The 139,494-nt window shown below is 52.4% G+C and overlaps 4 protein-coding genes, 3 long non-coding RNA genes and 1 other non-coding gene across 14 annotated transcripts; 5 read left to right on the top strand and 3 right to left on the bottom strand.

Moving 5' to 3' along the window:
• Positions 1-28,665: 28,665 nt before the first annotated feature.
• Positions 28,666-50,315, top strand: SERHL2 (serine hydrolase like 2). Of its 5 annotated transcripts, none has more exons than XM_086712117.1 (12): positions 28,666-28,769; positions 29,713-29,862; positions 29,975-30,088; positions 30,471-30,512; positions 30,941-30,960; positions 31,426-31,500; positions 32,893-33,065; positions 33,727-33,806; positions 40,474-40,508; positions 47,375-47,457; positions 48,951-49,047; positions 49,866-50,315. In XM_086712117.1, the coding sequence occupies exons 1-12, from the start codon at positions 28,766-28,768 to the stop codon at positions 49,977-49,979; spliced, it is 987 nt and encodes a 328-aa protein (XP_086568243.1). In that variant the 5' UTR covers positions 28,666-28,765; the 3' UTR covers positions 49,980-50,315. The 5 variants fall into 5 exon arrangements, 3 of the variants coding, with proteins under 3 accessions (XP_086568243.1, XP_086568241.1, XP_086568242.1); XR_015253253.1 differs by lacking the exon at positions 49,866-50,315 and adding an exon at positions 47,656-48,254 and having other exon boundaries at positions 28,715-28,925; XM_086712115.1 differs by having other exon boundaries at positions 28,718-28,925.
• Positions 43,827-45,794, top strand: LOC147578852 (uncharacterized). Its single transcript, XR_015253255.1, has 2 exons — positions 43,827-44,313; positions 44,583-45,794. It is a non-coding gene; the product is annotated as an uncharacterized LOC147578852 (long non-coding RNA).
• Positions 49,208-58,321, bottom strand: RRP7A (ribosomal RNA processing 7 homolog A). The gene is made up of 7 exons (XM_086712118.1): positions 58,191-58,321; positions 55,858-56,000; positions 53,873-53,998; positions 53,087-53,204; positions 52,600-52,697; positions 52,037-52,235; positions 49,208-50,791 (listed from the first exon to the last, which is right to left on the bottom strand). The coding sequence occupies exons 1-7, from the start codon at positions 58,261-58,263 to the stop codon at positions 50,706-50,708; spliced, it is 843 nt and encodes a 280-aa protein (XP_086568244.1). The 5' UTR covers positions 58,264-58,321; the 3' UTR covers positions 49,208-50,705.
• A 7,477-nt stretch (positions 58,322-65,798) lies between these two features.
• POLDIP3 (DNA polymerase delta interacting protein 3) lies at positions 65,799-87,756 on the bottom strand. Its single transcript, XM_086712111.1, has 9 exons — positions 87,598-87,756; positions 79,323-79,713; positions 78,337-78,423; positions 77,057-77,152; positions 75,136-75,315; positions 74,497-74,574; positions 71,579-71,708; positions 69,131-69,197; positions 65,799-68,170 (listed from the first exon to the last, which is right to left on the bottom strand). The coding sequence occupies exons 1-9, from the start codon at positions 87,654-87,656 to the stop codon at positions 67,993-67,995; spliced, it is 1,266 nt and encodes a 421-aa protein (XP_086568237.1). The 5' UTR covers positions 87,657-87,756; the 3' UTR covers positions 65,799-67,992.
• On the top strand, positions 87,730-92,377 carry LOC147578851 (uncharacterized). 2 transcript variants are annotated; one of them, XR_015253251.1, is made up of 3 exons: positions 87,730-88,772; positions 90,358-90,508; positions 91,134-92,377. It is a non-coding gene; the product is annotated as an uncharacterized LOC147578851 (long non-coding RNA). The 2 variants fall into 2 exon arrangements; XR_015253250.1 differs by having other exon boundaries at positions 90,358-92,377.
• LOC112863989 (U12 minor spliceosomal RNA) lies at positions 88,043-88,192 on the top strand. Its single transcript, XR_003223923.1, has one exon. It is a non-coding gene; the product is annotated as a U12 minor spliceosomal RNA (small nuclear RNA).
• On the bottom strand, positions 91,758-120,006 carry CYB5R3 (cytochrome b5 reductase 3). 2 transcript variants are annotated; one of them, XM_086712112.1, is made up of 9 exons: positions 119,843-120,006; positions 111,869-112,000; positions 108,274-108,346; positions 107,782-107,888; positions 105,612-105,741; positions 105,035-105,118; positions 104,768-104,853; positions 100,144-100,243; positions 91,758-92,925 (listed from the first exon to the last, which is right to left on the bottom strand). In XM_086712112.1, exons 1-9 carry the CDS (start codon positions 119,861-119,863, stop codon positions 92,753-92,755), a joined length of 906 nt encoding a protein of 301 aa, XP_086568238.1. In that variant the 5' UTR covers positions 119,864-120,006; the 3' UTR covers positions 91,758-92,752. The 2 variants fall into 2 exon arrangements, with proteins under 2 accessions (XP_086568238.1, XP_086568239.1); XM_086712113.1 differs by lacking the exon at positions 119,843-120,006 and adding an exon at positions 117,804-117,905.
• Positions 119,960-131,722, top strand: LOC147578850 (uncharacterized). Its single transcript, XR_015253252.1, has 5 exons — positions 119,960-120,404; positions 120,697-120,876; positions 122,529-123,835; positions 128,269-128,368; positions 131,166-131,722. It is a non-coding gene; the product is annotated as an uncharacterized LOC147578850 (long non-coding RNA).
• Positions 131,723-139,494: the final 7,772 nt, after the last annotated feature.

Below are 139,494 nucleotides of genomic sequence, written 5' to 3'. Positions count from 1 at the left end.
CGGGCTCTGAGCCGTCAGCCCAGAGCCTGACATGGGGCTCGAACTCATGAACCGCGAGATCATGACCTGAGCCGAAGTCGGACGCCCCGAAGGTTGGTAAATTTTTGACATCAGATCAGGGAAGGTGAATATAATGTACTTTAATCTATTTTAAGATAAACTTGCATTCTTGTAGCATTTAATAGTTTACACCCATGATCTGATCTGATGCTGAAAACACCCGTGAGGTGTGTAGGAAAGCGTTGCCGCGGAACGCCTGACCCGCTTTCTTGGGCACTGGAGTGAAGCCGGGAGATTTGTGGACCTGCCCGGGCAGCCTCTGACGGCTCCAGCCAGGCTCCCTGGCTCTGGGCCTACATCTCTTATTTCTTGTGGTTCTTCTTGATTAAAAACGAGAAACAGATCAACTTGAAGAGAGTCAGAAACGATGGGGAAAGCCTGGGGAAGGAACAAAAGCATAAAGAGAAAAGAGAACACATTTACCAGACCAGTAAAAAGAGCAACAAAGAAAGGGCAAGAACAGTGGCTCTTAAACTCCACCTCGAGGCCCCAAATCAAATTATCAGATCATCAGTGCTACCGCCTGGCGCATATTGAAAAGATCTTCTTCAAAGGGGATTACCTCTGGAAGCCTCTATGGCTTCTTTTAGAGAGAGTGGTCTCCATCCTTGAACTGTCCTTCCACTTACCGTGAAGCTTGGAAGGCATCTTAGAACGAGCCTCGCTTAAAGGGACGCAAAGCCACGATTCCTGCATATTTACTGCTCAGACCCAGGAGACACTTCTTCACGAGAGCGGGGCGAGTGGCGTCTCCCCGCAAAAGTCCGAGGACCTGGGCCTGCCCTGCATTTGAGGGGTGACGCTGGAGAGGTCCTTCCTCCCCATCAGATGGTGATGTCACTTTCCTGGCCTGTCTCAAAGGGATGCCGTGATCCAGTGAGAACATCCCTCACTCCGTAAATCTTTGTGAAGTTAAGAAGGTAGAAATGCTGTGTACGTTGTGAAATGGGGACTGAGTGAAAGACATTGTCACTTTTCAGCAAAGGCCATGAGCATCTCACCCTACAGCTCTCCGAGCTCTCTGAGGGTGACAGCACGCTGAGTCATCAGCGGAGAGGGGAACAGTCGCCTACAAAGTCCTACTGAGGCTTTAGGTACATAGTAGCTGGTTTTTTCTTTTTTTTTTTTTTTCAACTTTTTTTTTTGTTTTTGTTTTTGTTTTTTTTTTGGGACAGAGAGAGACAGAGCATGAACGGGGGAGGGGCAGAGAGAGAGGGAGACACAGAATCGGAAACAGGCTCCAGGCTCTGAGCCATCAGTCCAGAGCCTGACGCGGGGCTCGAACTCACGGACCGCGAGATCGTGACCTGGCTGAAGTCGGACGCTTAACTGACTGCGCCACCCAGGCGCCCCTGGTTTTTTCTTTTTTAAAAAAAAGTAAGCTCTATGCCCAATATGGGGCTTGAACTCACAACCCGAGATCAAAAGTCACGTATGCTGTATTGATTGAGCCAGCCAGGCCATACCTGCTAGTTTTTAATTTTTAATTTATTTTTAACGTGTATCTATTTTTGAAGGAGAGAGAGACAGAGTATGAGCAGGGGAGGGGCAGAGAGAGACACACACACACAGAATCCCAAGCAGGCTCCAGGCTCCGAGCTGTCAGCCCAGAGCCCGACGTGGGGTTGGAACTCACCAACCGCGAGATCATGACCTGAGCCGAAGTTGGATGCTTAACTGACTGAGCCACCCAGGTGCCCCTTGCAGTGTTTTAAAAGAAGGAAGGAACAAAGATTGGCGAGTGCCTGCTACGTATGATCCACTGTCCTTTTCTATGTTGTTGGTGGCAGTTTTTTTTAATCAGCTCGTATGCTTCTGTAAGACTTTTTAATGTAATGTAATTTAATTTAATTTTACTTTAGAGAGAGAGAGTGAGGGAGAAAGAGAGAGAGAGAGAGAGAGAGGGAGGGAGAGAGAATCCCAAGCAGGCTCCACACTCAGTGTTGGAGTCCAACACAGGGCTCGATCTCATGACCTGAGCTGAAATCAAGAGTCGGAACACTCAATTGACTGAGCCACCCGGGCACCCCTGTAAGAAGGCTTTTGCTTGTTTCTGAAAAGTCAGAGCAGATGTTTAACTCTCTCCATTGAACTACCAAGTTTTGGAATAAGGAGATGGTTTGCTGATCACCCCCGGTGGTGGTAAATGCTTTTCCCCGCTTTTCTCTCCCTTGTTTTTCTTTCCACCATTAATTTCACCTATTATTTATAATAATTATAGGTTCAAAATTTCTCAAGTTCAATACATAAGCACCTCTCAAGCTGTATCCTTTTGATATGACCCCATGAATCCTCCTTTACCTCTGACATAAGATATCCCAGACTGCCCCAAACCTGAAATCTATAAATCTTATATTTTTCTTTTTTTTTTTTTTTTTTTGAATTTCATCTTTAATTTTTTGGTGAAGTATAATTAACAGACAGCATTATATTAGTTTCAGGGGTACAATATCACATGACTGAACAATTCTTTTTTTTATTTTTAATTTACTTCTTTTGAGAGAGAGCGAGCGAGCAGGGGAGGGGCAGAAAGAGAGGGAGAGAGAGAGAATCCCAAGCAGGATCCGCGCTGTCAGCGCAGAGCCCAGCTGGGGGCTCGTATTCAAGAGCCGAGAGATCATGACCTGAGCCGAACTCAAGAGTTGGACGCTTAACCGACTGAGCCACCCAGGCGCCCCCACGATGGGATTGAACAACAGTTCTATACATTGCTCTGAGCACATCACGAAAAGTGCGCTCTTCCTGCCCTTCAACTATTTCACCCATGGCCCCCACCCTCCCGGCTCCCTTTGGTCTGTTCCTGTTCGCCCGCTGGATTCCAGCACTTTGGACAGAACCTGACACACGCTGTGTTCCATCACATCTAAGATGCCTTTGATTGTAAAATGCCCCATTAATTTATGTACCACTAAGAAAGAGAAAACTCTGACGATTGAACTATGATATCCATTGACAGTGACATGCATCCCAATTTAAGAGACGCTAAACTATGAAAAAAAAAAAAAAAACGGGCATTTTACAATCAATGAAAAAAAAACGACACTCAACGAACATTTTCTTTCTTTAAAATGTTTTGTTTTTGGGGCGCCTGGGTGGCTCAGTTGGTTGAGCGGCCGACTTCGGCTCAGGTCATGATCTCGCGGTCCGTGGGTTCGAGCCCCGCGTCGGGCTCTGTGCTGACGGCTCAGAGCCTGGAGCCTGCTTCGGATTCTGTGTCTCCCTCTCTCTGCCCCTCCCCCGTTCATGCTCTGTCTCTCTCTGTCTCAGAAATAAATAAACGTTAAAAAAAAAAATTTTTTTTTAAAGTTTTGTTTTTGTTTATTTTGAGAGGGAGAGCGCCCATGTGTGTGCGCCTAAGCGAGGAGAGGGCAGTCAACGAGTATTCTCTGAACGAACACACAGTTTCACATAAATCTCATTTTATCGTGTGTTTCCGTCTGGCTAAAACTAAGCTACCTGAGGGCAGAGTGTGTCCTCTGCGTCTTGAATACCTGCACCAGGCGTCGTGTGGACGGCATGCAAAACGTCCGAAGGGGACACTACCGAAGGGGAAGGGAAAACGGGTCCAGGAAGCCGGGGGCCGGCTCTATTATTTGGACAAGACTGCGAGCAAAGGAGGGGCAGGAGCACGGGGAGCTGGTGTGTAACTGGGGACAGAGATTCAGTTTGGGAGGGTGAAACGTTGTGGAGATGGATGGTGGTGGCGGTTGCCCAAAAGCGGGAACGCACACGGTGCCACCGAAGTGTCCGTTTAAAATGGTTAAAACAGGGGCGCCTGGGTGGCGCAGTCGGTTAAGCGTCCGGCTTCAGCCAGGTCACGATCTCGCGGTCCGTGAGTTCGAGCCCCGCGTCGGGCTCTGGGCTGGCGGCTCAGAGCCTGGAGCCTGTTTCCGATTCTGTGTCTCCCTCTCTCTCTGCCCCTCCCCCGTTCATGCTCTGTCTCTCTCTGTCTCAAAAATAAATAAACGTTGAAAAAAAAAATTTTTAAAAAAAAAAAAGGAAGGGGAGGACAAAAGGCGGGTCTCTACAGAGCTATAGGTAGGCACGGTCCTATATCTTTTGCCCTGGGACCCCGGTCGCTGTTGCAGGTGCTGGGGAGCAGCTCTGCCCCCCTCCCCAGCCCTCCATCTCCTGCTCTGGATGTTGACAGTTCTGTGCCCCGTCCGGCCCCCACGGTGCCCTGCAGGCTATGTCTCTGGCTCCCAGCCTTTGGCTTCACTCCCTGGACTCCATCTGAAGCCTCGTTTGTTTCTGCAGTGCCCACAACCTCGTGTGGGGACGGCCTTCAGCCCGGTTCTCACGCTGCCAGCCCACCCGCCCACCCAGTGTTCCCGTGCCTGCTTCTCTAACCTGGCCTCCCCACTCCAGGGCTGGGTAAAATCCGGAGCGGCTTTGAATCACTTCCCTGCTGGGAAACTTCTAAGGCTTCCGTTGCTTCCGAATGAAATCCACTCCGGCGCGGCAATAAAGGCCTTTAGCAAAACTTGGCTCAGGTTCCCTGCCCACTTGCCGCCGTTGCTGGGGCCGCACCAACTTCTCGCAGGTTCCAAGCACGCCATGCCCTTCAGGCCTGAGACTTTGTACCTTTGCTCAGTAGCCTGCGACCCGGCTGCCCTGTGGCTTGCCCTCATCTCCCCACCCCCTTAACTGGCCTCGTGCAAACAACGACTTAACTCTCAAAACCTGAGTACAATTCGCCTCCTCCTGGAAGCATCCTCTGTGCCTAACTCGGTCCCGCAGGAACCGTGAACCTCTGCCTGTGTTCCTTGCCTGTTGTATCTCCATCTGTTACAGTTCTTTCCAGGAGTCAACAGACGCTGGCCCGCGGACCAAATCTGCTCTGCCAACTGGTTTGATATTATTTTATTAGTTATTTTTTTTTAATGTTTATTTATTTTTGAGACAGAGAGAGACAGAGCATGAACAGGGGAGGGGCAGAGAGAGAGGAAGACACAGAATCGGAAGCAGGCTCCAGGCTCCGGGCTGTCGGCACAGAGCCCGATGCGGGGCTCGAACTCACGGACCGCGAGATCATGACCTGAGCCGAGGTCGGCCGCCCAACCAACTGAGCCACTCGGGCAACCCTGCCAACCGGTTTGAATATGGCCTGTGAGCGAGGGATGGCTTTTATATTGCTAAATGGTTGAACAAAAAATCAAAAAGAGAGTATTTTGTGACCCATGAGAATTGTATGAAATGTCTACGGAATTATGCGAAAGTTCTACTGAAATGTCAGTGTCCATGAGTAAAGGCACACCCATGTATTTGCTTGGGTACATTGTCCACGGCTGCTTTGCACGCTACAGTGACGGAGGTGAACAGCCGTGACAGAGACCAGGCGACCACAAAGCCTAAAATGTTCACTATCTGGTCTTTTACTACTTTTATACACAAAGTCTGCCTACCCCTGGCCTTCTCTATTTATGCATTTATAGGTCAGTTTTCCACTAGGCGTCAGGCCACAAAGACAAAAACGTATTGCAATTCCCTGTTTATCTGTTGCCCTTAATACTGCATCCAGCGCGGAGGAGAATTTCAACATTTATGGGGCAAACGCCTCGCTGCTGAGTAATGGCGATGGGTGATTGAAAGGGAAGACGCACTGGGTTCCTGATTCGTGGAGGAGACTCAGCCATAAAAGAAAGGCCAATGTCAGATGTCACCGGAGTCGGGAGGTTAGCGCTTTTTTCCCGAAGAGGAGACTAAAACATGTCACAATCTCAATTTTACTCACGATTCCTCCTGGCTGAGGACACAAACTGAGACCTCAGCAACACTTACAAGGAAATTTGCTTCTCAGGAAAAATTCCCAGGCCCCCAGTGCCACGAATCTCATTTATTATCCTAATACAGGCGCTTGTGGTAGGAGGCGGTAATTATCCAGGACTTTGCTTAAGATACACAGGGGCTATTTCCTCTCTGGTCATTTTTTTTTTTTTTAATATTTATTTTTGAAAGAGACAGAGCGAGTGAGTGGAGCGGGCAGAGAGAGGGAGACACAGAATCCGAAGTGGGCTCCAGGCTCTGAGCTGTCAGCACAGAGTCCGACGTGGGGCTCGAACCCACAGACCGTGAGATCATGACCTGAGCAGAAGATGGATGCCCAACCCACTGAGCCCCCCAGGTACCCCATCTCTTGTCATTTCCAAAGACGTATTTAGTTTCTAAAGTTCCACGTAATTTGGTTCCACCTTACCCCTCCGACCCCAAACAGGAATTCTCTCCCACAGGCAAATGTGGCTCCTCACTCTCCTGTGACACCTGTCTCCTGCCAAGACCACCTATAAGCTCCAAGCATCCTTGCCCACCTACCTCAAAACCACTCCTCCTTCCTGGAAGATTCGGACTCCTCCAGATTTTCAGGGCACGTATTAGGACCAAAGCCATTACCTGTGCCCTCCCTTTACCTTTTGACACTTGATGGAGTTCTGCGATCCACTAGCCACAGTGGGACTGTGTACTGTGCACAAGGAAACTTCATCTTACCCGGTCTGTGTGTCCCACACAGGCCTAGACCCTCAGCAAATGCTCAAAGGTACACTCGGGTTAAGGGGTCAAAAAGATGAGTAGCCGAGAATAGACAGGAACCCCCAAACTGTAATACGTAGAGCACGACATTTGGTAACGAAAATATTCCTGCATGCTAATGGCAAGTCAGTGGGATTCTCGAGCAGTTTAGGGAACAGGTACGTTGGAAATCACCAGCGAATGTTGGTGAAAGATGAAACCGACATGCAAAGGGGAAAGATATTCCAGACTGAAGTTATGAAAGTGTGATGCTGCAGGGGCGCCCTGGTGGCCCAGTCGGCGAAGCGTCCAACTTCTGCTCAGGTCATGATCACGGTTAGTGAGTTCGAGCCCCGTATCAGGCTCACTGCTCTCAGCGCAGAGCCCAATTCAGATCCTCTGTCTCCCTCTCTCTCTGTCCCTACCCCGTTTGTGTGTGCTCTCCCTCCCCAAAATATATAAACGTTAAAAAAAAAAAAAAGTGCAACATGTCTATCCTTGAACCTACCTGACACTCCTCTAGGCCTGGGTGTGAGAGGTAAGAAAACTTTAGATTAAACTGGTTAACAATTATTAAGGGCTTGACATGGATCAACTAACTTAATTTTCACAACAGCCTTATGACATCATTATCCCTTTTACAGATGTGGACATCTAGACACAGAGAGAGCGTAAGTATATGGCCAACTAATCTTTGACAAAGCAGGAAAGAATATCCAATGGAATAAAGACAGACTCTTCAACAAGTGGTGCTGGGAAAACTGGATAGCGACATGCAGAAGAATGAACCTGGACCACTTTCTTACACCAGACACAAAAAGAAACTCAAAATGGATGAAAGACCTACATGTAAGACAGGAAGCCATCAAAATCCTCGAGGAGAAAGCAGGCAAAAACCTCTTTGATCTTGGTGGCAGCAACATCTTACTCAACATGCCTCCAGAGGCAAGGGAAATAAAAGCAAAAATTAACTACTGGGACCTCATCAAAATAAGAAGCTTCTGCACAGAGAAGGAGACAATCAGCAACCGGTGGAGTGGGAGAAGATATTTGCAAATAAAATATCAGATAAAGGGTTAGTATCCAAAAATCTATAAAGAACTTATCAAACCCAGCACCCAAAAAACAGATAATCCAGTGAAGAAATGGGCAAAAGACATGAATAGACACTTCCCCAAAGAAGACATCCAGATGACCAACTGACACATGAAAAAAAAAATGCTCCACATCACTCATCATCAGGGAAATACAAATCAAAACCACCGTGAGATATCACCTAACACCTGTCAGAATGGCTAACATCCACAACTCGGGCAACAACAGATGTTGGCAAGGATGCGGAGAAAGAGATCTCTCTTGCCCGGCTGGTGGGAATGCAAACTGGTGCAGCCACTCTCTAAGTCAGTTAGAGAGAGACAAATATCATATGACTTCACTCATAAGTGGAATTTAAGGTACAAAACAGATGAACATAAAGGAAGGGAAGCAAAAATAATATAAAAAACAGGAAGACAAACCATAAGAGACTCTTAAATACAGAAAACAAGTTGAGGGTTGCTCAGGGGGAGGCGGGTGGGGGGATGGGTTAAATGGGTGACAGGCATTAAGGAGGGCACTTTTCAGGATGAGCACAGGGTGTCCTCTATAAGAGATGAATCACTGGGTTCTACTCTTGAAGCCAAGACTACACTGTATGTTAACTAACTTGAATTCATTCATTTATTTATTCTTTTAAATATTTTTATTTATTTTTGAGAGCGAGAGAGACAGAGCGTGAGTGGGGAAGGGGCAGAGAGAGGGAGACACAGAATCCGAAACAGGCTCCAGGCTCTGAGCTGTCAGCACAGAGCCCAATGTGGGGCTCAAACTCGGGAACCTAGAGATCATGACCTGAGCCAAAGTTGGACGCTCAACCAACCGACTGAGCCACCCAGGAGCCCTGAATGTAAATAATAAAATAAAATAATGATCCAGAAAAAAAAGGTTGATAGCACTTCAGTAAGTAAAGTGGATAATTTGATTTATGGTTTGTAGTTCTCTAATTTTGGGATCTGTTTGAATCTTTATGAGCGATTTTTAACTATAACTGGATTGAGATCGTATTAAATGTTTATATGCAGTGAATTACTATATCCAGTGAATGTAAAGTTTAGTGATGTTTCTAATGTAGAAAAATCAGAAGAAAAAATTTACAAGGAGTAAATTTACAAATCTACCTTTTTTTTTTTTAAAACTTAATTCAATTTTGATTCATTGTTGGAGGTCAAAGTCAGATATAAACAGAAAATATTTTACACTTGAATATTTTTATGTGTCCAAGTATGTTACCTGAACTTAGAAATCAATATTAAATCAAATGAAAAAAAAAAAAAAAAAAGAGGGTATAGGTAGAAAGAGTTAGGGGTCCCCAGGGAAAAAGATAAGCCATAGCTTTCTTGACATAAGAAGAGTCATCGTAGAGGCACCTGGATGGTCTTAAGTGTCTGACTTTGGTTCAGGTCATGATCCCACGGCTCACGAGTTCGAGCCCCACATCGGGCTCTGTGCTGACAGCTCAGAGCCTGGAGCCTGCTTCGAATTCTGTATCTCCCTCTCTCTCTGCCCCTCTCGCACTCTGTGTGTCTCTCTCTCAAAAATAAATAAACATTTAAAAAATTAAAAAAGAAAAGAAAAGTCATTGTAGGACCCTGGCCATCTTGTGAAAGAATGTAAGAACATTCTTTCAGGCCAGGGATAACCTAATCATATTCAGAAGTGAAGACTGGGGGTGCCTGGCTGGCTCAGTCGGTGGAGTGTGCCAAGACTTGATCTCGGGGTCGTGAGTTTGAGCCCCACACTGGGTACAGAGATTATTTAAAAATTTTTTTAATGTTTATTTTTGAGAGAGAAGGAACTGGGGAGGGGATGTGGGCTCAAACTCACAAGCCGTGGGATCATGACCTGAGCCGAAGTCAGATGCTTCACTGACTGAACCACCCAACCGCCTTAGAGATTACTTAAAAAAATAATAATTTGGGGTGCCTGGGTGGCTCAGTCAGTTAAGCGTCCGACTTCGACTCAGGTCTTGATCTCGCAGTTCTTGAGTTCGAGCCCCGCGTCGGGCTCTGTGCTGACAGCTCAGAGCCTGGAGCCTGCTTCGGATTCTGTGTCTCCCTCTCTCTGGCCCTCCCCTGCTCACACTCTGTGTCTCTCTCTCAAAAATAAACAAACATTAAAAGAAAAAATTTTTTAAATAATCATAAAGCGAAGACTTGAGCTACCTTTGCAGGATCTAAACCCCTCTGAGCACTCAGATGCTGGACTAAGGACTAACTAGAGCCAGAGAATTGGCGATGCTGACCCTTGCCAACCCTGGGGACTTCTGACCTGGACTCCGTCACCTTAGATGACTTTTACCTGCGTTCTTTGCTGTAGTCCCCGTTGCACAGGCCCCTTCAGGAATACGTTTGCATCCTCAACTTAAAATGTCCCCAGTTTGGGGGCGCCTGGGTGGCGCAGTCGGTTGGGCGTCCGACTTCAGCCAGGTCACGATCTCGCGGTCCGTGAGTTCGAGCCCCGCGTCAGGCTCTGGGCTGATGGCTCGGAGCCTGGAGCCTGTTTCCGATTCTGTGTCTCCCTCTCTCTCTGCCCCTCCCCCGTTCATGCTCTGTCTCTCTCTGTCCCAAAAATAAATTTAAAAAATTGAAAAAAAAAAATTTAAAAAAAAAATAAAATGTCCCCAGTTTGTTGTGGGGGGAGACACTGCTTTGGGAAATATCCCCAGGGTTCTCCACAGTTGTGAGTAAAACTCTCCCTTTTCTTATTCTTTGGCTCGGTGGTATCTTTTGGCTGTCATCCACCAAGAGGCGACCCGGCGTCAGGTAACAAGGGTCAGGGTAACTTGTCACAACCACACAGGTCGTCAGTGTCAGTGCCAGGATTTAGACCCAAGCAGAAGGGCACAGAGCGTGAGGTAATAACCAGTTCACGTGTTTCTGAGGTGAGTCCTAGATAGTTCCGGGGCCTTAAAGAGAACGCAGCCTCAAATTGATTATTATCCCGTTTCTTTACATGCTGCATTAATCATTTTTGGAAACTCCTTGTCCATCAAATATTTGTTTTCTTGAAAATAACTGGGGTCTATAAAAGCTTCAACACGCCATACCCACGTGTCCATCAACAGGGGACCGGCGGCCATGAAAAGGACCACGGTGGCTTTACTGGTTGCCGCAGAACGTGACTCTGGTCGGGCTCTGCTGACCCCTCTTCTCCGCCAGGCTTTGACCTTGGCCTGCAAGAACGGTAACTTTCAGCACAGTCTCTTTCACCCACCGCACACTAAAAGACTTGAACAAACACAGGCAGGGTTCCAAGCTGCCCAAGGCTGCCCTTGGCAGTGAGGACCTCAGCCCCCTTCAAATGCCTGCCTGAGAAAGCTCAGGCCTTCCACCTGCAACAGGCACCTGAAGACAGACCTCCGAACCCCTCGAACCCCCGGAGAGCAGTTACTTGAGAAAGTTTACAATCGTAAGTCCTTCCTCTGTCCCTCTGAGACAATATGTACCTCCCACACCCCAGGAGTGTCACTCTCAAGGACTGAAGGCCATTCCGTTGAAATGTAATCATTAGGAGGGATAGGTCCCCTATCTCCCAGTCTCTGTGGGAGGCTAATCACCAGTCAGCCAGCCTAATCGCCTTGGCGTTGAGCAACCTCTCACTTTGTAATTTTTCATGTCTGACTCTCTCCCTCTCCTGGCTCCCTCATTCTCCCTTTAAAATGTCGCCGTCACCCTTGAACTTGCCCATGCAGTGGTTACCGAATAAAACCTGTTTTTACCATATTAACTAACGTCTGGCTTTATCTTTGATGAGGCACACTGTGGCTGTGGACTGAAAACTGCAAGGTGGGGCACGGTGGCTGGGGACAGCGTGGGGGAGGCCACACGTCCCCAAGTGCCCCTTCATGCTTGTCAGTGTTAAAGCATGCTCAGCCATGCTTTCCAAAGTCACAGCACAAATATTGCAGTAATCGGAGGTAACATTTATTGACTGCAAGGAACCGCCAGATTAACCCATTCCGTCCTCATGGCTCCTGCAGACTGCTAACTCTGTCAAACCCATTGTACAGATGAGAATCTAAGGCACAGAAAGGCGGGGTACCTTGCTCAAGATCACAGAGCTAGTGAGTGGCTGAGCCAGGCCTGAACCCCACTTAGTCTCCAGCAGAGCAAGACTGTTCATAAGGACATGGGGACAGCATCCACAGTCACTTGGTAACAAATTTGTTATGTTTGAAGAAAGTAAAGTATGGCGTGCACAGTCATTTTAAGCCAAATAAAGAACATCCATTGTGGGGCGCCTGGGTGGCTCAGTCGGTTGAGCGGCTGAGTCTGACTCTTGATCTCGCCTCAGGTCATGAGCCCAGGGTCGTGGGATTGAGCCCCGCATCCAGCTCCACCCTGCTGAGCGTGAAGCCTACCTAAGATTCTCCCTCTCCCTCTGCCCCTCTGCCCTGCTCCTGCTCTCTTTCTCTCTAAAATAAAAAAATTTTGGGGGCGCCTGGGTGGCGCAGTCGGTTAAGCGTCCGACTTCAGCCAGGTCACGATCTCGCGGTCCGTGAGTTCGAGCCCCGCGTCGGGCTCTGGGCTGATGGCTCAGAGCCTGGAGCCTGTTTCCGATTCTGTGTCTCCCTCTCTCTCTGCCCCTCGCCCGTTCATGCTCTGTCTCTCTCTATCCCAAAAATAAATAAACGTTGAAAAACAAAAAATTTTAATAAAATAAAAAAATTTTTAAATCCATTGCTTAAGCTTCTGTAGGTATGTTTCTACACAAAGAAAATGAAACAAAAAAAAATATGTAAAGGGGAAGGAGGGTGGGGGAAGACAGAAAGGAGGGAGTGGGGGAGAGGACTAGAGGAGGTGGAGGGAGATGAAGAAGGGGGGAGGGCCGGACAAACCTCACAAAGGTGTCCCTCACAGGCTGCCTGTTGAAGATTTCAGTAATTTCTCTAACAAAAGCAAGTTAAACAAAAACCCAAATTCCTGGAAACGGGATACATTTGGCATTTAAGTAAACATGCTTCCTTTGTCGTAATTAGATTTATCTTTAATTATGAAATTTGTTGATTAACAGAAGTAAAGCAGCCATAAAACCGGCTCACTCCGGCCTCCAAAATAAACTAACCTTTATTTCACAGATGTGAGACTTCTTGCCTTTGCAAAGTTTACAACCCTGCAAGCCTCACCCTGCGTTCTTAAGAGGAGCAAATATTTTGAAGCGCTTCTGATTACTCATTTCAAAGAGTGTTTAAACACACAAAAAGCCATACCGAGATGAAACATGCCAACTTTCCCCAGGAGGGCCTGCATCCGGGGTATGAAACCACAGATGCAGTAAACCTCTTCCCAATTGTACAAATGAACATTACCGCCTTCATAGAGCAGTTAGATGCACCTCTTTTGGTACTGGGGTTGTTTGTTTGTTTGTTTAACATTTATTTTTGAGAGACAGAAAGAGACAGAGTGCGAGCGGACAAGGGGCAGAGAGAGAGAGAGGGAGACAGAATCGGAAGCAGGCTCCAGGCTCAGCCGTCGGCACAGAGCCTGATGTGGGGCTCGAACCCACGAACCGCGAGATGGTGACCTGAGCCGAAGTTGGTTGTTTGAGCCACCCAGACGCTCCAGTCCTCTTATATTGAATGCCAAGCAAGCTAGTGTTTCCTATTTCATGTTTCACAATTTACTTACTGGCCCTAACTAATTCAAGGATATTTTAAAAAAATTTTTTTTAATGTTTATTTATTTTTGAGACAGAGAGAGCATGAACAGGGGAGGATCAGAGAGAGAGGGAGACACAGAATCCGAAGCAGGCTCCAGGCTCCGAGCTGTCAGCACAGAGCCCGATGCAGGGCTCGAACTTACGGACTGTGAGATCATGACCTGAGCCGAAGTCGGACACTTAACCGACTGAGCCACCCAGGCGCCCCAAGGATATTTTTAAATAAGTTGTATATCTCCTGAATATTTTTAGTTTGTTTACTTCAGAGGTCAAGCTAATAACGGTAATAATAATAATAACAGCTGCTACATAGAAAGCACGAACTATATCAAAACCGCTAAATACTGTATACATGTTAGAAAATTATTGCATATTAAAATAAATTAGTAAAAATTAAATTATTTGGTTTAATCCTACAGTAGCTTTTAGGTATTTAGCTTGATTTAGAAAATACCTATGCCTTATAAATTATGCCACAACATAAATATTCACATGAAAGGTATACAGCTTACCATAAAAACAACATAGTCTTAAAATATATCACACCAAGAGGCTTCAAAAGCCATTAAAAATGCATTTTGAACATTATACATCAATTTGCAGCTACATAGGAATTGTAGTAAACCAGAAGTGCTTTGACTGTAAAAAAGTGCTACCACCAATCGGCTAATGTGGCATTATCAAGTTTTCCATCTATAATCTTTCTCGTTGAATAATTTTTTAAAAACCTATTTTTTACCATTTATTCTATGCTGGACCCTGAGCCAGGCACCTTATTGGCATTATCGTATTGATTTAATGATTGAACACACACAAAGTTGTACAAACCCTGCTGGACGTAGCAAGTGCTCAGTAGATGTTGGCTATTATGATCTCAATCTTCACACACCTAACAATTCCTAACGAGGGAAGGATTATTATGCCCCGCCACGAAGGACGACGTGGTGCTCTGTCCAGTGTGACCCAGATGGTCGATGGCAGAGCCCAGCCGAGGTCAGGTTTGTCTCTTACACTTGGTGGCTTGACAAAAAACACAGGGCCGAATCTAAGTCCAGTTCAGATAGATGGCATAATGTAGATTCCATGTGGTCTGGAGAACTCATTCCCTCTGGGAATTGGAGGTGATCCCGGGGAGAGGGGACACGGGGTGCAGAGAGCCAGGAAAACTGGTTGTACCTTGCACACAGCCTCTGAGAGGGCTCGTGCCTCCAACGCCCCGTGTGCTCAGACCCGGCTCTGCACCAGGCATGGCACCGAGCTGGAGAATGTTAGGGGTTGCTGACTGCCCCCAGAGAGCTGACAGCCAAGTGGCAAAATGGACAGAGACAAACAAAATACCTGCAAACTGGGACATGAAAACAAACAGGGCGCTGAGCCAGGGACTAGGGTTACAACTTCAGATGTTCAGAAGGCAGTTTCTTACAGTTTTCCTATTTTCTTATTAAATGTTATATAATCAAATACTAAGGACAAGACAAGCGATGCACTCTCCTTTCCTATCTACCTGGTACTTCCCATAACGGTAAACTGGATGGATGAGACCAAGGAAATAGAAATCTGTTCCTATCTAGCCCTTTATCGACCAACCAATAAGTATGCTCTTCTAAATGACGCCGGTAAGGTGGGTCTTACCACTAAATGGGTTACATTCGGAAGCCCCTTTCTGTCTTACTTGACTTTGATGAAGCGTAATTATCAACCATGTGTCCCACTTGGACATAGTTCCGGAAAAACCAGACATCCCAGGACCGGCAGGGGCTGCAGTCAGGCGGGGGACCAGCAGGAGTTGCTGCGGGTCCTCCCGGAAGGGGGTCATCGCCGGCGCCTTAGGTCCCCGCCGCCCGAGATCTGCGCGGTCCCGCGAGCCTGGGGTCCCGCTGTGCCCCCGGCCGTCGCGGACTGTGCAGCGGCCCTTTGCCGCCGCCGTCTTTCCCCTCTCGGCTCGCATTCCCGCCTCCACCCTCGCACCCGGGAACCGCCTGCCCATCCCGAGCCGCTTAATAGGGCTGAATTCGGAGTCCGCAGCGGCGGGATCTTCCTCTACCTACTTCCCATCCCCCAGGGCAACAAGCCACCAGCAGACACCGCCCCGCGGTCCTCGTTTCAGGAGGCTCTCTTTCGCCAGAAAAGGGTGGCACAAATCTCGACCAGCACGGAGATGGGCCCCGCTCCCGAAGGAGTTCTAGAAGGAGGAAGACCGGGGAGGAGGCGGCGCAGCGAGGACGCGTCCACACACACACACACCCAGCTCCCCTCAGTGACAGCCCCGCCGCGGCGCCCCGGGGCGCGTGCCCACCGCGCGCTCTCGCCACACCCCTACACCCACCCCCCGCCCGACCTCCACCCCTCCTTCCCCCGGGGCGCGTGCCTGCCTGCGCGCTCCCATTCCGCCACCACCCACCCCCCCGCCCACCGACCTCTGGGGCGCGTACCCGCCCGCCTGCTCTCCTCCCGCCACGCCCTCCCCTCACCGAGGCGCGTGCCCGCCACCGCGCTCGGCACTAGCCACGCCCTCCCGACCCCCACCCGGGGCGCGTACCCGCCCGCGCGTTCTCGTCCGGCCCCGCCCCCGAGGGGCGCGTACCCGCTCGCACGCTCTCGCCACGCTTCCCCGCGCCCCTAGCTCACTGGGAGGCAAATCAGCGCCCCCAAACCGTCCAAAGGGCCAGGGGCGGGTGGCGAAGGGTGGCGGGAAAATCGAAACGAATTGAGTCAGACCTCAGCAGGTGGGAAGCGTTTCCCCCCCCCCCCCCGCCCGCCCGGGGGCTGCGGGAGGGGTGAAAATACTCACCCCTGCTTCCTCAGTTGCTACCCGAGGGCCTTGGTTGACATTTTTTTTCTGGAGCCCACCTGAAGGGCCTCTGCGCGTCTACGCCGCCTTCAGCCTGGAGACTCTTGCAGACGACGTGGGGGCCGCGCGGCCCTTTCAGCCGAGACGAGGAGCAGGCGCGAGGTGCAAGGGGCCGGGGTTCAGCGGCAGCTGGCGGTGGTTACTGCACGTGTGCGGCGCTGACCCGAGGGACCCAGACGGGGGCGCACGAGAGACTCGAGCCCGCACCTCGTGGGCCCGACGCGCTTGTTGAATGAACCGAGCGGGGCGGGGGGCACGTCCGTCCCATCTGGGCTCCAGGGCAGCGGGGCGGCGTGAGGGAGGGTCCCATAAAGGAGGAGGTGCCAGGGCCAAACTTGACCTCCCGCACCTATGCCCGAGGCGGCCTGATCACCAACCCTGACCTCCGCCGACCTTTCATTTAGTAAACGTTAATTTAGCGAGGCCCATCGTTCGGGCCGGCAGGGAAGCAGAGAGGCGCAATGGGAATAATTGCTCGCACCGCCATGGCAACCGTCAGTTGTTAGGCCACCAGCCCCTTTCAGCTGTACACCTCTCGTCTTTGGTTGGGTTCCCCGGGAAACCGAATCTGTAACCCTGCAGGGACCGGTGAGGGCCGAGGACTGCCCTGAGGAGGACATACTCCAAGGGCATGGCGGCTCCCTTGGGTGAAGGGCAAGTCTCAGGGAAGAACTCAGCTGAACTTGATCTGTCACAGGCGACGCTGGACCCTGCAAGCTGGAGGATGGTGCCTTGCGTTGGAAGGATTCTGGGTGGCACAGCACCCACTATGCTCCTTGAGAGCAGCCTGTTGCATTCTCCTCAGCTCTTTAAACACCTCTTTTGGGGGGCGCCTGGGTGGCTCAGTCGGTGAAGCGTCCAGCTTCGGCTCAGGTCACGATCTCATCATTCATGAGTTTGAGCCTCACTTCGGGCTCTGTGCTGACAGCTCAGAGCCCGGAGCCTGCTTCGGATTCTGTGTCTCCCTCTCTCTCTGCCCCTCCCCTGCTCATGCTCTGTCCCTCTCTGTCTCAAAAATAAAATTTAAAACAGTAAAAAAAAATTGTTTTAAGTAAAGAAAAAAAGAAAAGGAGGATCTCCTGTGACAAGTAGGAGTTTCTAGGCTGACGTCATAACGTCCGCAAGACTTGGGAGAGTGAAACATTGTGACATTGTCAGAAAAGTCACAACTTTATGCATTCAACAAATATTTACTCAGCATCTGCTAGATACCGGATGCAATTTCAGCCTGGAAATGCAACCGTGAAGACAGACACTGCATAAACATGCAGGTCTATCAGGTGGCAATAAGTTCCACAGAGAGGCACAAAGCCAGGAAGGGAGGAGTGGTCATGGCAGGTGAGGGTGGGGCTTGTTCTTCATATAAGGGTCAGGGAAGCTGTAACTTTTGAGCAAAGACCCGAGGGAGGTCAACGTAATGAGGAAGAGCATGCTCAGTGTGCCTGAGGTAGAGCCTGGAGGCTAATGAGACTGGGAGGAATGGGGTCACCAAGGGGCAGGGCCAGGTCTCGCAAGGCCTGGCTTTCTGTGGGATTGGAGGGTGGGCCACACCAGGAGTTGTTGCAGGAGAAGAGACTGGAGAAATATTCTGGGCCCCACCTGTGAAAGCTCTTTCATGCCAAACTGGGTAGTCAGTCTGGACTTTGTGATGGGAAAGCCCCAGAGGTTTGTGGGCCGAGGAATGACGTGGCAAGATTATCGTTTTGCAGAAATCCGTCTGCTGGAAAGTAATGGTCCTCGGATTTAGGATTGCAGAGGCCAATACAATAGCAACAGCAGTGACAACACCAAAAACTCTTTAAGTGCTAAGCCATACCTCCTATGGCTTATCAATTCCACCCCTTGGTATTTACCCTACAGAAATCCATACATGTATTCACCAGAAGACATGAAAAGACTGTTGTTAGCAGTAAAATATGGTAACTCCAAATTGGAAACCACTTAGGTTTATCAGCAGTAGAATAAGTACATTGTGCAACATTCATATTGTAACATATCACACAAGACTCCCGAATGATTGGCAGAAACTCACCAACATAATGAAGAATAAAGAGGCCAGACACAAAAGAATCCCTACTCTGTGACTCCATTTATATGAAGTAGAAAAACAGGTAAACCCAATCTATGCTGTCAGATGTCAGGTCGGTGGCAACTCTGGAAGGGAGGATGGTGGCCGGAATCACCAGTGGCCCCATGGGGGCCTTTTCTGGTTCCTTTTCTGGTTCCTGATCCACCTATCGCTTCCTGATGCGCTGAGTTTGTGACCATTCACCAAGCTGTACGCTGAGGAGTGAGAGCACTTTTCTGTATTATGTTCTACTTCAAAAAAAAAAAAAAAAACCTTAAAAATTCCTTTCCATGTAGACCTCCCATAGCTAATTCATTGTTGCAAGGGGGGGCTATTTTAACACCAGAAAGGGAAGGTAGTCATAATCTCAGGACACGTGGCCTTTCTTGAAATGTAATCAGTTCACCTTTTGAAAATCTTCCTGCATCGTCTTTATTGGCTGTGCACTGGTGTTTGGGGCTCACGAGGAAAGTATTACATTTAATCATGGGCATGTTACGTTTTAAGTACTTGCTAAATCACACGGGAAAATTTATCTGGGAGGCAGTTGGCAAAATGGGTTTGAGGGACTCAAACACCAAAACTGAAGAGCTAAAACTGAAAAAGTCTTAGAAGAAGACTTAGAAGAAAAAAAAAAAAAATCATGACACTGGATGTGACATTTGCATGGACAGGATGCCAAAAACCCAGGCAACAAAATTGAAACTAAAATTGAGCTTCCTTAAAATTAAGAACTTTTGGGCATCAAAGGATATTATCAAGAAAGAGAAAAGGCAACCTATTGACTACCCACTGCATTAACCTGGGGTTGGTATCCAGAATATTTAACTCCTAAAACTCAACAACAAAACACCAAACAACCCAATTCACAAACGCACAAATTGGGGCGCCTGGGTGGCTCAGTCGGCTAAACATCCGACTTCGGCTCAGGTCATGATCTCATGGTCCAGCCTCGCGTGGGGCTCTGTGCTGACAGCTCAGAGTCTGGAGCCTGCTTCGAATTCTGTGTCTCCCTGTCTCTCTGCCCCTTCCCCACTCGCACTCCGTCTCTCTCTCAAAGATAATAAATAAACATTAAAAAGAATGTTTTTAAATGGACAAAGGACTTGACATTTCTCCAAAGAAGATATACAAGTGGCCCATGAAAGCCCATGAAAAGGTGCTCAACAGCATCAGTCCTTAGGGAAATCCGAGTTAAAACCACGGTGAGATTCCATTTCACACGTACTAGGATGGCTACACCAAAAATAGAGGAAATACCAAATATTGTCATAGATGTAGAGAAACTGGAACCATTGGGCCTTGCTGGTGAAACGTAAAATGGTGTAGCCACTGTGGATAACAGTTTGGCCCTTTCTCAAAAGGTTAAACACGTAACTACCATGTGACCCAGCAATCGCACTCCTAGCTGTATATCCAAAAGAGCTGGAAGCAAGAAATTGAACAGATGAACTGCCACACCCATGTTCACAGCAGCACTATTCACAATAGCCACAGGTGAAAACAACCCAAGTGTCCATCCACAAATGAATGGATAAACAAAATGTGTGTGTGTGTTTGTGTGTGTGTGTATATATATATACACATATATATACATACATAGATACGTATGTATATACATATACACATACATATACATACATAGATATGTAATATACATATACATACCTATATATCTAAAAATATATACATGTATATTAAAAACCCATAAAAAGGAATGAAATTTTGATATATGCTACAACACGAATGGACCTTAAAAACATGCTTAGTGAAATAAGCCAGCCACAGAAGGTCAACTATTATATGATTCCACTTACATGAGACACCTAGAATTGGCAAATTCATAGAGACAAAAAGTAGATTCAAGGTTACCAGGGTTTGAGGAAGAAAAGGATTGGGGAGTTATTAATTAATGGAGAGAGTTTTTGTTGGGGATGATGAAAAAGTTTGAATATAGTGATAATGGTTGTACAGTATTTTAAATGTTTAATGCCACTCAATTGTACATTTAAAATGATAAATGTGCTACATATATTTTAACGTACATACACACGCGTGCGGGCACACACACACACACACACACACACACACAGCTGGCAAACATATGAGGCTGGAACTCGGGGAGGGATCAGTGCTGGAGATGCTCATGTGAGGTTGAACACTGCTCCCTCTGAAGCTACAGAAATGTCGAAGTTCACCCAGGCAGATCACACAGCAAGAAAGCGAGACCGAGGACGAAACACCAGCAAATGTTTACTTGTAAGGACTACAGAGGAGCAGGAGGAAGGGAGGGAGCAGAAGAGATCGCAACAGATTTAAAATGACCAGCTGGAGAGGCAAGGGTAGGAAGAGGGGGAGGGGAGTCAGGAGAGGCATCACAGGACCACTAAGGAGAGTCCACAGGTGGTGAGTGATGTCCAGGGCTTCTATGAAGCCAAGTTCATCAAGGAAGAAGTGATTGAAAGAAGACTTGCATGAGGTCCTTGGTCACTTTAGCGTGATTCTCTCCATCTCTCTCTGGCCCTCCCCCCCTCAAAATAAATAAACTTTATTTAAAAATATATGAGGATCAAAGAGAAGAGAAAGAACAAATCATGGCTTGAGAGGGCGAGGAAGGTAGGTTTGTTTATTTAAGATATAGGTACTCTGGGGGCGCCTGGGTGGCTCAGTAGGTTGAGCGTCCGACTTCGGCTCGGGTCATGATCTCACGGTCCGTGAGTTCTAGCCCCGCGTTGGGCTCTGTGCTGACAGCTCGGAGCCTGGAGGCTGCTTCAGATTCTGTGTCTCCCTCTCTCTCTCTGAGCCTCCCCCATTCATGCTCTGTCTCTCTCTGTCTCAAAAATAAAGAAACGTTAAAAAAAAAAATAAGATAAAGGTACTCTGAAGTGAAAGATGAGGTGGCCATGGAAAGAAGGGGAAAATGATGGTACAGAGTCTAAGGAGAGGCAGGAGACCAAGGCATGTCAAGAACCGCAAGGAAGGATCAACACTGGTGAGAAAAAGAATGTCCCTTTCTCTGAGGATGGAAATAGATGCCATTACAGGGGAAGCGGTCGTGCTTTCAGAGTCAAAACTAAGGCGTGTGGTCTAAAAAATGCACGTACACTTTCAGAGACAAACCCAACAGTAGTTCACCAATGCTTCCCAAATTTTAACATGCATGCAAATCACTTCAGCATCTTGTTAAAGGGCAGATTCTGATTGAGTGGGTCTGCGAGTCTGCATTTCCAGCAAGCTTCCAGATGAGACAGATACTGTTTATCTGTGTACCACAACCAGAGGAGTAAGCACTGTCCAGTCTGGGAGCAGCTAGCCACATGTGGCTTTTAAGCTTTAAAAGGTGGCAAGTCTAGGGGCACCTGGGTGGATCAGTTGGTTGAGCGTCTGACTCTTGATCTTAGCTCAGGTCATGATCCCAGGATCGTGGGATTGAGCCCTGTGTTGGGCTCTGTGCTGAGTGTGAGCCTGCTTAAGATTCTCTCCCTCTCCCTCTGCCCCTCTCCCCCCTAAAATAAAAAGTAAAATAAAATAAAATAAAATGTGGCAAGTATGAATTGAGCTGTCTTAAGTGTAGTAGGTGTAAAACACTCACCAGATTTTGAAGACTTAATATGAAAAGAAGAATGTAAAACATCTCAAAAATGTATATATACTATATATAGATTTTATTTTTGTTTTGTTTCTATATTTTATTATGGAAAATTTCAAACATATACAGTAGCACAGATGAGTACAACAAGTCCCCATGTACCCATCTTATGGGTTGAAATGTGTCCCCCTGAAAAAGCTATGGTGGAGTCCTAGCCTTTGCTACTTGTGAACATGACCTTATTTGGAAACAGGGTCTTTATAAAGATAATGAAGTTAGGGGCGCCTGGGTGGCGCAGTCGGTTAAGCGGCCGACTTCAGCCAGGTCACGATCTCGCGGTCCGTGAGTTCGAGCCCCGCGTCAGGCTCTGGGCTGATGGCTCAGAGCCTGGAGCCTGTTTCCGATTCTGTGTCTCCCTCTCTCTCTGTCCCTCCCCCGTTCAAGCTCTGTCTCTCTCTGTCCCCCCCAAAAAATAAACGTTAAAAAAAAAATTAAAAAAAAAAAAAAGATAATGAAGTTAAAAGGAGGTCATTAATCCAATATGACAGGTGCCCTTATAAAAGAGGGAAATTTGGGACATCTGGGTGGCTCAGTCAGGTAAGTGTCCGACTCTTGGTTTCAGCTCAGGTCATTATCTCACAGTTCATGAGATCGAGCCTTATATCCAGCTCAGTGCTGACAGCGCATAGCCTGCTTAGGATTCTCTCTCTCAACCTCTCTCTCTCTCTCTCTCTCTCTCTCTCTCTCTCTCTGCCCCTCCTCTGCTCACGTGTGCATCTCTCTCTCAAAACAAATAAGACATTAAAAAAAAAAAGAGTGGGCTGCCTAGGTGGCTCAGTAGGTTAAGCATCTGACTTCGGTTCAGGTCACGATCTCACTGTTTGTGAGTTCGAGCCCCAAGTTGGGCTCTGTGCTGATAGCTCAGAGCCTGGAAGCCTGCTTTGGATTCTGTGTCTCCCTTGCTCTCTGCCCCTTCCCCGCTCGCATTCTGTCTCTCTGTCCCTCTCTCTCAAAAAATAAATAAACATTAAAAAATTTTTTTTGAAAGAGGGAAATTTGAACACAGAGGCAGACATACACGGAGTACAGACAACACGAAGCGCCAGAAAACACTGTGTGTAGGTGAAGGCAGAGATTGGAGTGATACATCTACAAGCCAACAAATGCCAAAGATTGCCAACAAACCATCAGAAGCTGGGATAGAGGCATGGCCAGATTCTCCCTCACAGACTTCGGAAAGAACCAACCCCTCCGACATCTTGATCTTGGACATCCACCCTCTAGAACTGCCCGGCAAGAAATTTCTGTCGTTTGAAGTCCCCAGTTGTGGTTCTTTGTTCCAGGCAAACTCATACAGCCCATCACCGAACTTCATCTCCAACCATACCCACTTCTCAGATGATTTAAAAAGCAAAAGTAGGGAGGAAGAGACATTCCAAATAGAAAGCCATCCCAGGCCAATGTCTCTGCTGGGGTGAGCATGGGTGCCACGGTGGCCCTAGGACGCCCGGGGAAGATCGTGCAGAAGAACTAGAACGGTTCAGTTGTCTTACTAATGGCCAGTCAGGTTTGGACAAGCCTTTCCTTGACGGAGTGTGGTCCTCTCCACTGCAGGGGCCAGAATGAGCCTTATTAACTTCCCCTGAGCTTTCACACTCACTCCAGACCGTGGCCAGATCCTTGAAGGTACCCAATTACCACATGAGCACAAGAAGTAAAGGCACCTCTTTTGCTCCTCCAACCCAATCTTGAAATAAGCCCTAATCCGTTTAAACTGGGATAGAATCAACGGAGTACGGTAGAGAGTACAGAAGGTGTGACCTCATTTCAAAGTTTTGTTTTGTTTTTTCCGACCCTTCTCTTTCCTCTTCTACCCTTTTCGGTTTAAGTTTTATAGCACGTTTCTTCCAAATACTCTCAGGTGGCTACGTCCCCGGCCCCATCCTTGAGACTGCGCCCCTGGAAACCACAGCCTGGCCTCATTGCCTCCCCACCTCACCTCCCATTCACTTTTCAATTCTCCATGCCAGCATTCTGACGCCATCTTGCCACTGAAACGGGTGATCTTTTAGCCTCGCGCTCGCATGGACGTGGTTCCATCTTCCATTTTTGTTGTTCTCTCTGCGGCTCTTGACGCTGTTGACCACTCCCTTCTCGACAGGTTCTCCTCTTTTCGGCTTCCCACGCACCACGCACGGCTGCTTCTCTTGCCACGGGTCTGCCCACGCTGCCTCAATTTCCCTTTGTCTGTCCAGGAAATCCCAAGGCTCCCCAGGATCTCCGGGACCCTTTCCCTTCTCACGTGACACGCCCTCCCAGCAGACTCCGTTCAACTCCATGGCGTCATTTGCCGCCTGGATGCCCACAGTTCCAATTCTATATCTCCGTCCTTAAGAGCACTGAACATTGTCTTTTTATTACATGTCATATATAGAAGAGTGTAGAACACACCTACGACATTATAAAGACTTGCAAAAATAATAAGGCAAACACCCAAATAACCACCACATGGGTTAAGATGAAATACTGCCATCATCTTAGAAGGAGTCTGTGTGTCTCTTCCTGATCACGTTCCCAAGAGTAAGAATTAATAGGTTCCAGGGATTAGGACGTGCACATCTTTTGGAGGCTTTTTCCTACCTACTGTGATGTATTTTTAGCTTTGTCCTGTTTCTGAACCTCTTTTTTTTTTTTTTTTTTTTAAGATGCAACTGATTCATTTTTTTTTAAGTAAACTATCCACCCAACGTGGGGCTCGAATTTACGACCGCAATCAAGAGTCTCATGCTCTACTGACCCGACCTTCTTATAAAGTGCTTTGCCCTGTCATTCTCTTTCGCTTCTGTCGCTCAACATTATCTTTGTAACAGCATCTATGCTGGCGTGTAGAGCATTCCTTCTTTTGTCATTGTTGTATTCAAGTCCATCAAATCCATATACTACAATCTGCTTACCCATGTCTTCGTTGACGGCACTTAGATCCTTTCAGCTCCTGGCCTTCGCCAGCACATATCATCCTGATGCACGCGTGCACCGGTTTCTTCAGGTTCTACACCTACGCGTGGAACCGCTGGGTCACAGCGTATCAACCTTCAACTTCAACAGTTGAAGCCAAACTGTTTCTCAGGGGGCCTCAAGTTAGACCTCCCACCAGCGGTTTCAACCGCTCTGTACCTTACCCAGTGCTTGATGTCGTCAGACTTTTTCTCTTTCGCCCATCTGGCAGGTACGTAAAGGTATCAGTCAGTGTCTAAGTGAGCAGAGGCTTTTCAACAGGAAGAATTTAATAGTGGAAACGAAATAAGGGCTCAGGGCGACGTTGGCACGGAAGGGAGAGCACACTAAGAAAGACTGCAGGACTCGTAATCGCGGGAAGTCAACACAGTTCCTGGGGCTACAGCAACAAAAGGGAGGAAGACTGATACATCCTCTGACACAAGCTGCTGGGGAAGGGGGCTCCCCAGAGCACCTCTTTGTAGCCTGCGGCTCAGTGAATTTTACCTTTAGCCTCCTAGCCATTTCTTCTGTTGTCCTCATCTTGAGGGCACACACCAGTACCCACCAGTCACCCAGGGTCAGAATCCTGGCAGTCACCCTCCTCTTCCAGACTCCCCCTTCCTCTTCAGTGCCTCTTCTACTTCCTGTCACATAACCCTGCCCGACACCAGACATGCTTCTCTAGTCTAGCTCCCAGCACGTGATCTTATGCAAACTGCCTGCTCAGGAAATGTTTCTTTAATGAATCTGAAAACAAACATAACGGTGTGGGGACAAGATGAACCCTAAGATCCCCCTCGAGTGGCAGGGTACCTGGCTGGCTCAGTCAGTTCAGCATGCCATTGTTGACCTCAGGGCTGTAAGTTCGAGCCCCACACTGGGTGTAGAGATTACTTAAAAATAAAATCTTAAAAAAAAAAAAAAAAAAAGGGAGGCAGAGAGAAAGTGGCTTCCCTTTCTAACCCGAGGCAACAGGAGGACAGGGTGGCTGGGCTGACAGCGTGGCTGTACCAGCTGCTGAACTCCTGAAATGTGCTCACACCTGATGGTCCAGGGTCTCTCCACGCTCCTCCCAGAGACTCCCTGCGGACCTCCCTGGCCACAAGGGGCTAGAACCCTCTAGTCTGGTAGGTGGTTGCACGTTTTTTCGTTGTGTTTTGTTGTTGTTGTTGTTGTTGTTGTTTTGGTGCTTATTTATTTCTTTTGAGAGACACAGAGCGAGCCAGCAGGGGAGGTATGGAGAGACAGAGTACCCCAAGCAGGCTCCACGCTGTCAGCACAGAGCCCCACATGGGGCTCAAACCCACAAACGGTGAGACCACGACACAAGCCGAAATCAACAGTTGGACGCTTAAGTGACTGAGCCGCCCGGGCACCCCACATTTTGACTATCACTCCAGAACGGTGAGTTTGCAGGGGGAGAGGGTTTCGCTGAGTCAAGATCTGTTGGTTTGAGTGAACCCTATTTTGTGACTTTTTAAAAAAATTTTTTAAATGTTTTTATTAATTTATTTTTGAGACAGAGAGAGACAAAGCATGAGCAGGGGAGGGACAGAGAGAGAGGGAGACACAGAATCCGAAGCAGGCTCCAGGCTCTGAGCTGACAGCACAGAGACCGACACGGGGCTTGAACCCACAAGTGGTGAGATCATGACCTGAGCTGAAGTCGGACACTCAACGACTGAGCCACCCAGGCGCCCCTCTATTTTGTGACTTTTAAGCCCTAAATGAAATCAACTGAAAACCCACTGTCTCTGGACCAAAGAAGAGAAAAAGGAGAAGCTGTGGGTATTCTCAGGACAGGCTATTTGCTTTGCTTTGTTTGTTTGTTTGTTTGTTTGTTTAAAAGAGATATAGAGTCATCTCCCTCTCCCATATCAGTCCCTTTAGGGCTCTAAGGAAACAGGTCAGGGAAGGGCATGAAGGGAAGGGGCGGAGGGAACAGCTGACCTCGCAAAGGGCACTTCAGGGCACTTTGTGCCTGGTGAGGCCTACTGGCACAGGGCGGGCTGGCAGGCCAGCAGTCAGTTTAGCCTGTGGACAGTGGAGCTTGGAGAGCTCTTATGACTACAGGCAGGGAGCGTCAAAGCCTGAGTTACCGGCTCCAGGACTGCGCGCCAGGACTTCGTGCCGGCAAAGAGTTTTTTAACAGCTCCCGACTGCCAAGCTTCCCTGGAGGATGGCGCTCACTCTGAAGCCACTCGCACCAGGACGAGGCACACCACAATGACCCGGCATTTCTGCCCATCCCCGCTGGCAGGCATTGAAGCCCCCTCTGCACCCTCGGGCTGCTGAGATGCCCAGCTCAGCGGCCCCTCCGCCATGGTAGGCTGGGCCACCACCCGGTCACCGTTTCAGTGCTCTGGCCGCACCCAGTCCCCTAACTCACCAGCAGCATTCCTGAATCTGTGCCCCAACAAAGGAGGGTCTGCTCCGTCCTGAAGCCTCGGGAGTGCACTGCGCTCACTGGCTCCCTCGCGCCCAGCGTGCAGGGCATTTGCCTGGAGCCCAGTCCAGTCTAGCGGTGGGGCGGGGGACAAGGGGGACTGTCCGGAGGCTGAGTCAATGCAGGTCACCCTTTGTCAGGGCCCCTGTGACCAGGTGTACATTTGTGTAGAATAGTGACTTCTCTGTGTGATTCCCCGAGGAAGCAAGACCAGAGCTGCCACGGTGCTGTTGGTGGGGGAGGGAGGTTGGTGGCAGTAGGCATTGCTTCTGTCACCCCACGATCTCGGACCCCCAGCATAACGTGTCAAGGAAGCCAAAGCATTTCCGGAACTGAGGCACCACTGTGCATGTACCCATTATAGAAATGGACTCATCACTCCCAGCTCCAAGCCCCTCCCCCAGACTCCCACCATTCGGTAAGGTGCAAATTCCTTAGGGCTGCACGGAGCCCCAGTGGCCCCCTTCCCCACATTTTCCAGCCACCAACAACGTTCCCTGCTTTGTGGCACACCCCCGCCTGCCCCCCTTCAGGGCCTGGATCTCCTATCATTTCCCAGGGAGAATTCACTCTCCAGCCCCCATCTGCTGGATTATAGTTGACCATTTAGGGACTCTGCTGGACTGTGACCTCTGAGGGGTCAGACCTTCCAATTAGCAAACGGTGGTGGATGTTCAGGAGGCACTTTCCCTTATTTGTCGGAGACTTGCCTCTGACTCAGAGGATGGACTTCAGTGACTTTATTATAGCGTTTAGTACCCCAAACATCCCCTTCATGAGTTAGGGATCTCAATCCTTCCCAAGCTCAATGTTACTGTCCTTCCAAGCCCGGGGAGGTTCTCCATGTCCCCAATTTACATATTCATCCATTTGTGCAACAAATATTAAGGCTGGTTCGTGCCAGGCACTACTGGTGACCCCAGGACACAGTGAGAACACGCTGGAGGCAGCCTTGCCTTCCAGGCAAACATTTAACCATTAAAGAATCACTCCACCTTTAGTCCTACGGAGCGAGCCAGGGAGGACCCACCTGGCAGCCCCGCTCGCTGTGACTGCTCCCTGGGCCTCCGCCCGCTCCTGGTCCCGCACGGGAGCGAGGCCAGCCATGGTGACTTCCCAGGGTCAGGGTCTGGCACCCACGTGTCAAGCAGAGACTTCACTCTCCTCGACATCATCCCGAGCGTAGCCCAAAAATTTGGAGGAGGTTTGGCCACCTCCTCAGGCCTCCCTAGCCGCTCTGCTCACAGCCTCTGCCCGGTGGGTGAGTCTCCGGGCTCTCAGGGACCCTGGAAGGAGCCAGGCGGATCACGAGCTCTGGCAGGCGGCGCCAGCAGGGCCCTTGCAGGCGGTCGGGGGCGGGGCCTGGGCAGAGGGGCGGGGGCCAGGCCGGGGCCGGCCCGCGGGGGCGGGGTCTGAAGCTCAGCGGTTCTGACGACCGCTGGCGACCTCGTGGCGGAGTGACGGCCCCGTGCTCCCCGCAGGACGACTGTAATGGGTGAAGACGCCGCGCCCCGGGCCCCTTATGCCGGAGTGGGATGGGGGAGGCCACGCGTGCCCTTCCACCTGCCCCAGCTACTTACGACTGACCACTTACTTACGCGTTCCCGGGTGTCGCGACTCCACCATTGGCACCCTCGACCCCGGAGCGGAAGTGGGAGCAGGCCGGACCGACCCGCAGGAGGGGGGGGGGGGGGGCAGGACAGGGCTACACGTGGCCTCTCAGGGGTCCGGGAGCCCAAGAAATAAGCGCGGGGGCGCGGGGAGTTCACGGGTCTCCAGCCCGGCGGGTGGGCTAGCAGGGTGAAAAGGTCAGCGCCAGGCGGTGGAGAAGGCAGCCCGGCCCAGAGCAGAACAGAGACAGTGTGGGGCTGGGTGGTCGGGACTGGGGTCCTGGGGCTGTGCCGCCTGCGCCAGATCCTGGCCCTGCTTCAGTCTCCCTGGTGACCTTGGGCATGAACCGCACCTCCCCGTGCCTCGGTTTACCGGTTTGCGAAGGGAATGTGATCATGATCAGATTTACTATGAGGAAGCGAGGAGAGGGGCCATCCCATCTGCCCTTCTGAAAGTTTAGAGTATGTTGTTGGTACTCTGTTGACGCCAGCTTTACGGAAAAGAAACCTGGGGCTCAGGAAGTTTTTTTTATTAACTGGCCCACCTGCCACAGCCAGCAGGTGGCAGAGCCGGGGTCTAGCCAGTTTCCCCAGCCAGTTCCATAAAGTTCTGTCGGTTTTCCTCATTCAGAGGACCCAGTTTACCTTTCCTTCTTCTGGGTATGCCCCAACCCACCTCACGCTCTCTCCTGGTAAGCCCCAGAGGGCAGTGTGGGAATCTGAGCCTCCCTGGGCTGTGCTGGTGCCCCGACACGTTGGGACACTGATGAGGGGCTCAGAAAGTGCCGGCTTCATGGATGAGTGAGTGGGTGGGTGGCTGTCTTCTAGGTCTGACATCAGAGATGAAGCTGGCTGTGCCCTGGGGACACATCGCTGCCAAACTCTGGGGCTCCCAGCAGGGCCCCCCGGTTCTTTGCCTGCACGGCTGGCTGGACAATGCCAACTCCTTTGACAGACTCATCCCTCTGCTCCCAAAAGGTAGGGCTGAAGGGAAGCTGAGGGGCAGCAGGGCATAGACTGCAGGAGAGTGAGAGGTGAGGGGAGACGTCTGACCTAGGTGCCTTCTCCTAACCCCTGTCTCTCGTCTCAGACTTTCATTACGTTGCCATGGATTTCGGGGGACATGGGCTCTCATCGCATTACAGCCCAGGTCTCCCGTATTACCAGCAAAACTTTGTGATTGAGGTCCAGAGAGTTGTAGCAGGTAAATAAGAGGCCGAGTGTGTGTCTGTGTGTGTGTGTGTGTGTGTGTGTGTGTGTGTGTGTGGAGGGGTGCACTGGGGACATCCCCTGTCCTCTCTGGAGCGGGGTGTGGTAACCAGGTAGCGATCCCGGCCTGGGAGTGACCTGGGGTCTGGCCCTAGTCCTGCCACAAATTCATGGGTGACTCTGGGAGAGCTGGAGGGGGCTAGCCAAAGAAGAGCTCTATTCCCCCTGTGGGTTCCACTCCCTCAGGGAAGCTGGGGGTCCCTCTGAGCTAGTTTCCTGAGTGGGGCACCCCAGATGGACGTCGTGACCTCAGGGACTGCAGGACAGAGGTTTGCGGGAGGCTGGGCACATCCAAAGCTGGCTCCGTATGTTTTCAGCTTTGAAATGGAATCGTTTTTCCATCATGGGCCACAGTTTTGGTGAGTACACGTTACACTTGGGCGGGCGGGGGGCTGACTGGGCTGGGGGGCTGCGAGGGAGGGAGAAAGTCGGTACACCAGTACCCTGCACTTCTGGGCACTGCAAGGAGAGGGGAAGGGGTGTGCGGGCACTATGGGCGCTCTGCCCTTTGGCCTGAGGCAACTCCCCCAAGGGACATACGGCCCCAGGGGTGGCTGTCTTCCAACGTGACAAGAGAAACGTGGCCTTTTGAGTGGTTAGGTCTGACGAAGGGGCCATATGGCCCCAGGGAGGGAACCCCAAGTTTGACAGTGAATTAAGAGCCCCAGGGGGAGAGAGGAGCCAGGCCCCTAGCCTGGGGTGGGGCAGCCCTTGGGAGGAAGTTTTCGTAGGACTTCAAGAGCTGGGAGAATACCAGCTCACTCTTCTTTTGCCCCCCCCCCCCCAGGTGGTATTGTGGGCGGAATGGTGAGTAGATGGCTTTGCAGCGACCACCTCTGGCCACCTTGGGCGCCCTGACAGGTGGCGGGGGGCGGGGGGAGGTGGTGGTTGAGGGGGAGAGCGGGAGAAACAAGGGGAAGGCGCCAGGAAAGGAAGTGTGTCCTCCTATCACAAATTTGAAGCCAGCATTTTATGACCTAGTGTCAGTTTGCTCTGTCACTGGCAGTAATCATTATTGTGGGGAGGTTGCTGAAACTGGAGATTCCTGATGGAGTTCAGAGTTTCCACATCCTTCATCCCCAGGGAGCCCTGGAATCTAGCCACAGCAGGAGGTTGGACCTTGGTCTGAGTGTGGACCTTGGGGGGAGGGGAGAGGAGGGCTACCCTGAAGGGGACAAAGACACTGGAAATACCAGTGTCCCCAGGGAAAAGCTGGAGTCTCATTGCCTTCTTCCTCTCCTACTCATTGTTTCCTTTTTGGGTCCCATCAAGTATTCCTGTACCTTCCCCGAGATGGTGGATAAACTTATCTTGCTGGACACGTTGCCATGTGCCCTGGACTATAAAGTAAGAACAAAGGCTTTCGTGCGTACCGTCATGGGGGAGACCCAGGCCCCCCGGTAGTGTCCTCAGCCCTGTCTCTTTGGTGGGTACCAGGGAGATGGGAGAAGGTGGCAGAGGGTAGACAAGGGGGGATCAGAGAGGATCCCCGCAGAGGACAGGGTTGTGCAGCCTATACCCCAAGGAGTGGGCAGAGAAGGGGGTTGCAGGGGTCTTTGTGATCCTTGGAAACCCTGTATGTGGCATGGCTACAGAATGCCAGATCAGTCACGAAGTGGCAGGGGACGGAGAGGGTAGGAACGGTGGATTGAGGAAGCTCTGGGGGCACACAGCTTGGCGAGGCCACCCGCACTCATGCTCGGTTGCATGCTTTTGCGCTGTGCACACACTGGACAACCGCACACAGCAGCCCCGAGTGCAGACCAATGGGAAAGTGCCGATCCCTCTCACCGCCGCCACCAGTGACAACAAACAGTGCCATCCCTGCATCTGGGTCCTGGCTCTGCCACTGACCTGCTGGGTGACCCTGGGCAAGCGACTTGGCCTATCCGGACCAAAATGAGATGGTTGGGCTAGATGACCTCAGAGGTGTCTGCCCCCCCTCTCACATTCGGTCATCCTGCTTCCCGAGGGCTCAGTCTCTCGGTGAGGACACAGCTTTGTCACCAATTCCAGTTTCTTATCTGTAAAATGGCCACAGATGCCAAAAGGGCATGAACCACGCTGTCTTTTTATTACCACATGCCCAATCCCAGCATACAGTAAGCGCTCAGTAGGTGCTGGTTTCATGAGTAGATGGCCTGTGGGTTAACGTGAGGATCCAGTGAGACTTGGGCTGCTCTTCCTTCCTTATCTGAGTTACCAAACACGGTGCCCCAGGATCTTCCTCCCGGGGGTCTGGGTATCTGGTCCTCTCTGTCCTGCGTTCTCAGGGGGTTGGTTGGGAGCGTCACTTCCCACTGCTGCTCACGGAGCCGACCGTGGGCAGGGCTGGGCTGTTCTCAGAGGGAGCTGGGTTGGGAATGGGTACACTCGAAGGGGGGGCTGGAAGCCCCAAGTGCTCTGCTTGGAGTGGCAGTCTCCTCTCCACCATTTCGAGTGAGAGCATTAATTAAACCAGATGAACTTGCCGACCCTGGGTGGTGCTTGACTTCCGGACCTACCGCTGCACCTTTGCAAAGCTCTGGCAGTTGATCGAGGTTTCTTTTCTCTTCCATCCTCCTCCAACCTGATCCTGCAGCTGTCCGACCCCAGGCAGGGCTGGCCTGGCTGTGACCAAGGCAGACAACTTGCCCTGATCACAGGACTGACTAGCAGCGGCTGATCCTGTGCCCCACCCCCTCACTGGGTCAGAAGGACTCCCGGCTAAAGGGGGTGCATGGGGGGGGGGCGGGGGAGGAGCTGGCCCCTTTGTCTACAGCCCAGAGTCCTGCCCACCCAGCAGAACCTGCAACCCCCCAGGAATCGGAGAACTTGCTGACCTATAAGCGAAGAATGATAGAGCACATGCTACAGATAGAGGCCTCCCAGAAGCCCCAGCGAGTGCTCAGCCCGGAGGAGATGCTGCAGGGGTGAGTGCAATCCGGTGAGACGGGGCTGTGGCGGAGCTGGAGGAGCTATGGGATACCAAGGGAGGACATCTCTGGGGCACAGAGGGGGCATCTGTCTCCTCTCAGATGCGCAGCAAGCCTGTTTCTCTCTGTGCTCCCCCTGGGCACCAGGCTGCCTGGCACTCTTCAGACACCCCAGCCGGGACTTGATCTGCCTCTTACCCTCCCCGCTCTATAGCCACGCCCTTCATGTACCAGGACCCCTCTCCACATGTCCTCTGCCCCGCTTCTTCGCCCTGTAATTCCTCCCTGGTCCTCTCTGCAGGCACCTGGCTAACTTCCCCACTCCTCCTTCCGGCCTCGGCTGGCTACCTCTTCCGCTGGGACTCTGATTCCCCCAGGTCCAGTTGCCCCGTAGGCAACTGAAGATCTGTGGCGGTGGCCGCTGGCGGGTTGCCTTTGTCCCTCCGGCACTGAAAGTGTCGCTGGTAGTCAGGGATCTATAAATATTTGTGGTCTAAAGGGGTGAAAATACACACACCTACGCACACTCACATACGCACCCTGCTGATGCGAACATCCCCACCGACACATGCCTGTGTCCTCCGTGGGGCGGCCCTCCTCTCCTTTCCATCTGACCTCCCCTGCCCCAAGACGTTGAGCGTCCCTCTGTCTTCCCCAGGTTCCTGAAGAACAACAGTCACGTGGGTGAGGAATGCGCACGGCTCCTCCTGCAGAGAGGAACCACCCAGGTGGCCACAGGTAGGGACTGTCATCCTCCGAGACCGCCGCTTACTGGCACTGTTCTTATTGAGGAGCGATAGCTAAGCACCAGGGCTGCTTGCTCCGGACCTGGCATCACGCTAAGTGCTCATCAAACAGTATCTCATGGAACCCCCCTGCTGCCCTATACTCACCCCCTCCAGAGCCGGAGAAACTGAGGCTCGGAAAGGCCAAGTGACTCACGCCAGCTCAGGCAGCTGAGAGTCGTCAGGTGTCTTCGGACTGAACGTTGGGGAATGTTCCAGCCATGCTGTGCTGGCCCGTGTGGCGGGTGCTGGTGTCCGAGGCTAGGGTTTGAGGCAGCGTGACTCAAAAGAGGTTTTTCAAAATGGACTAGCGGACAGGGTGCCTGGCAGGCTCAGTCATTAGAGCGTGTGACTCTTGATCTCAGGGTCGTGAGTGCCACCCCACGTTGGGAATGGAAAAAAAAGAAGGCGCGCCGGGGGGGCTCAGACGGGTAAGCGTCCGACTTCGGTTCAGGTCACCATCTCGCGGTTCATGGGTTCGAGCCCCGCGTCGCGCTCTGTGCTGACAGCTCAGAACCTGGAGCCCGCTTCGGATCCGGGTCTCCCTCTCTCTCTGCCCCTCCCCTGCTCTCACTCTGTCTCTCTCTCAAAAATAAATAAACATAGGGGCGCCTGGGTGGCGCAGTTGGTTAAGCGTCCGACTTCAGCCAGGTCACGATCTCGCGGTCCGTGAGTTCGAGCCCCGCGTCAGGCTCTGGGCTGATGGCTCGGAGCCTGGAGCCTGTTTCCGATTCTGTGTCTCCCTCTCTCTCTGCCCCTCCCCCGTTCATGCTCTGTCTCTCTCTGTCCCAAAAATAAAAGTAAACGATGAAAAAAAAAAAATTAAAAAAAAAAAATAAATAAAATAAATAAATAAATAAATAAACATAAAATAAATAAATAAATAAAAATAAAATAAAGACCCAATTTCCAACTATCCCCCTTTTACTAAAACAAATCTAATTGTAAGACAGCCTTATAGTTTATGGGTCTATGAATTAGTCATTTCCAATTAGAATACGGCCAGGTTTGTGCCAAGTTACCAGAACCTGCAACAACAAACCAAATGAAGCCCAGGGTGCCTCTGTTAGTGCTGGTTTTCCCCCAAAAGTTGGAGGCTTCCCTGATCAACCCAAACAGCTTCCTGGTTTCCGGTTGCTTAGTCTTAGGGCCGGTCTCCTCTACTTGTGCGCGCATAAGAAACTAATTCAGACATATCAAGAGAATGCCATGTGGCCGTCTGAGACTCCGGTTTTCCTTAAATTTCCCCATTTAAGTAAGAAGCACTTACAAGTACAGACTCACGTGTACCACGCAGTGACTTCCTGGAGTGGCCCGTGGGGGGTTGTTAGTTTTTCGCGGGACCGTTCCCTCCTTTGAAGCGCGGTTCCCTGTGCCTTTTAGTTTCAGTTTTATTTTTAGAGTAAGGCTGAAATAAGATCTAAGGATATTAAGTGTGGCGGATCCAGGGGATGCTGCTTATGAGTGTCGCTTCCAAAGGGCCCTGAGACACTCTCTCACGTGTCTGGGTTTCTCCCAGCGAGGTCTCGGAGCACCGGACGGTCGGTCCTTACATGTACATCCCTGGCCAAGCCAATCACTAGTTACCTTACGAGATGGAAATGGCTGTGGGACCGCCACACGTCTGGAGGAACAGCCTCAGACGCTTCCGCTAGGCCGCAAGGAGCAAGTGTCCCTTCTCTTCGGAGCTGAGTGACTCAGTCTCTCCTAATTCTAGCCAGAAAACTGACTCAAGCCTCACATTAATAACATCCATTAGTATAAGGCCAACTTCAAACCGTCCGTCCACTCCACCCTCTAGGTTACAGATCACCTTTGACAGCTCAAATAAAAGTCAGGACCGTCAACTCAAATTGAGGAGGTCCGGGTATCGGGAGAGCTCGCCAGAGACACCTGTGAGGTGCTGAGAAGTCAGGGGCGGGGACGAGGGGCCTGTGCGGGCACCCAGCACCGAGTCCTGAGGACCCCCGGGTGCGCTCAGGCGAGCTGCTCTGATATCCTGCCGACCACGCCGAGACCTGTTAACACAACGCGAATAAACCGGTATTTTCTTTTAGGGCATTTGCTCTTGATGCACCTGCCCAGTGTGTGCTCGGGGCAGAAATAGAGATCATGCCTGGGAGTTCAGTGAAGCCATTCTGACCTCAGTCAAAGCTCTAAGCGTAGCTTCCCTGGGAGCCTAGGGGCAGGGCCCACAGCGATTCAAAGTCGAACATTTCCTTCATCATGGTTTTCTTTTTAACAAGAGGGAGGCTCTGGCACAGTTTTCACTGAAGGGTGGGGAGGTGGGGTGGAACCGCCTGAACTTGGCACTGGCTGTAGGGTGGGCCCCTGCTCAGGCTGGGGTCAGGGTGGCAACGGCAGGTGCTATTTGGCCAGCTCTTTGCTTTCTTGCCGCGGTTGGTTGAAGGTTTTAAGGAGTCACCGGGACCTGGTTCCGCTGGGGATGCCTGGAAACTACACATTTCTTTGGGAAAATGCCAGGAGTGTTTCAAGGTGGGATTCCCCCACTGGGTGCAGAGAGGGGACCATCTGGTGGCTGGTCTGCTGGGCATCTTCCTCTTATTCCTGGGGGTTCTTAGCCCAAGGGGTGAATATTCCCATTTTGTAGAAAGAGGGAGGGCTGGTTTCTAGAAAACAGATGCAGAAGATAACTATCTACTCCGTGATGGTTTTCCTTCCTTCCCAAGCGTATTGTTAAGGAGCGCCCGCCCTGGGAGAGCACGGGAAGACAGGGGGTGGGCTGGAGCAGTCACCTGGTGAAGGTCCTTCTGGACAGCATGTGGGCTCAGGGGCAGGAGAAAGGAGGGTGGCCGGGAGGTTGGAGGAGGACAGAGGGGAAGACCTCGTGGGCACGCTGAGCAACAGGTGGTGAAGGTGAAGGTGCCCAAGGTGGTGGGTGGGGAGCCACTGAAAGGTGTAGGCCACGCCCCCTGCCGCCACCACCCCCAGTGAGACTCTGCAGAGTCCAGTTCTAGAACAATCTGGAAGGTGGCAGGGGAGGCCAAGTGGGGCTGGAGTCGGGAGCTGGGTCTGGAGATGAGAGGGGAACCAAAGCAGGGGCCCTGGGCACGGAAAATGACTTTGTCTCTGTGAGGGAGAACCGTTTCTGTCCTGCGGAGCCGACACTGAGTGTGTGGGTGTTTCTCACAGTGATCGACTCTTCCAGCTGGACGTCCTGTGACTCACTTATCTCAGTTCTGACACGATCCACCCACAGGCTAAGGGCTCAGTCCCACGAGGCTGCCCTCACTGTGGATGCCAGTTATAAGTCCCGGCTGCTACCTGTGCTTCTGACTCACTGGCTATAAATCTGGGGTTCCCTGGGAACGCAAGCTGGTGCAGCCACTCTGGAAAACAGTATGGGGGTTCCTCAAAAAACTAAAAATAGAACTACCTTATGACCCAGCGATGGCACTACTAGGCGTTTATCCACGGGATACAGGGGTGCTGTTTTGAAGGGACGCATGCACCCCAATGTTTATAGCAGCACTATTGACAATAGCCAAAGTATGGAAAGAGCCCAAATGTCCATCGATGGATGAATGGAGAAAGAAGATGTGGTGTACACACACACACACACACACGCACACACACACACACACACAATGGAGTATTACTCGGCAATCAAAAAGAATGAGATCTTGCCATTTGCAACTACGCGAATGGAACTGGAGGGTATTATGCTAAGCGAAATTAGTCAGTCAGAGAAAGACAAAAATCATATGACTTCACTCACATGAGGACTTTAAGAGACAAAACAGATGAACGTAAGGGAAGGGAAACAAAAATAATATAAAAACAGGGAAGGGGACAAAACGTAAGAGACTCATACATATGGAGACCAAACTGAGGGTTACGGGAGGGATTGTGGGAGGGGGAGGGGATAAATGGGGGAAGGGCACTAAGGAATCTATTCCTGAAATCATTGTTGCACCATATGCTAGCTAATTTGGATGTAAATTTAAAAAAAAAAAATGTTTTTAAAAAAGCAAACAAAAAAATCTGGGGTTCCTTCCACCCACTCCTCAGTTTCAGAGGCTTACAGAACTTGGGAAACCCATTTACTCCCTAGGATACAGTTCATTATAAAGGATACACCTGAGGAACAGCCAGACGGGAGAGATCCAGAAGGCAGCGTGTGAGGGAGGAGTGCAGAGCGTCCACGCGTCCCCTGGGTGCACCGTCCTCCCAGCACCAATGTGTTCACCAGCCTGGGAAGCTCCCTGAACCCCCTAGTTGAGGGATTTTTTTAATGGAGGCTTCGCCGTGTAGACATGGTCCATCATCACAGTTTCTGGCCCCTCTCCCCTTCCCAGAGGATGGGGAGGTAGACGTAACATTTCAGGCTTCTAATCACAGGTTGACCCTGAGGCTATCTAGAGCCCACCAAGAGTCCCCTCATTAGGACCAAAGATGCTCCTATCACCTAGGAAATTGCAAGGGGTTCTGAAGCTCTGTGTCAGGACCTGGCCTCAAAGGCCAGATATTAGAACAAAAGATGCTCCTAGCACCTTTATTACTTAGATTACACAGGCTTTAGGAGCTCTGGCAGGAGACGGGTGGGAGGCGGTCTAGGGTTCTGATCATATCTTCCGCATTCGAAAGTATTTTCTTATGAATTGTATGTTTCCCGCGACTTGTTAGGGATTCCAAGAGTCTTGGAGGAGGTGTTGGCTCACAAGTCGCTGGCCCGGCTAGCCCGAGGGGCCCCAGCAGGCTCTGGGCAGGCCAATCCCAGTCTCTCCTCTTTCCGGGGCTCACACTGGCCTCATCCTTCTCAGTTCCTTCCCAATGAAACAGGTTGTTAAGGGAGTTAAGTCAGTGCAAAGCCCCGCTGAGCAGCTGCTGGCCCTGATGTCGTGGGACCTGAGTCTGAGAAGAGCACCAAGCAGCCTTCCAAAAAAGCTAGGGCTGCTTGCTCTTGGATCTGTTCGTGGAACTCCTCTAAGGGATATCTGTGCTGGCCTGCTGGTCTGAGAAACACATTTCTGGCCTTCGAAAGTCTCACTGTCTCGTGGGGGGCGGGGGGGAGCAACAGAAAAGCAGCCAGGCTGTGGGCCTGCTGGGGCCTGTTTAGGATGTGCCCAGTGGAAGCGAGTCTTGGAATAGGAGGAGGATGTGGCCAAAGAGAAGAGAAGCCATGGCCCAGGGCAGAGAAAACAGCTCGGTAGGAACCCCCAGGTACCTTGGGGGTCACCCCACCCTTAAGGTAACCCCCTTTCAAAGTTGTTTCACATCCTCTGAGCAGCTGGAGCCCAGGCCTGGAGGAAGGAGGAGGCAGCGAGCCCAGGTGGGGGTCCTGGGGTTGCCTGTGGTCCTGCACGGGCAGCGGGGGCTGGTTGTCTGTGCAGGGAGGTCACGGCCAGAGCCGAAGGTCACCCAGAGGCCTCAGCCTTGGTTTCATTAGGCCGAGATGATTACACGGTCCTCCCAAGTATTTTGAGTCCCAAATGCCTAAGAACCTCTAACAACAGTTAATCGTCTATATTTAAAACTATGTCTAAAAGTTCCATAATCTCTAATTAGAGGGGGAAACCTAATAATTATGGAAAAGAGCTGTCCTTAATGTTCCCATAATTGTTTCTCGGAAAGCCATTTTGTATTCAAACATCAGGTTTTCAGCAGGGAGACCTCACGCCCTTCCCCTGGTGGACCCCCCACCCCTGCGTCCTGCCCAAGTACCCCTTCCTCCAGAGCTGATGGGGTGTACAAAGGGCTGGGCACGGATGCCAACCTAGTCGCCATTTTGGTTTTGCTTTTTACGTGAATATTACTTTTTCGAACAGGTGCTACATGACGTAGTTTGTTTTTTTTGTTTTGTTTTGTTTTGTTTTGTTTTGTTTTGTTTTGTTTTCAACGTTTTTTATTTATTTTTGGGACAGAGAGAGACAGAGCATGAACGGGGGAGGGGCAGAGAGAGAGGGAGACACAGAATCGGAAACAGGCTCCAGGCTCTGAGCCATCAGCCCAGAGCCCGACGCGGGGCTCGAACTCACGGACCGCGAGATCGTGACCTGGCTGAAGTCGGACGCTTAACCGACTGCGCCACCCAGGCGCCCCTACATGACGTAGTTTGAAACACAATGTACCATAAACAGCTCTGCGTGTCTCGCCGTGTCTTACCCCTTTCCCATCCTTGTGGCTCAGCTCACCCCCCAGGATAACCCGCTTTTTAAGCGTGCTCATATCCTTCCGGTCCACCGTCAGGCTGCGACAGAGAACCGAGGCTTGGCCAACAGGTGGGACCACGGGTCTCCCAACCCCGCCAACCTTCTTTTCTCTTTGACACTTGATGGCACTGATGCCACTGGGTACTTCCTGGGGTTTAAAGATCACGCGATCACCTTAAGGTTCTCAGAGATGACAGCCACCGTCCATCACCATCCTGCACCGCTCTCTGGGGTGGCCCGAGGGACGTGCCCGGGTGGGCCACACTGGCCCGTGTCCGGGTGGCCGTGGCCAAGCTCTGCTGCCCTGGCTCGGTCCCAAGAGGACACGAGTGCAGGCTGAAGAAGTGCGCCCCGGCTGGAAGGGCCCCGGGTCCCCAGGGAAGCCGCGCCGAGTCCCTCACCCAGACAGGCAGCACTGAGGCCCCCGTCTTTGTGCTTCCGTTCCAGGTCTGGTGCTGAGCAGAGACCGGAGGATCTCTTTGGTGAGTGCGGCCGTCTCTCTTTCTCTTTTGTTATCGCCGTCCAACATGCGTGGCACAATAGTCACCATTTTAAAATCACTCGTAAGTGTCCAGTTCAGTGGCACTAAATACATTCACAATGTCATACAACCATCATTGCCCCCAGAAAAACTCTGTCCCCACTGAACACCGGTTCTCCACCCTCCCCCCGTCCCTGGTGGCCACCGTTCTGTTTTCTCCGTATGAACTTGGCTGGTCTAGGGACCTCATCTAAGTGGAATCATGCAAAACGTGGCCTCCTGTGTCCGGCTTATTTCACTTACTGTTTCCAAAGCTCATCCGTGTTGTGGCAGGTGATGGAATTTCATTCCTCCCGTGACTGAGTAATATTCCGTTTGTCTGGATCGATCCACGCATCCATCGATCGACACTTGTGTTGTGTCCCCCTTTCGGTGACTATGAACCATGCTGCTGTGAACACGGGTTATGAATATCGATTTGAGCCCTTGCTTTCAATTTTTTTGGATCTACACCTAGGAGTGGAATTGCTGGGTCCCATGACGATCCCGTGTTTCACCTTTTTGAGAAACCGCCAAACTGTTTTGCGCAGCGGCGACCGTCTTCGTTCCCACCAGCCACGGGCAAGGGTTCCGATTTCTGCGCCACCTCACCAGCGCGCGTTACTTTCCTTTTCAAAAAATTTTCAGCCGTCCTGGCGGGTGTGAGGTGGTGCACAGCCTCTTTCGAATCGTTGGTCTCTTTGTGGCAAGGGCTGAGGTGGAGAGGGATCCCCAGGGGGGCCGGCACGAGTCGGGGCCGCACCGGGATTTGCCCTGCACCTGGGAGACATGGAGGGACGCCGGCGGGAGGTGGCCACGGTGCAGCAGCCGCTCCTGGTCCTTCCAGGCGCCTTGCACGTGTGCCCCGGTAGTCCTCACTGCAGCCCCAGAGGAGGGACCTGTCGGCCCCCGCAGGCGAGGACACGAAGGCAGCCTGACGACTTGCCTGTGATCCAGCAGCACCGTCGGTGGGGGCTGCACACCCACGAACGACTGAAAAACCATTACTGACACACAGGTGCCCACAGAGCAAAACGTGAATATCAAGGCCCACCGTTGGCCACGTTGAGGGCAGACTTTGCAGCCCCATCTGTGTTTTCGTGACTATGAACATAGACGCCGACCTATTTTAGGGTTCTTTGTTTTTGCTGTTCGTTTAGGCTTTCACATAAGTGGTTGCAAATGCTTCCGTGGATGTGGATTAACTGGAAGGGCAGCGGGAGTTCAGGAAAGGCACACTGGTGGGGGGGGGGGGGAGGGGGCGGTCAGAGGAGTTTCCTGGAGGAAGTGGGACATGAGCCAGGTCCAGAGTGGCGGGATCGACCTGGGTAAGAAGGGGAAGACTTTCCAGGTACCTGCTTACCATGTAGATAGGGGCTTAGAATAGGCTTAGCGCATGTGTTGAGATGGGGTTCCTGATGGAGGGTGTGAAGACCAGAAGGGGAGAGAGGGGCTGCATAACACGAGGCCTGGAAGCCAGCAGCCAGCCTGGAGCTGTGCGACAGGGGCATTTTCAGAAACTCCACCACAGAGGCTGTGTGACCTTGGGCAAGCCACTTACCCCCTCCGAACCTGTCTTGTGTGCAAAAAGGAAGTGCATTCATTCGTTTATTCATCCATGCAGCTGGTTAATGAAAAGCTAGGAGGTACCAGCCCCTATGCCCACCTTTGTGGGGTTGCTGTGTAGATTAGTTAAGGCCTGTGTGTTGAGTGCTCTAGCACATTGCTTTAGGTGCTCACAGACGGTGCTCTTAATGAGATTGTTTAAGAGAGTAACTTGTTTTGCACATGTGAGATGCTGTCATTAGAGGTGGGAACCTCTGGCCTCAGGTGGTCTCAGGGAGACCACTGAGAGTCGTCACCCAGGCCCAGATGTGGACATGAGGCCAGGACCAGGGCATTAGCCAAAGGGATGAGAATGTTTGACTTTTGGTTTTGATCCAACTGGGATCTGTTCTCAATATGGTGTGAGGTAGGGATCCATTTTCATTTTCCCCCCAGATGAATAGCCAGTTGGCCCATTACCAGTTATTGGGGGTCCTCCTAACCACTAAGACTCACTCACCGTGTTTTGTCTTCTGTGTGCCGGTCCTCAGGCTGGGAGCTAATTGCCAGATTCTAACCAGTGGGGTCCTGGAGGCCCCTGTTGGAAAGCTTCCCTCCAGAAAGAGTGATCCTGGCTGGACCCCTGACCTGAGCCAGGCAACCCTCTAGGCAGCAGGGCAGGGCCCCAACTCTCCATTGCTCCACAGTGTGGGTTGGGCTGGTTACTTTTTGTGGCATTTGGAAACACCCCTTCTCCCTCCTAGGAGCACACAGCTGTTCTGCAGCGGGGTCATGGTCAGTCACAGTGCCCAAAATGGAAAGAGTGCCCACCGATTTGAAGTTTACGTTTGGAACATAAACTGAATTACAAAAGATACAAATTCTAAAATTTCATTTTAGAATTCCATTTTTTGTTCCATTGATCTTGTCACCATCTGAGAAATACCATTTTATTTTAATTCCTATTTCCTTCTAATTGTTTTGATAGTTAGTGGAACCAGTGCTCTCTCCTTGTTCTTCTTTTACACATTTCCTTGGCTTTTATTGCATATTTTCACTTCCAAATGAAGTTTGGAATGATCATCTTCTGCTAAAAATTATATTGGGATGGGGCACGTGGCTGGCTCAGTTGGTAGATCATGCAGCTCTTGATCTTGAGGTCGTGAGTTCAAACCCCATGTTGGGCATAACGCTTACTTAAAAAAAGATTATATTGGGATAATACTGAGTTTGTAGAATACTTTGGGAATTTAGTTACTGTTAAAATTATGAATGGGTATCACTTATTCATAATAAAGGCACCACCTCAATTTAGTGGCTTTCAGGCAATGGGTTATCCATATGAAAAAGTACGATCCTAGATCATTGCCTCACACTACACACAAAAATAATTCCAGATGGATCACAGATCATAACATGAGAGGCAAAACAGTAAGGGTTCTAAAGAAAACAGGGAGTACCTTCATGACCTTGACATAGACAATACATTTTATTTTATTATTTTTTTTTTAATTTTTTTTTTTTTAACGTTTATTCATTTTTTTGGGACAGAGAGAGACAGAGCATGAACGGGGGAGGGGCAGAGAGAGAGGGAGACACAGAATCGGAAACAGGCTCCAGGCTCTGAGCCATCAGCCCAGAGCCCGATGCGGGGCTCGAACTCACGGACCGCGAGATCGTGACCTGGCTGAAGTCGGACGCTTAACCGACTGCGCCACCCAGGCACCCCGACAATACATTTTAAATAAAACAACATACACATGTGAATCAATAAAAATATTGACAAACAGGTCTTTATTAAAATTTAGAATTTCTGTTCATCATGGGGGCACCTGGGTGGCTCAGTGGGTTGAGTGTCTGACTCTTGATTTTGGCTCAGGTCATGATCCCAGGGTTGTGGGACTGAGCCATGCATTTGGCTCCATGCTGAGTGGAGATTCTCTCTCCCTCCCTCTGCTCCTTCCCCCCACTTGTGCTCATGCACACTCTCTTTCTCCCTCAAAAAGAAAAAAAATAATAACAATACTTTCTGTTCATCAAAAGACAATTTAAGAGAGTGAAAAGTCAAGCCACAGACTAAAAGAAGATATTTAAATGCATAGGTCTACTAGAGGACTCATACACATAATATACAAAGAGCTCTGACAAATCAATAAGGTAAAAACTAACAACCTCATTTTTAAAAACAGGCAAAAGATTTTAACAGGCACTTCAAGAAAAAGGCTATCCAGGGGTGCCTGGGTGGCGCAGTCGGTTAAGCGTCCGACTTCAGCCAGGTCACGATCTCGCGGTCCGTGAGTTCGAGCCCCGCGTCGGGCTCTGGGCTGATGGCTCAGAGCCTGGAGCCTGTTTCCAATTCTGTGTCTCCCTCTCTCTCTGCCCCTCCCCCGTTCATGCTCTGTCTCTCTCTGTCCCAAAAATAAATAAACGTTGAAAAAAAAAAAAATTTAAACTTCAGCTACTTTAAAAAAAAAAAAAGAAAAAGAAAAAGGCTATCCAAGTGGCCAATCAACACATGAAAGGTGCTCATCATCATTAATTAGGGCAATGCAAATCAAAAGACCAATGAGACACCTCTACGTCACTGGAATAGCCAAAATCAAAAGGCCTGACATCACTCTTTTTTTTTTTTTTTTAAGTTTAGTTTTTGAGAGAGAGCGAGCAGTGGAGGGGCAGAGAGAGAGAGAGAATCCCAAGCAGGCTCTGCACTGTCAGCGCAGAGTCTGGTGTGGGGCTTGAACTCACTGACCGTGAGATCATGACCTGAGCTGAAATCAAGAGTCAGACACGGACTGAGCCACCCAGGCGCCCCCTGACAACACCAAGTCTTACTCGGGGCATGGAGCAACCAGAATTCATCTACACTGCAGGAGGAAATACAAATTGATGCAACCATTTGGAAAATTGTTGCAGAACTGCTAAAGCAAAATATAGGCGAATCCTGTGAGCCCGCAATTCCACTCCTAGGTGTAAACCTAGCAAAAATACGTGCCGTGTGCACAAAAGGCACGTGTGAGGATGCTCATAACAGCTTCATTCGTAACAGTCCCAAGCTGGAACTCACCTACATGTCTTTGAACGACAGAATGCGTAAGTTGTTATATATTCAGACGCCGGAGCACCACACAGGAATGAGAAAACCAACACACTCACAGAGCAAAAGAAGCCAGAAAGAAGAGAGCACTCTGTATGATTCCATTTACCTGAAGCTCAAGCAGAGGCAAATTGATCTCTGGGGCTAGAGGTCTGAATAGTCACGTCCTTGGAGAATACTCCAGGGGGGAACCTGCTGGGTGCTGGTGATGTTCCAGGCTTCGATCTGGGTCACATGGAGCATTTATATGTGAAGGGCCATCATGAACCGACACATAGATCTGGGGACTTTGCCGTAAGTTACACTTGAATTACAAGAGAAAATGTGGGGTGCCTTGGTGGCTCAGCTGGTTGGGCGACTTGATTTCAGCTTAGGTCACGGTCTCACGGTTCACGGATTTGCTCACAGCATGGAGCCTGCTTTGGATCCGTCTCCCTCTCTCTGCCCCTCTCCAGCTCACGTACTCGCTCTCAAAAACAAACAAAAAAAGTCAAAAAAAATTTTACAAAAGAAAAATATACATTGGGAAGTGAAAGTGGACTAGGGAAAGAAGGTAAGAGGAGAGGGATGTAGACGCAGAGACAACCGAAAAAAAAAAAAAAAAGACAAGCACACCCAATAGCCTTTGCTCTTAAAGACTTTCTTGGAGAAATATCCTCCTATCGTAGCCTTGGAAGAAACCACTGCAAAACCCCAGCCTTGTGTTGCGCTTTCACACCTGGAGACGTATGTGGAGGGAATATCCCTCAGTCTCTGCCTTGGGGACCAACATAGAATTGAGTCGAGGGCCTGAGCCCACAAGCCGGAGAGCCCCAGTTCGGCCAGAGAAGGCTATGGAAGCAAGACGAAGAGGATGGGGGCTGGGGGCAGACACCTGAGCCGAGTCCTGGTGCCATCTCCTGTTTGCTCTCGTGCATCTTTAGCCCGTGTGATCCTCCACCAAAGCACCGTTTTAATATGCCCATCAGCACGGGTCCCGGGGAGCCCCTCTGTGGGCAGGAGCCACCTTGGTGCTTTTCCTTGAGCTGGGCGCTCTGCCTGGAGGAGAGGGTGCAGCATGTCCGGGTCCTTGTAGACCGTTCATCTGGGAACGCCTGTTTCTGAAGAGCACCCAAGGTCATTTTTGCCCGAGGAGGGGAACCAGCTGGGAGGTCGGCGCAGAACAAGGGCAGTGTGCTCTCGTGGCTGTGACTGGAGGTGTGCTTGTGTGCACGTGTGTGCTCTCATGAGGATTTCACACTCGTCAAGGGGGTGGAGGAGTGTCGGGCACTTGACACAGTCAGTCCTCGTGGGAGCTTTGTGGAATTCATCCGCTCAGCACCCCTGTATCGAGCTCCTCCTATGGCACATCTCGAGTTCTGGGGCGGGGGCAGCACAGTCCGGTACAAGCATAACGTGAGCCTCACGTAATTTCACGTCTCGGAGTAGCCATATCAGAGTAAAAAGAAACAGGTGAGACCAACTTTCGCATTTTTTAACTCCATGTATCCGCGATGTAGTCAGTATAAACATTTCAGATATTGGGCATTTTTTCGTGCTGTCTTTGAAATCCTCTGTCCAGTTTCCACCTACAGCACATCTCAGCTTGGACTAGGCCCATTTCGAGCACTCATAGCCACGTATGTGTCCCTTGTGGGACAGCACAGATATGACGCCTTCAATGGTCATAAGACAGGGTGGTCCGGGCTATGATGGAGGCCTGCAGGGGCGGTGGGGACATCGAGGTATATTCATTCTGCCCTGTGGCTTAAGCAGATTTCTTTCTCGTGGAAATGGCTGGTGCGGGCACGCGGGCCGCTGCCTGGCCGGGCAGCACTACAGGGCGGCCTGTGGATGTGGAAAGGGGTTTCGGGGCGAGGGGCCACACCTAGTCCTCAAATCTAGGCCCAGAAGCAGCCCGGGTCACTTCTCTGCATTTAGTTGCACAAGCACACCAGGAGGTAAAGGGATTTGGACACGTCTGGCTGGGCAGCCGTTAGCCCAGAAAGAGGGAGAACAGATTTAGGGGGAAAACCAGTCTGACCCGTGGGGTTTAGAGAGGCCTCTGTTGAGGTGATGTGTTTGGGTACTGAGGCAGATGGCCATGGTGGCCCCATGAGGCCCCCGCAGCCCCCAAGAGAGATGGGCTTTGCACCCACGGCAGCACCCGCTAACCTGTGGGAGGACTCACTGTGGTTTTGTCTCTGCAGCCAGAGCACAGCATCGATTTCGTCAGCAGGGACCTGCTTGTGCATTTCATCAGGAAGCTGCAGGCCCACGTCCTGCTCATCAAGTAAGTTGGAGCCATGTGCCCGAGAGGCTCGACTGTCAGGAATCTCCGCGGCTCTAGGGGGAGGTTCCTAGTTCTACCAGCGAGACCTGGCCGTCATTTTTCATGGGTGGCTGCTCCCACTGCCCCAAGCAGTGGAAGGCAAAGCAAGGGGAGGGCTCGGGCAGCGGGTGGGGCGGATTCGAAGGCACCTCTCAGCAGGGGTCTGCGAGGCAGGGGCCAGCGGGCCTGACAGTGGGACGCTCGCTCTACCAAATTCTCCAGCCACACCAGACCCCTTACGGCCCCAGATCCGGGCTGCTCACCTGCCTTCCTCCCCACTGCCGGCGCCCGGCCGGAAGCAGTCCCGCAGTGAACATCCTTCCGTGTGGCTTGGATGCCGCTTTCCGCTCTGCTGCGGCCAGCCTAGACTGTGGCACGCCTGAGGCAGGAACCCCGACTTCTGGGGACACACGTGTCTCTGGTGCTGAGCACGGGGGTTTAGGAGGCAAATCCACACCACAGGGAAATACGCCGCACGTCCTCACTAGGACGGCCAGACTAAAGATAACCGGTGTCGGCAAGGATGTGAGACACCAGGACCCTCGTGCTGGGGGGCTATAACACGGAGCAGCCACTTGGAAAGCAGTCTGGCAATTTCTCAAGCCAGTGTTACCACAGGACCCGGCAACTGCACTCCCTGGGCATCTGTGTGCCCCACACAGGACCACACGACAGCTCGCACGTGATGGCTCGGAGCAGTGTTGTTCACAATGGCCCAGAGGTAGAGACGTCTGTCAGCCGGCGAGCAGATGAGCCAAGTACGGTACCTCCATACAGTGGGCTATGTTTTAGCCACAAAGGGGAACGAACTTGTACGGGCCACACGGGCGAGCCTTGGGAACATTATGTAAAGTGGAAGCCAGCCACACGAACCCACGTACCCACGTAGGATTTGCTTCACATGCAAGTCCAGAGAGGAAAGTCTAGAGAGGGTTGATCAGTGGTTGCAGAAGACGGACTGGGCACTGTGTGTGTGTGTGTGTGTGTGTGTGTGAGAGAGAGAGAGAGAGAGAGAGAACTACGGGTTTGGGATGTTTGAGACAATAACATCCTAAAACTGACCGTAGTGATGGTTGTACAACTCAAATATACTAACAAACATGCAATGGTACATTACATGTTAAATGGGTGAAGTTCTCTCAGTAAAGATGTCGGGAGAGAAAGCATCGACTTAAGAGACTGTCATCACCTTCTGGCCCTGCCATTCAGAGGCTGTGGCCACAGGCAGGTCCTGCAACCCGATGGAGTTGAACCCACAGCACTTGGCTCACGTTGGCCAGTGAGCCCCGAGTGCCCGCAGGTGCCCAGGGCCTCGACCCTGATTTACACCTGGGCTCTGAGGGAAACTCGGAGGCAAGCCTGGGCCTGTCTCCTCTCAGCCTGGAACCCAGGGCAGGGGCGAGGCACCGCAAGGTGGCCCTAAGGTGAGCCCTGATTTTTCTTTGGCTTTCCAGAGCAATGCAAGGGTTTTATAACGTGAGAAGAGAGAACGACGCTGACAAGGAGGCCCTAAATTTGGTGAAGGACATACTGAAATCTGTCCTAAAGGAGGTAGGTGTGCGGGGCTCAGCCAGGCTGGGGGTCAGCAGGGTCCTCACCCAGGCTCTGGTCTGGCCCCAGGTCTAATGGGTGGACTGCCAGGAACTACCAGGCCTCACTCCCCACTGTGGCCAGTCCCTGGAGCCACATGTGACTCGGCACAGGAAACACATTTAATTGGCAGAATCTCCCAGTTTTATTGTCCTCACATATCCTGTAGGCCAAGCCCAACTGGGCCAGAGGCCATCCCACAATTTCTAGGGTGAGCAGGTGACCAGTTACATCAGTGGGTGATGGCTGCAGGTGAGGGTGGGTCTCCCAGTTGGGGAGCTGAGACTCATGCTTTGTCCCTGGGAGCACCTGGCACTTTCCGACCATCACCCACCATAAACACCTGACCCTGGGGGCCTCTGCTAACATCTCGGCATCGGCACCGGAGTGGCCGGCTGGATGGTCAGCGGGCAGTGCCTTCCTGCCTCCCAAAGAGGATCAAGTTTGAAAGGCTGCTCATTTTTCAAGCCAACCTTAAAGTGGCAGAATGAACAGCACCCCGGGTCCCTCCCCAGCCTCGCTCTACAACCTCACCGCTCAGAACGGTCCAGAAGCCCAGGGTTTGGACACTTACCCCCCCAAACAGGCCTTTCTTGCTGGCTCTGAGCCAGGCCCTGACTTAACCAGAGGGTGCCCCTGGAGCTGCAGGTCAGTCACTGCCCCGAGGGCCACTGTGAGGGACCCTCCTGAGACACAGGGAGGCAGCAGGCCCTGGGAAGAGGGGCCCACGGAGCCCCCGCATCCAGGCCTCACCTCACCACGCATCCCTCCCTCTCCAGTGGTTCCAGTACACAGAAGTCCCGGGCAATCACTACGTCCACATGAACCAACCCCAGCGTGTGGCCGGGATCATCGGCTCCTTTTTGAAGAGCGGTACCCTGAACCAGCTGTAGCCTGGGCCTGGGGCTTTGCCCCGCTCCCCCCACTCACCCCCCAGACTCCCCGCTCCCAATCCCCACAGCCAGGCCAGGTGCGGTGGGGACAGGCCTCACGGGTCTTGGAGACCAGCAGGGGCTGAGGCAGAGAAACCTGGGGCAGGGTTTGGAGGGATGGGGCCAAGATTCTGACTTTTGGTATCTGAGACTTCAAGGAGGAGACACTGTTTGGACCTGGAGGGTTGTCCGTTTTGTGGCTGATAATCGGCAGTGAGTGGGTAGCGGATGGAGGAAGGAAGGGCCAGGTTACTGCCCAGCTGGATGAAAAATAAAATGTTCTGTATTCGCACTGTTTCCGAGGCCGTTTCGCTGCCAGCGGGGGCCCTTCCAATGGGGGAAGGGGAGAACACAGCAGACACTTAGCCTGAGAGGAGAGTCCAGGAACAGGCCGGGAACAGAGATGAGAAGGGAGCAAGCGCTCCCCAGGCTGGTGGCGTCCTGACAAGCCCTCACACCGGGCAGGCCCCGCCAGCATGGGGTCCCGAGACTGCAGAAGCACCAGGGCCCAGGGAGGAGCTGTCGTTCACCCCATCCGTGGGGACTCCGGCCTCGGGGGCTGGCTGACACGGTAGCCCCTCGGCCTGGGCAGCCTGGGACGAGCTGTTCCAGACCTCTGCGTCCTCACCAACCGCACACCGTCACCATTCACCGTTCTGCTCCGTGGGGCCCGTGGGCCAACTCAGCTCAGTAGGGTCGGAATTTGCGCTGGGCCCGCATCAGTTCAATCCTCTGCTTGTCCTCCTCAAACTTCTTGCGCAGCTGGGCTAGATCTAGGGCGGGAAGCACAAGGGGAAATGGGGCCCTATCGGTCAGTGTGGCCCGTGGGGGGGTGGGGGTGGGGCTGTGCCGCGTGGCCCCCAAGCCTGCTGGCCTCTGCTCTGAGAAACGGTTGGGACCTTGCATGGAGACTGACTAGCATGCAGGCCTAGTCAGAGGGTGGAAGCTGAAGACAGGGCAGCACACCTGAGGTTTCAGAGGAACCTCCTCAGTAAAAGAAAAAGCACGGAGAAAGCAAGGCACCTGCTCCCTTCCCGCCCCTACCCCACAGACCCAAGGTGAAGGAAGGTGGCTTTGGGGGTGTCAGGAGCCCCCGGGGCACCTCTCCCAAACACTCCCCGCTGCAGCACTCAGACTGGGGACAAGATCGGGAAGTAAAGGGACTCCGCCCTGAGAGTGCCACGGAACCCAGATGGCAGGTCTGTCACCAGGTGAGCAGCCGAGGAGCCCAGAGGGAGGGCTGGCAGAGGCCCGCCGTCAGTGAATCTAGACAAAAGGGCAGGAGCGGGGGTGCAGGACACAGTGGGGAGCAGCAGTGAGGCCGGGGAGGGCACGGTGTGCCGGGTGGCAGGTTACCACCTGCTGCAGAGCTCGTCCCCCTGCCGAGGCCGGGGCCAGGGCCAGGGCCAGCACCCTCTCCCCCAGGCCCCCGGGCAGCTGCCCCGCAAGCAGGGGAATCGGGGGCCGTGGCAGCAAGCTCAGCATCATCATGGCCATGAGTCAACCACAGGCGATCGCTCACCCCAACACTCTCCTTGTGGGCACCCCCCCCCGCCCACGCATGGCGCCCACACACACTCTTTCTCTCTCTCTCACTCACACACGCACGGTGCTCACTCGAGACCCCCCCCCCCCCCGCCCCCAAATCACGTCCAGCAGTGGCCCTCTCTGCACCCAGTGAGCACTTGAGATCCACCCTCTGCCACGTGGCCCCTTGCTGGAGGCTGACAAGTTCCAGCACCAACTGCTCAGGGCTCTGCAGCCTCTAAGCAACCCAAGGGCCCCCACAGCTGCCGCTGGGGAGCCACGAGGGGACCACCACGGGGGATGCTGCAGGCTGGGACCCCCGACTCCAGAGCCTATCAGGAAGTCTGTGCCCAAGGACACCCCCACCCCGCACCCAGGTCTGGCCGCCCTCCAGATCTGAGTTCCGGCCGCGGCTGGTAGCAGTGGCCACGGGCCGGGCCGGGCCCCGAGGGAAGCGGGGCTGAAGCACAGGGGCCTGGGGCGCTCCTTACGCTCCATCTTGGTCTCTCGGTGCTGCCAGGCGTAAAAGTTGAGCAGCTCTTTGCGGGCGCGCTTCCGTCTCTCCCTCTCCAGCACCCGCAGGCTCGCCGCCTCCGTCCGGGGTAGCACTGGCCGCCGGCCCCGGCGCGTCACCTTCACCCAGCCCTCCTCGTCCGGAATCCCTTCCTCCTCCTTGGCCTTGGCCTCCTCCTGGAAGGAACAGACCCTGTGATGGGCAGGCGCCTGGGACCCACCCTCCTCTCGTGGCTCTCTCCCTCCTGCGCCCGGAACCTCCCCGGGCACACATCACCACCTGCTGCGCCCTCTCCCTCCCAGTAGCTAAATACGGGGGGACGGGGGAGCACAGGGGTGCCAACGCTGCCTCCTCCCTCAGACTGTTTTCCACAGACCACTCGGAGACAAGAGGTCACCCAGCTAGGTGACCCAGGACTCAGAAGGGAAAAGAGGAGTAACCGGGACAGGCTGCCACCGCCCCTCCTCCTCAGGAGCCACACACAACACCCACGACACCTCCTTCCCTGTGGCCACGCAGCCGCCTCTCCCGAAGCCCCACCTCAGCTATCCTCTTGTCATACGCCTCCATGAATGTGTCCACTTCGACCCTCAAGGCCTCAGGGTCCGGCACCGAGTCTGTGTAGTTGCTGACCCACTCTGAGGGAGAAAGGAGTGAGGGACGGGGCCTCCTCAGGCCTGATCCCTCAGGGCCAGCCAGTCAGGATCTTTTTTTTTTTTTTTTTTAAGTGGGCTTCATACCCAGCATGGGGCTTGAACTCACAACACTGAGATCAAGACCTGAGCCGAGACCAAGAGCCGGACGCTTAACCCACTGAGCCACCCGGGCGCCCCCCAGTCAGGATCTCCTTCCACAGGCCACGAGGATGGCGACGTGTGGCCCAAGCTTCAGGTGCTAAGAAGAGTCTAGTGGCGGTGAGCTGGGCCCTCACCTCCGGCCACCCTGAGTGCCAGGCCCAGGCCTCCCAGCGCCTCCCCGCCAACCCAGGGCCCGGGACGGAGGTGCCCGACATCGCCGCGGTACTGACTGTGAACGCCGCTCTTCACAGGGTGACTGTCTGTCGAGACCAGCAAAGGGCCCTTCAGGGCTAAGGCAGCCGACACCCCACCTGGCTTCTGGAACACCACGTAGGCTACCTGGAACCCCTGGGGGAAGAAGGAGAGAGGTCAGAATGCCAGGGCCCTTCCCGTCCTCCCAGTCACCCAGCACCAGGGATGCCACCTGCCCTCAGCTTGACTTGCTGCTGGACCAGGGGATGTGTGCTGGGCTGTTCCGCCACAAAGATAACCAGAAAGTGATCTGTAATCCTGGGGAGAGACGGCCACGCTCCTGATCTTCTCACTGGTGCTAGAAGCGACCCAGGCGAGGTGAGACACTCGGGACCTTCCTCCCAGTTATGGGAGGGACTCTGTGAAAAGCGAGCTCACCAAGCACCACAGGCGGACACCAGTTCACACGCGCTATGCCCGGAGCAGGTGCCTCACGCTTCCTCGAGGGGAAACGAGACCAGGCCATGGGGCCTAGGGAGGAATGGACTTCGGCGGACTTCGGGAGCTCAGAGAGGCTTTCCCCCAGGATGCTGGGAAGAGCTAGGCAAGAAGCTAAGGGATGGTGGCAGATGCAGGGAAAGGAGCAGGGCGCCGTCTGCCCAACAGGCATCCTCAACCACACAAGCGAGGACTGGCCTAGGACCACGGGGACCGCTCAGCCGCCCTGCTGTCACCCTGCCACCACCGCCCCACGCACACCGCGGACGCTGTCCCAGCCCCACCGCGCGCCCCATGAGAGCAGACCGCAGAACTTGAATGCCTACCCGAACGGGCGTGGGGTGAAAAAACTTGGACTTTGGTTCCTCTGAGCGGTCAGCAAGGTCCGGCTTCTCCTGTAACTCCACAGACTGGACGGGGCCGCAGGGAGAGAGGAGGCGGGCCAGGCACTCCTGCCGAAGCGGGGGCAGGGGGTTAGGGAGGGGGGAAGCTCGGCATGAGAGGCAGCAGGGCCTTCTGGAACCCCCTCTGCCCAGGGCAGCACCACTGGGGGCGGGGTCTCAGAGTCCATGTCTGCCCAACGAGGGGGGCGCACACACAGGCCCGGGCAAACCACATCCTCCTCGGCACCGTCCCAATCCTACCTCCCGTGGCCCAAGACGTCAATCTTGTGAATTTTCATGTTCAAAACTGAGCAGAAAACCACAGCGCCGCTGGCCAGGGGATGTGGGAAGAAGGAGGCAGAGTGCGAGACAGAATCCAGGTATAAGCCTTTTGGGGCTTTGCTGGAAGCACATGCCCAGGACGGGTTTGGTTTGTCCCTGAAAGGGCTTCCTCACTTTGAAAGGCCATCTCGCTGAAAGATCAGTCCTTCCCTACCAATTTCTCTGGGTGAGTGATCCCCAAAGTAGGACCAGGTTCTATTACAAGAATAGGTGAGGACGTTTTGGGGGTTATGCGGAACATTCTGATTTTAGGAGACAACCAGCTAACTTTTCCTCCCCGCAGCAGCCATTTAAAACTGAAGTTAAATCAATGTTGTAGTTGCTGGACTCAGGCTGGTGGTGACCCTTGGGGGGGGGAGGGGCATGAAGGGATTTCTTGGGCTCAGGTCATGTTCGGTTTCTGGGTGCTGAGTACACGGGGTGTTCCGTCTGTGAAATGGAGCGAGCTGTGCGCTAGGGCCCAGGCCCTTCTCTGTATACACAATACGGTTCAGGAAAAGGTAAAAAATGACGCCCTCTCCTCTGCTTCTTTCTCTAGAACAATCTTTTAGAAATCAGTATTTCTTTTTTGAATCCCAAGTCATCTAAAATCCAGCAACTCCCTTAGTTTCTCTTCTATAAAGTTATGGAAGGCAAAACTTCACTGCTTTTTGTGAAAGAAAGTTAATGTCTGGATAGATTGAGAAGTACTTTTATCTTCTTATATTTTTTCTTATGGAGATGTATCACTTTTACAATCAGGGAAAAACATGTAATTCAAACAATTCTGGGTAATAATAAGAAGCTTTGAGCTCCTCAGAACTATAGCTTTTAATTTTGTTTTTTAAGTTTATTTACTTATTTGGGGGGTGAGGGACAGAGGGAGGGAGGGAGGGAGGGAGGGAGGGAGAGAGAATCGCAAGCAGGCTCCACACTGCCAGAGTGGAGCCTGATGTGGGGCTTGAACCCATGCACCACGAGATCATGAGACCTGAGCCGAAACTCAGAGTCAGAAGCTCAACCGACTGAGCCACTCAGGTGCCCCATAAAACACAGCTTTAAAAAGCCATTTCCGGGGCACCTGGCTGGCTCGGTCCAGAGTGTGTGACTCTTGATCTCAGGGTGGTAAGTTTTTTTTTTTTTTTAACAATTTTTTTTTTCAACGTTTATTTATTTTTGGGACAGAGAGAGACAGAGCATGAACGGGGCAGGGGCAGAGAGAGAGGGAGACACAGAATCGGAAACAGGCTCCAGGCTCTGAGCCATCAGCCCAGAGCCTGACGCGGGGCTCGAACTCACGGACCGCGAGATCGTGACCTGGCTGAAGTCGGACGCTTAACCGACTGTGCCACCCAGGCGCCCCTCAGGGTGGTAAGTTTTTAAGACCCATGTTGGGTGTAGGGATTCCTTAAAAAAAAAAAAAAAAAAAAAATTTTTTTAAAGCCACTCCCTATCAAGAGACAGAGGCAGACCTCTAGATTCTCCCTTGGGGCTTCAGTTAGATGCTTCCAACTCACCACTAAGGACTTGGTGAAGGCCAGTGGGAGCCCAGCCCTGCCTGGGACTCCTGGCCAGCCCTACAGGTTCCCTCCCAGACACCCACTCACCTCTGTGCAGTATGGGGGCACGTTGAGGACAAAAAGGGTCCGCTTCTGAGGCCAGGAAGACTTGGTGCCTTCTCGAACTCTGTGTTCTCTCACATAGAGGTAGTGAGAAGCCTGCTGCTTTTCCGAGAACTTGATCGGGATGGCTGGACGGAAAATGGGGGCAGGGGTGGATGGCGTGAAAATCAAGTTCACGCTGTCCCTTTCTAGTTCTGTCTATCCATTCCATCACTGAGCCCTTCCCCTAGGCAAGGCCTGTGCAGGAATTGGAGAGTGAACGAACAGAGAACCTGCCCAGGAGGGGCTCCCAAGCTGGTGGGGGAGAGAATGTAAACGGGCAATTATTACAGGTGGGGAGCGAAATGAGAGGGGAGTTCAAACCCTGCTGCTCTTGGGGTCAACACTAAAATCCCGACAATGGCTGGAGCCCTTGCCAGATCCTGACCACCTTTCACCTCTTTCCATCCCCTCTTTCCCCAACCACTGTGTGGGCCCACCACTCCACCTTCTCCCTATTCCTCAAGGAAGCCCAGACTTCACCTGTGCTCACACATTTCCCTTTACCTGAAACATCAACTCTCCTCCCTCCACCCGTGCTTCAGGTTTTCTTTTTAAGTTTATTTATTTTTAAGATTTAAAAAAAATGTTTATTCTTTTTTTTTTTAATTTTTTTTTTAACGTTTATTTATTTTTGAGACAGAAAGAGACAGAGCATGAACAGGGGAGGGGCAGAGAGAGAGGGAGACACAGAATCTGAAACAGGCTCCAGGCTCTGAGCGGTCAGCACAGAGCCCGACGCGGGGCTCGAACTCATGGACCGTGAGATCATGACCTGAGCTGAAGTCAGACGTTTAACCGACCAAGCCACCCAGGCGCCCCCAAAATGTTTATTTATTCTTGAGAGAGAAAGCACGAGCGGGGGAGGGGCAGAGAGAGAAGGAGACACAGAATCCGAAGCAGGCTCCCAGCTCTGAGCTTGACAGCCCGACACGGGGCTCTAACTCACGGACCGTGAGATCATGACCTGAACCAAAGTCAGATGCTTAACCGAGCCACCCAAGCACCCCTTAAGTTTATTTATTTTGAGAGAGAGAGAGAGAGAGAGAGAGAGGGAGAGGGAGAGAGAGAACGAATGGGGGAGAGACAGAGAGGGAAACAGAGGATCTGAAGCAGGCTCTGTGTTGACAGCAGAGATCCCAATGCGGGGTTCTAACCTACAAACTGTGAGATCATGACCTGAGCTGAAGTCAGACACTTAACCAACTGAGCCACCCTGGCATCCCCTATCCTTCAGGCTTTAACTTCCATGGAGAGCCTTTCATGCCAAGTTAGAACCACCTGCTCTGTGCCCTGCCAACACCTCTCATGGTCTCTAAGCCTCCATCTGTGTGATCATTTGGATAATCGCTGACATTTCTGTAATGCTAGGGACTGTGTTCTGTTCTTCTCACCACCTCCTTCAGAGCACAGTACCTGTGCTCAGGAAGCTCCCATGGGAGCGGGAGATGGCAATCAACAAGAAAGCACATAACAAGATTCTATCAAATATGAAAGAAAGGGGAAAACAGTGCAGGGTGGTCGGGTGGCAGAGGCCTTTAGACAGGCCATCAGAACGGCCTCCTTGAGGAACTGACATTAAAGCCAGAAGGCACAGCTGGGTGAGGTAGAGGAGGGCACAGCAGGTGCACAAACCCTGAGGATGTAAAGACTTTGTTGTCTCAGAGGAACAGAACAAGCTTTAGGTCAGCCGAGCCAGAACGTGGGGGTGGGGGGTCCACACAAATCAACGGTAAGAAGTCTGGATTTTGTTTTAGGTGCTGACTCGTAAAACCACTGGAGTGAGTTCTGTGGGTATGGAAACACAAGTAAGCCTGTGAGGCAAAATACTACTTCTGTCTGACTTTAGAAAGAACATTCTGGCACCTGGGCGAACGGTACGCAGAGGCAAGAACAGAAGCATGAGAACCGATTAGGAGGGCACAGCCAGGTGAGGGCTGACAGGGGCCAGACTAGGAATCGCAAAGAGATGATAGGAAGTGGCTGGGCTCACCTGCGGGGCGGGGGAGGTGGAGGTGTGAAGACGGACACGGGTTTGTCCTGGGGAACAGTGTGGACAGACATGGGTTTGTTTACCTAAGGGAAGCGTTGCCCCAAACGGGCTCATCCCTGGAGAACGCCGCCAGACGCAAGCAGGGCGCAGCATCGAGCTCGCGGACCTCGGGCACTCCGGGACTCACACCCAACAGCGCGGCCGCTCCCGGGGTCCCCTTGCCACCGCCGCCTCCCGAGCCAACTCCCGGAGAAGCCTGGCCATCCCCGGACCCGCAGCTCCTCACCTGAATACCCGGGCGGGCTCGGAATCCCCTGCTCGGAGCCCTGCGCCCCACGCTTCCTCCTGCGCGCCACCATCTTGCCAACCGGAAGCTGCGGGGGCCGCTGGGAGTTGCAGTTTGGCGCTCCGAGCCCGACCGTTTCCATGACGACGGCGCCGCGTGCGGGCCCGCCCCCTTGGCTCCAGGCCCGCCTTCCCGCCCTAGTTGTACCTTGAGGGCGCAACCTTTGTTTGCTCTGAGCAAAGTCAGCACGTAAACGTGCGAGTAAAGGTCCGGATGAGGATGGAACGCCACCATCCATCCATTCCAGAAATGGCAAAGGAGGCCCCATTGAAGTTGACCGTTTTAACTAACCATTTTTTAAGCGTACAATTCAGTGGCATTAAATACGTTCTCATTATTGTGCAAACCGTGTTCAATATCCATCTCCAGAATTTTTTATCCTCCCAAACTGAAACTCTACCCGTGTCCTCCTTCCCCCAGCCCCTGGTAACCACCCCCTCTATTTTCTGTTTTTTGTTTTTTTGTTTTTTTTAATTTTTTTTTAATTTAATGTTTATTTATTTTTGAGACAGAGAGAGACAGAGCATGAACGGGGGAGGGCCAGAGAGAGAGGGAGACACAGAATCTGAAACAGGCTCCAGGCTCTGAGCTGTCAGTACAGAGCCCGACGCGGGGCTCGAACTCACGGACCGTGAGATCAGGACCTGAGCCGAAGTCAGACGCTTCACCGACTGAGCCACCCAGGCGCCCCTCTACTTTCTGTTTCTATGAACTCGACTATTCTAGCTAGGTACCTCATATAAATGGAATCATACAATATGTGTCCTTTTGTGTCTGGCTTATTTCACTTAGCATGTTTTCTTGATTAATCCACGTAGTGGCATGTCTCAGAATTTCCTCCCTTTTTAAGGCTGAATAATATTTCATTGTACGTATAGATCATATTTTGCTTATCCATCTGTCTACGGACATTTGGGTTTTTCTACTTTTGACTATTGTGAATAATGTTGCCGTGAAATGTTCTATACAACTTCGTGCAGACATATTTTAATTTCTCTCGGATATATATCTAGGAGTAGAATTTCTTGATCATATGGTAACTCTATGTTTAACTTTTTGAGGAACTTCCAGACTGTTTTCCAAAGGCTGCATCATTTTAAAATCTCACCAGCGGAGCATGAGGTTTCCAGATTCTCCACATCCTCGCCATTATTTGTTATGCCTATATTTTGATCATAGCCATTCTAGGGGATGTAGAGTGACATCTTATTGGTTTTTTTTTTTAATGTTTATTTTTGAGAGAGAGAGAGAGAGAGAGAGAGAGAGAGAGAGAGAGAGAGAGAGAGAGAGAGCGAGCAGGGGAGGCACAGAGAGAGAGAGGGAGCCAGAGAATCCTAAGCAGGCTCCATGCTGTCAGCATAGAGCCTGACTTGGGGCTCGAACTCACAAAATGTGAGATCCTGACTGACCTGAGCTGAAATCAAGAGTGAGATGCTTAACCAAGCCACCCAGGCACCCCTCTCATTGGGTTTTGATTTAAATTTCCCAAATGATTAGTGATGTTAAGCACCTTTTCATGTGTTCATTGGCCATTTGTGTATCTTTTTTTACTTTGAGAAATGTCTACTCAAAGTCTTTGCTCATGTTTTATTAGGTTATTTGTACTTCCATTGTTGCATTGTAAGAGTTCTTTATCTCTCCTGGATGCAATTACCTCATAAAATATATGAATTGCAAAGATTCTCTCCTATTCTGTGGGTTATCTTTTCACTTTCTTAAAGGTATTCCTTACAGCATGAAAGATTTTAACTTCGATGAAGTTAAACTTTTTTTTGAGAGTATCCGTTGTCTTCACCATTTGTTAAGAAGACTGTTCTTTCCCTGACTGAATTGTCTGGCACCCTTGTTGAAAATTTAATGGACAGATATATGGGGCTTTAATTTTGACTCTCCATTCTATTCCATTGGTCTGTATGTCTATCCTTATGCTAGTATCATAGTGTCTTGATTACTGTAGCTTTATAGTTAAATTTTGAAATCAGGAAGTGTGAGTTCTTCAACTCTCCTCTTTTTCAAGACTGTTTTAGCTACTCAGAATCCCTTTAAATTCTTTCAACAATGCCTTGGAGTTTTCAGAATATGTTTTATGCTTATTTTGTTAAATTTATCCTATTTTATTGTTTGATTCAATGCTAAGTGGAATTATTTTTCTTAATGTGATTTTTTTAAAATGGTATCTCTGTGTGATTTTATTTATTTATTTATTTGAGAGAGAGAGAGCTTGTGCTTAAGTGGGGGGAGGGTCGAGGGAAAGGGAGAGAGAGAATCTTAAGCAGGTGCCACACTCAGTGAAGAGCCCAATGAGGGGCTTGATCTCAAGACTCTGAGATCATGACCTGAGCTGAAATCAAGAGTTGGATGCTTAACCAACGGAGCCACCCAGACACCCCCACCCCATGTTAATAAGATTATTTACTCGCTCATTTAAAAATTTTAAGTTTATTTATTTTGAGAGAGAGAGAGAGAGAGAGAGAGAGAGAGAGAGAGTGTGTGCGTGCACAGGGGAGGGGCACAGAGAAAGAGAGAGAATCCCAAGCAGGCTCCATGCTGTCAGGGCAGAGCCCAATGCAGGGTTTGATCCTACGAATTGTGAGATCATGACCTGAGCCAAAATCAAGAGTCGGACCCTTAACCGACTGAGCCACCCAAGTGCCCCTTAATGTGATTTTAAGATTTTTCATTGTAAGTATATTGATTGATCTCGTATTCTGCAACATTGCTACGTTTGTTAGTTGTAGCAGTCTTTCAATGGATTCCTTAGCATTTTCTGTATAAAGACCACGTCATCTACCAAGAGAGATCATTTTACTTTTGTCTTTCCAATCTGCACGCTTCTCTCTAGAACTCCCCCACTCCTCCCTCCCCACCCCCAAACTCCCTGGCTAGAACCTCTAGTGCAGTGTTAAACTGAACGGGTAAAAGCAAAAAAAACAAACAAAACAAATAAACAAGCAAACAAACCAAAAACCACCCCAAAACAACCACAAAAAAGAAGGGGTAAAAGCAGACGCCCTTGTCTCTGGTCTTAGAGGAAACACTTTCAATTTTTAACCCAGGGATTATGGGTTCCGTTGTGACCAAAGAACACACTGTACGATCTCAATTCTTCTCCATCTGTTGAGATTTGTTTTATGGGCCAGGATATGGTCTACCTTGGCATATATCCCATGGTATTTGAAAAGAGTGTGTCTTCTGCTGCTGGGTGGAATAGTCTTTGTTGATTGGATCCTGTTGGTTGATGGTGTTAAGTTCTACATCCTTGCTGATTCTCTGTCTCGTTGTTCTGTTGTTGCAAGGGGTGTTCAAGTCTTCAAGTGTGGACTTGCTATTTTTTCAATACTACCAGATTAGCATCACACGTTTTGCAGCTCTGTGATTTGGTAAATACATATTTCAGATTGTATCTTCTTGGTGGGTTGACTCTTTTTCTCACCATATAATGGTCCCCTGTCTCTGGTACCTTTCTTTGCTCTGAAGTGTAATATATCTGATACTTACATAATTGCTTTTGGGGGACTACTTGGATGATAGATACTTTTCAATCCTTTTACTTTCAGCCTTATATCGTCATATTTGGAGTGAGTCTCTTGCGGGAGCATACAGTTAGGTCATGTTCTTTCATCCACTTCGCCAACCTCTCCATAGATATATTTAGACCATTTACATGTGATACACCGTACTTAGTGATCTCAGTGATCTATGTAATCTCCCATCTTATTTTTTTTTTTCTGCCTTCCTGTGGGTTACTTGAACATTTTTAAAGAAATCCTTTTTATTTTTTTATTTTTAAAAATGTTTATTGGGGCGCCCTGGGTGGCGCAGTCGGTTAAGCGTCCGACTTCAGCCAGGTCACGATCTCGCGTGATCTCGCGTGATCTCGCGTGAGTTCGAGCCCCGCGTCAGGCTCTGGGCTGATGGCTCGGAGCCTGGAGCCTGGAGCCTGTTTCCGATTCTGTGTCTCCCTCTCTCTCTGCCCCTCCCCCGTTCATGCTCTGTCTCTCTCTGTCCCCCAAAAAAATAAACGTTAAAAAAACAAACAAACAAAAAAAATGTTTATTTATTTTTGAGAAGGAGGGAGGGGCAGAGAAGATTGGAGACCCAGAATCCGAAGCAGGCTCCGTGTTCTGAGCTGTCAGCACAGAGCCCGACGTAGGGCTTGAATTCACAGACTGTGAGATCATGACCTGAGCCAAAGGTCAGGATGCTTTTAACTGACTGAGCCACCCAGGCGCCCCAATCCTTTTTACTTATTATTTATTTATTACATATTTACATCTGTAGTGTTTTGGTTGCATTATCTTTTTTGAGTGGTTGTTCTAAGAATTTCATCATATATACTGGTTACCACAGTATATTTTTGTTGGCATTTTACCATTTTAAGTGTAGAAACCTCTCTATTCCCCTCTCGCCTTCCCCTGTTTATAAAGTAATTGCCTTAAATATTTCCTCTATGTACATTTCCTCTATGTACATCAATATTATAATTTTGGTTTCAACCATTAACCACAATTTAGAAAACTCATGGGAAAGATATTTTTATTTACCCATAGTTTTACTATTTCTGTTGTTCTAACTTCCTTTCTAGAGAGACAAAGTTTCCTTCTTTTACTTTTTAATTTTTAATTTTATTTTTAATATTTACTTTGAGAGGAGGGCACAGAGAGAGAGAGAGAGAGAGAGAGAGGCAGAGAGGGAGGGAGAGAAAGAGAATCTCAAGCAGGCTCTGCACTGTCAGCGTAGAACCCGGCGCAGGTCTTGAACTCACGAACTGTGAGATTGTGACCTGAGCGGAAATCAAGTTGGACACTCAACTGACTGAGCCACCCAGGCCCTCTTCCTTTTTTAGTTTTTCCTTTAAGTTTAGAGAAATTTAAAGCCATTATTTTAGGGTAGGTCTGCAGGCAACCAATTCCCCTAGTTTCCCTTCATCTGAGAATGTCTAAATTCCCCCTAATCCCTGAGATTTTTCTTTGCTGGACACAGAATTCTCAGTTGACACTTTTCTTTCACTATGTGAAAGATACACCACATTCTTCTCATCTCACGGTTTTTGGTGAGAAACCTGTCACTCACATTGTTCTTCCTTTCTAGGTAAGGTGTCATTTTTCTTTTGCTGCTTTAAAAATTTTTGGCTTTGGCTTTTCAGAAGTTTGGCTATGATGAGTCTTGGTGTTCATTTCTTTAGACTTCCTTTGAGATTTTCAGAGCGTCTTGAATCTATAGGTTTAAATCTTTCGCCATTTCTGGGGAGTATATGGTTATTATTTCAACTACTTTTTCAGCCCCGATTTTTCTTCTCTCCTTCTGGTACTGATGATGACACAGATTTTAGATTTTTTGTTATAGTACCATAGGTCCATTGTGCCCCCACCATCTTTTTTTAAGTATATTTCCTCTCTGTTCAGAGTTCAGATTTGGTCATTTCTATTGTTTTATCTTCAAGTTCAAGGATTCTTTCTCCTCCATTGCTTCTTTTTTAGTAATTACACTTTTCAGCTCTAAACGATTTCGATTTTCTTTGCTGACCGATTTTTTTTTCATTTATTTCAAGTGTGTTCACAATTACTTGTTGACACTTTCATGACGGCTGCTTTTGAATCTTTGCCAGAGAATTCTAACATCTCTGTCATCTCAGTGTTGTCCTTTCCCCTTTGAGATTCTCCTGACCTTTTCTAGGAGTGAGTTTTGACTGAAACATGGACACTTGGGGTTGCTACGAAGACTGAATCCCATTTCATCTTGTTAACGGCACACCCCCTCCAATAGGGATGGAAAGGCACCACTTAATTACTGCCAGGTTCAGGTTCCTTGCTTGATGTCTGCTGATGCCCAGGGTGGGAGCGCCTCCCAGTCGCTACTTTGTGGGGTGAGTCCCATCATCCATTACACCTCTGCTTACAACACCCTGGTTGGGAGGGGCTGGGGGGGGGGCCTCATTTCTCAGGTGGCCTCCCGTGACACCGACTGCAAGTTCCAGCTCCCTGCCTGGCCTCTGATACCACCCCAACAGGAATTTTGGGGTGTCCCCAGTACAGCCTAGCTAGGAGAGAAGCCTAGGTTCCCAGTTTGGCGTATGTTGGCAAAGTCAGGGTGGTTTCTTCTGTGGTTTGGCTGGAGTTTTTAGTCTTGCTAAGCCATCCCTATTCTGGCCCTTATTTGGGCTTTTGTCTGCTTCTCCAGCACTGGCTGGGAGATGTGAAGCAAAAAGAAATCCATGGAACTCGGTGCAGGTAATCTGCTTTCTCTCCACCTTTCAGGCTTATGCTTGTTTTATATAAAATTTCCAGGGCTGGGGCGCCTGGGTGGCTCAGTCGGTTAAGCGTCAGACTTCGGCTCAGGTCACGATCTCACGGTCCGTGAGTTCGAGCCCGGCGTCGGGCTCTGGGCTGATGGCTCAGAGCCTGGAGCCTGTTTCCGATTCTGTGTCTCCCTCTCTCTCTGCCCCTCCCCCGTTCATGCTCTGTCTCAAAAATAAATAAACGTTAAAAAAAATAAAATAAAATTACCAGGGCTGTATTTAGTGGAAAGGATAAAGGTAAGTTTTCCATCCCACCTTTCCAGAAGAGGAGCTGTTCCACTTTTAATACCATAATAAAACCATGTGAAAATGTACAACGGTACAGCCACCGTGGTAACTGAAATAGCAGTCCCTTAAATTACAAATAGAATTACCACGTGATTCAGCAATTCCACTTCTGGGTATGGACCCCCAAAATTGAAAGTAGGGTCTTAAAGAGAAATTTGTATTCCCATGTCCACAGCAACATTCTTCGCGATAGCTACAAAATGGAAGCAATCCAGCTGTCGGTCCACAGATGAGTAAGAAAAATGTGGTATACTCGTACCATGTAGGATTCGTCAATTTAAAAAGAAAATTCTGAGCTTGAGGACATCTTGCTAAATGAAATAAGCCAGTCACACTGCAGGATTCTACCTATGCGAGTAGTCAGAATCTCGGAAAGTATGCTAATACTTGCCAGGGTTTGGGGGGGGAGGGGCGGGGAACGGGCAGTTGCTGTGTCATGTGAGTAGCGTTTCAGTTCTACGAGAGGAAGAGTTATGGGGAGGATGGTGGTGACAGGTGCACAATGTGAATGTATCTACCACCACGGAAGCACACGCTCACACATGGTTAAGATGGTAAATCTTATGTGTATTTTACCACACACACACACAAACCATCAACGAATTACTTTCTTTCTAATGCGTAATTGGTCTAAGGACAATTTCGCCGATGAGCTGAACTTCAAACCAAGGCCAAATTTGGGCTCTCTTGTTCGCCACAAACAGACCTGATTCTACGTTAGGGCTGACGATGCCGGATACCCAGCGAGGCATTTCAGGCCCAGGATGTACTGAGGCACCGTGCCTGGTGCGTCACAGACTCATGCTCACGTCCCGGGCTGAGGAAACTGGGGTTCGGCAAGTCCCGTGAGGAGCTGCGCAAGGTCATAGCTGGTGAGGAGTAAAGCAGAGGCCGATTCCTGTTTTCTAGAGCCAAGTCCCACAAGGCCACTCATAATCTTTTAAGAAAGGACAGCTCAAAGGTAGGAATAACAAATATTTATTCAGAAATGGGTAAGTAACATACAGTCTCCTCTATCCCTTAATGTCTCTTCCTCTCCTTCTGAACAAGAGATACACGTGAGGAATGTGGAGGGGTGGGAGGTGGAGGGACACAAGGATTGGCCCATCACCTTCTCTTCCATTTCCCATGACGACACCCTACGAAGCAGGGGAGGCCAACAGGCTCCACCCTGCGAAGGACCACACGGCCGTCCGGAGGACAGGGCCCAGATGGCCAAGAGGCTGCAGCTGGGCTCTGTGAACTCTGTGATCACCGGAGCACCTGGCCCGGAACTGGCGGGGGGGGGGGGGGGGGGGGGGGGGGGTGAAGCCATATGCAGGCAGGCGATTTACCATCCCTACTTGAAGCAGAGTCCAAGGAGTGATCCGACTGTCCGCAGTACCTGAAAAACCAGGTCCTACTGCCTTCTGGGTGCTCTCATGGATCAAGAAGGGGAAAGTGTAGGAGGAATGTCTTCCAGATGCTGAGAACTAAGTTTGCACCCGTGCAAAGTGGGGAGAAGGGAAGAAAGGAACAAAAGCAGCATCCTTTAGAGAGCTGGAAGCTGGGGCACCGTCAGGTACATTCCTTGGACTCCTAAGGCCCAAGGGACCTCAGAGCTGGAGGGCTGCACAGTGTTCACAGCCCAAGTCCTTCCTGCTTACCGACAGAACTCTGGAAACATGAGTTTCCAGACTCTTCTTCACTGGGCTGGCCCCAAGCAGGCCATGAAAGACTCTTTAGTGTCTCAGGTCCCCTTTACTTCCTAGACTTGTGCCTTTCACGGCACTCGCTACGGATTCTGTAGCGCTCCAGAGCCCTGCTGCCCAGCTCGCTCCAGCTCTCCCAGCCCGGATTCCCTCAAAGTCCCAACAAAGCAGCAGCGGAGATGGAGAATGCCCCTGGAGCCATGCTGTCCTGGTATTCAGGGGCTGCCCCTGGGGGCTACGGTTCTGCCCCAACTGCCTGGAACCACGCTGAGGGAACAACCTACCAGCTTGCCTGGAAGGGCTGCTCTGCTCTCTCAACACCCCCCACCCCCCACCACCAAGGCCACCCGCCACTCCTGTGCCCTTTACTGCCAAGGCAGGAAAAGACCCCTCTGGTCACGAATGGATGGGTCACTCCCAACAATGGGAACAGTGCCCCTTGGTGGTGGCTGGATCTGTGCCTCTCTCAGCATCCCCACTGTCCTGCAGGCATCTGAGGCCAGAAAAAGCCAGGAGCAAGACATTACTCCCATTCAAATAATCCCCCAGACCCTCAGTGTCACAGAACAATAATAGCCAGACCTTTATATAAAAAAACAAGACAAACCCAACTAGTGGAGAGCTGGCATTTGCACCCAAGCCTTGCACCCAAGGTACGAAGAGGGCCGTGCCAGGTGAGCACTGGGAAGGTGGCCAGCCCCTGCCCGCAACGATACTGAGAAGGCTGAGAGCTGGGGCGGGGCACTAGGCTTAACCCAAAGAATGGGAACTGTGAACTGGAGAAGTCACCAAGTCACCTGAGACGGCACAGGCCCTCGAAGCCAAGGGCCGGGAAGGCTCTTCCTAGTGGCGCAGCAGCACCCCCTGCCGCCCCTGCTGCGTGGCCCCGCCCGACCACACGGGTCTAGAGCCAGTGGCTGTGAGAGCACCCAGGCCGCCTGCAGTGACCAGGCAGGTGAGCGGCCCAGCTCCGGAGTGGACCTGGCTTCCGCTAGGATGGCAGGGGCGCCCTTCCTCACTCCGCTTGAAAGTTTAAAAACAAGAAAGGGGAGGCAACTCCTCGCCTCCTGGAGAAAAAAAGTGTCCTTCAAAGAGGCCCTTCCCTGCACTGCATGGGGCCACACGAAAGCCACCCAGAGAATTTAGGGTATCATTTTCAGACAAGGAATCAGTTCAAATTAGGGGCTCAAATTAGGGGTAGAGACGCTCTGAGCCACACAAGCCTACCCTGGTGATGAGGTGGAGGGAGAAGAGACAGACTACAGGAAACATTAACGCACAGAGGAGCACAGGGTAGAACACAACACAGAAAGGTGGGTTCCGTCCAGCGAGGAAGCTCTCTACCCCTGGCGACCCTTCCCACGCTCAGGGGCCTCCAGTCCGACGGCCCATTGGTCACAAGCTTCGCTTTAGGAAACAGAGCCACCCTCCTCTGCCCCTGCTTCTGGCTGCCTCACTCCCCTGCTCAGAGTTTGATTTTGAATTCTGTGGGCTGTGTAGTCACAGAGGCCCCTGAGGACTTGAAGAGCGCTTTCAGGATGGTGTCAGGGTCCACTTCGGCAGGAGGGTTGGAGGAGGCAGTAGAATTCACCCTGCGAGGCAACTCACTCTCCTTTTTCACTGAGGGGCTGTCACTCAGCCGTCTGTGGAGAGCAGAGAAGAGTCAAAATCCTTGTCAGTTCTCCCTCGGATGGGGAGGGAACCCACCATTTACCAAGCAGGTTACAAAAGCTGGGCGCCGAACATAACGCTCTCCACACCCCTTGATCTCATTACATTCTGTAGCCTGTTGTGATCAGGGGTTTTAGGTTTAGGAAACGCTCCGTATGTCCTTGAGGGGTGGTCACACACGTCAGCTTAGTATGGATTTGGAGAAGACTTGAAGTACAGAAACTGAATTCACTCCGTTTAGCGCAATGGTTCCCAAACTTATTAGGTCATTAAAACCCTCATTTTTCAGAATACAACTTATTCCTGGAATACAGCTTTAAAAACTTGTCCAAATCACACAATTCAATATCTAAGGTTCAAATCCTGGTCCTTCTAAATTTCAACGTCCGTCTGCCTGCCCCACCGACCTTGGCAAGTCTAATATCCTCCTGAGGTTTTTGTCTCCTCACCTATAAAAGATATCCTGCCAGGCTACATTTTATGCATCTCAGGCTCTGAAAAATCTTCAGTCCTGGGCCAGGCATGTATGTGCAGGTGTAAAAAAAAAAAACAGGGCTGGCACCGGGTACTGTCTCCATCAGGGTCAATGACAAGGAGGTGGGAGTTTTCCAATCACCTGGGTGGTGCACACAGCTGTACAAAGGACACAAGTGGCCTGCTCTCCACTTCCTTCTGAGGTATTTCTAAATTATAAAGCTGAGGACAAGGTCTTAACGCTAGCTTGTGGGGTCAACCCCTGCGGAAATGACAAGATGTCTCACTTTGTACAAAATTCAGCACTCCGACTGACCACGTGCCAGCAGAGCGGAGGAAACGGAACAGAGGAAAGCGGTTCTGCAGGCAAGTTACCCCGAGGAGAGGAGACAATCACACAGAGTAAACAAGGAGATAAGCTCCACTCTGTCCCCAGCACCACTGCCTTTGGAACTTACAGCAGAATGGGCTGGTCTGAGGTGATAACGTTCCCATTCATGTGAAGGTTGCACTTCATTGGTTGTCCTGAAAAAGAGCAAAAAAGAGAAAGCTCTGCCATGAGATTTCGGCCTAGGACAAAAGGCCAAGGGCTGTGACCTCTGCACCCACCACTGGCAGCTCTGGCTCCGTGACCGTGACCGTGACTGGGGGTGGAGCGGCCAGGCTTTGGGGATCCCAGGCTGAGGGCTATGAAACCTCAGCAATGACAGCACCAAAATGCAAAGTGGCCAACATTCCTTGCTTCTAGCAGAAGATGAGAACCGAAAGGAAGGGAGACACTGAACTCTGTGACGCAGTCTAAACTTCTTTGTGAAGCAGTAAAGGAAAATGTTTACGTGACGAAACTAAGTGAAAAAAGAATTCAAAAGTGAATATACACACTTCTACTTCGTCTATGAAGAATTAACTGTGACAAGTACTGCGCTGCTACTTTGCACGCTATGTGACTAGCACTGCAGTAACAGCACAAGAAAGGGGGGAAGAAGGAATACAGCTAAGTAGGAGTAACACTTTTATATCTCACTAGAATTCGGTATTTATCTGAAATAGACTCTGAGAAGTTACAACAAACACTATGAACCCTTGAGCAGTAAGATAGTGACTCAAAAAACATGGTGAAAAAATTTTTAAAGGAACTAAAATACCACACTAGAAAATATTCATATAATGTAAAAAAAAAAAAAAAAAAAGCCACATTAAATGCGAATGGATTAATAATCCAATCAAAAGGCAGGGACGGTCAGACCGGATTTAAAAAAAAAAAAAAAAAATTCAACAATATGCTACCTATAGGAGACAGACCTTAGATTCAAAGATACAAAAAGGTTGAAAGTGAAAGGATGGAAATAAACATATTCCCCAAATAGCAACCCTAGGAAGCTGAAGTGGCTATTCCAATATAAGACAAAACAGACTTTAGAACAAAAAATGTTATCTAGAGACAAATACGAACATTTTGTAATGATAAAAGGTCAATTCACCAGGAAGAAAACCATTATAAACATAAATGCAACTAACAGACCTTCAAATACACAAAGCAAAACCGCAGAATTTAAATAAGTGAACAATATAGCTGAAGATTTCAATACTTTACTTTCATTAATAGATACAACAACCAGGCAGAAGACCAAAAAGGAAACAGAAGATTGTAAGTCACCTAGACCTAAGAGACATCTACCAGCAGCAAAGCACATATTCTCCTTGAACACTTATGGAACAGAGGAAATTTGGCTAATTCACAAATATATGAAAATTAAACAAAACAGTTCTAAATAACCAACGGGTCAAAGAAGAAATCACAAGGGAATTCAGAAAATACTCAAAGGTGAATGAAAATAAAGACACAATATACGAAAATATATGGGATGTAGCTAAGGCCCTGCTTAGAGGAAAACATACACCTGTAAATGCATACATTGAACACAAGAGTGAAAAGACAACCTACAGAATGGGAGAAACTACTGGCAAATCACTTATCTGATAAGACACATATTAAAAATATATAAAGAATTCTTTTAGGGGTGCCTGGGTGGCGCGGTTGGTTAAGCATCTGACTCCTGATTTCAGGTCAGGTCGTGATCTCACGGCTCACGAGATCGAGCTCCGCACTGGGTTCCGTGTTGACAGCGCAGAGCCTGCTTGGGATTGTCTCTCTCTACCCCTCTATCCCCACCCTCTCAAAATAAAGAAACAAACATTAAAAAAAAATTCTTTTAAACTCAAGAAGTATGCAAATAGCCCAAATAATACATTTCTCTAAGATATACAAATGGTGAATATGCACATGAAAAGACACTCAACATCATTCACCATCAGGGAAACGCAAGTCAAAACCCCACCAGCTGTCTATTAGTCTCTGCATCGATGTACACAATAAATACACAAATTATTCAATAAACACAGAAAGAACAGAACAGTGGAGAAAAGTGGCATGGCAGACAGAGTTTCTCTCTACAGGCTAACCCGAGATAAACAATGTGACTCTGAACTCAGTAAAATCAGTAGCTTACTCCCTAGAAGCAGAGCTCACCCAGGTGCTAACAGTTAGACAAGGCTTCAGGCCTTTTAGGAACCTGTTTCCTAGCAGCAATCAGACCAACATCTGGAAGGAGGAGGCTAGGACTCTTGGCTTCCCCGGCAAGACCTCTTAAGAGAACTATCCATGGAGAAATGGCATTTCTCTGCTTGCTAGAGTTATGGAGTAGAGCTGGATGAAAACCTGTAAAACAGGCAGCCCAGGGTACTGCACGTCCCTATGTTCTTGGTGCAGAGGAAATCCCAGAGGGATGAACGAACCAGGAGCCCCTCCCCACCCCCCATCTCAGAGGAAGGCCTACTCTGATGGCCTGCTGCTTGATACCAACGAGCAGCAGGACGGTAAGGTGGCTGCTTTCTCCCGGACTCACCATCCAAACACCTGTTGTTATACTTCTTATATGCCGTAATGGCATCATCCTTCTTCACGAAGACCACCTCTGCTACCCCAGGATGGACCAGCCGAGCCCTTTTGAGGGCTCCACACACACAGAAAAGCTCCTGCAAAGAACAAGAGGGGTTAGCAGCATCATAGGAGAATTTGGGGCCGTTATACTGCCTGCCTGCCGTTCACACACTCCAAGGGACTCTGGGTAGACTGGTGGCTACACTCCAGTTGAATATGCCCAATGCCCAGGATTTCAGGGAGGTGCCATTTTAGGTGCCTCTCACTGTGGGACCAGATGAGGGGACAAGCTGAGCTGGCGGCAAGAAATGGGTCTGGGCTTATAAGCCTTGGAGTCCCTCCGCCCCCACCAGGGCATCCCAAAGTCCTGCTTCGGCATCCACTGTCTCAACAGAATTTCTCTGAGAGCTCTGTCATGAAAAGGAACATGTAGGCTCATCACAGGTAGTGGTTGCTGTCCCCTGGGAATGTGCAAGTTACTTCTCTGACAATGAGTTTTCTCTTCTGGGGGAAAAAGAAAAAAAAAAAGGAAGGTCTCACCTACTTCCCAGGGCTGCTGAAAGCCCAAGTGAAGTCATTTTTCAGGGCAGTGCTTTGTACACGTGTCACTGCCAGCACCATGTCCTCTGACGCCTCATCGTGTCTTGCAGAGCAGGAGGTGAGGCCAGAGAAGGAACATGGAAATGGCCCACGGAGGCCGACTCCCACCCATGCCGTTTCTGCACTAGTAACTCCCTTCACAAGGTTGTTATGAGGACAAAAAGGCTTACAAAAAAGTCACAGAATGATTTGGTTTATTTTATTTAAAAAAATTTTTTTTAAATGTTTATTTATTTTTGAGACAGAAGGAGACAGAGCGCGAGTGGGGGAGGGGCACACAGAGAGGGAGACACAGAATCCGAAGCAGGCTCCAGGCTCTGAGCTGTCAGCACAGAGCCCGATGCAGGGCTCGAACTCATGGACCGTGAGATCGTGACCTGAGCCGAAGTCGGACGCTTAACCGACTGAGCCACCCAGGCGCCCCTGGAATGATTTTTTTTTTTTTTAAATTTTTTAACGTTTATTTATTTTTGAGAGAGAGAGAGACAGAGCGTGAACAGGGGAGGGGCAGAGAGAGAGGGAGACACAGAATCCAAAGCAGGCCCCAGGCTCCGAGCCGTCAGCACAGAGCGCGATGCGGGGCTCGAACCCACGAACCGTGAGATCGTGACCTGAGCCGAAGTCGACGCTTAACCGACCGAGCCACCCAGGCACCCCAAGGAATGATTTGTTTTTAATGATAAAGTGGAAAATGTTAAATTCCAAAACCAAAATGTGGAACCGAATACTAAGCGTGATCCCAACTTCATTACTGCTGTTCTCCACACGTTACCTGTGTCGGTAAAGACGGGAGGGTGGCTACTACCAGCAGTTTACTCTGCGTGGTGGTGAGCACAGGCAGTCAGTTTCCACAACCCTGCATACAAAGTACCTGCCACCTAGTAAGTGCTCAATAGGGGCGCCTGGGTGGCTGTCGGTTAGGCGTCTGGCTCTTGATTTCAGCTCAGGTCACGATCTCATGGTCCTGGGATGGAGCCCCGTGTCAGGCTCTGTGCTGACAATGCGGAGCCTGCTCTGGATTCCCACCCCTCCCCCCCCACCCCCCCCAACCGGCCTTCCCCCGCGTGTGTGCGCCTTTCTCTCTCTAATAAATTTAAGAAAAACAAAAACAAGTGTTCGATAAATGGTAGCTATTACTACTTCTGTAATCAGGAAAAAAAATGTTTTAATCCCTTATTAATTCATGAAGTATTAGACAAAGTAGGCTACAACCTCCACCGTGCATACCATTCCCTGGTGAGCCTGCTTCCTTCTCAAAGCCATCACACAGCAGTCACGTTTCACAACCGAAACCACTGTCAAGCGAGGCGGCCACTATGGGCTGTGACTGAATTTGGTGCGTTCATTCCGTGATCTGACAGTTCACAGCTAAAAGGGGACCTGGACTTTTAAACTTATGGTGGGGTTTTTTGGCGCCCAAATGAAAACGAGGCAGACAAGCAGTGCCGGCTGGACCCGGCCGCCTGCTTCCCAGGTTTAGGTTCTGTCCATGAACTAAGGGTGGGACAGGACAGACCAGGGCAATCTAGAAAAGCCAACCACCAAGCAACACCAATCCATCCCATTCCTTTTACTTTGGAATCATCGTGAAAACCCCTGGAGGAGGCAGAAGTTCCAAAGGCTCACAGGAAGATAGGAACCACCGGACTTTACGCCACGGAACAAGAGGATCTCATTTGAGACCCATCCAGCACGGTGCCCTGGCCCTGATTTAGAAGTTGTGAAGAAGAGAGTTGACACAGCCGGTCCGACTGCTATCTTCTCAAAGACCGGCTTCCAAGGCTGCGTCCTGGCTGGTGTCTGGGAACTTGGAATTTGGGACTCCCACCACCCTAATCGATAAGAGTGGTTCACTGAGCCTAAACTGTGCAAACGATGTGGTTTATGCTGAACACCTGCTTTCCTCCGGGGCATTTTGGAATGCTGGTACGCACTGGCAGAGGGTGCCTACGTAACTAGTTCCTAATAAAAACCCTGGCACTGAATCTGTAATGAGCTTCCCTGGTTTCACGCGTCACAACTCGTTGCTGGGAAAGAGAGTGCGTCCTGACTCCACGAGGAGAAGAATCCAGAAATTTGCACCTGGACCCCCGGCCTTTGCCCCACGAGCCTTTCCCTTTGCTGATTTTGCTTTGGATCCTGTAATAAACCCTGGGCCTAACGTGACTCCACGCGGAGTCCCGTGAGCCCTCCTAAAGAACCAGCAAACCTGGCGGTGGTCTTGGGGGCCCCTGACACAGAAGCGGCTTGAGATGTAAGATTCTGGCAGGATACAGTACTCACCACGATGTCCTCCTCAGTGACTCGAGGGTGCAGATTGTTCACTGTCATCTTGGTGCCTTCCAAGGGGCTGAGGACAGGCTGCCAGACAAGACAGTTACCAGAAGTCACACAACAGCTATGCGCTCAACAGCAGCACGTGCTCTGGGCCAGCGGCCAGGAAGGCCCAGAGGAAACCCCCCTAGAGGCCCCACCACCCCACGCTAAGGGCCGGAACCTCTCATCACCTCCCAGATATGCCAGACACTTTCAGGCCTCTGAGCCTCTCCACGGAATGCCACTCATGTTTCAAGACCCACCCGGCTCAGGTGGACCTTCTCCTTGAAGCCTTCCTCGCTTGCCCAGGGGACCAATGCTTTGTCCTCAGTGCTCCCGGCAGCTCTCCTCTGGACAGACCTCCGTTCTACCGCCAGACAAAACTGCTCTGTCTGCACCTCTGTCCTCCCCACTCGCCTGCAGGCAACCGAAGGGCAGGGGCCACCGGGTCTCGGTCTGCTCGCTTGTGAAATGGAGGTGGCCACGTCTGCCTACCTCACGGAGGTGCCGTGAGGACGCGACACGGTACGCACAACACACTGCCCACCCAGCACGGCCTGACTCTCCACTGGTATGCTCGCTTTCTCTCCTTCACCTTCACCTCACCTCAGCAGGCGGCAGCTCTTTGGGAGGCTCCTCCTTGTTCACTAGCGTCCGAGACATGTTGGTCAAGGCTTTTGTTCGAACAGAGGAGGGGAGGGCAGGAGCTGTGTATGCATCATTCTGAACCACTTTGGTGAGAGGGAGGGCCTTGGACACGGAGAACTTGGAACTGCTCAGCCCGGCCTAAACAAGAGGCAGACAGGAATCTGAGGGGCTAGAGAAGAAGGGGAGAGAAAAGCCCTAAGGGGCTCACGACCGCCACCCCCGAGCCCTCCCGGCTCCACAACTCCCTTAGAGGTCTGGAGCCAAAAAAGGTTGCCAGGGACTTCCCCCAAGGAACGGGCGGGAGGGGAGAAACACAGTTTGTGCTCACAGAAGCCACTCTCTAGTGCAGAAGTCCTTGGTGAGAAACTTCCATGCAGGCCTGATCTGAAGCCACAGGCCGACCCATACCGTGTAGGCTTTATGAAAACCCTATGATTTGGGGCTAAGCAGAAGGCCGAGAGTTTGGGGTCAAGTTCATTCCCAGACCTGCTTCTCACACAATGGGCTGATTATCAGTTCTGCGCTGGCTAGGCACAGGAACCCACTCTTAAGAAGGCCCAGACTCCCAGCTTTTTGGTCCCCGTTTCGACCACACAGAGGCACCATGCAGAGCCCTGGCCCGATCAGCTCCCAGACCGTCAGGGACAGGCTGCCAGAGCTGGTAGGTGCAGACCAGCAGACGCAGTTCCCTCCCTCCCCTGCTGTCCCTGACGGGGGATGTGGTCCCTTGGATATATAAGCCAGTCAACTCCCGGGTGTTAGCGCGTCTGAGGAAAAAGATGTCGGAGGCAGAAGCGGCAGGGCTGATTCACCAGCTTCTCTGAATCAAATGACGTGTCCACTCCTCACGCTCGACTCCACATTTCTCAAGCTGCTGAGTCTTGAGAGCCAGTGCAGTGAGTGTAGGGGTCATACGCAGGGCCTGGGAGCCAGACTGCTTGAGCTGGAATCTCAGATCCACTATTTATAAGCTGGGTGATACTGACTGTATTTAACCTCTCTGTGCCTGATTCCTCATCTGTAAAACAGGAACGACAGTAGTACCCACCTCACCGGGTGGGTGGGAAGGGGAGTCTTAAATTGGTTCACACAAACCCTGCATTTTTTCAATCAGGGTGAGCCACAAACCGAGCCAGCCGACACCCCCCCGGCAGCAGACCTCAGCAATGCAACCAGTGCAAAGGCCCAGTGCCTGTAACAAATCGGCAACCTTCAGCTTCACGCATCACTTTAAGAACTTCAGTGGTAACCAGGTGCAAACTGGTCCACACATTTCAACGCAGTGACAACACGGAGTCTTTGGGTCTCTGCAGGCCAAACAAAGGCCCTTGGCTCGGGTGGCCCCTGGCCGCCCTCCCCGTAACCGGCTATACCCGCTGACGCCGGCCTCCCTGCCATTCCAGATACTGCTCTCTCTGCTTCTCTGCGTGGCATCTGACCAGCACCCAGTCTTGCCCTGCAAGCGGGCTGCACGTGGTGGAGAGCACAGGCAAGGTCGTTTATTCTTGCTCACACCGACTGGGGGAGTCCAGTTTCAAAAATGGAACTGGAGGGAAGGAGAACACACAGAACATTCTGCCACAGAGGAAAGAAAACGGGATTCCCTCCCGTGTGATCTCACACTTCCCCCGAAGTGCCTCCAGCAGCAACTGGAGGGTGTAGCCTCACACTTCACTAGCTGCGGGCCCTTGCACACGATCACCGGCCACTCTGGTCTCAGCACTTATGAAACCAGCCACTGGATCAGTTCCAGTTCCGAAAACCTTAGCACCCAAAGGAAGAAAGATTTCGGAACCGAAAGGCCATACACTCGCCCACGTCTCCCACCCACCCGATCTGCTATGCATGGCGAGTGCAGGAAAAACATAAAATGCCTTACCACGTGGTGGAGAAAGCTGCTTGAGGCTGCAAATTTCATCTGTTTACTGGGAATGGGAGCTACAGCGTCATCATCGTCCTCCAGGTCGTATACGTTCTGAAAAGAAAGAACAGCTAACGTGGCCTACGGGCTCTCGACAGACCTTTGGAACAAGGACAGCAAGACATGGAGGTGAATGATGGATGGAAAAGCGGGTGTGTGTGTGTGGGGGGGGGGGGGGGGTGCCTGGGGAGACTGGCCCGGGAGGCCAGGGTTCAAATCCTGATAGGCTGGCTCCTCACCCACAAGGACCCCACGAAAGTGCTGCAACCTCCAGGTACATTAGAGTTTCCTCTCCACAAGTGGGCAACACCTAGAAACACTTGCGATGTTTGTTTACAATCTTGGCTTAGAAAGTCCATCCCAGGCAGTCTGGCCTACAGAAATAAATCCAACCCCTAGAAAGAGCTCCAGCCACAACCATGTTCACAGAAGGATTTCTAACAGTGAAAATTACAGGAAAATGGCTTAAGTAAACTGGAACATCAGCTCAAAGGACTATGCAGTTATTAAAAACGTTCACAGTAAATGTGAATCAGAGAAGTGCTTGAGTTATAAAGTGCAAACAGAATGACAGAAAATCGAATAATAATATAACCACAACTACAGCTATGCATTAACTAAACAATAACGACACTTAAAAGGAACCAGGGCAGAATTTCAACAGCAGCTGGCTTTGGAGAGCAGGACCAAGAGGGACTTTTTTTTTCCTTTTTAATCTTTCTCTGTTTTGCAGTGTTCTGTATTAAGCACATACTACTATTTTTAATGTTTATTTTTGAGAGAGATAAAGAGACAGAGTACAAGCTGGGGAGGGGCAGAGAGAGAGAGAGAGAGAGAGAGAGACAGAGAGAGACAGAGAGACAGACAGACACAGAATCCGAAGCAGGCTCCAGGCTCTGAGCCATCAGCGCACAGCCCAACACGGGGCCCAAACCCACGAACTGTGAGACCATGACCCGAGCTGAAGTCAGACGCTTCACCAACTGAGCCACCCAGACGCCCCCCGCACACACTACTTTTATAATAAAAAAGAGAAGACTTTCAATCTGCCTCTCTGCCCCTTAAATACTCACCCCCCCCACCCCCATAAGAAGTTTCTTTTTAAAAGTCATAAACTGCAAGAAGCTAAATGTAATTTCTCCAATTCTTCACACTGGGAACCTTGGCCAGGCCTCAGTTCATCCACTCAGAAGAGTCCATCAAAACACACACGTGTGCACACACTCTCTCTCTCTCACCTGCTTGGCCGGGTGGTTATTGACAACATTGATCCTCATTCCAGCAGGATGGGTGTGAAGGGGTGCCATGGCCTTCTGCTGTGGAACCTAGAAAACCCAGAGACCAGAATTCATCCCCTGGGGTCCACACGTGTCCTTCCATGCGTCAGGAATCACTGAACGTGAAGTATGGTAGCGCTCAGTTTGGGTCTGTGGTAAAAAGCCCTAGAGTGCCTCATGTCCAAAGCAGGAGTGACAGAAAGCCTCGTCATCCTGCTCGACGAGCCTGGCTCGATACATCCGCAGCCGCTACTCCTGTCACCAAGGTTGCTGCGAAGGTTGAAGGATACTGTTTTCAACCCCCTGGGCAGCTGTGCTAGCGGCCAGGGCATGGGACAAGGAGTCGGGTGTGACCAGGCTCCTACCCGGTCCTCCCATTCACCGGTTGTGCTAGCCCTGGGCACCATAATTCACAATTGAGACCTCGAGTCTTCTCTATAAAACTGGGGTAATGGGGCGCATGGGTGGCTCAGTCGGTTGAGCGTCTGACTTCAGGCCGGGTCATGATCTCACGGCTTGTGAGTTCAGGCCCCGCGTCGGGATCTGTGCCGACAGCTCAGAGCCTGGAGCCCACTTTGCATTCTGTATCTCCCTTTCTCTCTGCCCCTCCCCAGCTCATGCCCTCTCTCTTTCAAAAATAAATTAAAAACAAAACAAAACAAACAACTGGGGTAATGATCCCAGAGTTGCAGGAGAAATAAGTAAGTGCCTGCCACACAGCGCGTGCTCCACGGCGTCCGTCCTCTCCCTGCTCTTCCCTCCATCGCTAGCTCTCTTGAGAACGTCACTTACTTCTGCCGCAGCCCCCTTTCCTCTCCGCGAAACTCGCTGAAAACCCCGCCTCCCTCACAGGGTTACTATCCAAACACTCGGGAGAGCTGTCATTTTGCCCAAACACTCCTGGCCCCCACCGCCTGTTCCCGCCTTCCCAGGAGAGCCACGCCTACCTGGATGGTTTTGGTGAGCTTCAGGGCAGGGGTCACTGTCCCAATGGGTGGGCTCATGAAGGCGGCTGGGGAGTTCCGCTTCAAGCTGATCTTCTCCCGGGCATCGGCCACCTGGCGGGGCTTCTGGGGCACCGCGCTCTGCTGCTTGCGGGAGTTCAGCATCTCTCTGGCATCCTGCACTTTCCCTTTGATCCGGAACCGAGCATCTTTCTGCAGAAGCTTTTCCCGGGCATCCTTGACCCCCAGCTTGAGCCGGGCGTCTGAGAGGCCGATCTTCTGCCGGGCATCAAACCTCTGCTGGAAGGTGGCTGTGCGTGCTGGCTGGCTGAGAAGGCTCTGCTGGGTCCCAACACGAGATCGAACACCTCCAATTCCTGGTCTGGCATTGAGACTGCAAGTACAAATTGCACCTTAAGTGGATCTGGGTGTCGAGAGCGGCCCATGGAAGTAGAGCCATCGTAATACTGGGAAGAGAGGGAGTTTCTGGAGAAACCAGAAGTCTGCTCGCTGAGCAAACAGGCTTATGTTGAAACTTCTTTTCTGGTTCATGACTTTTAACTTTGCATTGCAAATAAAATTCGGAAGAGGGGCCTGGCGGTTTCGATCACCAGGTAACACACTGGTTTCCTCCCTAGACCAGGTGTTCTGAGACGTCATTAGGAACAATAACCTCCAAATGATGCTGGTCCCAAAAAAAGGCATATCCCCCAAATATTGTAACCCCACACAGGGGAAGAACGACTTCAGTTTCCAAAGTTCTTCACAGGCTTGCTCTCAGTCAGCCCTCTCAGCACCCTGTGGGGTGGGTCAAACAGGCTTGGAGAGATTCAATGATAAACAAAAGACACCAGCCTGCCTTCGGTGGTCCAGGTCTCCAGGGCCAGCACAAGATCCCCACTGGGCTGGGAGCAGGAGCCACCCGCTAACAGGTAGAAAAGAAAAACAGCCACTTTGTCTGAATTGTTTCCACTCACAACACTTCTGACACCAAAAGTGTGGGTGTTCTTCTGACATCAACGCTTCTCAAACCTTCTAGACATCACCGGGTGTCCTATGATTCAACTCTGACACAACATACCCAGAGTCTGCGCAGACCCCACAGGTTACGGGCTCAGTCCCCCAGGACGGCCCTCACTTCAGATGCCACTCCCAAGTCCTGGGCTTCCCATCCTTCTGACAGACTAAAACTGAGGGGGACCCACGCCCGCTCCTCAAGTTCGGTAAGTTGCTAGAGTGGCTCACAGAATGCAGCAGAAATAGTTTACGCGCTACCATTAGTTTGTTATGAAGGATACAACTCAGAAACAGCCAAATGGAAGGGGTGCGGAGTTCCCATGCCCTCTTGGGGTGCACCACCCTCCCAGCACATACACGTGTTCACCAACCCAGAAGCTCCCCAAATTCCACTGTACAGGGGTTTTTATAGAGGTTCCATTATATAAGCAAGGTTGAATGGCTGGCCATTGAGGACAGCCTCCGTCTCCCTGGAGGGCGGGGGGCGGGGAGGACTGCAAGTTCCAATGAACCATGCCTAGGTCTTCCTGGTGACCAGCCCCCATTCTGAAGCTAGCCAGGGACCCAGCAAAAGCTACCTCATTAGAACAAAAGATGCTCCTACCACCCTTATAACTCAGGGTTTTAGGAACCGTGGGCCAGGAACCAGGGATAAAACCAAGTACGTGTTTATCACACTCTGCAACAACAAGAATGTCAAATCCAGAAACTGTTAAAATCGGAAATGAACCAAACTCCATTACACAGGCCTCATTTGCTTGCGGGGTTCCTCTGTTGGCCCTTCAGTGGCTCGTGAGTAAAGAGAAGGCTCTTCCAAGTACAATCCTGGAAGTCCTTCCTGGGGTCCGCAAGCTTCTCCCTCACCCCCCCTGCCCACCACACCACGAGGCCGGTCTACTCCAGCCGCTGCCGCCACCACCACTGCCCCCACCCTCGCGGCGGGTGCCCTGCCTGGGACTCTGGCTCCCAAGGCAACATCTCCTCTGAGGGAAACCGTCCTTCTCTGCTTGTTCCGGGACAGCCCTCCTCTGTGCCTCCAACTCCATCTGCTAGTTTTCTCTTCCCCACTGGACTGGGAGGGGAGATCGGGGCTCATTCTGTTTCAGGGCCCGGTGCTTTACAGGCGGTGCTGAAACCTGGCTGAGCTAAGTTAGAAACTCTGGTGGAGCTGCTTAAAAACACAGCTGTCTAGACTCCGTCCTCACAGCTCCTAAATCCAAAATCTGGGTGAAGGCCTGGGAATCTGCACTTTTGACTCCATAGGTGGTCCTGGATTAGACGGCAGTGTTCAGAATCTCGGACCTGGGGTCAGAAGGCAAAATTCTGCTGAATAAACAAGTTCCCGTAGGGCCTCCCACATCTGTGTCCAGGCCTCCCAGGAGGCCTCCTAGTACTCCCGCGGGCCTCCGCAGCCGCCTGGGGACTGTCCCGCAGCTCCTGTGCTCACAGCAGGAGCGTACCCAAAGAACCAGCCAAGGCAAGCCTGGACTTTCACCCGGTTATCCTCAGACTGGAGGAGACACACCTGCTGCCCCCAGCATGCCAGAACACTGCCCGAGACCGTGATGCGCGGACCAATTTTCTTTGGAAAACAGCAAATTATTTTAGGATTTAAATACTTTCCAGTGGGTCTATACAGGAACTGGGTGGAAGAGAGAGAGAAAGGATCATTTACAGAACTGATCCGATTAGGTTTAAGGTGGGGGTGGGGCTGCTTGTCCGTCCCTGTCCCGTTTTCTCCTGTAGAGGCAGGGGCTTAAAAAAAAAAAAAAAAAAAAAAGGCAAAGCCAAAAGGCTGGGGTGTTTAGGGAGGCCAGCAAGCACGACGAGGGAGAGAGGAACAGACAGCACCCCCCACCCCCCTGGAGTGGCCTGCCCTCAGTTTCATGGTCAGCGAGGTCTCGGCAATAGTGGAGCTGGGCTTTCTGGCGGCACCGAAACCCACAGCTACTGGAGGGGCCCCTGGTGTTTATGGAGGGAACAACACCCGCTTCCTAATAAAGCCCTACCCGCAGGCCCAACTAGCTGGTGAGGTGACCCCACTGTTTTTGTTTGTTTTTTAATGCCTTCAGCTCCCTACATCTCCCTACACCCATCAAAGAAAAGCAACAGGCTGTCTGTGCAGACCAGGAGCTACGACTGAAGGCCTACTCATAAAATGGGGAAAAGGATTTTGATCAACCTTTACTGGCCAGATCCAGGAGAAACCAGTGTCAATGGAAAGCACTCCAGATAAAACTGTCTGCTTACCACACAGGGGACCTCTCTGAAGCCACAGGCTTTGGGCTGGGGAATCAAGTCACCACACAGAGCATGGTGAGGAGCACTCCCGCTCTAGGAGAGGAAGGCTCACGCCTGTGGGGACACCACGAGCCGCCAGACACACCTGTGGGGCAGCAAGAAAACTTAGACGCGGCCCCGGGTGTTTGGGAAGAGCAGAGGGTGTCAAAGGTCACACAAACAGCCCACCGTAGCCTGCAGCCTCTTTGCCCTCACAGCTCCGGTGGGTTCCCCGGTTCCTGCCCTCCTGAGCACTCCCTCCTCGCCTCCCGGCTGGCCGGAAGCTTCCCTCCTTGGGGGAGGTCAAGCCCAGTTGCCGGCGCTGAATCACAAGGACCTGTTCCCAAGCCCGCACCTCCTGCAGCACTAAGAGCCTCTGTAAACCCTGCCATCTCCTCACCTGGGTCAGCCCTGCACCAGGGGAATAAAAAAAGGCTCAAAGAGCTTTCCAGTTGTGAGCTCCCGCCAAGTGGTGTCAGGGACCCTACAGCTGCCCCACCCCCGTATATTCTCCTTTCACGCTCACAACTGTGAGGATTAGGTTATTATCCACATTTCACAGACGATGTCCTGGTGAAGGCTGGTCTTCACTGCATCTACTTAAAGCACCAATAAATGAAGCATGGGTCAAGGATAAAGACCAGAGACTTAGGAGTTGAAGAAGGGGGAGTGCTGTCCCAGGCTAAGGAAGATCTTAGGCCCCCAGACCCGTCCAGGACCACAGCACACTCCCTAGTGACCAGGGGGTGAGCACACACACACCGAGCGTGGCACAGCGTGCTCACTCTGGCCCCATGTGCCACACTGCCTGTCTGGCAGGAAAGGCCACCGAGATGCCTCGGGCCGGTCTTTCTATCTCCGTGAACAGCACAAAAGGTCCATCGGGGAGGGAGGGCATGTAGTTGTGGATGTGGGAGCGCGAGTGAGCCGCTTCCCCGCAGTCCCCCGCACTCAATCCCCAGTCCTTTCAGCTCCTTTCCCAGCAGCTTTAGGGGCTTCAGTGTGCAGGCTTTTTATAATCGCCGCCCCTCCTCCTGCATGAAAGGACAGCCATTCATCCCAGCGGGCAGCAGCGCTGGGTACAAGGCAGGCATTAGTCATCAGGAATTTTTCAAATAAACACTCCTGCTAGGTCCGGGTCTCCAAAACACAGAGTCCGCGGTGTTACCCTCCGGTTCCAAGAACCGCCCGAGGGCTCCCTAACAAAGCCCAGCCCCTCAGCGGAGCCTCTGGTCTGGCCCGGCTTCCGCCTGCAGCCTCACTGCAGACTCGCCCGAGGTCCCCGAAACACGTTCTGGCCTCAGCACTTGTTGGGAAGGGGCAGGGGAGGTTTTGAGCAAGTCTCTGGACTCTGAACTGCCCCACCCGGCTCTGCCCTGGCTCCGGAGCCCCACGGGGTCCTGGGGAGAGCGCTGTGGGTGAGAGCCAATGCCCCCACCCTGGAATCTCAGCGCCTGCCCCAGACCTCACTGGAGCCCCGGGTGCTCTCCCCCACACCCTGACCCGAGCCGGCTCTGGACAGATGTCTAGTCCAAGGATCCGGGCCCATTAGTGGGGCCCTGGGTTGTTATTATAAAGTGGATTTTAATCCACGGGCATCTCTGGGTCACGGTTCATGTGTGTCGAGGTCATCTTTATGTGGAGGAAACACACTTTAGTTCTGTTACACGAGAGTCAGTTCTGAATTAGGGGCTTCACGGACACAAAGAAACAAGGTACCATCCCCTTACCCTCCAAGAGACTCTTGTGCAGATGTTTTGTTTTAAATCACAATTCTTCCCCTCCAAGTTACATAACGACTAACTTTCCTCCTCTTTGCCTCAGGTCTACAATTCCTTTATCTTATTTCAACAAGGAAACAAACCCCAAGTACCAGGAACAGAGAGCCCTGGCCTGAAAAGCAGACCAACCTCCTTCCCCGTGGCTCCCAGGACTCCCCAGACAGGGCATCCGGCCCAGAGCTGCTCAACTCCAGCATACTCAAGGTCCAACCTTCCCACTAAGGCTGCCTGCCACCTTAGATGAACCTTCCCTAACCAGGAGGCGGCAGTGGACGGACAGCTGTCATCTGCGAGCTAAACTCAGAGCGGGCGACTTTGCTAACGTGACCAGCAGTATGCTCAGATCTTAAGGAAAAAAAACGACGAGAACGGGCCCGCACTGCAGCTGGTGCCCAGTGCCCTCCTGGGGAGACTCATCCGTGGGCCTTGAGCAACTGAAGTCCCCAGGGAGTCCTGTGCAGGGGGAAGGACAGCGCCCCGCCATGGCTGAGTGAAGTATCATTCTCTCCCTTTCTCTATTTTCACATTAATCATGGAAATCTTTTGATTAATGGGGGTGGGGTGGGGGCAGGTAGTAACAAGAATGACCCCTTTCTTGGCTCACAAGGTGTGATGAACACAAAACAGAAAGACTGCTCTAAAGAATGAATACATTCCATGACCTGTGGGGAAAGAGGTGATTTACATCTCCGCCGGTTCTTTTGCTATTTCCACTAAGAAGAAAGTTTTTGGGGACAGTCACAGGTTCCACATAAACCAGCAAGCACAAAGTTCTTCCTGGGACCTCCATGCACCATCATTCCACAGTCCCAGGAAGGGGACAGTTCTTCCAGCAAGCATGTAGGACAGGATACAGTTACTGTAGGAAATGACATTTGTTCACTGAAATAAGCTCAGACCTTTCAGTTCTTGACAGGGACACCCTGGCTGTAGTTTCTGTTGGCTTTGCAAGTAAAATAAAAATGAAGTTTCCACCAGGTTTAATCCAAACACAGCACGCATACTAGTCTCTGTCTGCACGGTCCCCCCTCCAATGTTCACATGATAGCAAAGTAATACTGTCTCACGTATCGTGACACAAAATTGGATGTTGCTTCTTAAAAGCCTTCCATAATGATGACCATAACTAACATGTATCAAACACTTAGAACCATCAAATACTCTGAAAGTACTGTAGACAGATTAATTCACTTAGTCCTGACAGTCACCCAAGAAAAGAATCATCCACATTTTATAAATAAGAGAGGTAAGGAATGGTTAAGTAACTTGCACAAGCTCATGTGGACAGTGAGAGAAGGGAACTCAAACTTCACAGTTTGACTCCAGGGTTACCTACCGACCCCCGCCCCCCCCACCCCGCATGGGGGGGGGGAGGGGTTTGGGCATCTACTCCTTTAAGGAAAGATCCACAATAATTGCCAACATTTGCTGAATGCTCACTACCTGGTACAAACTTTAAAATATACGTTTTTGTATTCTATCTAATCTTCTCAGCAACCTGCCAGGAACCAGTCTTACAAACGAGGGAGCTGCCCAGCTCAGAAGTCATCTCGCCAGGGAGGCACAGAACCCAACAATGGGCCCAGAAGGGCACCGGGCCTGCCTGCTCGCAGACAGGTGTTCATCCCACGGATCCCCCACCCAATGCCCAACATGAGACTCTGTGCACCTCCACGCTAAAAAAAAAAAAAAAGTACAGACCCAACAGACGGTACAGACCGCCTGCAGTCAGGGCCGTGGGGGAGCTGATGGCATATGCGCGTGTCCTGGGAAGCTGGTTCATTCAGCAACCGTCCAGCAAATCTATGAAACCCAGGTGGATTCACAAGTGGCCAGAGGACCCAGCACCAATTCCACACCAGTTATTGGAGGGGAAGACCCGGGAGAGAACAGCTGAGCAAATGAATGCTTCCTGTGCGCCTGTTGCAAAGGAGTAGCCAGGTGGAGTGCTGGCTGCTGAGTTCTGCAGAGGAGGCAGCAGGTGTAGTGGACATGTGGGTGGGGGTGGGGGGCTGGGGGGGAATCTCCCTTTCAGTTAGCAACAGCGAGGATCTAGTTTCTAGCCACAGGCACCAGGGGGATATTAACAAACATCTGTTGGGTGAATGACATGGGAGAAAACAATATCTACAGCCAGTATTTTACAGCCAATTTAGGAAGACACCTGAATTAGTGCGGGAGAACTGTTGGCCACGTTCCCACTCACTTCTTCATACAGCTGAACTGGAGCCCATAAAAGCTGGAAAGGACTAACAATACTTAAGGGTCCAGAGGAAGTCTGGGGCACATCACTGCAAATCGTCTCCTCACTCAGATCCAGAACAGTCTACTCTGACAACTGGGAGTTACAAGCATCGAGAAGCTCTAACCTCCGGCCAGTTCCACCTGTTTTTTTTTTTTTTTTCCCCCCAGGCCTGAGGTCAACTCAGCCAGCTGCTAAAGGGCACTCAGCCCCGATTCTCAGCTCTTAATGGCCTCGGGCAAGTCTCTCTAACCTCTCCCGGCCTCAAGCTCTTCATCTGCAAAATGGGGAAAATATCAGTACCTGGCCGGTACGGTTGCGAAAAGAGCAAATGGGACAAGAGACACTCGAAAGCGCTTGCAGAACTTGAAACGCCGCACCTCGGAGGCGAGGGTTAGAGGCAGCGGGGCCGGGAAGCGCACGCAGGATTTCGAAGTGAAGCTCTGGGTTTGAGACTCGGCTTCGGCGGTGGCGGTAACAGATCGGAGGAGTCCGAGCAACTCACTTCCCCGCTACACTTCAGTCGTCCTAACTCTAAGGCCGAGCAGATATCCTGGAGCGGCGGGGCCCACGTGCCGGTCTTCCCACGGGAGGGGGCCGTGCGCGGAGACCCCCCCCAGACCCTTCCGGCGGGGACGGCCCCTCCCCCCGCGCGACCTGCCCCAGCGCGACCCCCACCCCCCACCCCAACCCCCGGGGCCGCTCCCACGAACCAGGCGCCCCGGCCCCGCCGCGGCCAGCGGCTTCCCTGGCCCGCCAGGGCGACGGCGCCTCCAGCCAGTGGACGGTCGGGCGGCCGGGCCCGCAGCGGCGGCGGGGCCTAGCCAATGAGGAGCGCGGCTGCGGCAGGGGGCGGGCGCAGACGGCGCTCCGCGTCGCGCCCGGGCCGCTCCCTCCCCCGCCCCGAGCCCCGCTAGGCCGCGGGCCCTGAGCACCGAACGGAGAAAAGGCTGCTCACCGCCCCTTCGTCGCAGCTCCGCGCTTCCGGATGAGCTCGTCCAGGGAGATGTCCGCCATCTTGCACCGCCGAGCGAGCCGCGAGCCGCTTACACTCCAGCCCTCGAGCCCGCCCCTTCGGCCGCTCAGGAGCAACTAGCTGCTTCCGGCGTTCGGCCGACGAACTCTCGCGACAACTCCAACAGGGCAAAAACCGGAAGGGGCGGAGAGCTCCCCGTGAGCCTTTGCGACGCCGCTACTTATCTGCATACGGCGGTCGGGGGGCCTACGGCTCCCTGTTCTCCTCAGACGAAGAAATAAAATGGAAAGCGACATAAAAACTTAACTAGTGAATGAGACGAACTGCAAAAGAATCGGGCTCTTAGTTCAATGCTCGACTCTGATACTCACCGTAGGGCAAATGAGAATGGAATTTATTACCCTGGGAGTAACATGCGCTCCTCTTTATGCCTTAAACTTATGAGTAAGGAAAATAACGATTCGGGGTGACGCCCGAATCCTCACTGCTAATGTGAGACGAATTTTTGAGCGGGTAAAGGTTGCCCCTAAGGTGACCCGCCTACTTTGCGGGATGCCTGGGAGTCGCGATCTGCCCGTCCTCCCTCTAATCACTGAAAAAACAGACCGGTGTTCTCTGGTTAAATATCAGTTTTAAGAGTAGGTGGTTTCTTGCGAAGTAAGAGCTTGGGCTGCAGAAAGGTCTTTCGGTGCCTGTCAGCCCCGCACTTGGCATTTATTATCCCCGGTTTTTTTTTCTTTGTCTTGCTAATAAGTTGGCCCGGTTTTTCGATTTAGTGATTCACGGACTGCCTTCCGCTTGGCGACCGTAGCCAGTTTCTTGCCCCTGGAATCCTAGAATAAGGACAGCTGCCTACTTGTGGGTTAGAGCGAAAGATGCCTGCGGCTACCGGCTGTATACAGTAGGCGCTCGCGTTGCAGCTCACGGGGTGACAGCTGGAGGACCCCTTGGGTCCCCTCGAGCCGCGCTTCTTGGCGGTATGGCTTTCACCAGCAAATTGCTTCTCCTCGTTATGCTGCGGTTTACTTGATCTATAAAATGGGGCAAATAGCAGGTCGTTGCGAGGGGTGCGTGATAGACTGAAAATATTGGACACGCGGAATTGCCTTTGCTATAGAAGAGGCCGCCCCAGGACCCAGCGCTAAGCCCGGCACGAGGTAAGTGTCCAATATGTTTGTTGCTTGATCAGTAGAAAAAGAAAATAATTATAATACACGCAACGTCTTTAGAACAGCCAAGAGCACGTACTGTGCTGAGTTACTAATTTCTCAGTCCGGTGATGCCAGCGGAGTTACTGTCGACAGAACACGCCACCATTCAGACTGACATCAGAAGCTCTGCGGGCAAGGGCTGATAAAGCTGGAGGGCTGGGCACCAGACCGAGGAAGGGAATCCAAGTCCCATCAGCGCAGCCGCGGTGGGGTGCTGGCTGGCCTTCCCTTTCTTAGCTCTAGAGCGGGACCTCTAGCCTCTCCCTTCCTTCCTCCTTCCAGGAATTGCGGGGAGGGGGACCAGGTAGAGGAAGGGAGGGTCCCAGGCTCGCCTGCTGGGCAGGTGCAGAGGCACGAGGGAGGGGCCAGGGGACCGCGGGAGTTAAGGCCCCGACACGCCTTAAGGGCGATGTAAAACAGTGACCGAGGGGTTATTTTTTAAGCCAGTTCAGTAAGGTAAAGAATTGAGATCAGCTGTCAGCGGGTGGCCCTCCCCGGAGGCATTTCGGAGCTCCGTAGGGTGGTGTCGGCTGGTCGGCGGGACAGGGATCCGGGAATCCTGTCACGTGGCGGTTGGGGACTAGGGTGTGGCAGTCCTGAGGCGTGGGCCCTCCCCACGCCTGCGGCATTCCAGGAGGGGTGGGGCCTGTTATGGTTCTCCCAGCCCGGGCTTCGCTCCGTTTCGCTTAAGAAGAGCACGCAGGACTTTTTGCCCAGTGTGAACAGGCACGGGGTTGCCGGGAATGCAGCCGCGCCATAGCCAGAGGAACTGGGTCCTGCTTTGTTTGGAAACCCAAGAACGTTGCCCCGCCTGGGAAATCCGGGCCCCTGTCAGCGGGGACTGGGGGGAGTCAGGTTGCATTTAGGGGCTGTGACAGTCCAGGGACTCCGCGCCTGGGCACACCCCTGCCCACCCTCCTTCTGGGGGACATGGGCCAGCATTTACACACTGAAATGTGCATCATTTTGTAAGTTCCTTTCCTTTCTTGCTCTTTTATAATATAGCTGGAGATTTGTGTTGATTTTTTAAAATTCTGTGTGTAGGCTGGTGATATTCCCTGCGAATTCACTTCAGGAGGCTAAAAGGGTCTGTTATAAATGTCACTTTAATTTGTTTTTTAATGTTTCCTTATTTTTGAGAGAGACACAGAGACAGAGCACGAGTGGGGGAAGGGCAGAGAGAGGGAGGCACAGAATCTGAAGCAGGCTCCAGGCTCCAAGCTGTCAGCACAGAGCCCAACGCGGGGCTGGAACCCATGAACTGTGAGATCATGACCTGAGCTGAAGTCGGATGCTTAACCGACTGAGCCCTCCAGGTGCCCCTGTAAATGTTACTCTGAAAGGGTGGGAGTCAAGAGAGGGTAGAGACTCATGATCACTCACCCATTTTATGGGTGGGGAAACTGAGACCGGGTGAGAGGGTAGAGACCAGGTCCAACCCATGCCCTTCTCAGCTCCTGGGAACAGCCCTTCGTGAGCTCAGGCAGGTGTACATTCTGACCCTCAGGCCTGTTTTCTCATCCTCCAAAAGGGACCAGAATTGAGGAGACCTAACGCGAGTCCAGTGCTCTGCAGAGTCCCCAGCACATGGTAGGGGTGCAGAAGGGATTCCCAGGCCAAGCCCTTTGCTGCCCCAACGAGCCCAGCCCTGCTCCAGGATGCGGGCCAGGGCCAGAACAGAGGTAAGAGAAGAGAGGAAAAAGGGGCTCCCGGGCCTGTGGCTTGGCTTCAGGCGTTTCTTCCAGTGCACTTCCCCACCCCACCCCCACTCCCCTCCAGCCACACCGACCTTCACAGTGTTCCTGAAGCCATCCGGCAGACCTCTGCCCCAGGGCCTTTGGACTTGCTGGTCACACCCTCTAGAACACTGCTAGTTTGCCTCCTTTCCAGCTTCATTTCCTCTGTCCCCTCAGCCACCTGCTTTCTTCCATCTGTTTCTTGACGTTAATCCCACAAGCTTGCTCCAAACCCAACGCCTCTGCACTCCCCGTTCCTGCCACCTTGAACACCTATCCCTGCAGAGCCAGCTTCGTTGTCTCTTCAGAGAAACCAGCCCTCATTCCCACGTTGCCTTGTGGCCTAATTTGTCTTGGCATTTACCGTTTCACTCATGACACCATCTGGTACTTGGCTTAGGACTTTCTCACCAGTGCCCCAGTAGTCGGGGAGGGTGTGTTGGGGCAGCCGCGGCCGAGTCCCCAGCACTTGAATGGGACACAAAGGCACGAGGGGGCTAGTGGACCCCCTTGGAGCCCTCCACGGGGGGAGCAATACCTGCCTTACTCAGGACTCCCCTCCAACCCGAAGGCCATTCGTCGCCGAGCCTCAAATGAACCCTGCTTCTCAGGGCCGACCAGAGGGGAAAGCAAAAAGGAAAACAGTGCAGACACATGGAGTTGTACAACACAGGGCTGGAGAGGGCTTCTTGCATGGCTGAGATGACATGACTAAGGCTGGGCAAAAGCGGGGCCATTGAAAGGCTGGACCCCAGTGTCCCTGCGCCCTGGCCCAGCTTTCTGTCTCCAGGAATCTATCCTCAAAAAACAAAACAAGTCATCTGACAGGAGAGTGAAGAGAGCTGCTGTCATTTTCAAAATCCACAGGTGGGAAACAATCCAGCTGTCCAACCCCAGGGGATCTGCGACATAATGAATCATGATCCACGTGGGCTTATGGAGACCGTGTGACACGGGGCAACAGCAGCGGCCTCGGGTGGGCCACGTGGCTTCACCACGGCGGTCGGCGTTTGCCTCTGGACGTCCGGTGTCTTTTCTCCCGCGTATATTTTTCCGTACTGTCCAAACTTCACACAACAAACACAAACACACGTTTGAAATAAGTGCCGAGCCCCTTCTTGTCTCCTCCCCTCCCCCCCCCCCCACCGTCCCCACAATGACACAAGTCACAGAGCCTCCAGGAGCCCCAGAAGGGTTAGTATTAGCAAAGTTTTATTTCAATGTCTTTTCTGCTCATAAATGATTCTGGAAAAGCTGATACGCAAGAGGCTCACCCACCCTCGTCTAAAGGCAACACCGAGGTCACTGAGAACGCTGCTCAGACAAACTCCCCTATGCTGGGGCGCAGGCAGCAGGACGGGTGGGTTTGGGGCAGAGGAATAAATAAACATTGTCTCAGCTCTGCCATCAGGGCTGGGGGCCCAGGGCCCAGAGGCAGCCCATGAGACTGCTGGGCCGACAGCTTGGAACTCCCAAAGCTGCCCGAAGTTAAGGTGTGTTGCAGAAAATGCCGAGGCTTCCGGAGGGCCTGCGTGTCCCCGGGAGGAGCCCTGGGCCGGTGGGCCAGTCTCCTCCTCCTGCTCCAGCCCGGGGAGAGCCCAGCTCCCTGCTGGCGGGGCCTGCCTGGGCGCTGGAGGGGGGCAGACTCTCATCCCCACAGTCCCTGCCGAGAGCACTTTTTGGCATTACCTGTTATGTAGTGTCAGGTGGCTGTGACCCAGAGCAGGTAGTGAGGGGTGGCAGGTGAGGGTCCCGAGCCGGTGGCTGGGGGGGGGTCCCTGGCACCTGCAGCTCTGGGCTGCCCATACACCTGTGTTTGCTTCCAGACTGCGGTCTGCTCTGGGAGGGGTTGGTGGATCGCAGTGCTGGAAGCCTTGGCCTAGTAGTGTGTGGGTGGGTGGGGTGGAGGCAGGGCGGGGCCAGGGCTGAGCATCACGGGTAAGAACTGAAGAGGGCCAGATGGTGGCTGGAGGTGGCCTGCCTATAACAGCACCCTGCTCCCAAAGGGGTCCCTCGGGGGAACCAGCCCAGCGGGGTCACCACCGCAGCTCAGGCAGGGCGGGCTGCACCCAGGGCCGCAGCGGGAGATGTGGCGGGAAATGACGTTAAAGAACAACGGCGGGGAGGGTGGCTGTGGATGGGGCACGGTGAGTGTGCGGGGCAGGCGTGCGAGCAGCCAGGGCCTGGCCGTCAGAAGGCGAAGCAGCGCTCCTTGGGGTGGCCCACGCGGTCCAGGTTAGGTAGGCAGGCATACTGGATCATGGGCGGGGGGCCGCACATCAGTATCAGCGGCTCCTCCTCCGGGGGCGGAAGGTGGTCCCGGATCATTTCTTCATTTACGAAGCCCTGGCTGTAGTCCCAGGCTGCAGGCGGGAGACAAGGTGAGTCCCAGTGTGGCCGTGTGACTGACCAACGACTGCCCACCTACCCCAAACCGCCTCCCCCTGACCATTAAACTGCTGTGCTGTGAATTCCTCCCTTCTTTCAACAAACATTGAAGAATGAAGAGGTTGATCCGAAGCAAACATTTGCCCTGATCCCTTGCCCCAGCCTGGCTGACCCAGAACAAAGCAGCCAGTAAATAATTAACAAAATGGCAGTAAGTGAGTATCTATCGATAATTACTCTAAGCGTAAATGGACTAAATTCTCCAATCAAAAGTGACTGAGTGGGGGCGCCTGGGTGGCTCAGTCGGTTAAGCGTCTGACTTCGGCTCAGGTCATGATCTCACGATTCGTGAGTTCGAGTCGCTCGTCAGGTTCTGTGCTGATAGCGCAGAGACTGGAGCTGGCTTCGGATTCTGTGTCTCATTCTCTCCCTGCCCCTCCCCCACTTGTGCTGTCTCTGTCTCTCAAAAATAAATAAATGTAAAAATAAAAAAATTAGAGGAAAAAAAAAGTGACTGGATAAAAAACAAGACCTATCTATACCAACATAAAACCAGACACATAGTTCAATGAAACAGAATAGAAGGCCCAGAAATAAACCCATGATTATATGGTCAATTAATCTTCAACAAAGGAGGCAAGAATGTACAATGGGAGTGGTGTCAAATAAAGCCTCGACAGGGCACTGGGCTGCTGTTGGTCTGAGGGGGGAAAATATATATACAATGGGAAAAAGACAGTCTCTTCTACAGACGGTGTTGGGAAAACGGGACAGCCACATGCAAAAGAATAAAACTGGACCACTTTCTTATGCCGTGTGCAAAAATAAACTCAAAATGGATTAAGAACCTAAATGTGAGACCTGAAACCATAGCATTCCTAGAAGAAGGCACAGGCAGGAATTTCTCTTAACATCAGCCATAGCAACATTTTTCTAGACATGTCTCCTAAGGCAAGGGAAACAAAAGCAAAAATAAACTATTAGGATGACATCAAAATAAAAAGCTTCTGCACAGCAAAGGGAACAGCCCACAAAACTAAAAGACAACCCGCTGAATGGGAGAAGATACTTGCAAAGGACTTATCTGATAAAGGGTTAGTGTCAAGTGTATAAAGACCTGATACAGCTCAACATCCAGAAAACAATCTAACTAAAAACTGGGCAGAAAACGTGAATATGCATTTTGCCAAAGAGGACATCCAGATGGCCAACAGACCTATGGAAAGATGCTCATCATCACTCATCATCAGGAAAATGCAAATCAAAACCGCAATGAGATGTCACCTCACACCTGTCAGAATGGCTAAAATCCAAGCACAAGAAACAACAGGTGTTGGCGAGGACGTGGAGAAAAGAGAACCCTGCGTACTGCTGGTGGGAATGCAAAGTGGTGCACCTGCTGTGAAGACAGTATGGAGGTTCCTCAAAAAATTAGAAACAGAATTACCCTATGATCCAGAAATCGCACTACTGGGTATTTACGCAAAGAATACAAAAACACTAATTCAAAGGATACATGCACCCCAGTGTTTATAGCGGCGTTCTCTACAACAGCCAAGATACCTTGGGAAGCAGCCCAAGCGTCCATTGATAGGATAAATGGATAAAGAAGATGTGGTACATATATACGAGGGAATATTATTCAGCCATGAGATGCCACGAAATCTTGCCATTTACAACAACATGGATAGAGCTAGAGAGTATTATGCCAAGTGAAATCAGGCAGTCAGAGAAAGACAATCCCATATGATTTCACTCATAGTGGAGTTTAGGGAAAAAACCAACAAAGAAAAAAAGAGAGACCAAAAACAGACTCTTTTAACTGTGGGAAGCACAGTGATGGTGGCCAGAGGGGAGGGTGAGGGCCTGGGTGACAGGATGGGTGATGGTGAAGGGATGGAGAGCACACTTTTCGTGATGAGCGCTGAGTAACGTATAGAACTTCCGAATCACTACCCTGTACGCCTGAAACTAATAGAACACTGCGTTAACGACACTGAAATTGCACGAAAACAGACGAACGGGACCTATCTATGTGCTGCCTACAAGAACGCACTTTAGACATTTGGGCGGACACACAGACCGAGAGTGAAGGGACGGAAACAGATGTTCTGTGCGAGTGGAAACGAAAAGAAAGCTGAAGTAAATAAGGGACAAAGATGGGAGAGACATAATGGTAAAGAGGTCAACCCCACAATGATGTAACATTGGTAAACACTTATGTGCCCAACATAGAAGTACCTGATCACATAAAGCAAATACTAACAGATCTAAAGGGAGAAGGAGAGAGCAATACAGTAAGAGTGGGGGATTTTAATACCCTGCTTATGTCAATGGCTAGGTCACCCAGACAGAAAATCAGTAAGGAAACATTGGCCTCAGGCGACACATTAGGCCAGATGGACCGAACAGACGTTTACAGAACATTCCATCCAAAAGCACACCTCACATCTGTCAGGATGCCACCATCAAAAAGACAAGAAACAAGTGTTGGAGAGGATGTGGAGAAAAGGAAACCCTTGTGTACTGTGAGTACGAACGAGTGCAGCTACTGTGGAAAACAGTATGGAGGGTCCTCAAAAAATTAGAAATAGAACTACCCTATGACCCAGCAATTCCACTTTTGGGTATTTATCCGAAGAAAATGAAAACACTGGGGTGCCTGAGTGGCTCAGGTGGTTGAGCGGCTGGCTTTGGCTCAGGTCATGATCTCAGGGTTCATGGGTTCGAGCCCTGCACTGGGCTCTGCACCGACAGTGCTGAACCTGCTTCGGGTCCATTCTCTCTCTCCCCACCTCTCAAAAATAAAATAAAATATTAAAAAAAAGAAAGTGAAACACTAACTCGAAAAGATATATGCACCCTATGCTCACTGCAGCATTGTTTACAGTGGCCAAGATATGGAAGCAAACTAACTGTCCACTGATGGATGAATGGATAAAGAAATTGTGCTACAAATGCTTTCACAGAGCAAGAATTCCTTTCCCTTGAAAGGTCCTTCTAGCTGGACTAAGAATCAAGTTGACATGAGAGGGCTGAATAGGCGAAAATCAAATTTAATAGCCTATATACAGGGAATCCACACAGACATGGAAATTCCAAAGGCAGTCAGGCAAAATGAGGTCCATATGTCATTGTGAACCCGGGAGAAGGGGGCAGACGTCTGAGACTTCAGAGGGAGGGAACGTACTTCATGGCAGGGTAAGAAGGGATGTTTGTTTATTAGATATTTGCCCTGCATGGCAGGGTAAGAAGGGATGTTTGTTTATTAGATATTTGCCCTGCCATACAGATGAGTCACTCAGATAAAATTTACCTCTGATAATAGCCCTCATTCTGAGAAAGACCCCCTATTTATTTATTTATTTATTTATTTATTTATTTACTATTTTTAAGTTTATTTTTATTTATTTTGAGGCAGAGAGGGCAAGCAGGGGAGGGACAGAGAGAACGGGAGAGAGAAAAATCCCAAGCAGGCTCTGTGCTGTCAGTGCAGAGCCCGATGTGGGGCTCAAACTCAAAAACCAAGAAATCATAACCCGAGGTGATATCAAGAATCAGATGCTTGGGGCGCCTGGGTGGCGCAGTCGGTTAAGCGTCCGACTTCAGCCAGGTCACGATCTCGCGGTCCGTGAGTTCGAGCCCCGCGTCGGGCTCTGGGCTGATGGCTCAGAGCCTGGAGCCTGTTTCCGATTCTGTGTCTCCCTCTCTCTCTGCCCCTCCCCCGTTCATGCTCTGTCTCTCTCTGTCCCAAAAATAAATAAACGTTGAAAAAAAAAAATTTTTTTTTTTTTTAAAAAAGAATCAGATGCTTAACCGACGGAGCCACCACGCGCCCCGGAAAGACCCTCAGTTTAGATTCTTCTGTGTGGTTGAGGAAGGGACAGAAGTTTCTCTTGAGCCCAATAGGGTCTCAAGTGCCTTCAGCTCAAAATAACCCACGTGCCAAAGTGGCACATTCTGGAGGGGAGGGGTGTGGGTGAGACCTGAACCCCTTCAATACAATGGAATGTTATTCGGCCATAAAAAGAATGACATCTTGCCATCTGTGACAACATGGATGGACCTCGAGGGTGTTATGCTAAATGAGTCAGACAGAAAGACAAACACCGTATGAGTCACTTACATGTGGAATCTTTAAAAAAAAAAAAAGAAAGAAAGAAAAACCCCAAAAACAAAAAACCGCAAGCTCACAGAGAGAACGGATTGCTGGCTGCCAGAGGCAGGGGAGGGGGCTGGCAGAGGTGGGTGGAGGAGGTAGAAATTTCTTTTGACTTTATTTTTGGTATAAGTTTATTTTACTTTTTAATGTTTATTTTTGAGAGAGACGGAGTGCTAGCGAGCAGGGGAGGGGCAGCGAGAGAAGGAGACACAGAATTCGAAGCAGGATCCGGGCTCTGAGCGGTCAGCACAGAGCCCCACGCGGGGCTCGAACCCACAAGTGGCGAGATCATGACCTGATCCCAAGTCTGACACTCAACCGACTGTGCTACCCAGGCGCTCCGGTATAAGTTTATTTTTATTTATTTATTTTTTTTTAACGTTTATTTATTTTTGAGACAGAGAGAGACAGAGCATGAAGGGGGGAGGGGCAGAGAGAGAAGGAGACACAGAATCGGAAGCAGGCTCCAGGCTCTGAGCCATCAGCCCAGAGCCCGACGCGGGGCTCGAACTCACGGACCGCGAGATCGTGACCTGAGCCGAAGTCGGACGCTTAACCGACTGCGCCACCCAGGCGCCCCAAGTTTATTTTTTAAAAATACGCACGGGACTAAGCTGTATTTGCTAGTATGTAAAATGCGCGGCGATAGAAGACATCGCAAACTGACACGGATTTTGTTTAAATGGTGCGTTTTCCTTTACACGTGTACTGCACAGGCCAGCCGCACTTGCACGTGAGCTGGCCCCAGGCCCCATTCCTTCACTCAGTTCCACGACGGCCCTTGCCCACCTGCTACACCGTCTTTCTTGTGGCACCTAGAATTTCAGCTTCTACCTAACGTTGTGGCAACACCTCGACTCCTCCTGAACTGTGGGTCAGGGTAACAATAAACGCAAGTGCCAGGAGACGACCCAGCCCAGCTCCTCCTCCGGCGGGTAGCGGGTGCCCCTTACAACAGCCCCCAGGAGGCCGCGCTCTGGTGTGTGCCACCAGCAGGGGTCAGCGCCGGCCCCTCCTCCGCAGGCAGCGGGGACAAGGAGGCCCCGCCACGGGTGGAGCCTACCCTCCGACGCTACTAGAAACTGTAACCAGAAGGGAGTAAACCTCTCCCGTTCCTCTCATTCCCGCCCCCCCCACGCCCCCGGCTTCCAGTGAGACACAAATACAAGCTAAATGTTGCTTTCTTTACTGTAAAAAAAAAAAAAAGCAACTCCAGGAACCAGTGCTCCTGCCACCCCTCCCTGCCGGACTCTACAGTTTGCCCGTGAACAGCACGGGTCCACTTCCATGTACATTTTTTCCGGTTAGCGCAGTAAATATATTTTCTTTACGGTTTTCTTAATACCACCTTCTCTGGCTTACTTTATCGTAAGAATACGGTGTGTAAAAATACACACGATATGTGTTAATTGGCTGTTATCGACAAGGCTTCTGGTCAACAGTAGGCTATTTTAGTAGTTAAGTGTTTGTGGAGTCAAAAGTTATATGCTGGGGCACCTGGGTGGCTCGGTCTGTTAAGCGTCCGACTTCGGCTCAGGTCATGATCTCACAGTTCATGGGTTCGAGCCCCGCGTCGGGCTCTGTGCTGACAGCTCAACCTGGAGCCTGCTTCGGATTCTGTGCCTCCCTCTCTCTCTCTGCCCCTCCTCCGCTCGCTCGCACTCTGTCTCTCTTTCTCTCAAAAATAAATAAACATCAAAAAAAAAAGTTATATGCAGATTTTTTGACGGCACGGTCAGCGCCCCTAATCCTGCTGTTGCCCAAGGGTTAGGTCCTCTGCTCTATAACGTGCTAATAAACCTATTTCGTGTTCATCTTCCTCCACGAGAGCGTCAGCTCACGGGGCCAAGCTGGCTTCCTGAACAGAGCGAGGGCTCCACCAGGAGCCTGGATGGGCTGGTCCAGGACGGCCGGCCAGCGAGGGGCCTCAGGGCACTGCCGTCCGGTCCACAATTCACCTATATCCCAGCCTAGGTCTCAGCCAGGAGGCCCAGGACCCGATCTGTCAACCCTGAAGGGTGGCTCCTCCCACTCATGAGATGGGCACCTGCCCCTAGAGCCTGTCTGCCTGGTTCCAGGGGAGGTAGACGCCGTGGGGGGGGAGGGGGGGTGGATGCGAATGACATCACACGCCGGTGCCCTAAGGATGCTTCAAAAATGTCCATTTCCCACCACTTAGAAGTTTCCCATGAAAATGCAGGGCCCTGCTTCTCTTGAAAAGCGGAAAGGCCCGGCCCGTGGGGCTGCAGCCTGACACGAAGGAAGGACACGGAAGGACGGCTGGCTGAGGGGCCTCTGGAGGGAGTGGGGGTCTCCGAGGCTGCACCACCTCCCTGCAGGCTCCCAACCCTACAGCCAGACGCCATCAGGACCACCGGCCAAGAAGCCCAACCTGCTGCTTTTCTCACAGCAAAGAAGAGACTCAGGTATTTCCCGTACCCACGTCTCTACCTAAAGCGGGAGAATGAAGCGGAATTTAACTCCCAGGGGGCAGCCTCGGTTCGGGTTTTGGAGGTGGCCCTCATCCACTGCCTCCTACATGACCTTGGCAAACAGCCTACCCGGACAGGTCGAATGAGGGTAAGGGTGCGTCGGCCTGACCCCAGCCGCTGCCCAGGGAAAAAATGGGTGTAACGTGCCTTAGAGGGTACAAAGCGGGGGCAGTTGCCCCCAACCCCAGCAGTGACCCTGAAGACCTGCCCCAGAGTGAGCCCCCCACCAAGGGGACAAAGGCCAACTTTCTTTGTCCGGTGGGGGGTGGGGCAGCCAGGGAGGGCCTTGGGCTCTGGGGGAGGAGGATGTGGGTTCAAGCCCCGGCTGTGGTGCTTTCCAGCTGTGTGCTGTGGGACACTTACTTCCCCTCTCTGATCCCTCCTTATTTTTGTGAGAGGGCATCATACTACCTCCCTCGCACACGGCCACCCTGAGCACCACTGGAGACGAAGGGTGCAGAAGGCTCAACCCTGAGAAGGGTCCAGCGCCGCCCCCCCCCCCCCCCGCCCCCGGCCCCCTCAGCCCTTCCTCCCCTCACCTTCGGGGGCTTTGTCCACCGTGTACCAGAGCTTGAAGCGAGCAGAATGTTCGTTCCTCAGTTCCTCCAGCTCGGGCCGCAGCAGGATGTCCTTCTCAGTCTGCGGGGGACAGGGCCCAGTGGTCAGCAGGGACGGCTCGTCATCCACCCGCTGGGGGCCACGCACTTGGCGGCGCTTGCTGGGGAGCGGCCCGGCAGAGCCGAGCCAGACTCCCAGAAACTCCCAGAAACCCCCGCCCCGCTCTGCCCACCTCGCCGGAGGAGCGGATCAAAGCTGCAGACAAGACGTTCATTACAAACGGCGTCTGCGGAAGGCGCCCAGCACTGTGGGAGACGTGCCCCTTGTAAGCGGGAGCGGGGAGAGCGAGCAAACGAGGCCGGGCACACGCAACCGCAGAGCAGGGACGGACCATCCTGACCGTCCACTTAAAAGAGCCAACCGTCCCGCCACCCTCATCCCTCGGCCAAGCCTCTTTGTGCTCTGGCGTCTCGGGCTGTATATCCGTAAACTGGGAAACGGAGACACTGCTCCCCAGGTCACACCGGCTCCTTCCACAGCCTCGCCCATGCTGACCCCCTGCTCGACCTACAGCTCCCCACTCTCTGCTCACACCGGCCTCATCCGGCTGGCCCCACGTGACCGTGTACTTCAGCCTGGTACCACCTCCTCCAGGAAGCCTTCCCAGACTCCCCAGGGGCATCAGCGTGCTCCTCACATAGGCCCTCTGACCACAGGCCTTTGCCTCATGCGTTCACAGATCACAGAAGATAGAAGGGGCTCCTCCAATCAGTGGGCAGCCTAACTGACCTCATGGGACTGTTATTAAACTGGGGGCCAAGGGATCGCCCACTCACAAAGCACTACTGAGCCCCTGGGCCAGGGCAGAATGGCCCTCCCCACGGAGGCAGACAGCGAGAGATGCGGAGATGTATTTTCTCTGTCCCACGTGACCAACGGCACCCGGACAGGCTCAGCGAAAGGGACTATTGGGGGCGCTTAGTGGCATCGAGAGGTGGGCAGGAAAAGACAAATAATTCGAAGCCACAGCGATGAACATTTGCTGAGTACCTGCTGCCTGGAGGGCTTCTTGCTACAGGAGGGGCTGACCCAGCCGTACTTGTTCTCATAAGGACCCCGCAGTCCTGACCCCTCAGTGTTCCCCTCTGGGAAATGGGCTGCAGGCAGGAAGCACGAGCCTCTGAGTGTCTCGGGGAGGAGGGTGTTGATCGTTTCTCCCATTTCTAAGGGGGGCAGGGGGCCGTGCCTGTGCTGATGGGAGTGAGAACAGGGCCAGGGCTCAGGCTCGACAATCTGTGTGTGAAAAACTATAGAAAATATAGGAGAAAAGAAAAATCAGCTGATAGTCTTATCAGGTCAGTCTATTACCTGATAGAGATAACAGATAGATAGAGATAGAGATAGAATTTTTTGTGTATCTTTTAGATTTTGTTTTCTTTTTCTGTTCATGTTTGTTGGTTTGTTTATTTATTTATTTAAAGAGAGAGAGTGAGCACGTTATTTATTTATTTTAAGAGACAGAAAGTGAGCAAGTGCATGTGAGAGAGCAGGGGAGGGGCAGAGAGAAGAAGAGAATCCCAAGCAGCCTCCATTCTATCAGCACTGAGCCTGACACGGGGCTCGATCTCACAAACCATGAGATCATGACCTGAGCTGAAATCAAGAGTCAGACACTTGACTGATGGAGCCACCCAGGCGCCCCTAGACTTTGTTTTCTAATAACTACATATCCTTTTTTAACAAAAATAGGACCAGGGCGTGCAGGCCACCTTGCCACCTGCTCTTTTTTTTTTTTTTTTAAATGTTTCTTTATTTTTGAGAGAGACAGACAGAGCATGAGTGGGGAAGGGGCAGAGAGAGGGAAGGAGACACAGAATCTGAAACAGGCTTCAGGCTCTGAGGCTGGAACTCGGGAACACCGAGATCGTGACCTAGGCTGAAGTCGGACACTTAACCAACTGAGCCACCCAGGCGCCCCGCCACCTGCTCTCCTAAGGAAAGAACGCACCGCAGACCCCCCACATGTCACCGGCCTCTGAGCACCAACGCTTCCCTTACCAGCTGCCCAGCTTGTGCTGGACCAACGGACTGTTCCCTGCTGAAGGACATTTAAATCGTTCTGAACACCCTCCTTCACAAACAATGTCTCCTTGACCATCCTCACTGCCCTAAGTTCTTAGATGAATCTGAGAAAGTGGAGTTTGGGGCAGAAAATTCCACGTGGGTATGGCATTCAATACCCGCAGCCCCGTATTCCCTGGGTGGGCCTCTCTCACACCAGCAGCGACGAGACTGTCTGTCTTCCTACAGCTTTGCCAGCACTGTGTAATGACCGTTTCACAGCTCTGCCCATCAGAGGCACGGAGCGTCGATCTCACGTTTGTTTGTTTGCTTTTAAGCAATCTCTACACCCAGTGTGGGGCTTGAACCCATGGCCCCGAGATCGAGTCTCACGCTCTTCCAACTGAGCCAGCCAGGTGCCCGTATTTATTATCGTTTCAAAAAGAGAGACGTTGTATCCCTAGCTCTATCTCTTTAGTTTGAAAAGACTCTTTCTATAGTGGTGCTGCAGCATGGGTTTCTTCCCCAGCTGTTTATCTACCTCATTTATAGGGTTTTTTTTTTCCATTTCTAAGCAGATGGGCTCTCCTTTGGTGTTTTGTTTAGACGGCCCATCCCCACTCATTCATTCAACACTCACAAAAAGGCTCACCTAGCGCCTCTAACGCACCACTTTTCTACACGTACGTTTTTAACCTAAATATCATTTTACTTTAAGGTTAAAGTAGGGTCTACTCAGCACTTTCCAAAGTCATAGCAGCTGACCCAACGCTCCTTTCCATCTCTCTCCTCGGGTTTGAGACGCCACCTGCACCAACTGGACAGTCTCCTGTATGCTCGGCCCTGTCCCTCGGCCAGTGCTATTCAACCGAACTTTCTGCCACGATGGATGTGGGAATGTTCCGGATCTGTGTTACCCAACACAGTAACCGCAGGCCACGCGTGGCTACGGAACCCATGAGAGAGGGTGTTTTCCATCTTAGTTAATCTTCGCTAACTTAAATGTAAATAGCCACGTGTTCTAGCATGTTCCGGCACAGTCTGGATTTTCCATCGTGTCACCTGGAAATGCTTAAGCCCCAGTAAGCCCAGTTCTCGTGTGTGGCTTTGGAGCCACTGTTTCCATCACAGATGTGTTAGTAGCACGATCAATTCTACCCTGTTATTTTCTCTTTTCAAACTTTCTTGGCTGCGCACGGACACTCTGTCTTCCCAGAACACTAGCACCTTGTGTGCACGTTTCACTCTCCTTCTATCACTGCGCACACTGGGACTCCCGAAGGCTCCGTGACCTGCCACGCTGCCCCAACGGAACGCAAAACCAGATACGGGATCCAGCGGCTTCCACTAAGCCACACATCACAAAGGCTTGCAAAAACGTAAAACAAGACAGTATTTCCTAAAATACAGTTACTCTCGTACACTACGCTCTGCCTCGAGTCCTGGTCGCGCTCCTTCCTGTGCGACTGGCAGGTCCAGCACCTCTCCGGGTCTCTGAGCCCAGAGCTATATAAAGTGGAGATCATTCTACCGCCCAGCGCAGTGGGCCGACAGGCGTGAGGATGTCTTGTTCAGGTGACAGAGGACTGACGGCCTCCAGAGACTAACCCAGCAGCACCAAGTGGAACCAGCGTCCCCCCATCCCACCTCACCCCATCCCCACCACCTCAGAACACTGGCTCTTCCCACCCATCCCCGGGCCCCTTCGCAGCCCCCTCGGTGGGCCTCAGAGCTGTGTCCTGCAGCTGTGCGGGTCCAAGGACTCAGGCAGGCCCCTCCCCCTCTGAGCTTCATTCCTCAAAGATGGGCCCTGGGGCAAGCTGACCTGAACCACATCCGAGAGGCGCAGGGGGCTGGGCATGGCCCCCCCACTGTTGGGGGATGGGTGTCTCACCTTGGCTTTGCCCCAAAGGGGTATCACTCTGCAAAACCCACACATTCAGTCATAAAACAGTGAATCTAGAAAGACCCTTGGGATGACCTGGCTTCATCAGTTCATTCCACAATGAGGGAGCAGAGCCCAGAGACGGCAAGTGGCTTGCCCAAGGCCACACGGCAGGCCTGGGCAGGGGGACACGCACTCAGGAGCCAGAGAGACCGGGTCCAAACCCCGCCCCAACACCCCCAGCTCAGGGATGGCATGCACGTGTGCTCTCGGCCCCTCTGGCTCCAGGCCAGCCCCCACCCAGCCCAGTGTTCTTGCCCTTCACTGCCGGGTTCCTCACTGTTTGTGGAGTGAGCTCTGAGATTCAGAGGAAGCAGCCAGGGAGCAAACCCCAGGGTGGGGGGTGCTCCAGGAGCATCACCCCCTCCGCGCCCCCCCCCCTGCCCCGAGCAGCACCACTCAGGTCAGACCCTGGGCTCTGGACTGTAAAGCCTGACGCCCACCAGCTACAGCGAAAGCTACCTGTGCACAGGACGCTCAGAGGACCCTCACATTTCAGCCACAGAGCCGTGCAGAGCCCCCGATGGGTGCCCCACAGGGGCCGGCACCCCCTCTGGGGGAGCCGGGCCCGCGCATCTGTGTCGGGAACACTCACTGACCTGGTTGGCGAAGAGCAGGTGGCACACGGTGTGGTCATCTGGGTCTTTCATGATGGCGCGGATCACTTGTAGCATCGGAGTGATGCCTGCAAAACACAGGCCCAGCAGCGCCAGGCAGGCACGGGGTGGGGTGGAGGGGAGGTGCCAGGACAACCAGGCCCGGGCTCCTGACCTTGGGGAGCTCACGACTGCTTCTATCTGCGCCCTGACCCTGACCCGTGACATCTGCCTGCTGGGGGCTCAGCGAAGGGCTCTGGGTCCACATACCGGTGCCTCCCGCAATCATGCCGACAGACTTCGCCGTCTTGATGACGGGGTTGGATTTCTTGTCTGGACGGATGGCAAACTTTCCTGGGGAGAGGAGAAGATAGAAGGAGACGGGGAGACCCCAGCTCTCAAACAGGCGGTACTTGGGGCTGGACGGGCCGGGGAACCCGCTCCCGCTTCGGGGGCCTGAGGTGTGGGCAGCCAGCTGGGGGCAGGGAGACGATGGGAAGGCGGAGCTACAGGCCAAGGGGAGCGCGAGGGTGAGCCCCTCACTCCCACCGCAGACGGTACTGGGGGGCGGCGGGGGGGCTGGGGAGCGGGACGTGCTCCAGCTCGAAGCTTTCACTTGTTTTCAGACAAACCAAGCTGGTCTGGGGGCCACATCTGGCCCCCGAGGGCAGCCCGTGTGCAGGCCCTGTGCTGGCCAATCTCCCTCCTCTATGGCCGAATAAACCGAGGCCCCAGAGAGGAGACGGCCTGCCCAACAAGAGTCACCCACCCAGACAGCGGCAGAATCGGGGCCCTGCACCCAACCTTCACCGCGCCCGCGGGGCCCCGGGATTCCAACCCAAATCACCTTTGCCCTGGTAGACCAGCAGCCCGTTCGGGCCCCGGAACTCAATGGTGTCCCCAATCTTCATGCTTTCCAGGTACTGGGACATCTTGCCCCCAGCAGGAAACTTGGGATGGGTGTCTTTGAAGTAAACCTGCAAGACATTCCCACAGTCCGCAGGGTCACCAGGGTAAGCTCTGGGCCACAGAGGCAAGAGAGGAACCTCTTCTAGGTTTCTTCTGCAGCCTGTGTGTGGCTTTCTCACGCAGTGCCCCGGCCAGTCGTCTGCGTGCCAGCCCCCCTGGAGTCCGCCCTTCCCCAACATCCCCCGGGAACACAGAGCCTCGGCCTGCTGCACAAGGCGACCAACCCGAGGGCCTGCTGCATCAACGTTCTGCGGAGAACTGTCTCCATGCCCCCTCCCTGCAGGAGATTCCCACGAGGTCAGCGCAGAAAAGCCTCTGGGGAGATGGGCTGGGCCCCACCCCTCCTGTGTATCCTCAGCTCTTTCCGTTCTGTGCTGTCATAGAGACAGCGCTCCTGGAACAATTCCCCACCGCCACCCCCTACCCCGCCGTGCCCTTTGGGACTTCCCCTCTGGAAGAAGGGAAGGGCTACAAGAAAGACACGGGGAGACCGAGGGTGAACAGCTCGCCCTGGCCAGGGCTGAGGGTGCTGGGCCTCGAGGGGCAAGCAGGAGTGATGGGCAGGGAGGGGGCGGCTGGGGAGGGTGCGGGGACAGGGAGAGGCATGTGGGCCAGGACTCTGGCCAACGGGGAGCAGGGAGCAAGGTCTCTGAGGCAGGAGGGTCTGGTCTTCCTGAGTCTCCCATCCTCTACTTGGATCCCCCCCACCGACACCTTCTCCACATCCGGCTAGAGTGATTCCAACAAGAACAGAGGTCCGAACCGGACCGCCTTCCCTCTCCTCTGGATAAAGGCCCAAACCTTACCGGGCCCCCAAGGCCCTGCCTGCCCCCCAACCTCCCCCTTCTTGTCCTCTGAAGCCCCCGCCCTTTGCGTCAGTCTAAAAGCCTCCTTCTGACTTCAGGGCCTTTGCACCGGGAAGGTCCTTTTCCTTCCTCTCTGTCTGGACAACGTGTCCTCGGCCCCCACATCTCACCCCCCCTGTTGCCTGCCCAGGGGAGCAGCGCCCATCACCCCACCTGCCTCACCTCTGGTGCCATTCCAGGCGCTCAGTCTCACATGTTTGTCCCCTGGAGCAAGGGGGTCCGCTCTCCAGGCAAAGACAGGCTCCTGAGGCTAGGCCTGGGCACCCAGCACGATCAAAATGACCCCAAGCTAAGGAGGGACCCAGGCCACAGCCTGGACTGACAGACCCTGCTCCCTTCCTGCCCTCACAGCCCCTGGGCCTCAGCTCTGGCCCAGAGGGGGTCTCTGCCGGTCCCTCCACCATGAAGCACCTAGTGAGGGGACCCACGCAGCAGAGGTAGGACAGTAAGCCTGGTCCACAGGAACGCTGAGCCAGGGTGGCCATGGGGGTTGGGGCCCATACTGGGAGGGCCTCCGACAGCCCACATCCAGGCCTGGGCTGGTTCACAGTAGTTGGACGTGTAATCCAAGAACATGGATCATTCTGGAAAGCCTGTGCTTCTAACTTTCACAAAAGTGTACTGTGCTGTGGTTGGCATTGCTTTTTCCACTCAATACGATGATTTTTAAGATCCTTGTTGGTTATTCTGCGCCTCTCTGGTTCTAAAGGCTGCGTCTCCACAGTGTGTGCTCAGCCCTACCCACGATGGATCCCAGGTCTCCAGACAACAGCCCCAAGCTCCTCACACTGCTCCTGAGGGGCCCGTGGGCCGTTTCCTCAGGAAAGTGTGCTCAGGAAAGGACCTGCTGGTCACAAGACCGCGTGACCGAGTGCAGTGAAGCGAGCACCCTGGGGCCACCACCAGGGACCCAGCGCCCCAGGCTTTGCCCATCCAAGAGCGGGAAGGTGAGCCCTGCACGAGCTGCTCGACCTTCCTGGTTTCTCTTCTGCAGACGATCTGTCCTGAGTTGAAGACACTCATCCTGAGCCCCAGCACCTGCCCTCTGCCAAGACCTCCATATTGGCTTTTGCTGGGGAGCCAGAGTTTGCCAATCATTCAGAAACCAGGTGCAAGGGGGCACTGGGCCTTCAGAGACCAGGTCAGCCCTGCCCCCACGCGGTCATGGCCCCGAGACCTCACCTTGATGACCAGGTCCACAAAACCCTTGTCGTCATCGCTGGAGACGGGAGTGTAGGGCCGGATGACCAGGTTTCCATCGATTCGAGCCGAGAGGTAGATGTGCTGGCCTGCAGGACGAGGAGGGGTGATTCCGGGAGTTCTGGAGGGGCCGCCAACTGTCTCTGCAGGGTCCACTGAGGCCAGTCAACTCACCGCCCTTTGCCCCACCCCGTACTGAAAGCCTGGCCTGGCTTCGGCTCCACGACCCCCTTCCCGCCCCCACGGGGATTCCCACCACGTCCCAGTTCCTGCAGCCACACCTTTGCTCACGCTGGTACCGCTGCCGGGGACAGCAGCGACTTCCCCTCTCTGGCTGACGCTCATCCCTGGCGGCCCCCATGGCTGTCACCTTCTCCTTGAAGCCTTCCCCACTCTCCCTAGTTCGAGGGCAAAGCTCCCACCCCTGCGGCCCAGCACCCGGTTCCACTCGGGCTGGGTCAGGGCTGCGCTCACCGACAGGGAGGCCCAGGATGTGCTGGGGCGACGGCAGGGCGAAGCGGAACCGCCGGGTGTCATGGTTGATAACCTGCAGGGAGGCCCGAGCTGTTAGACGGCACCCGGGGCAGGGGGACCCCCGACCGCCGAGCTCCCAGCGCCCAGTGTGAGAAGCGATGCTGATTCACGTGGACTCACAAGCTGCACACACGTGGGCCAACGCTGGGTGTGCCTCTGCTCTCACGGGCCCAGAGAAGGGCAGGGACCCAACCGGGGCCACACAGCAAGGTGGTCGGGGTAAGGAATGAACTCGGATCCCAAAGGAAGGCTGCCAGATGGCTCAGGAAATTCTGGGGGCAAGAGAGAGGACCCAAGCCTGCCATCAGCTTGGACAGTGTCCTGGGGTGGCAGGAAGAGCTCGGGCCCCGGGCTGGCAAACCAGGGGCAGGGCCGAGACAAGGCCTCTGTGGGGTCTCCCCTGCACCCAGTGCAGCCAGGAGCGTGGGTGTGGAGGGGTCGTTCGGACGGCAGGCAGCTGTCGGGCACACGTTCACGCCCACGTGAGACTAGGCGATGTGGCAACGTGCGCTCGTGGACACGGTGTCATCACTGGGGACAACAGACTTCTCCGAAGGCACAGAGCATCACTCTGAGCGTCCCTGAAGTGTGCAAGCAGAGCCCGGGGGTCTGATCTCAGGAAGCCAGAGCCCAGCCACCTCTCAGGACACTGGGCTCGGCAGCCAGGGGTCTCCCCGCCCCAGAAGCCCAGGCCCGAAGCCGCATCCCCCAGAAACCTTGCACTCCATGCAAACTGAGCCCCAGGCCTTCTGGGAACGGAGCCCAGGGTTCTCAACTGGTCCTGGGGCTCCAGGTCAGAAACACACATGCCAGTTTTTGGAAGAAGAACAGAAACGAGGGGAAAACACTGATAATTATTGTGCCGGCCAACGCTAGCAAGACGCAGCAAAAGTCACACGCGAACATCGGTGCAGAGCTCCGCACGGTGCCGGCATTCGGCTGCTGGCCATGATGAGCTGAGCAGTAGAGCCCCAGAGGTTCAAGGGGACCGTGCAAGTCAGTGGGCCCAGGAAGGGCAGGCGGTGGGGGCCTCCCTGTGCCTGTGGGGGAGCTCGGCGAAAGTTTCCCAAAGTCGACCCACCTGCTGACCCCAAAAAGCCACCACTAGGCTATAACGGGCATGGGGCAGATTTAACTGCTAGGACTTTTGCCACAGGCCCGGTCAAAGGGAACTGGGGGGGTCCACTGTGTGACGTCCCTATGAGGAAATACGAGACAGTCATCAATGAACTAGGGGAGCACCTGGGCGGCTCCGTCAGTTGAGCGCCCAACTGCGGCTCAGGTCACGGCCTCGCAGTTTGTGGGTTCGAGCCCATCAGCCTCTCCACTCTCAGTACCGAGCCCGCTTCAGATCCCCTGTCCCCCTCTCTTCCCCTCCCCCACTTGTGCTTTGCCAAAAATAAATAAATTAAAAAAATAATAATAATGAACCAGGGGAGCCTGGGGGGCTCAGTCGGTTAAGCGTCCAACTTCAGCTCAGGTCATGAGCTCACGGTTCGTGGGTTTGAGCCCCACATCAGCCTCTCCACTCTCAGTACAGAGCCCGCTTCAGATCTCCTGTCCCCCTCTCTTCCCCTCCCCGGCTTGTGCTTTCCCAAAGATAAATAAATTTAAAAGATAATAATAATGAACCAGGGGAGCCTGGGGGGCTCAGTCGATTAAGCGTCCAACTTCAGCTCAGGTCATGATCTCGCGGTCCGTGAGTTCGAGTCCCATGTCGGGCTCACTGCTATCAACCGAGCCCGCTTCAGATCCTCTCTGCCCCTTCCCCGCTCACGTGCTTTCTCTCTCTCTCTCAAAAATAATAAAAAAAAATTTTTTTAATCAGGCTATTAAAAGAAAGAGAAAGTAAGTACACACCTAAAACTCCATACGTCATATATACGCGAATGTGATGCCCAGAAGAAGGCTCACACTGGCCCATGAATGGGACCCTCTGCACAGGGGTGGTGTGGGGGGGATGGGAAGGATGGGGCATTCATACTTTATAAACAGGATTTTTAGAGTGAACACATATAAATCATACGTTACTTCTGGAATTAAAATTGTTAAAACGATGGGGCGCCTGGGTGGCTCAGTCGGTTAAGCGGCCGACTTCGGCTCAGGTCACGATCTCGCGGTCCGTGAGTTCAAGCCCCGCGTCGGGCTCTGTGCTGACAGCTCAGAGCCTGGAGCCTGTTTCAGATTCTGTGTCTCCCTCTCTCTGACCCTCCCCTGTTCATGCTCTGTCTCTCTCTGTCTCAAAAAAATAAATAAACGTTAAAAAAATAAATAAATAAAAATAAATTGTTAAAATGTCTACAAAACCTATTGAAAGGGTAAGTCTGGTCTCATCTGGGAAGTGGCGGGTTTTTTTCCTCTTTGGTTTTTGACTTTTCAACGAACTCCTGGTACGAAAGCCGCTCAGGAAGCCCCAGTTCTGCGCCTCGGGGACTTGGGACTGATGTGGAGCCCAGGGCGGAGCAGGGGCCCAGGGTTCAGGGCCTTGCAGGTGACGTTCTCTGCTCCATGACTCAGTTTTCCCTGTCACACCCCTTCCGAGGCAGCTGCGGGTGGCCAGAAATAGCACGAGGGAGGGGCTCTGATGACAGAAGAGCAGCCGCTAAAGGGAGGCAGGGCAAGGGAGGGAGAGGGCGGTTTTAAATCACGATCAGAAGTTTGAAACGGAAGAGCGTCCAACAGGGAGGGCGGGAGCAAGCCCTCCAGAGAGGCAGGGGGAGCCACACAGAGGGATCATGCGGTCACGCAGGGAATCTGCACAGAGGCGAAAGTTATCTGAGTCCAAGAAGCACCAGGCCCCGAGTCGATGGCCGTGGGGGCGAGGAGGAGTCATTAGCTTTAAGGAAAGGCGCACCGGGACGGGAAGCCCGCGGGACCAAGGCAAGGGGCAGGCCTGAGTCCTGGTCCTTCCCCTACCACACAGTGTGACCTCCGATACCCCCCTACTCCTCTTTTGCCCTCTGTTTTCCCATCTGTTCAATGGGTGCTTAGACCCAAAAGTCCTGAGGGGTCCCTCTTGCTCTGACCTTCTGTGGGCTAGAGAGTGGGGTTCAGAGAACAGGCTCCGCAGTCAGAGACATAGGTTCAAATCCCTTTGCAGCTTACTAGTAGCCTTAGAAAGGGACATCACTTCGGGGCACCTGGGAGGCTCAGTCAGTTAAGTGTCCAACTTCAGCTCTGGTCATGATCTCATGGTTCGTGGGTTTGAGCCCCACATCCGGCTCTGTGCTGACAGCTCGGAGCCTGGAGCCTGCTTCGGATTCTGTGTCCCCCTCTCTCTCTGCCCCACCCCTGCTTGTGCTCTGTCTCTCTGTCTTTCAAAAATGAATAAACATTAAAAAAAAAATAACATTTAAAAGAAAGGGACATCACTTCAATTTTCCCATCTGTGAGATGGGCAGACAATAGGACCTACTTCGGGGGGGGGGGCATGCCCTGGGCACACAGCAGGTGCCAACAAACACTGTGATGCAGGCAGGGAGACAGAGGAGCCTCCGGGGGCCCATACCCTGCCCCCATGGTGACTGGCACTCACCTCCTTGTCGATGAGCCTCAGCGGGTACTTGATGTCCGGGCTCTCAAGGGTGATGGCCGGGGTGGAGCGATGGAACAGCTTCATGAGCAGGTTGTAGAGGAACCAGACTGGGGAGAGGACCACGTGGCCCAACTGAAATGACAGTGACAGACCCACGAGGTCAGCGTGGGCACGGGGAGGGGCCTGCCACCTGTCTTTCCCGCAAACACACCAGTTGTTTCACACCTCCAGGCCTCTCTCTGCTCATGCTGTCCCCTCTTCCAGGAGCACCCTCTCCCCCACCATCCTCATCCAGGGAACCCCATCACCTACTTTGGCGTCAGCTGGGAGAACTTACAAAAACAAGACACGTGAAACCTATCAGTTATTCCTAAGTCACTGGAAAAGCTCCATTTCCCAGATGAACCAGGACAAAGAAAGCTACCTAACTGGGCATGTATCCCTTTTCACTTTGGCTGCTAGGAAGCTCAGAGTAAAGTTCACAAGTAATTATGCTTAACCTTGAGCACTGTGTGCCTGTGCTCCCTCCCTCCTTCCCTTCCTTTAGTCAGTTTCCCTGGTCCTACTAAGTGATCTCAAGTGCTAGCTCTATTTAGACAGACAAACCCCTGAGCCCCAGGATTCCGCCTTCAGGTGTGGGGGACAGCTGAGGCACTGAAATGGACACTGGGAAGCTCTGCTCCTTGCTGGCTGTGTGATCCTAGGTAAGTCCCTTCCCCTCTCTGAACTGGACCAGGTGACCTGCAAGGTCCCCTGAAGCTCTGAGAGTCTACTGCTCAGCACCATGCTGAGCCCCACACAGGTGTTCATCCCAGGACAACCCTCATAGGGTTGCAGATGAGCAAACAGCTCAGAGGGGTGAAGCAACTTGCCCACACTCACACAGCTGGTGGGTGGGGAGCTGCAATTTGAACCTGAGTCCACTTGCTTCCCCAGTCACACTCTTCAACTACCGGCCCATGCTCACCGTGCTGTGTGACCCTCAGAGGCTCCTCCTTGCCAACGCCCTGCCCCCCACATCTCGACCTCGGAAAGACCCTAAGAGGTGGTTTCGATTTTTGAAAAACAGACAAAACCCAAATCTCATGGCAGATAGCTCACTGCTTAGGTTCATTTGGAGAGAACAACCTTGCAAAGAAAGACGACTGGCCACCTGTACTTTCTAGCTGTTTTTTTTGTCCCTGGGCAAATCACTTAGCCTCTCCCAGCTGCTTCTCCATCTGTGAAACGGGATCATTTCATCTGTCTACAGCCATGAGGAAACAGTGAGGGCTATTCTCCAGAGTAACTGGCCAGGGCTCCTCAAAAATGTCAATGGCACACACACACACAAAAAAAAACAAAAACAAAGAAAGGGTGGAGAACCGGTCCAGATTAAAGAAAGCTCTTGTGGGTTGAACGGTGGCCCCCAAAAGATAAATCCATCCAGATCCTGGGAATGTGTCCTCACCTGGAAAAAGGGTCTTTGTAGATGCAACTCAACTAAGGGTCTTGAGACGAGATCATCTTGGAATACCCTGGTGGGCCCTAAACTCCGTGACAAGTGTCACCGACAGCCACCAGAAGCAAGAAGAGACAAGAAGGACCCTCCCCTAGATTTCCAGACAGACAGGTGATCTGCCAATACCTTGATTTCAGACTTCTGGCCTCCAGAACCGTAAGGGAGTCATTTCTTTTACGCTAGTTTGTGGTGATTTTTTACACAGTCCTAGGGAACCAACACAGAGGCCAGAGAGGCAGAACAACGGAATGTGATGTGTGGTTTTGGATCGAATCCTGGGCCAAAAATAAAATAGTTATAAACGTCAATACTGAGGCAATTGGCAAAATATGAATTAAGGCCCACAGATTAGACACGAGCATTGGATCAACGCTACTTTCCTGATTTGATCACTGCCCTGTAATTACACAACAGAACATCCCTGCTCTTAGGAGGCACCCACTGAAGTACTTAGGGACACTGTGTCTGTAACTTACTCTCAGATAATTAAAAAAAAAAAAATATGCACACACACCTAACAAAGCAAATACAATAAACGTTTACAGTTGGGCCATCTGGGCAAAAAGTTTACAAGAATTCTTCGTGCATTCTTGCAACTTCACTGTAAGTTTGAAATAACTTCAAAATAAAACTAGGGCTGGGGTGGGGAGAAGGCCACAATAGTGGTTCAAACAGTGAGGCTGGGAGCACAAAACACTGCTTCTCCAGAAAGCTGTCTTGGTTTTTGTTCGGCACCCATGACCAGTACACCTCCCTGACTTCGGTTCTCTCACCAAACGACCATGTGTTCTTCTTATCATAATCCTACTAGATCCCTTTTTTGCCTTGGTTGCCAGGAAGCTCAGAGCAAAGTTCTCTGCTGGCACGGAGGCCTCTCTGCTTCCTTTGTGGGCTTCCTGAGGTAGTGAATAGACTTGGAGGTGGTCCTTGCCCTACTCAGGGCTGGGTGAGAGGACCCCGCTCTCTCAAGGCCCACCCTACTGCTCCCTGGCTTCCTGGAAGCCTTGCCAGGATTCCCACTTTGTGTCAACCCAGGGAGGGTGCTCTGGCCGAGTACCTGAGCCTCAGTGTCTCATCTGTAGAAGGAAGGTTAAGAGCTACCGCTCGGCCCACCTCCTGGGGGAGTCAAGATATGAGATGAGATAAGGGTACCCAGGCCACAGAGGGATGTGGGCGCACACACAGGAGCTTCTCTTGACACCCTCGGTGGGCCTCTACCACTGGGGAGACGGAATACCCAAGTGAAGGAAGGGCAGAAGCACCAAGATCCCGCGCCAGGCCTGGCCCCTGCTCCCCAAACCGGCCCGGCGGCTTCAAGTTACCCTGTTGCGGCTGTGGGCTGTGGTTACAGGCGCGCTTTGTCGGGCTTAGAACAAGGTGCCTCTCTCCCAGGCAGGGCCTCCAGGCTGAGTGCGGTCCAGGCCTCACCCCACAGAGCCCCTGGTCTGTGATCGATGGGTCCGAAGGAACGGGCTGTGGGAGCCAGCCAAGGCTCCCCTCTCCAGCCCCACCCACCACGCGGCAGGGGTCTCTGGCAGCCGCACATTTAACCAGCACCTACCGTGTCCCAGGCACCGCACAGCGTTCCACCCATCCTGGGTCTCGTTAAAGGCCCTCGTTAAAGCCCCAGCTCAGGACCTCAGGAGAGAATCGTGGCCTCTCCAGGCCCCACCCCCCTCAAGTGCAAGAGGACAGTCTCCTCCAGGGCTGGGGAGGACAGGAAGACAGGTGAGAGGGCCGTGCACAGAGCAGACGCAGCAAACGTTCCCAAGCTGGCACAGCTCCAGGAGTGGGACGTGAGCTCCCTGAGATAATCCTCGTTTTCACCTTGGCTGTAGGTGCTGTGATTATCACCAGGTTACAGATAAGGAAACTGAGGCCCAGAGAAGGTCAGTGTCTTGCCCCAGGTGCACCACAGCCGATCCTTGGGGGGCCACACTCACAAGTGATACTACTGTCCCTGTTTCTCAGAGACGTTAAGTGACTTGCACGTGGTCCTACAGCAGTCAAGGGTGGAGCCAGGACTCAACCCCAGGCCCGTCTAGCCCTTCCGGAGCCACCTCCCAGGCCAGGTGCCCTCTCTGTGCCCCAGCCACAGAGCCCAAGGCCCGAATCCCACAGCCTCATACCCTGCCTCTCGTGATGAGGCCCCAACTTGCAAACCAACAGGCCACCGTCCCCTCCTCAAACACCCACGATGGCTCCCCTCTGCCTGCCTCCACTCAAGGCCCCTGCTATGTGGCTGTAACGCTGGCCACAAGCCTTTCCTCAGGCCTTTGCACACTCTTCTTTCTGCCCCAGATGCCCTTCCTCTTCCCTCATCCAGCCAGGAAACTCCTACTCATCGTTCAGACCCCAGTCTAAATGTCAAATCTTCCCTGGCTGGCCCCTCCCTAGCTCATCAGGCCCTCAGCAGACTCCCATAGCCCCTGCTCCCCTCTCTAAACGCCCCTGGGACTGAGGACTATTCCGCAGATTCCTCTGCTACGGGCCCTGCCATGTCAAGCGGAGAAGCCATATCCATGGGGAACACTGGTTGGGGAGAAAGTGGAGTGAAGTTAGGTTTGCATCGTAGGGAGCCCTGGAGATGAACTCGAAGGACAGTGGGAGCCAGCTGGGGTTGTGTCTGGTGCTCCCCGGAGTTTTGATTTCCCCCAACACAGCCGCTTGGCCTGCAGCTCATTGTACAATCTGCAGAGAACCTTCCCCTGTATTTCCTCACTGACCCACAGCGGTAGGAAATAGGCCAACTGCATTCTTCATTTAACAAATGAGGAAACCGAGGCTCAGGGAGGCCCTGGGTGGAGGCCGCAGCCCTAGCCCAGACCTTCCAGCTTCTAAGTACCAGCCTCGCGTACCCGGGACGCCAGCCGTGGCTCAAACGGCTGGGCCAGAGCCTACGTGTGGTCACAGTCGCCGTGAAACAGCAGATCCTAGATCAGAAGCCCCAGAAGGGGCAGGGGTGGGGGGGGTGGGGGAATCTGTGGTCTCATCACCATTGCATCCCCAGAGCTCAGAGCAGGGACACTCAGTAAACATGTGTGGATAAATTCGTGAAGGGACAGCAACAAGCCCCCCCCCCCCCCCCCCCCAGGTCTCTGTCTGACTCTTTTTATTTTGCCTGGAAGTTTCAGGAGTCAGGGCAAGAGGCCAGATCCCTCCCGGGTGAGGGCGGGGCACCAGCTCATCTTGTCCCTTTGAAGACCCACAGTCCTCCACAGAGCACAGGCCAGGGTGGCTACGATCCTAGCTTCGATCCTGGCTTCCTGGCGGCTCCACATCTGTGAGGCACGCCTACCGCGTGGAGGGATGCTGGGATCAGAGCCATGGCCGGAAGGAGTCGCCCGTGTGGGCAGCTGATAAATGTCAGCAGCAGCCTTCCTTCCAGCCTCCGGTCCCCAAAACTGGGCTATGCAGAGCAAGGTACAGCTGCTTTGCTCCTTTATCTCACATAATCCTCAAGCCTAGGAGACGGGAGCTGATACCACCCCCATTTCGGGCGAGGAAACAGAGGCCTGGGTGAAAGACCTGGCCCGAGGGCCAGGATGTGAACCCAGGCACGTGACCGAGTCCACGCACTGAGTCACCGTACCGCCCTGCCTCTCTGCGCCTGTGGACTCTGCATATGTACGAACTCCTACCTGGGGAGGCAGCTGTGGGCAGACCCTCGCTGTCAGTCAGGCCTTCAGGCCATAAACCCCAGTGAGCACACCTATCGGGACTCACGGGGGATTCGGGGAACACCAGCCAGGGGACCCTGCCCCTGAGGAGCTCAAGCCGGTGGGGAAGACAGACACAGTCCGGGGAAGGGGAGCCATGGAAAGTTAAAGGTAGAGGCTTTACCAGATTCACAAGGGGTAGGGATGCCCTGTTCCTACAACCTGGGGGCAGAATGAACTCTGCAGCCCCTCCTAGTCCACGGTACCACCCCCACCCCTGCAAGTCGTGGACAGAGTAAACAGGAGGCAGATGGTGGAAGCCAAGGCCCCACCCCAGCTCCTCCTCAGCCTTGCTGCTCAGACACACACACGTACACATGTGTATGCACACATGCGCGCACACACGCACACACACACAGTCACCACAGCCCCTCGGGGGGGTCTAGGGGACAGCTGCCCCCCAGGCCTTGACCTGGTGCCCCACAGGCTGTGCTCGGCCCACCGGGGAACCCACCACCTGCTTTTCCTCACCTCTGCTGACACAGAAAGAGAGAGGGAAAGGGGCAGCCAGAGTCCCAGGGTGTCTCCGGGGCGCCCCCACTCACCCACCATTGCTGAGGGGATGGGCAGCCTTGCTGCCCCCCACACGGCACCCTGCCCAGCTGCCCCACTCCGTGGAGTTCCCTACTGGGACCCGGGCACCCACTGTACCCAGGTGGGGTCTGAGCACAGGCCTAGCCCTCCCGGGGGGCCGGCTCCGGGTGCTGAGGCTTACCTGCCTGCCGCCCGCCAGCCGCCCCGCTGGGATCTGAGTGTCCACCTCCCTCTGGGTCCCCTTCTCAGGAAGTGGGAGGGAGTGGAGGAAGTTCTGCAGCGGGGGGCTCCTGGCTCGGAACCGTGGGGGAAGTGCACCCAGGAGGAGGGGCAGGTGGACAGCAGAGCCACTTTCCGTGGAGGAGACACAGTCCGGCTCCCCTGGAGCTAGGGGCAAGGGCCACGGAAGAGCCACAGAGCTGCGGGGGCAGCGAGGGAGCCTGGGACTACCTGTCGTGGCGGTCTATCGGGGCCCACTGAGCACTCACGGATGTGCCGGGGGCAGGGGAGCCACGGTCCCGGCTGGCAGGCCAAACCCCCGATGTTCCCCCAAGTGCCAGTCCCTGAGCTGGGGCCCCCTGGAGTATAGGAGGAGGCCTCCTGCAGAGCCTGTACACCCCAGATAAGAGTCTGGTGCCCAGAGCCTGAGCCGGCCTCCCGCAGACCCTGTGGAGCTGGTGTGCCAGGAGGCCCGGCTAGGGTCTGCTGTGGGCATTTTGGGCTACGTGGGGACCCCAGCAGGTCAATCCCTGCCCACCTCTCGGACAGAGGGGGCCGTGGAGCTGGTGAGTCTCCTAACTCACAAGGGGGTTGCAAGGGGGCCTTGGCAAAATGTATGGAGCGGCCACATGCTGGGGGCACAGTGACAAATCCAACCAGCACCAGCTAGAAAGTGAGAAGCACTGTGGGAAAACAGCAGGGGTGGGGGTCCGGGGGCGGGGTTGAGTAACGAAGGAGGAGGATCAGGAGGAGGAGGATCAGGACGTTACCCTCAGTAATGCCCACAGGTTTGCCCTGGGCAAGGCTGCTCCTAGGTCTGGATGTCCCCCAGAGTCCTGGGCTGGGCCACAACTGCAGGAACAAACACACGGAGGCCAAGAGAACCATTTGCCTCATCCTGAGCAGGAGCCCCACAGAGCCAGAGGGAAGAGGCAGGCGCCTGGGGTGGAGGTGGCTGCGGACGCAAGTGGCTCTGGGCCTAATCCTCTTGATGCCCGCCCTGCCACTGCTCCCCGTGCCCAGCCAGCTCCCGGGACCAGAGCACGTCCGGGGGTGGGGGGCAGGAGGGAGGCTGGAGCACCCGTCCCCAGGCCCTCCACTGTGGCTTTTGAGAAATCCCAGAGAGGAGGCGGGCGGGGGAGGTGGGGGAGGGAGGCACCGGGAGTCCCAAAAGTGACAGCATGATGGTGGACTTTGGAGCCCCACAAGTTCAGCACCACCACCCCCAGCATGGGAAGGCGGCCAACTGTGAGTCGAGTTTCTTCATCTGTGAAACCGGGTTCCTCGCGAGGGCCTCACAAGTCTTGCAGCGCCGCAGCAGCAGGCAGGGGTGCAGCGTGGTCACCGGTGCCCGGAGAAGCCACGAACCCTGCCATGCAGCCGCATCGCCCGCACGCGCCCCCTCCCACATTCACGCGCTCGCAGAAACTCTCACACACGTGCACTCGGCCACACACCCTCTCACTCACTCATACTCTCCTGTACTCGCACCTCACACCACACCCACTCCGTATGCTCACACTGAGCCACACATCTGCACACACACACACCCGCGGGCGCTCGCGCACTCTCGTGCACGCTCACAGTTCACAGCACACCCCGCCGTGTCATGTTCACACTCGGCCACACACGTGCACTCACCGACTCGCGTGCACCAGCATTCTCACACGCACTCTCGTGCACACTCGCACACTCGGGCACACGCCAACTTTCCCAGCCACACCCTCTCTCCCACCCTCGCTCGCAGGGCTCACGCGCAGCCCGCTCCGCCCTCCACGGGGCGGGACCCGGAGGGATGCGGGCGGCGGCGGGGCGCCCCAGTGCCCGTCAGCCGGGTGCCCGCCGCCCGCACGCCCCTCGGGAGGAGGGCTGGGTCCCGGCCATGGAGGGCCGGGGCGTGAGTCACGGGCGCCCACCGGGCACGCGCGGGGCGGATGGGGGGGCCCCTAGCTCCCGACCCCGCGGCCCCGTCCCTGCCCCCCGCGCCCCCTCCCCGCCTACCGTGCTCAGCTGGGCCCCCATGGTGGCGCAGCTCCTCGCTCTCTCCGCCGCCGCCGCCGCCGAGACAGTCGGGCCGCCGCGCCCAGGGCCCGCCCCCTGGCGGCGTCACCCTCGGAGGAGGGGCGGGGCCGAGCGGGCGGCCCCGCCCCTCACGCCGCCGCGAGGAAGGGGCGGCGGCGGGGGGACCCCGCGCACGGCACGTGGCCCGGGGTGGGGTCGCCCCGCTAGCGCTCGGCCGGGTTCGGGCCCGCTGGGCGGCCTCGGGTGGGACGTCGGCCTTACCAGGGCCCCCCCCTCCCCCCCCCGACTCGTCGCCAGAGAGGGGGAAGGTGGCGCCCTCCCGCGATGAGATCCGGAACTTAAAATCCGGAAACCACCAGGCCACGCCTGGCCTAACTTCGCAGGGTGGCCCTGAGCGCGGTGCTGGGCCTCACAGGCCTCCATATTCCCGACTCGGTTTAGTTCAGGCCCCCTCCAGGCCTGTGAACGTGCTGTTCTCTCTCTCCGGGACACTATCCCCAGCTGCCCCAGGGCCAGCCTTGGCTTACTGTTTGGCTGTCAGGTCAGCTTTTCCCTAGTCAAGTCCTGCCCTAACCCACCCCCCCACCCCCGTCTCCAGGCTGACCCTGTGTCTTCGTAGCACTTCGCTTGGAGCTGAAGTCATCCCGTGTGTTGTATCGGGGATGGTCTGCCCCCAGCCCCACCGCATCCCAGTGGACTGTGGACTCCTTGGGGGCAGGACTCTGCTCTGAAGTCCCTTGCATGCATGCCCGGAGCCTAGCACAGAGCCTGGCATACAGTAGGTGCTCAATACTTGTTGAATGAGTGAATTTAACAGTATCTCCTCTGTGTAGGCCCACGATGGTCCCTGGGGGGCTCTCTGGCCCTAGCCTCCTGGAATGGTCTTGGACCCGGATGTGAGCTCCTGATAATCTGACTTGGTCAGGCTGCCAGGTGATGTGTTCCTGCAGCATGGTTCTCGCCAGGCGGAGAACTGGGCCTTCCAGGCAGAAGGAACTGGGCAGAGCCAGGAGGTAGGAACAAGGTGGACAGACACAAGGTCACAAAAGCCAGAGGGACTGGAACAGCGGAGCTGGGGGCACAATGGTGTGATGTGAAGTCGGGATGAGGCAGTATGGGGGCCTGGGTGGAGAGAACTGGAATGTGGGGGACTGTGGGGAAGATTTAGGCCTGTGGGGCAGTGAACAGCTGGTTTTAAAAGAGGACTGGGGACAATGGAGAGAGGGACAGAGAAAGAGATCTGCTGCCTTAGACTACAAGGGTAAACGTGACAGCAGATCAGTTAGGCATGATTTCAGTTGTATTGGTCACATTTTAAAATTAATTATTATTATTATTACTATTATTTAGTAATCTCTATGCCCAACATGGGGCTCAAACTCACAACCCTGAGATCAAGAGTCGCATGCTCCACCGACTGAGCCAGCCACCGACTGATCAAAATTATTGATCACAATTTTAAGATCACAGTAGTTCTGTTTCTTTGGAGAGGGAGGGCTAGATTTCTCCCCAGACTCCACGGGAACTGCTCACCTCCTGCAGGACAGTAGGGCGGCCATAGTGTCGAGGGGTATGTGGGGAGCAGAGAGAGGGGCTGGGATGACATTGATTAGGTGGCCCCCTCCTGCTGTTAGAACTCAAATCAAGGGGCGCCTGGGTGGCGCAGTCGGTTAAGCGTCCCGACTTCAGCCAGGTCACGATCTCGCGGTCCGTGAGTTCGAGCCCCGCGTCGGGCTCTGGGCTGATGGCTCGGAGCCTGGAGCCTGTTTCCGATTCTGTGTCTCCCTCTCTCTCTGCCCCTCCCCCGTTCATGCTCTGTCTCTCTCTGTCCCAAAAATAAATAAAAAACAGAGAAAAAAAAAATTAAAAAAAAAAAAAAAGAACTCAAATCAAGCAGGTAGTTTTAACTGCCATTCACTGGTGTGACAGGCTCAGGCCTTCCCCATTCAGGGTCTTCCTCTGTGGGAGGTGGGGGAGGGCACAGTGTCTTTAGGACCACTTCTTTTTTTTTTTCTTTTTAATGTTTATTTTTGAGAGAGAGAGTGTGTGTGTGTGTGTGTGTGTATGTGTGTGTGCGCTCAGGGAAGGGCCAGAGGGAGAGAGGGGGACAGAGGATCCGAAAAGGACCCTGTGCTGACAGCAGTGACCCGGCCGTGGGGCTGGAACTCACAAACCGTCAGATGTCATGACCTGAGCCAAAGTCAGATGCTTAACTGACTGAGCCACCCAGGAGCCCCAAGACCACTTCTAATTCTGATATTTTATTTCTGGGTGTGCCCTCAGGCTTGGAAAAATACCCAACGGACAGAGAAATTGCAAAAATAGTACAATGAACTATCAGATTCCCCAGCTGTTACCATTTGACCTGTCTCTCTCTCTCCCATCCTCCCTATATGTTTGCTTTTGCTGAGCCATAGAGAATTGCAGATATGTGACCTTCACCTCTGAATACTTCACCACATTTCTGCTAAGAACAAGGCTGTTCTCTGACATACCACTGTTCAGTGATCAAGTTCAGGAACTTTAACATTGATACAATACTGTTACCTAGTCCCGGGTCCACGTTCCATTGCCCCAGATGCCCCTGTAATGTCCTTTCCGGCTGTTATTTTTTTTTTCTGGTTCAGGGTTTAATCCCAGGCTAAGCGTGGAGTTTACCTGGCAGGTCTCCTTCGGATCAAGGGCAGGTGATGGACTGTTCCCTGTTGTTGCCCGGCCCGGTCTACCTACAATAAGGTAACTTCTCCTTGGATGCTGTGTGAATGCCCTGGTCCCCAACAAATTTTGATCCAGTGGTTTTAGCATGTGCGGATGCTGCTTGCCTGAATCAATTATCACTGAGGTGGTTTAACTGGTTTACAAGGTGCTTTGGGTTGGGGGAAGACCTTCATCCTAATCATTCCTCAAGGTCCTTCCATGGGCCAAAGAACAGAAACTCCCCCCAAGCCTGCTTGCCTTCTGGGCACGCCCTGCCAGCTGGGAATCCCCTACTCTAATCAGGTGTTTGATCCTTGGGAGAGACTGAGAGGATGGAGAAACCATTAGTTTCATTTGCTAGAAGAGGAAGCTGAGGCCCAGGCAGAGGAGAGAAGCGGCCAGTAGTGGAATAGCTCCTCCCGAGGAGTCTCTGGGCTCCATGGACGAGGGTGGGCGTTTGGGAAGGAGACTTTCAGGCAGAATAATGGGCAGGGTTTCTGGGTCCAGGTTGGGGCTCTCTGACCCCTGACAGCCCCCCTCCCCGGTCCCTGTTATCTGTGTAAGATCTGGGTTGCCAGGTTTCGCAGATAAAAATATAGGGTGCCCAGTTAAATTTGAATTTTAGTTAAACAATGAACTTTTTTTTAGTAGTTAAGTATGTCCCAGTTGCTGCACCAAAAATTACACTAAAACCTCATGATGTCTAGGATGTTTGGACTGACAGTCGGGTTGCCAAGTAAGATATAGGACATCCAGTTCAATTCTAATTTCAGGGTACCGATGAATAATTTTTAAACTCAGATGTAAAGAATAAAAGTATGTGTGGCAGGTGTTATCAGATGCAAGAAATGAGGCAGGTGACATTGGTGGGCCTTGAATGCTGGGATGAGCTGCCCTTCTGTCAGAGTAGATGACACCCCTGGAAGAAGGGACTTGAGCTTGGAAGGCCCTTGCCAGACAGTTCTAGAAAGCTCCCTCTGGGGACATCTGGCTGGCTCAGTTGGTAGAGCATGCGACTGTCGATCTCGGGTCGTGAGTCCAAGCCCCAAAGAGAAAGCTTCCTCTGGCTGTGGGAGGCGGGGAGTGTGGGCAGAGGCGAGCAAGACTGAAGGTCAGGGACCAATCAGGGGGCAGCTGCAGTGACCAGTGACATGCCATAAGGTTCAGACTAATGCTCAGGGGATGTAAAGAGTGTTCAGGGGGCAGGACCTATGGGGCCTGAGGTCCACCAGCTCAGGAACGTGGGCAGGAGGCCTCTGGCCTGGCATGAGCGGGGTAAGTTTAAGGGGCTGTGGGAGAGGGGGCGGGGAAGGCCTGAGAGTCAATGGGGTCCGGCATCTGGAGTTCAGAAGGGGCCAGGCCCGAGGAGAGAATGGCTCCGGGGCGGGGAAAGAGGGACACAGGGCTAGGGTGGGGCAGGGGGCTGTGCAGCGGGGACCCGGGAGGCATTTCTGCCCAAATTACTTCCTGCCCTAGGAGGAACTAGGGGAACATAGTAGCAGCAGCTGCAGGGCTGGGGTGGCCGCCTAGCCAGAGGCCGAAGCATTACTGGTGGAATCCAACCGCCTGCTCCGTGTGTGAAAGTGCTGGGACAGGGAGGGTGTGCTGGGACAGGAGGTCAGCCCCAGGGTCACCAGACCTGTTCTGCCGAGGCCTCTTTGGAAGCCAAGCAGCCTGCTCTGGCACAGTCTTTGTGTGGGCACCTGGGAGGTTGAAGAAACAGGAATCGGGGCGGTGTGCATTCTATGTGGCAACCTCATCAGTTCTCCTCGGAAGTACTCGAAGCACAGTCCCAGCCGAGCTCGGGAGCCAGTCATTTCTTACCCAGGGTATCGTGTGCCCAGCTTACGGAGGAGAGGCCTGGCTCAGAGAGGGAAGAACCTTGCCCGAGGCCACATGTCACAACAGCTGATGGGGGTTTGGGTTGGAGTTTGAACCCGGGTCTGTTTGCTTCTGAAACTCAGCTCTCCCCATGGCCGCCTGACCCTGGAATTAGGCATCTGTTTTCCCTCGTCCTTGTTGGCCTGGGCTGCCTTACAGCAAGTGGCAGGGACTGACTCCGGGGTGGGGAGCTCCGGGTCACTCCCCATAAAATACTGCCTTCTCTAGACCAGAAATTTTCTTTCCTTTTTTGTTTTTAAAGTGTATTTATTTTGAGAGAGAGAAAGAGCACAAGCAGAGAGGGGCAGAGAGAGAGAGGGAGAGAGAGAATCCCAAGCAGGCTCTGCACAGTGTGGAACCTGACGTGGGGCTCGAACTCATGAACTATGAGATCACGACCTGAGCTGAAACCAAGAGCCGGATGCTTAACCGACTGAGCCACCCAGGCACCCCTAGACCAGAAATTTTCAAAATCTTGGCTCTTGCCATGTGACCTTGGGCAAATCACTCCCCTCTCTAGGCCTGTTTTCTTGCCTACAAAATAGACAACCATCTAGAATCTAGATAGAACCTCGCCAGAACGCAGGTCGCAAAGTGCTGGCCGAAGGGTGGCATCCAGCCCACGGGAGAATCTGTTCTGGGTTTTGGCTTCATTTGAATTAATTGCCAACTTAGGATTTCTGGCTTCTTATGATAAATCCGAGGCTTTTGCCGTGTCAGCTTCCAGCCTGGGGGCCCTTCAGGTTCTGATGAGGCTGAGGTTCAGGTCCTCCCGAGGTGCTCCGACAGTGTGTAATTCTCATGCACTCTGCTCCCTGGAAAGCAGGAGTCGAGGGTTCTAGGCTTGGCTCTGCCCAAACCAGCCGTCTAGGGCCAGTGACCACTCCTCTCCGGGACACGTCCACAAACAGGGGTGATCCGCATATCTCAGAAGGCCATGTTGAGGGTTAACTGAGATGCCACATGTAAACTGCTTCTCAAATCTGGGTCTGTGGGCAGGTGGAAATGAGAACTGGAAATGTGATTACCTGAGTGTCTCTGGTATGCTGAGAGCAGGCTGGGGACTGAGAGCTGAATGTGGCTCAGTCCCCAGGGACACACCTAAGCAGCAAGCTGAAAACAGTGGGGAGGAACCCCAGGTCAAGGCCTTTCACTTGCGGATGAAATCAAGGGAGACCTCACAAAAGAGGTGACATTTGGGCTGCCACCACCAGATTCATGTATTCGTTCCTCATATCTTTACCAAGCACCTACTATGTTCCAGGCATCATTCTATGTGCTGGGGGTCCAGCAGTGAGCAAGACAAAAATGCCTTTGAAGAGCTGGCGTTCTCATGGGGGAAAACAGAATAAAGCAGAAACAATAAAAAAAAAAAAAAAAAAAAAGACATGTAATGTCTGGTGGAAAAGGAAAAGCAGAGCAGGGCCAGAAGGAGACGGGGGTAGCAATTTTATGTAGGGGCCAGAGAGGCCTTCCTGGGGTGATGACATTGAAGCAGAGACCCGAAGGAAGTCAGCAAGCAAGCCCTGTGGATAACCGGGGAAAGAGCATTCCAGGCAGTGAGAACAGCAAGTGCAAAGGCCCTGAGGCAGGAGTATGCATGGCTTCTTTAAGAAGCAGCAATCCTGTCGGTTTATTCCATGTCTGTGAGGCTAGCTTTGACCACTTGGCTCAGCCGACGGCCAGGCTTTACCCTGTAAAGCCGTATTGCATTTAAGAAGTCATCTATGGGATGATCCTTTGAGACTGTGATTACGTGATTTGACTTAATCCTCATAAGCAGCCCTTTGACAGTCTTAAAATATGTCTGTAAATTCTTTGACATTCCACCCTTTGAGAGATTGGGGGTTTGGGTCCCCTCCCCTTGAATGTGGGTTCTGTGACTTCTTGACCAATAGAATATGGCAGAAGTGAATACAAATCAAAACCACAATGAAGTACCACCTTACACCTGTCAGAACGGCTAACATTCACAACTCGGACAACAACAGATGTTGGCGAGGATGCGGAGAAAGAGGATCTCTTTTGCGTTGTTTTGGGAATGCAAGCTGGTGCAGCCACTCTGGAAAACAGAATGGAGGTTCCTCAAAAAACTAAAAATAGAACTACCCTACCACCCAGCAATTGCACGACTATTTATCCAGAGGATTGGATAAATACCAAACGTATTTATCCAAGGGATACGGGTGTGCTGTTTCGAAGGGACACACGCACCCCCATGTTTATAGCCGCACTATCAACAATAGCCAAAGTATGGAAAGAGCCCAATGTCGATCGATGGATGAATGGATAAAGAAGATGTGGTCTATATATACAATGGAGTATTACTCGGCAAGCAAAAAGAATGAAATCTTGCCATTTGCAACTACATGGATGGAACTGGAGGGTATTATGCTAAGTGAAATTAGTCAGAGAAAGACAAAAATCATATGACTTCACTCCTATGAGGACTTCAAGAGACAGAACAGATGAACATAAGGGAAGGGAAACAAAAATAATATAAAAACAGGGAGGGGGACAAAACAGAAGAGACTCATAAATATGGAGAACAAACTGAGGGTTCCTGGAGGGGTCGTGGGAGGGGGGAAGGGCTCAATGGGGAAGGGGCACTAAGGAATCTACTCCTGAAATCACTGTTGCACTAGACGCTAACTAATTTGGATGCAAATTAAAAAATTAAAAATTTAAAACTTAAAAAAAAAAAAGAATATGGCAAAAGTGACACTCTACCATTGGCGGGGGTGGGAGGGGCAGCCCATAGGAAATGGGTGGCCTCCACGTCCCGTCTCCTGAGATGCTTGCTCTTGAAACCCGGCCACCATGCTGTGAGGAAGTCCTAGCAGCCCATGGAGAAGCCCCCGTGGAGAGGAGCCCAGGCCTCGGGCCCTCCGCTCACCTGACCTCCCAGTCAACAGCCAGCACCAACTTGCCAGCCATGTGAGCACGCCATCTTGGAAGCAGGTCCTCCAGCCCCCGTTGGGCCACCTCAGCCGGCGCCCTGAGGAGCAGAGCTGAGCCACCCCCTGCAAAGCCTGCTCTAATTTCACACAGGTGAGAGAATAAGAAGACCATTGCTGGTTTACACCACTAAGTTTTAGAGTGGTTGGTCACGCAATTATATTTAACTGGAACAAACCTCACGAAGACAGCCTCCCCATTTTATAGATGAGAAACTGAGGCGCAGAGGATTGAAATAGTTCACCCAACGTCTCATAGCCCCTTAGTGGGAGAACTGGCCTTTGAAATCAGCCTCTTTATGTTGTATTTTGATGACCAGAAGTTCTGAATTTTAATGAAGTCCAATTTGGCGATCGTTTCCTACAGTAAATCTGTTTTGTGTGGATAGGCAGTTTCGAAACATTTTTTTTTTCATATATGACTACATAATATCTTTGGACATTAACACATAATGGTGCTTATTTTTTACTTTATATATATATATTTTTTTTTTAATTTTTTTAACATTTATTTATTTTTGAGAGACAGAGCGTGAGCAGGGGAGGCGCAGAGAGAGAGGGGGACACAGAATCCAAAGCAGGCTCCAGGCTCTCAGCTGTCAGCACAGAGCCCAACGCGGGGCTCGAACTCACAAACCGGGAGATCATGACCTGAGCCAAAGTCCCATGCTTAACTGGCTGAGCCACCCAGGCGTCCCACATAATGGTGTTTAACAGCTGCCCGATGTCCCACTGTGTGGAGTACTAGCCTTTATTTGACTAAGCTCCATGCATAGGTATCTAGCTCTTTCCTAGTTTGTCACCATTTTGGACAATACTGTGGGCAATGCCCTTGCCTGTATCTCTGTTTCTCCGATTATTTTGTAAAAGGTACGTGCTTAGACGTGGAACTGCGTGGGCAAAGAAAGAGCAAAGTTCAAAGCTTCCTGGCAACACGGCCAGACTGCCAGATAGCACGTCGTGTGAGCAGGTGAGAGTTTTCTAGGGTGGCCGTTACCAAATGACGACAAACAGGCTGCCTTCCACGAACAGAAAGCTATTCGCTCACAGTTCAGGAGGCCAGAAGTCTGAAATTGAGTTTGGTTCTCTCTGGAGGACCTGAGGGAGTGAAGTTAGTTCCTACGCCTCTGTCCTAGGCGCTGGCGGCTGCCTGAACTCTTTGGTGTTTCTCAGCCTGTGGCACTGGGGTCTCTGCCTCCATTTTCACGCCGCCTTCTGTCTGCGTCTGTGTCCTCCCCTCTTCTCATAAGGACACCAGCCATTCGATTTAGGGCCCACCCGAAATCCAGGATGATTTAATCTCGAAATCTTTACATAATTACATCTGCAAAGACCTATTTCCAAACGAGGTCACAGGCTGAGGTTCCCGGGGGGACACATCTTTTTTTTTTTTTTTTTTTTTAAACATTTATTTATTTTTGAGACAGAGAGAGATAGAGCATGAACGGGGGAGGGTCAGAGAGAGAGGGAGACACAGAATCTGAAACAGGCTCCAGGCTCTGAGCTGTCAGCAGAGAGCCCGACGTGGGGCTTGAACTCACAGATGTGAGATCATGACCTGAGCTGAAGTCGGCCGCTTAACCGACTGAGCCACCCAGGTGCCCCCGGGGGGGACACATCTTTTTGGAGGACACTATTCAACCCACGACAGAGCTGTTTCGTTGCTCCTTGGCACAGCCGGGTTGGGCACAGGATATTCCCGGCCCGAGTCCAAGCTGGGGGCACCCCGGGGCTCAGGCAGATCTGGGCGGATCTGTCCAACCCCGTGGCTAATGGCTGTTTGTTTGTGTGAGCAGCCAGAGGCCCTGGGAGGGAGCTACCCTTGGGAGCAGGAGGTGGGCACCCGGGCATGACAGCCTTCACCCTTCCAGAGCACCTTCCAGCACCACTGTGCTGGGTCCCATATGTGGTGAGCTGCACCCCAAAACAAAGTTAGCCACTGAGAGAGGGGGCAATTCTGAGTCTATCTCACAGTTTCCATCGTGGGCTGTCGGCCGGCGGGGAGGGGGGGGTCTGGCCTTCCAGGTGTGGCCAGGTGCTATTGTAACTCCGCTAACCCCCGCGGTAAGTGTGGGCTACAGTGGGGGAAACTGAGCTCCTGAGCTATTCAGGAACGCACCCAAGGTTAAGTGCTGGCTGGCTTCAGAGTCCATGATCTTAGCACGCGTGATGTGCTACCTACCGCCCGAGCAGAAACCCGATTCAAACTTCACTAACCAGGGAGGGCTTTACTAAAGGCTCTTTGAAGGAGCTCAACAAATCAAAGGAGGCGCCCTGGGAGAGGCTGGGAATGGCCTGGATGCTGCCAGGACTTGGCTCCTGCACATCTTTCCCTCTCTCGTCCAGGGAGCTTCCTCTCTCCAGTCCTTCTGGGCCCCTTCCCGCAGGGATGCGCCTCCCGCCACCCACCAGACTGGTTTGAGGAAAGAAATCTTAGGGAAGGGCCCTGATTGGTCCGTTTTCTCATATGTCCTTCTTGGGGAATGGCGCTCTCCGATTGGCCCATCTTGGGTCAGGTGCCTCCCCTTAGCCACCATTCTGGTGAGGGAGGTGGAGTCAAGCAGGGGTGGGGTGGGTGGGGGCGGGCTTGGAGGCGGGGTAACTCCCACTGAAAGCGCAGGGCTGGTGAGCGGTGGGCCCAGGAGGGTCCCCAGGAGAAGGGGTCAGCGAGCCAGTGACCACAGGGCAGTTGCAGTGAGCTGACTGCCACCCGCTGGGAGTCACCACTGGGTCCTAGAGCTGGAAAAGACTGCGTTCCTGACTTACTGTGTGACCTGGGCAAGGGGAGGATGGCAAGGTGCTCAGAGAACCTCAGAAGGCTGGGTGACTATGCAAAGGAGGAAGGGAGCCACCGGGTGCCAGGTGCTTTGCCTTTGTGGAGAGATAGGATCAGAGATGGTGATCTGGGCTCTGTCTTCCCCTGTATTTTCCTCCTTCCCTTTCCCTGCGCTGGCTGCCCCGGGGGGAAGGGCCGGGCGGGGGCAGAAAGCCGGCAGCCTGTCTGTGAGAGGAAGAGGGCTTCCAGCATGGTCAGGGCTCCTTGAGAACACACGGAGGAATAAAGGCTCCCAGCCCTGACCAGAGAGGTGGACCCAGGGCTGGGGCAAGGCGCGGGAGGCCTAGGGAGGTCCCCCTCTGGGACATGGCCCTTCTCTGCCCCACGCTGGGATCCAGGGCTTTGGTGGGCAGCTGCACTGGGTTTCAAGCTGGGTTTCCACTCCCACCTCTGCTTGGTTCTTGGACAACGGGACAAGACGTTTCTAATGGCATCTGCTTCCTGAGCGGGCCACACTGCCAGAGGACGGACCCAGGTGGTGTCTAGAAAAGCCCCTGGGCCCCACAGGGATGAGGAGGCAGCAGGGGGCTGCTCACTTTCAGCCACCTTATGCCGATTTCTGAAGATGGGCGTCTTGGCCACAACCTGTGGACCAGCCCCCCCAGCCCCCCACTTGTAACTCCTGAAGACTCTAGAGCTGAGGTTGTGTTTCCTCTAGAGTCTTGAATGAGGTTCATATGAGGACACACCAGTGACCTCACTTTATTCTCACAGCAACCTCTGAGGCAGGAAAGCCTATCATCTTCTTATAGATGAGGATCCCGAGACAGACTCAGAGAGGTCCAGGAGCTGCCTGGGATCACACAGCCCCACAGCAGTGGCTTCAGGAGCACCCAGTCTCTACTGTGATCTCTCAGTCTCCAATCCTGTCCTCTGCTTTCACTCATTTGACAATTTTTTAAAATGTTTGTTTGTTTGTTTGTTTTGACAGCAGGGGGAAGGGCAGAGAAAGAGGGAGAGAGAGAATCCCAAGAAGGCTCCGCACTGTCAGCGTAGAACCCAATGCGGGGCTCAAACCCGAGAACTGGGAGATATGACCTGAGCCGAAATCAAGAGTCAGAAGCTTAGCCAACTGAGCCACCCAGGCGCCCCTCATTTGACAATTTCTTTGAGTGCCAATCACACCCCTAGTCCCTGTGAGATCCGAGGGCATATGGCGGGGAACAGGCTAGGACTCCCTCAAGGAGCTGCAAAGTTCCCTGTTTACTACTTGGGTGACCTAGAGCTTGGCCTCTCCGAGTCTCAGTTTCATCATCGGTAAAATGGCTACAATAACGACGTGCTCCTAATGGCATTCTTGAAAGGATCCAATCAGATCATCTACACTCTGGGAGGAAGCCTCTATGCACCTGTACACTCGAGCGAGAGTTATGCCCCACCTCCCCAAGTTCAGGGCAGCTGCATAAGTTATTTGGAATTGTTCTATCTGTGAGATTTGTCTCCTCTCCCCTCTTCATTTATTTATTCAATCATTGATTTATAACAGTATGGACTTGTGGCTATATTTTTATTTAAAAAAAAGTTTTTCATGTTTATTTATCTCTGAGAGAGGGAGCGGGGAAGGGGCGGAAAGAGAGGGAGACACAGAATCTGAAGCAAGTTCCAGGCTCTGAGCTGTCAGCAGAGAGCCCAATGCGGGGCTCGAACCCACGAACCGCGAGATCATGACCTGAGCCGAAGTCAGGCGCTTAACCAACGGAGCCACCCAGGCGACCCTCATGGCTATATTTTTAAAGAAATTTTCCTGCTTTGGGTTATCGTCCAATTCTCTCCTTCTTTCTTTGGCCATTGGTAACTCTTCCAGTTGGCCCACGTCCCTTTAGCACAGCATTGTGTGTGTTTAAACATTTCCTTGGTTCCTGGTGCTACAAGGTGCCCCAGGCTTATTTCCTATAAATCCTTCCCCAGGCTTAGAATCAGCCATTTCTCCAAGAAGCTTTGGTTCCTCTTTCTGAAGAATGGCATTAGAAACCAAGGTCTGGCTGAAGAACATTCTGTTGCTTGGATATATGGTCTATTTATCCATTCATCTGTATATGGATATTTAGGTCGTTCACAGTTTTTTTTTTTAATTCTTTTTAATGTTTATTTTGTTATTTTTGAGAGGGAGAGAGAGAGAGACAGAGAGACAGAGCATGAGTGAGGGAGGGGCAGAGAGAGAGGGAGACACAGAATCTGAAACAGGCTCCAGGCTCTGAGCTGTCAGCACAGAGCCCGATGCAGGGCTCGAACTCACGGAGCGTGAGATCATGACCTGAGCCGAAGGCGGACGCTTAACCAGCTGAGCCACCCAGGCGCCCCCTTGCTTCTCTTTTTGATTGCAGCCATCCGGTAGCTGCGAGGTGTTACCTCGGCGTGGTTTTGATTTGCATTTGCCTAATGATTAGTGACGTTGAGCGTCTTTTCCTGTGCTTGTTGGCCATTTGCATATCTTCTTTGACAAAATGTCTATTCAGACCCTGTGCCCCCTGTTCATTGGGTTATTTGTCCTAATGACTGCTTTGGGGCACCCCCTTCAATTTGGGGCCTGATGACTCTGTTTCTCTCGCTTTACCCAAGTCCCAGCCTTGACTGAAAGAAAAGAATGGGGCTCCGTGAGGCTTAGTAATGGGGTGCCTCATCAATCCCCAGAGGCTTTCAGTGACCAGGTGCAGGATGACAGTGGGGCGACAAGGAGAAGGGGCCCTAACTCTGGGTGGGTGGGTGTCCTGGTGTTGGGGAGGGGAAGGGGCCAGAGGCTGGGCCGTCACCCACAGGACACGAGGAGCGGGGACCACCAGCGACACCTGTTTATGCACTGGCCCTTGGGAGATGCATCCCACTCTGGCTGTGAAGGTGCTCCCGGAGTCCCTGCAGCTGACACAAAACAGGGGGAGAAGGTGCCCCCCTGGTGGGCACCCCATCTCTCCGTGCCCACAGGGTGCCTGGAGTGCCAATTTGGCTTCTCTCGAGGCCACTCCCACCCGAGTGAGATCCAGGAATTAAGTGTTATGTAAGGTGTTGAAACTTGGGCAAAACAGAAAAAGCGTGGTGGTTTCCATGAGAATAAACTTGAATCCCACGGGAAGGCTTGATACAAGCAAGTTGCTTAAACCACTTCTACAAATTAGGTGGATGAGGTGGCTACGAAATACGGGGAGGAAATCAGCAAAACCCAGGAGGGATCTGTGTGCCCGTGGCTGGCAAACCTCTGGAGGTTCTCGCAGCGCTGTGGGGGCCACGCCTGGAAGTCACAGAGGCCGCTTGATGGGGGTGGGCTAGGCAAGAAGCACGATCCCGTCTCCAGCGGCAGCCCCAGTTTCCAGGAGGGTCTGGGGTCCTCACCAGCAGATCCCGAGGGGATGTCCGCTTACACATGTTAAAGTCAACCGTTGAAGGTACGGTGCTCCATTTGACTCGGGTCCGCTAACTCAGTGAACTTCCTCAGTAACTGACCTGTCTGTGGTCCTGATTGCAGAGGTCAAGACACCTCGACCGTGTGAGGCTTCCTGTGCTGCAGGTACAGTGTGGGGAGACAGAGACTCAGGGCCAAGGAGAGGAGGGAGCACAGTGAGGGCCCGGGGACGCACACAGCAGCCCCGCGTGGGATATGGGCAGGGTTTCCCAGAGGCCACAACTGAGGCTCACGGGAAAGCCGGAGACGCCCCACGGCTGGCTGCCAGACTAGCAGTCCCGGCCTCTTCCCACGCTTCTGGCTGTGGCCCCAACAAAGAGCATCATGGGAACAAGAAATGAGTCCAGAGAGAGTCCCGGGGTGAGTTCCCAAGGCGCCGGCCTCCCAGATTCAGGAGGATTCAGACTCTCGATGCGGCAGAAGCTGGGCAGAGGACAGAACACAGGCTCCACTGTCAGATGGCGTTGGGTTCGAGGCCCAGACCGTCCACCCGCCTCCTGGCTGTGTGACCTTGGACGCATCACTTGGCTGTAGTCTGTTTCCCCATTAGCAGTGTGGAGACGATGACGCCTGTGTGCCTCACACACCACGTCTGTGGGGCCACGCTCCCTCCTCCGGGAGGGGGTACCTCGCAGGGCCACGTGGGTCAGTGGTGAGTGCTCTGGAGACGGAGCTGTTGCTCAAGCCCCTGACACTCAAGAGCCTTACGTCCTGGCTCTCGAGGCCCAGGCTGCCAGCCAAGGTATGGGCTCCTGGCCGCAGATGAAGGGGCCCAGGCCCTGTGGGCATGGGGGTGTGTGGGATGGCCACGGCAGGTTCCCACCTGGTCTAGGGGCTTTGTCTGTCATGGTCATTTCCCCTCTCAAGACCTCTGTTTCCTCAGCTGTACAAAGGTGACAATCCCCCAGCTCTGGTCACCTCCTGGGTAGTTGAGAGGGTCAGAGGAATGCATCCTCCATTCCCCCAACTCCATGCATTCCAGGGCATTCTGACCGATTTGGCCCATCTGAGCCCCACCTCTTCTGTTATGTCCTCGAATGGATTTACTATTCTCCTCAAAAAACAAAAACAGGGGCGCCTGGGTGGCGCAGTCGGTTAAGCGTCCGACTTCAGCCAGGTCACGATCTCGCGGTCCGTGAGTTCGAGCCCCGCGTCGGGCTCTGGGCTGATGGCTCAGAGCCTGGAGCCTGTTTCCGATTCTGTGTCTCCCTCTCTCTCTGCCCCTCCCCCGTTCATGCTCTGTCTCTCTCTGTCCCAAAAAAATAAATAAATGTTGAAAAAAAAAATTAAAACAAACAAACAAACAAACAAAAAAAACAAACCCAAAAAACTTTGTGTCGGGGCCCTGGGTGACTCATTCGGTTAAGTGTCCAACTCTTGGTTTCAGCTCAGGTCATGATCTCACTGGTTCGTGGGTTCAAGCCCCATGTCAGGCTTTGCACTGACAGCACAGAGCCTGCTTGGGATTCTCTCGCTCTCACTTTCGCTCTCTCTCTCTCTCTCTCTCTCTCTCTGCCCTCTCCCACTCGTGCTGTCTCTGTCTCTAAATAAATAAACTTAGAAAAACAAAAACAAAAAACTTGTGTCATCCCAAGTAGAGAACAAGTATCACTTACAAGAAATAAAAAGTAACTTGGGGCACCTGGTGGCTCAGTCAGTTAAGCGTCCGACTTCAGCTCAGGTCATGATCTCGCTGTCCGTGAGTTCGAGCCCCATGTCGGGCTCTGTGCTGACAGTTCAGAGCCTGGAGCCTGCTTCAGATTCTGTGTCTCCCCCTCTCTCTGCCCCTCCCCCACTCACGCTCTGTCTCTCTCTCTCTCTCTCTCTCTCTGCAAAAATAAATAAAACTTAAAAAAGAAAAAAAAGCAACCATAAAGATAGGCACCATGGAAATCATGTGATTCATTTCTAGCCGGATGCTGTTGCCCTGGAGGCCTGGGGTGGGGCTGGGGGTAGGGGTGTTCATGTCTGGATGAAAAGAGTGCTCTGCCAGGGTCGTAAAGGCCATCCACCCAATCGAGGCTTTCTTTTGCCCTGATGAGAAGGCTGGAAAGAGACTTGAAAAGGCAAGAACTTTCTCTCCGTGGGAGTCCACATTAGTTAACGTAGCATGTCCACATAGCGCTAAATAACCCCGGATCCCCAGTCCCAGTGGGTCACGGGTGCACCAGGTGGAGCGGCAAAGGGCTTGCTTGATGAACCTGGAAGTGCCTTGTGCAGAATGGTGTTGGGCTTGTGGCTGAAGGCCTCCCGCTCCCCTCAGCAGCTCCCCTGGGCAGGCCACCCCACACACGTGACCATCTCTGTGAATCAGCACCTGGCTACTCTGGGTTCTTGGTCAGCTTCTTGGAGTCTGGTTAGCAGAAAGTCAAGTCCCATACGGTCCACTTCCGGCCGTTCTGGGAACAGCAGGGGCAGAGGACCAACCATGTGGTAGGGTCCCACCCCTAAGGAAAGAGAAAAAAAAAACCTCAAGGCAACCTGGCTAGACCATACGTGACAACATCCCTCACGACCTTGTAACGGGAGACCATTTCATCAGACTGCCTGTTTGCGTGTTACCATAGATGGGAGACAAAGAGGTAGAAAATATATAAAAAACTACGACGCTACGTGGCGTTCAGGGCTCAGTTCTTCGGGTATGAAGCCAACAGAGCGGTGCCGGCACGACTAAAGTTGCTTCCTGGAAAGAAAAGCCGCAGAGTCACGACTCTCTGTGCGAGAATCCTGCTACAACCGCAGATCCCCGGATGTCCGGTCCCCCAGAGGCCCTGTCCTGTCTGGACGCACCACCCACAAGGGACCTCGTGCTGTTTGTGCACTCAGCACACCGCCCGGAGGCCTCCGCGGGCCTGCCCTTGAGACGCTGTAGGTCTGGGGGTCTCAGGCCCAGAAGCAGGTTGTTATAGAATGACCAGCCCCCGCTCTGGGTCCCTGCTTTAGAGTGGAGTTGAAGAAGGAAAAGAAAACATTCTGGAGCTGGAAGAGGTGGCAGGGACATGGCCGAGGGCGCAGCTGGCCAGGCGAGAGGCCAGCAAGGTCGGGGAGTCAGACTGCCCAGGCCCTGATCTGGGCCAGAAGTGTCACCTTGATCGGCGCAGGCCTGGCCTCCCACACTCTGGTGGGTGGGGGGGGGGGGGGGTGAGGAGGAGCCCCACGTGAGCAGGCAGGAGGAGAGCATCCCTGGGGCCCAGAGGGGAGATGTCCTAGGCAGCTGGGAAAGAGATCTCTGCAAAGCTCCTGTCCCGGCTTGGTATCCAGCGCCCCCAGGTGGACAATTCAGGCCACCCGAATTCTCGGTTTTGTCATAAGTAAACATGGATTTCAGTCTCAGGAGGCCCTCGGCTAATTGCAGTTTCCTCCCCCTCCCCCACACGACCTGTTTTCACTGGTGTGGTCAGCTGGGAACAGGGTGACCTCAGAGGGCTCAGAAAATCTACAGGAGGCTGAAATATTAACATTGCAGTCAAAGGCAGGGGCCCTGGCTCTGATTGACCTCCCTGCCACCGCCCCCCCCCCCCCCCCGCCACCAACAACCCTGGGTACATTATTTTCCCTCCCTCACCTCAACTTCCTCATCTGTAAAATGGGGTAAATGAGATGGTCTGCAAAGCATTCAACACTGAGAAGACCATGTCGTCTTCCAGGTGGGATTACTCTAAGGATTTAATTACAGTAAGTTAATTTAAATTAAATGGGATAATGAACACAGCGTGTGGCCACCGCAGCGTCTCTACTAAATGCTGGTCCTGCAGGGACTCCGAGCCACCTCCGGGCTCAGCTGTTCCACGTGCGGGCCAGAGAGGCAGCAGGTGCAGGTGGCAACCAGGGCGGAAGGCAGAGCGGCCAGCTCTTCCCCTGCTGCCTGCCTCGTGGGCCGGCCCGGAGCTCTGAGAGGCTTCCTCGTGGGGCTCTGTGCCTCAGCACTCACGGGCCTGGGCCTGTCCAGGTCACCCAGCACGGCAAGGGGCAGGGTCCTGGGATGGCCAGGATGGGCTTGAGCCAGAGCCCGAGGCTCTTCTTCTGAGCCCAGATGCTTTCTTTGTGCCTACTTTTATTTTATTTTATTTTATTTTATTTTATTTTATTTTATTTTATTTTATTATTTTATTTTATTTCATTTTACTTTATTTCATTTTATTTTATTTTACTTTATTTCATTTCATTTCATTTCATTTCATTTTTTAATTTTATTTTATTTTACTTTATTTTATTTTATTTTATTTCATTTCATTTTTTAATTTTATCTTATTTTATTTTACTTTATTTTATTTCATTTCATTTCATTATTTTATTTTATTTTATTTTACTTCATTTCATTTCATTTTTTTATTTTATCTTATCTTATCTTATTTTATTTTACTTTATTTTATTTCATTTCATTTTATCTTACCTTATCTTGTCTTATTTTATTTTATTTTGTTTTACTTTATTTTATTTTATTTCATTTCATTTCATTTCATTTTTTTATTTTATCTTATTTTACTTTATTTCATTTCATTTCATTTTTTTATTTTACTTTATTTTATTTTATTTCATTTCATTTCATTTTTTATTTTCTTATTTTATTTTACTTTATTTTATTTTATTTCATTTCATTTCATTTTATCTTATTTTATTTTATTTTACTTTATTTCATTTCATTATTTTATTTTATTTTATTTTACTTTATTTTATTTTATTTCATTTCATTTCATTTTTTTATTTTATCTTATCTTATTTTATCTTATTTTATTTTATTTTACTTTATTTTATTTTATTTCGTTTCATTTCATTTTTTTATTTTATCTTATTTTATTTATTTTATATTGTTTTACTTTATTTTATTTTATTTCATTTCACTTCATTTTTTTATTTTATCTTACTTTATTTTATTTTATTTCATTTCATTTCATTTCATCTTATCTTATTTTACTTTATTTTATTTCATTTCATTTTTTAATTTTATCTTATTTTATTTTATTTTATTTTTAAGTTTATTTTGAGAGAGAGAGAGAGAGAGCAGGGGAGGGGTCAGAGAGAGGGAGAGAGAGAGTCCCAAGCAGCCTCTGTGCTGTCAGCATGGAGCCCAATGAGGGGCATGATCTCACAAACGTGGAGATCATGCCCTGAGCCGAAATCAAGAGTCAGATGCTGAACCAACTGAGACACCCAGGTGCCCCTGTGTATCTGCTTTAAAGTCAACACCGTGAGGGGCGCCTGGGTGGCTCGGTCAGTGGAGTGTCTGACTCTTGGTTTCGGCTCAGGTCATGATCTCACGATGCAAGTTCAAGCCCTGCATCCAGCCGTGCCCTGACAGTACAGAGTTTGCTTGGGATTCTCTCTCTCTCTCCCCTTCTTTCTCTGCCCCTCACAAGCTCACTCTCTCTCTTTCAAAAATAAATAAACAAACATTTAAAAAAATAATTAAAAAAAATTAAACCCACCCCTGTGAAGCCATGCCTCTGCCTGAGGGCAGCTATATGCCCTTTCCTCTTTTATCAAGCCTGGTGGAAAAAGCTTTTTCTTCTACCTTCTGCGACCCTGGGACTGCTTAATACCCCCTGCTCCGCCCAGGCCTGTCTCCTGTGGCTTTAACCTGTGTTTATGTGTGAGACACGGGTGGCTGCTGCCCTGGGCTGGCATCTCCTGCAGGAGAGCAGGGATGTGGGGGCCACAAAGGCTGTGAGGACTGTGGGTAAGGCCTGGCAGGGGACTAGGGGTGCAGGGTGGCCTCCTGGGAGCTGCAAGGTCACAAGCATTCAGAGCAGGCAGCTTTGGGGGGCAGGCAGGTGATAAAGAGCACGGGCTTCGAGGAGCCCTGTCACCTGCCCATTGTGTGACCCTGGGCAAATGACCTGACCTGCCTGAGCCTTGTTTCCCGAAT

The sequence above is a fragment of the Puma concolor genome, chromosome B4 (genome assembly GCF_028749965.1).
Source record: "Puma concolor isolate L17-30 chromosome B4, mPumCon1.1.hap2, whole genome shotgun sequence".
NCBI classification, from domain to species: Eukaryota; Metazoa; Chordata; class Mammalia; order Carnivora; family Felidae; genus Puma; species Puma concolor.
This window is presented reverse-complemented; position numbering and strand designations above follow the sequence as displayed.

Bases quoted from the DNA above. Each gene is read 5' to 3' on its own strand.
- SERHL2 (XM_086712115.1), top strand. From the start codon at position 28,766: ATGGGTGAAGACGCCGCGCCCCGGGCCCCTTATGCCGGAGTGGGATGG. The intron at 28,926-29,712 runs GTGGGAGCAGGC...GCTGTCTTCTAG, and splicing joins CCCTCGACCCCGGAGCGGAA to GTCTGACATCAGAGATGAAG. The intron at 33,066-33,726 runs GTGAGTGCAATC...TGTCTTCCCCAG, and splicing joins CCGGAGGAGATGCTGCAGGG to GTTCCTGAAGAACAACAGTC.
- RRP7A (XM_086712118.1), bottom strand. From the start codon at position 58,263: ATGGTGGCGCGCAGGAGGAAGCGTGGGGCGCAGGGCTCCGAGCAGGGG. The intron at 56,001-58,190 runs GTGAGGAGCTGC...TTTTCCGTCCAG, and splicing joins GAGCCCGCCCGGGTATTCAG to CCATCCCGATCAAGTTCTCG. The intron at 50,792-52,036 runs GTAAGGAGCGCC...TTCCCGCCCTAG, and splicing joins CCGAGAGACCAAGATGGAGC to ATCTAGCCCAGCTGCGCAAG.
- POLDIP3 (XM_086712111.1), bottom strand. From the start codon at position 87,656: ATGGCGGACATCTCCCTGGACGAGCTCATCCGGAAGCGCGGAGCTGCG. The intron at 77,153-78,336 runs GTGAGAGAGAGA...CTTTCTTTTCAG, and splicing joins ATAACCACCCGGCCAAGCAG to AACGTATACGACCTGGAGGA. The intron at 71,709-74,496 runs GTGAGTACTGTA...TGTTCTTTGCAG, and splicing joins TCACTGAGGAGGACATCGTG to GAGCTTTTCTGTGTGTGTGG.
- CYB5R3 (XM_086712112.1), bottom strand. From the start codon at position 119,863: ATGGGGGCCCAGCTGAGCACG. The intron at 108,347-111,868 runs GTGAGTGCCAGT...GCCTCCCTGCAG, and splicing joins TGAGGCTCATCGACAAGGAG to GTTATCAACCATGACACCCG. The intron at 105,119-105,611 runs GTGATTTGGGTT...TCCTCTCCCCAG, and splicing joins GCTGGTCTACCAGGGCAAAG to GAAAGTTTGCCATCCGTCCA.